At 44.1% G+C, this 110,157-nt stretch overlaps 5 protein-coding genes and 2 pseudogenes across 22 annotated transcripts; 3 read left to right on the top strand and 4 right to left on the bottom strand.

The window, feature by feature from the left end:
- The first annotated feature begins 1,705 nt into the window (after positions 1 to 1,705).
- On the top strand, positions 1,706 to 10,984 carry LOC120734033 (annotated as a pseudogene).
- Positions 10,985 to 18,505: 7,521 nt separating this feature from the next.
- On the bottom strand, positions 18,506 to 52,504 carry LOC120734104 (complement C1q tumor necrosis factor-related protein 3-like). The gene is made up of 9 exons (XM_040032676.1): positions 52,496 to 52,504; positions 50,269 to 50,285; positions 48,514 to 48,518; positions 44,279 to 44,286; positions 27,478 to 27,580; positions 21,923 to 21,985; positions 20,615 to 20,668; positions 19,237 to 19,368; positions 18,506 to 19,135 (listed from the first exon to the last, which is right to left on the bottom strand). Exons 1-9 carry the CDS (start codon positions 52,502 to 52,504, stop codon positions 18,858 to 18,860), a joined length of 669 nt encoding a protein of 222 aa, XP_039888610.1. The 3' UTR covers positions 18,506 to 18,857.
- LOC120734037 lies at positions 37,281 to 42,960 on the bottom strand. Its single transcript, XM_040032603.1, has 8 exons — positions 42,761 to 42,960; positions 41,567 to 41,700; positions 41,221 to 41,316; positions 40,490 to 41,083; positions 38,844 to 39,049; positions 38,196 to 38,313; positions 37,748 to 37,916; positions 37,281 to 37,640 (listed from the first exon to the last, which is right to left on the bottom strand). The coding sequence occupies exons 4-8, from the start codon at positions 41,054 to 41,056 to the stop codon at positions 37,627 to 37,629; spliced, it is 1,074 nt and encodes a 357-aa protein (XP_039888537.1). The 5' UTR covers positions 41,057 to 41,083; positions 41,221 to 41,316; positions 41,567 to 41,700; positions 42,761 to 42,960; the 3' UTR covers positions 37,281 to 37,626.
- Positions 52,235 to 57,502, bottom strand: LOC120734039. Of its 4 annotated transcripts, none has more exons than XM_040032607.1 (7): positions 54,976 to 57,502; positions 54,665 to 54,760; positions 53,917 to 54,526; positions 53,443 to 53,648; positions 53,150 to 53,267; positions 52,702 to 52,870; positions 52,235 to 52,594 (listed from the first exon to the last, which is right to left on the bottom strand). In XM_040032607.1, the coding sequence occupies exons 3-7, from the start codon at positions 54,406 to 54,408 to the stop codon at positions 52,581 to 52,583; spliced, it is 999 nt and encodes a 332-aa protein (XP_039888541.1). In that variant the 5' UTR covers positions 54,409 to 54,526; positions 54,665 to 54,760; positions 54,976 to 57,502; the 3' UTR covers positions 52,235 to 52,580. The 4 variants fall into 4 exon arrangements, with proteins under 4 accessions (XP_039888541.1, XP_039888542.1, XP_039888539.1 ...); XM_040032608.1 differs by having other exon boundaries at positions 54,669 to 54,760; XM_040032605.1 differs by having other exon boundaries at positions 56,741 to 57,502.
- Positions 57,503 to 60,064: 2,562 nt separating this feature from the next.
- LOC120734038 lies at positions 60,065 to 64,289 on the bottom strand (annotated as a pseudogene).
- uimc1 (ubiquitin interaction motif containing 1) lies at positions 63,970 to 80,476 on the top strand. Of its 11 annotated transcripts, none has more exons than XR_005695953.1 (25): positions 63,970 to 64,087; positions 64,450 to 64,587; positions 64,863 to 64,939; positions 66,332 to 66,441; positions 66,578 to 66,656; positions 66,776 to 66,897; positions 67,265 to 67,421; positions 67,497 to 67,651; positions 67,731 to 68,336; positions 68,548 to 68,590; positions 68,680 to 68,777; positions 68,906 to 69,024; positions 69,513 to 69,711; positions 70,393 to 70,497; positions 70,571 to 70,626; positions 70,738 to 70,907; positions 71,164 to 71,225; positions 71,901 to 71,991; positions 72,068 to 72,373; positions 73,317 to 73,392; positions 73,479 to 73,581; positions 76,644 to 76,687; positions 76,820 to 76,868; positions 78,567 to 78,600; positions 78,726 to 78,759. XR_005695953.1 is itself a non-coding variant. In XM_040032582.1 (25 exons), exons 5-25 carry the CDS (start codon positions 66,352 to 66,354, stop codon positions 78,892 to 78,894), a joined length of 2,889 nt encoding a protein of 962 aa, XP_039888516.1. In that variant the 5' UTR covers positions 63,970 to 64,087; positions 64,450 to 64,570; positions 64,863 to 64,939; positions 65,365 to 65,529; positions 66,332 to 66,351; the 3' UTR covers positions 78,895 to 79,084. The 11 variants fall into 11 exon arrangements, 9 of the variants coding, with proteins under 9 accessions (XP_039888516.1, XP_039888512.1, XP_039888515.1 ...); XR_005695951.1 differs by having other exon boundaries at positions 76,641 to 76,687; XM_040032582.1 differs by lacking the exon at positions 76,644 to 76,687 and adding an exon at positions 65,365 to 65,529 and having other exon boundaries at positions 64,450 to 64,570; positions 78,726 to 79,084.
- A 2,982-nt stretch (positions 80,477 to 83,458) lies between these two features.
- On the top strand, positions 83,459 to 101,584 carry LOC120734032 (hexokinase-2-like). Of its 5 annotated transcripts, none has more exons than XM_040032597.1 (11): positions 83,459 to 83,656; positions 87,127 to 87,243; positions 95,567 to 95,729; positions 96,558 to 96,706; positions 96,787 to 96,906; positions 97,324 to 97,419; positions 97,935 to 98,034; positions 99,174 to 99,357; positions 99,531 to 99,686; positions 99,764 to 99,997; positions 101,208 to 101,584. In XM_040032597.1, exons 2-11 carry the CDS (start codon positions 87,127 to 87,129, stop codon positions 101,413 to 101,415), a joined length of 1,527 nt encoding a protein of 508 aa, XP_039888531.1. In that variant the 5' UTR covers positions 83,459 to 83,656; the 3' UTR covers positions 101,416 to 101,584. The 5 variants fall into 5 exon arrangements, with proteins under 5 accessions (XP_039888531.1, XP_039888532.1, XP_039888530.1 ...); XM_040032598.1 differs by lacking the exon at positions 83,459 to 83,656 and adding an exon at positions 84,431 to 84,541; XM_040032596.1 differs by lacking the exon at positions 83,459 to 83,656 and adding an exon at positions 84,557 to 85,154.
- Positions 101,585 to 110,157: the final 8,573 nt, after the last annotated feature.

Below are 110,157 nucleotides of genomic sequence, written 5' to 3'. Positions count from 1 at the left end.
CGTCCTGTAAAACAAAACAAAAAAAAAAAACGAGCTTGTTCGTGACTTTCAGCGTGACTCGAGGCGTGCTCGCAAAAGTCTGTGACGAGTCTGACACTGTTGTAAAGACTCACCTTTCAGCACACTCTCTTCACCAGATGCTCCTTTTTTCTTTTCCTGACCTTTGCTGTGTGTGGTGGTTGCCCTGAGCAACTTCATACTGAGTTATGATTTTAAACTTCACCACAACCTTCGGTGTCCATCACTTCCAAAGTGTAGCATTTTGAAAGCTGATGGTTCTCTTTGATGCATGCATCATTTGTAAGGTGCTTCCTCGTGTTTGTCTCTGTGGTGTGAGTGGGCACAATAGTCTCCTTTTACGAGGCTAAATCGCCGTGGTAACTGACACCGAACACATCACCTGGTCAGGAGCTGGTGATGTGCAGAGCGAAGAACCAAGAGTAAACTGGATTGCAGCGTGACTGAAGCATGCATGGAATAATTTGGTGATTTAGAAGATGTGTACATGTTTTTATAGTCTGATCTGCTGCTGGAAACCTGATCAATCAGATTAATTTCACTTTGATCTGCGACAAGCTGAAGTGATTTCCACGTCTTCTTTTTCAGGCTGTGGCACAGTTAGAAGACTTACCTTCAGGACTTTGTTTCGTTCCACCATCCAGTGTGTGAATGGGTGAATGACTGAATGTAGTGTGAAGCGCTTTGGGGTCCTTAGGGACTAGAAAAGCGCTACACAAATGCAGGCCATTTACCATTTATCCTTTTTGTTTTTTTGGTATCTGGATTGTTTTGAGGACCTTCTGTGTGAACCAGCTTTTTATTAGCACCTCGTGCTTTGGTTGATTTTTATGTTCATCCAGTTTGTTTCTTCTCCCGACGTTTATTGGTTTTTTAGCCAAATGTTTTGTTCCACATTTTTATTTGTAGCTCTGTTTTTGTGTGTTGTGTTCTTCTGTCAGTTTAAACTCGTGAGATTCTTCCCAGACGCTTAATGCCCACTCACATCCTGGGCCATCTGACCTCAGGAAATCAGATGATAGGGTGGGGCCAGGTTTCACAATGAACTCACCCGAAACTCTGGCTGATTGGGACCCACACCCGTTTCACACCTCGGCTCATGTGATTAGGTAGAGGATCATCAGGGGGTCCTTTGTCCCTCTTGGGGGGGAAACTCCCACTGGGTTTAAATCTGGGACTCGCCACCAGTGACCCTAGAGCTGAAGAAGCTTCTGGGATGAGAGGTGGAACATCTTCAAGCAACTTAAAGAAGTCCAGACGCTTTTCTTTCCAAGCTCCTTAGACTGCGATGACCTGGATGACTGAGACCTTCAGACATATTTGTGAACACTAAAAATTTGTTTTATTGTCTCAGGTGACAGAAAAGCATCAGCTACAGTCAGCTGTGAAGATTAGCAGAGATTAACTGAACACATCACCTTGATATTGCTGAGTCTTAATTTCATGTGTTGAAATCTCTTAAACAGCACTGCGACGGAGCCGTTAAAGGAAGATTCGTCTCTGAGCTCTGTGCGTTCTCCATTAGCTGCTGTGATGAAGCTGAATTCTCCCGATACTGACATGAAATGTGCCGCCCCCCACCCCGTCTTTATAAGCTGACCCACAACAAACTAGTCAGTGAGACACAGCGGCTCTGATGTGTAATACAACCCTTTCATTCTGTCTTTGCAGATTACCCGCGGGATCGATGGACAGAGTCAGCCTGCTGTGGCGTCTGAGGCGACGGGCTCGCCTTGTGCCGTGCTCGCATGACCTTCTTCTGCATCTCTCCATGGCTCTGCTCTACGCCATCTGTGCTGAAAACAGCGTGCCCGTCACCGACGCCAGCTTGGCGTCCGGGCACGAACCCGCGGCGCAGCCTCATGCGCACAACGTCATCAAGGGTGTGAAAAAGTTTAACGTTTCTATTCAACCCACAGCAAAACTACTGCAAGGAAAACAAAGTTTTAAATTCAGGTGAAAAATGAAATTTGGCAAGAAAACAACAAACACGCACTGTGCAAAAGTCTTGAGCCAACCCCTTGTTTCTAGATATTTTGCTTCCAAGCAGCCAGATGTTTTAAAAGTGTTGTTCCACACATAAGAACAACTTTTATTAGCAGACGTCACAAAAAACACATCATTTGTTCTCATTTCTGGTTAAATATCGAAAAAGTCCTCAAAGCCAATACTGTGTTGCACCGACAAGCTGATTCCCAAACTCAGTGAGGGAGGCCAGAAGAAGATGCAGCAGACCTAAAAACAACTACAGCTGAACAGTATCTGAAAGTCATGTCCTTAGAAGACCTGACACAGAACCACAGAGAAGCATCTGGCACGTCAGTCGGCCTCTGCTGTTCCCTCAACCAATCAGAAATAGCCTCAAGGCCAAAACCAGGGTTTAGTGGTCCAGCTTTCGGTCTCTCCATCGTCATATTTAAGGTGTTGCAGCTGCGCTCCAGCGAGAGGAAGCTACAGCTCGATGCTTGAGCTGGTGTCAAGCACTCATCTGAAAGTCTGCACCACTTCCTGAGGGGGAAGAAACGAACAGACTTGAGTTATTTTTGGTGAACCACAATAATGTTGATGCTGCTGATTCCCACAGGTGCTGCGAGGTGGAGCCAAGCCCATGTACACGGACCCTCAGAAGCTCCCGGGCGTCATCCCAGGCGACCCTCGCCGTCCGATCCCCGTCCTGTCCTCGTCCAAACCACAGCCACGAAGCCAGGGATTCCTCGTCGAAACGGAAACAGCGGAGCCCCCGGGGTTTTTTCAGCCGGCTGCTGCCGCGCCCCTTCACGCGTAGCACTGGAGACCCTGTTCGGGGGCCGGCGGAAGGGCGAGCTTGAGCGGCAGAGGCGCGACGCCGAGTTCTTCGGGCCTAACGGGCTTTTGGGAGAGGTGTGGGGACGACGAGATGTCCAGCAGCATGCTGGGGACCAGGATGAAGAAGGTGGTGCAGAACTACCAGGTGAGTCGTGGACCAGTGACGCAGCGTCTACAAGTTACATGCAGGCTAAGTTCCAGTTTTATATGGACTGACGACGCTCCTCCCTCCATGTTTCTGGTGTTTCTGTCAGGCGATGAACAAATTACGGAGTCGAGCTGTCGGGCCCCGGCGGCGTCTCTGGCACGCCGAAGCTGAGCGGTCCCGAGCTCTCTGCCAACTGAAGGACAAAGTAGAGGTCGCAACTTTGACCCCTGACCTCCAGCCCTTCTCCTTGCTGCCCTGGGCCACCCAGCTGCCTCCGCAGCAGCTGACCTCTGACCTCGGACCCTACAAGAGCTGTGCTGTGGTGTCATCGGCGGGTTCGCTGCGCTACTCTGGGCTGGGCAAAGAGATCGGTGAGACATTTAACCCTTTAAAGCCGGTCAGAGCGGGCACGCTCTGTTTTGCGTAACTATTTTTAATCCCGTAGCTCTGCAACCACGTGAGCTAGCGCAATAATTTTTTTTGCATATGAAACCGGAGGAGTTGTACTTACATCTTATGCCATCAGCTTGTCCTCGGTCACAGTTTCCTTCCACATATATCTTTGCAAAAACTGCATAAAAAGCGCTTGCAGCAACAAAAACATAATATTCCCAGAAACACACTTTGCCGATCTGATCAGCTGTTCATAACACTTCCTATGACCATCAGCGCGAACTATCGCATGTCCGCCATGACCTGCCCGAAACTGGAAGTGACGTCATTTTTCGCGGAAATGTAGTTTTTTGCCATCAGGGCCTCATGAGCCTATACTGGTGTTTTTAAAAGTTATGTTTGACTTTCTGACTTTCTGTGTCGTTTCTGGGATGCTTCATATTGCACTGCTGGAAATAGTTTATTTTGATGCATATGGTATTGTTTTTGCAAATTTGCATTATAATATTCATTTTCATTTTTCCTGCAGTATATAAAAATTGGTGTATTTCAAAAATAAAACTATGAAGACACTTAAAATTAATTTCTTGTGGTGGGAAACTATTTTGTGCAACTTTTTTGTATTTACAGTTTTGAGGGATAAGCCTCTTAAATTTCTCTAACTAGAAATATATGTTAAAAAACAAAAACGATTTTCAATTTTTTTGTAGTTTATTGCACTTTTTTGCAATTTATGTAATTACTATGCACTTAATGCAGACATATTATTAAAATCTGGGCTATATGGTTGTATTGATGTATAGCAACTTGAAATGCTCCCAAAAATGGCTCCACAGCAGGTAAAAATATAAAATAATCTCTGGCGGACTTGGTTCTATGGTAGGTCTTAAAGGGTTAAATGTGGATTTGATGCTTTTCACTCCCAAAGTCTGGGATTTAAAAAGGACATGTCCCTCACATCTGGACAGTCCAGAGGATGAGACGATATTTCTCTGTCGAGAACCTCAGAGCTGCTCTTCTCCTCCCAGCATCAGCAGTGAGCAGCACGCGAAACATAAACAGCACGGTCAAAGTGAGGTTTGGTGTAAGTGCTGAGCCCTGCTGCTCTCACACAGGATCGTTTTCGCTGTGTGAAAGTTGCAAAGCAAAGTTGCTCTCTGCAGCACACTGTCCCCGAACCACAGAGGAAGGATGTGTTTGAGCTGTTTTTCTGCAGAAGTCTGGTAGCTCCAGAGTTTCTCACCCAGCATGTCTGCAAACACAGTTTGCTTGGCGCTCTGACTGAAGTGTGAGCTGCGTGCAGCGCCTCTATAACCAACTGCCGTGCTAGTGGGTGGAGGTTTGGTGGTCAGGATCATTTCTCTGTTGCTGGAGGATGATGTGCTGGCTGTTGGCATTAGCCATAAAAGGGTGGAGTGTCCCCCTCCAAAGGCCCCTCGAGGCCCCGGGGCAGTCTGGGAACATCTTGCTGTTGCCTCAGAGGAGGCAGGAAGAGGAATGTCTGCCGCCCACATGGCCCGGACAAGCTGCAGAAAACGGGTGAATGGACAGACTGTCCAACTGAAACTAAGCTCCACCACTGTGGGACAGAACAAGTCAGCTGCTCTTTTCTTTTTCTGCTGTTTGTGTCCGAAAACGTGGAGGAGGCACAAAGTTAGTGTGAAAATAGGCTGAAAACACATTTAAGTGACCTCAGACTGCTTTAGATTCACCCAGTGTTCCTGCTGAACTCAGCTCTTTATGTAATAACTGACTTTATCATCATCTTTTAAATTAAAGATCTGTTGAATTAAGAGTGTGTGTGTGTGTGTGTGTGTGTGTGTGTGTGTGTGTGTGTGTTCTTGGTTGATGAACAGAAAACGCGTCACTACAGCGAATCACAAACTTTCACTTCTTCTTAACCGAATTGGTTTTCTCGTTTTTCAGACTCGCATGAAGCTGTGCTGCGCTTCAACGCTGCGCCCACCACCGGGTACGAGAAGGACGTCGGGTCCAAAACCACCATCCGCCTCATCAACTCACAGGTGGGCACAGACACAGGTGGTGACAGCTGAGCTGAGAGGAAGTGCTTCACTGCCAACGAGACAGACGTGGTGATAATAAGACGAGAATCCAAAGATCGTCTGCGCTTTGATTGTTAATCTGCCGCCAGTTTTATACGATAATTTTCTCTGTCACACTTATTAACTTGTCTTCTTCTGATTGGTTGCCCCTCATAAGCAAAATATTTCAACAGATCTGATTGAGATCCCCCTCTGTGACATCACAGAGATCCAAGAGGAGAAAAACTGTGTGAAACGAAGCGTTTAGGCTGATTTTGGCCTCATTGTTAGAAACCTGGGTGTCTAATATCAACACAACAATGTGACAGAAATAATGTTAATTGTTTTTATTTTTTAATAACTTTTCCATACAACACGTGCAGCTTTGTTATCTAAATCACTTTGTTTAGTGTGTGAGAGCGTTCGGCTCTCCGCCACAGTTTGGAGTAAAGTCGAGTTTGTAACGACGCTGCAGGCGATGGTCGCGCTGAAGAGGTCGAGTTTTGCAGATGGGCTGTGGGCGTTTCAGTGCAGAGCAGCTGCCTGTGGCTGTTTTTAGATGCTTTTATGTGAGAACACCTCGCTGTGAGGATCTGCAGAATGCTTCTGAATACGGCAAAGTCAAAACTCGACTGAGTGGATTTGGATTAATCAGTAGAACCAGAGAATTTAGCTGCTCGGTTTTCACAGCTTTTCATTTTTAAAGAGTTTTAAAAGTCATGTTTTATTTATTAAAGCTTGTGCGACGCGGCTCGCTAAGCGACGTGTGTCAGTGTGCTTTTTCTCTGAATCTTTACAGGTGATGGCGTCTGATGACCACCGCTTCCTGTCCAGTTCTCTGTACAGCTCAGGTGTTCTGGTGGCCTGGGACCCCGCCCCCTTCTCTGCTGATCTCACAAAGGTGATGCGTTTGGATTTAAGCTAGAAGCTCTGTCACAACCAGCGTGTGTTTAATAACTTTTGTTAAATTGTTCAAATTAAGTGTAGAATTTTTGTCAAATAAGAGACACATTTATTCAAGTTTTCCTCCTACGGCTCCGCCGGGTGCACATATTCCTGCACACGCTTGTATTAATCAGTTTGTGGTTTCTTTGGACATTTGTGGATTTTAGACTAACATGGACGAGCACAGGTAAAGATGATGGTGTGTCTGACTGCAAGAATTCTGTTTGGAAAATGTCACGTTTGTGCAAAAACAGTGAAACATACAACATAACTTTGCTGTGCACACAGTCGATACCTGCATATGTATTTCAGTCTAATAGGCCACGCCCCTAATAAATAAAATGTAAAGCTTTATGACGGGAAGATTCGCTCCAGGGCAAAGCCAAACATTTTAACACGAGTCTGTGGGGACTGGCTCACTGCTGGGACCTCTAGTGGACACTTGAGGGACTGCAGGTTGTGGCTCTTGCACACTGGCTTCTTTTCAGAATCAGAATCGTGTTCATTGGCCAAGTATATGTGCCGACACATACAAGGCATTTGGTTCAGGTAGATGGAGGCGCTCAAGCACAGCAATGTAAATCACAACACACACACGTGTCTATTTATACACACATTACACAAAGCTGTGTAAACCAACTATAAATAACTAATCTAAACTTATATACATAGAATACAGAAATGAGGTGGAATGAATACTACAGAATGTACATAAGGTGCAGTTGCAGTCTGGCAGTGGGAGCAGTGTGACAGGTCAGCTGTTTAGGAGGGAGATGGCGAGGGGAAAGAAACTGTTCCTGTGTCGGGTGGTCCTGGTCTGCAGGCTTTTCTCAGGAGCTTAAAGGTTGACATGATGAAGTGTTCCCCTCGTGGATGCACAGAGCGTGGAGCCGGTCTGACTCTGCGCTGCAGGGAAACTGAACGAGTCGTCAGTAAATCCAGTTACCAGCAGGAACAACTGCTGGTTCTCCAGCTTCTGAAGCCGTTTCTCTGATGCATAATTCATGTGTTTATCCTGAGAGGACACGTCTACCACCACAGAGGATTTCTTCTGCTCTTTGTTTTTATTCCTGGACTCCACTCGAGTAACCTGGCACGATTAAAACCCAGTGGACAAAAGACGTCATTTATCTTGTGCTGGTCCTTTATGCAGCCCAGCTGGTCTGCTCTGAATGCATCTTGTCTGTTGTCCCTTTAAATGGAGACTCTTTCGTTACTGGAAGCTGCATAAAGGACAACTCTGACATTTAGGCCTCAGTCCAGCAGTGGTACTGAAAGATTTGCACATGAAGGACACTCCAAACAGCGGGGGGGCCCTGGCCCTTCTTTTCCTCTCCGAAGCCGCCGCCCCCTACATTATCTCTGCAGCCTTTATGTGGTAGAAAAGTCATGATCCCAGTGAGATTCTCAGGGTCTGAGCTTTTAAGTTTCTGGTTTATTTGAGCTGCTGTTTGCAGTATTTTTGTGATGTTTGTATTTATGGAGTTTATCGGTTCCTCTCACGTCTTTGTTCCCCTGTTTTCAGTTATGGTTGCTCACTTTCTGTTCTAAAACATCCCTCGGTCACTAACTAGTTAACGTCCTGTTTCTGCAGCCTGCACAGAGCGTCTCCCTGATAACTCAGTCAAAGGGAAGCATCAGTAAAACAAAGACTGAAGCAGCAGGATTGGTGCTGATACTGAATGTATTTTGAGGTGTCAGTTAAAACTCATACCTGTATGCCCCTCCCCCCGCAGTGGTTCAACAGGACTGATTACCCCATCTTCGCCCAGTACCAGAGGTACAGGAGGCTCCACCCTCTGCAGCCCTTCTACATCCTGCATCCTCGCTTTGAGTGGCAGATCTGGCAGCGAATACAGGACAACATGGCCGAGCCCATCCAGAAGAACCCGCCCTCCTCCGGCATGCTCGGTATGGTTTTTCTCTCACTTCCTGTTTATGCTACAAACTGCCTTCATAACACACGTGGGGCAGAAATCTGAAACAAAACATTTACTGAATACTCGTTAAAATATAAACTCAGAGGTCACTAATGTTCAAGTCCTGTGTGCGTTTAGATATCAGATGTTTGTGTCTGCGACCTGATTGGCTGCATCGATCGTGTGTTGTTTGTTTTCTGTAAATGTCTCCTGGTCCAATCATGATCTTCTGAAAGAACGTTTGTGTGACAGCTGCTTATTGGTCCAGGCCGATCCGCTGATCGATGAGGCATCATCCGCCTCACTCCTTTGATCTCTCTGCACCGCCCGTCTCAGCCTTCAGTCTGCGCACCAGGCGAACTCTGCAGGAGCGATAATGAGGCGCCCAGCGATGTGACATCGCCGCCGTGCGCTGTGGGCGGAGAACAGCGAGCATAATAACACGGAACGAAGAAAGACTGAAATCTGCCTCAGGAAACTTTGCCCTCTTCATGACGCTGTCGTTAGAGCGTCATGTGACGAACCGACACACGTTTGTTTTTTCCTGGCTTCTTTTTTTGGTACTTTTAATTTATAGAAACGACTCCGCAGGCTGCAGCAAAAACATTTCCTTTGGTTTTAGGGGTGAAACGTCCCTTTAAGGTTGAACGCATATATACAAACTCCTCTGTGTCTTCTGTCAGTTGTCTTCCTGTTTTATTTTGAAAGTCTGTTCCTCGCGGTGTTTTGAGTGAGTTCCGCTGTACCTGCCGGGAGTCTTTTTGCTCCTCGTCCTTCCCCTCAGTCTCAGTTTGGTTTCTTTGTAGCCGATCACGACTCCTGATTTTCATATTTCTCTCTCTCCTCCAACGTCTTCCGTTCATGTCACGAGTTTCACAAATGCAGGATCTGATTTGTAACTGGAGCTCCGCCTCCTTTGGTGTCTGATATTAGAGCCTCAGTTCATTATAAACATCTCTCCTCCAGGATCATCAGACAGGAAGTAGATCTGTTACACAGAGGTGATTATATGTAATGAGAAGGTTGTTTCTGCAGCATGTGTGCGGGCCGTGGAGGACGTGAACATGTTGGCGGACCTACAGTGCGTAGGCAGCTGTGCTGTTCGTTACACAACTGAGGACAAAGCTGTGGGCTGGATGAAGAACACATGAAGGCTTCATGTTTGTAGATGTTGCTCCAAAGTGAGGATCAGTCCTAACCAGCGCTGGGCCACATGGGCAGAAATGATATTTAGTCTGAAAGACGTCTTTGTTTCCAGGATTTCAAATGAAATCCTTTTCACTCAGTTGGGAATATTCTGTGTCAGGTTTCATGTCCTCCTGTGACCTTCTGTGGTTCTGGTTATTCGATTTTATTTGATTTATATAAGCACAACAGAGGACGCACCAAACTGTCTGAAAAGCTCTGCAAAGTGTCCTCATGCCCTCTGCTTCCTGTCCAGGCACCGTCCTGATGATGTCGCTGTGCGAGGTGGTGCACGTGTACGAGTTCCTGCCGTCCCGGAGGAAGACGGAGCTCTGCCATTACTACCAGCGTTTCTACGACGCCGCCTGCACGCTGGGCGCCTACCACCCGCTGCTGTACGAGAAGAACCTGGTTAAGCGCATGAACCAGGGCTCCGACCGCGACATCTACACCAACGGACGCGTCACGCTGCCTGGCTTCAGGAAGCTGAACTGCAGCCAGACTGCTGGAGGAGACCGCTGACTGCATCAACGCACAAATCTGAGTCCTGCATGAAGATGAGCCGACGCATGCAAACCTCATCCTCACTACTGAACCACAAAGAGCGCTCTATAAATATGTCATGCTGTTAACACACACTGGAGTCCGACCAGCTCATACATGTGCTGCTGTACACACACCCCTGTGAGGTCATTGGCGCGTGATCACTGGATGCTTCTTAGTTGCCCAAATTTTGATGCTCATGTTGACCTTAGAGGATAATTCTGGTGGTTTTCAAGCAATCTCAGTGATTGCCTTTAACTCAGGGGTGGGGAACTCCAGGCCTCAGGGGCCGGCGTCCTGCGGGCTTTAGATCCCACCCTGGGCCAACACACCTGAATCAAGTCATTACCAGGCCTCTGGAGAACTTCAAGACATGATGAGGTCATTTAACCACTTAGATCAGCTGTGTTGGATCAAGGACACATAACCTGCAGGACACCGGCCCTCGAGGCCTGGAGTTTCCCACCCCTGCTATAACTGCGAGGTGGAGAGCGTACGAGTGAGTGACAGACCACCAAAAATGTCCTCTGATCAAAAAGTGCATATTAATATTTTCCAGGACAGATTCCCTGACATCCAGCCTGTTTCGAGGGGTCCAAAATCATTTCTTCCTGAAGTTAAAAAGCAGATAAAATCCAAAATTTAGCAAACTGGGTCATAAATATCAGTCGTGCGCAGGTCCAGCGACACCGTCTCTGCTTGTGTGTTTGTGTTCTGGTTTCTTGTTCAGGCAGCAGGAGGCCGCTGTGTGATTACATACATGACGCTTACACACCTCACTGAACCTGTTTATTGAAGAAGATACTCCCTGCAGATGAGTTTACTTCTAACTTAACCCAAAAGGTCACTTCGTAGGTTTTTTACACACTTTGTGAGTCCTGCCATTTCCAGTAATCTTTTTGTAATCCTCACGTAGTGTAAATATTATGAGAGTATTATAGGAGGAGGGTCTTTACTGTGATATCAGCATTTGATTTTTCTCCAACGTAAAAGCCCCACTCGGTTTATATGGACATGCTAACTGATATTTTATTTGCAGTATTTGTTCCTTCAGTCCGTGACACACTGAGCTCGTGGCAAAAACATGGCACAAAATCCAAACTTATACAGGGTGGGCCGTTTCTATGGATACAGCGTGATAACATGGGAATGGTTGGTGATATTAAAGTCCTGTTTGTGGCACATTAGTATATGTGAGGGGGCAAACTCCTCCAGATGGGCGGTGACCATGGTGGCCATTTAGAAGTCGGCCATCTTGGATACAACGTTTGTTTTTTCAATAGGAAGAGGGTCATGTGACACATCACACTTATTGGTAATGTCACGAGAACAACAACGGTGTGCTTGGTTTCAACGTAACTTTATTCTTTCATGAGTTATTTACAAGTTTCTGACCACTTATAAAATGTGTTCAATGTGCTGCCCATTGTGTTGGACTGTCAATGCAACCCTCTTCTCCCACTCTGCACACACTGATAGCAACACCAAAAGTTGTATCCAAGATGGCCGACTTCTAAATGGCCACCATGGTCACCACCCATCTTGAGGAGTTTGCCCCCTCACATATACTAATGTGCCACAAACAGGACTTTAATATCACCAACCATTCCCATGTTGTTACGCTGTATCCATATCCCTGTAGTTTAACAGTGTCTGTAACGTGTTGGGGAAAAAATGCACCGTGAACAAAATGAAGTGGACATGTAGCCACGATGAGCTGGTCCTGATGCTTCTAAACAAGAAAGGGAAACTTCTCAGGAGAAGACAACAGCAGGGGGGATGTGCTGGCCTGATCCAGGACTTTATCACGACCGTGGATATTTCAGGATGTCAGTGGGGCAGTTTGAGCTCTTGTTGGCAGAGTGTGGACCTCATCTCAGGGTGCAGAGAAATCATTTAACAGAGCTGATGGTCCCAGAGCAGCATGTAGCTGTGCGTCTGATGTACAACAGTTTTATTTTACTATTTGTGTATTCAGTAACAGTGCACGCTTTGAGCTACAAACGCTTGATGCAGAAGCAGAGTTCTGATTGGTCTGATCAGCTGATTTGAATCGTAAAAATTGAGCATGGCTCGAAAACATTAATCCAGTGAAATCATTGGCTCTGTGTTATCGAAGAGCAGGTGAGTCTGGCAGTTTCCACCAAAACAGTTAGTTAGTGTGGCTGAGCCTAAACGTACACCGCTGCTTACACTGGTGTAAAACTGTGTTTCACATAAAGTACACGTATTGTTGCTGTTTGCAGACAAACACCCTCCAATTAAACAATTTATGTCTTCCATAAAAAACGGTTCTTGCTGATGGTACTACCGCAAATCAGAATTGATTCAGAATTATGTGAGGCTTTAGGTTTTTTAGCTAATCTTGAAAATATAAAGTGCAGGTATAGCTAAGGTAGAAGATTACAAATATTACTTTCATATAGTTTACACACAAGCAGTTTCTACCTTATTAACAAGCAGCTAACACTACTAGCATAAAAGACAAGGGGTAGGTAGCGCTGTGTCTTTCTAGAATTATCAAAAATGTTAATTAGTTTGTTTTGATTCATTATTTTATATATAAGGTGAGCTTTCTCACTTCAGGACATTTAAGGGCATTTCATTTAATTTGCAGTTCAATATAACATTTTAAAAAGTCACTAAATGTCCAAAACGTCTTCGAGTCTTTAAGCTAATTTAAGCAATTTAACAAAAATTGCATTATAAGAGTTTTATGATCCATATAATGCTCCTTGTGTCATTTGCACTAATTATTGCCTGCTGGTTTGTATTTATGCTGGATTTTGTGCAGAAAATGTTTGGCTTAAATGATTTTAACTTAAGTATGTAAACCGAGTTTTTCTCACTAGCTTTAAGGCTACTGGAGAGTCTGCTGAGTGGTCATTTAGCTTAGTTATCTTACCTATGAACTGATGGCAATTTCTTCTTTACTTTTCTTTACTGTAACATCTGTATGAATGCTCCATTCTCAGTGCTATCACAGTAAAGATCAGCCTCGGGAGGATTTTTGACTTAATCTCTTAATACAGATGAATGTTTAAAACCAGTTTTCCCTAAACTAGTGTTGTAACAACGAGAAAATATCAACAAAATAAATCTCTGAAAAAGTAGAGAAAATATCCGCATGGCACTAACGCAGCTCCTTATTTTCAATGCTAACTACAGTTCACTGTAAAACATGTTATTCGCTAGCTTCATATTTTCGTTCTTTGATTCTCGCTACAGTAGCTATGCATGGTTCACAATCTTTATGCAGACCCCCTCCCCAACAGCCTACTCTTGTCTGATTGGTCAGGTGGGGTGCAGGTATTCAAACAAATAAATATATATCACATAAAATACAGAAAAGCTAATAGATCCCCTTGAAATATACGACTAGCTGGGCTAGTTAGCATTTATCAGGATGAGGTTAACCGATGGTTTCCTCTGTTATAATCAGATGTAGCTCAAATTTTATGTAGTATTTCATATACTACGATGTTATATTGTATATGTGAATACATGAAACATGCAAAAGTGGGGAAATCAGCTGTAGCAAACTTAATCGCACCAGCTAGCTTTAATTAGCCACGATGCAGACACATTTTTAGATGCTGTTATTTTATTTTTTCACATAAAACACACTTCTCTGCTGTAACAAGTACAAGTTTAGTAACGTGTAATAAGTGCTTTTTAACTATGATACATGCTAACACAGCTAATTTAATCCTGAAGCAGAACGACTCGGAGCTCGAGCAAAGTCGTCAAGAACAAAAATGACTCTGCTGTTGTGTTCTGGTCACTTCAGTTTCATGCTTACCAAGACTTCATTGTTTAGTCATGAGTCACACACTTGAATAATTGATGTCATTGCATTTCAGAGCAAAGCTATGAGAACATTTCCTCCCTATGCAGTCTTGTCTCTGTGTACATTCATGTGAAGCCTTTTGATATTCTGTTATTTCAGCTTACAGATGCACTTTTTCCTCTGCTTTGCCTTCATCCTCTTCTGTTTCTGGGAGGATTGGTTAAATGTTGTGAACTTAGATTTAATTTCTTTATTTTTTTCTTTGCCGTCTTGTAACTTAATATCAGACTAAAAATGTGCAGAGTTCTAGAAGCATGCAGCTGATCTGTCTTTGAGATGATTTGATTTGTTTGATCCTTTTCTGTGATATTTTCTAATGCTCAGCTCTACCTTCTGTTCCTGTTTGAAATATTTTTTTTAATTAATTGTAAAAAAATTAAATATGATAAACTGTAAATTCCAAATGTATTTATTACTTGTTCCTAAAAGATGCACAAGTCTAATTGTTGGCTGACATTTTGTAGACTTGTGAGTGAAATCTGGCTTTGACTCCGGTTCCACAGAGATTTGTACTCGAGCTGCTTTCCACAGTCCAAAGAAGTGCAGGTGAGTGTGATGGGTCAACTGTCTCTCTGTTAGCTCTGCATGTTCAGGTTCACCCCACCTTTAGAGCACATTCTCACTGGTAGAGTTCAGTACGTAATCTACGTTCAGTATAATAATTAATAAGTGCAGTTATTTTCATATCAAAGAAAAAAGTGAACATGTAGATGTTGGGTGCCAGCTCACAAAAGTATATCAAATTGAACCTCTGTCAGTGGCCTCAGGGCATCTGTAGCTACAATGTAGCTGCATCACCAGTGTGTGAATGTGTGGATGACTGAATGTAGTGTAAAGTGCTTTGGGGTCCTTAGGGACTAAGTAAAGCGCTATACAAATGCAGGCCATTTACCATTTTAACACTTACAGCGGTATTTTTTTTATGTTTGTTTTGCTTTGGTTCATTATAATGTTACAACTCCACCGATGTGCTTCAAGTCTTTCAATGTAATACCCTCTCTAGCCACAGTGTGTCGCTGTCTGGTGGCAAATGTGGTTTGTTTATGAAGTGCAATGAATCCAAATGATCAAACAGTGACAGTGTTGCATACGGTCTGGTGTTGTGGTTAATCTCAGTATTGCAGTAGTATGTCATTTTAATGCCTTAGAAATTCAGTAAGAATTTACTTTTCTAATATAAGCCTCTTTCATAAAAGATAATTGTTTTACAGACAAATGAACAGGAGCAGCATGTCAGACAGAGTTGGGCTTTTTTTAAAAGTTCAATTAGGTTTTAATGAAAAGAACCAGTTATGGAAAAGTGGAAAATATATGATTCTGTTTTTCTAACACTTTCCCAGCTTAGAGTGGATACCTGAAACTATCACATAGGATTCAGATACACACAGGCCATCACATTCAGGTGTGTGACACAGACACACCAATTAAATTTAACATGCATGGAAGAAGCCGGAGCAAAACACATTTTGAACTAGGGCTCTTGTATGGGCAGAACTTTGTGCCATCAGAAACAATTGGAACAAGTTAAACTGAAATTTGAATTTCTCAGATTGAATCTGAATTGTAACTTGAATAAATGCTTTTTAAAACTGAATTTGAATTAGCCTAATTTGAAATTCAATGTATCGGTTTGTAAATGTTCGTCACTAAATTGAAATTGAATTTTATATTTTGAAAATGAATTCATTTGCTTTGAAACTGTATTTTATCCTTTAAAAATGTAGCTCTCAAATAATTTGTTTCACTTTTCACCATTCAGTTTCAGTCTACTCTGCGCGCCTTAGCATACGCTACCCCGGTGAGGAAACTCCTGTATAGCGCCAAAACAAGTCAACCAAATGGATGAATCAAGCGGCGATTTACATTTCTCAAGATGTCTTGGGCATTTACCGAATATACAGTGGGATGCAAAAGTTTGGGCAACCTTGTTAATAGTCATCATTTTCCTGTATAAATCGTTGGTTGTGACAATATAAAATGTCAGTTAAATACATCATGTAGGAGACACAGTGATGTTTGAGAAGTGAAATGAAGTTTATTGGATTCACAGAAAGTGAAATAATTGTTTAAACAAAATCAGGCAGGTGCATAAATTTGGGCTCCACAAAAAAAGAAATGAAATCAATATTTAGCAGATCCGCCTTTTGCAGAAGTTCCAGCCTCTAAACGCTTCCAGCTGGTTGAAGGTATTTTGGACTGTTCCTCTTTACAAAACATCTCTGGGTCATTCAGGTTTGATGGCTTTTGAGCATGAACAGCTCTCTTTGACTCACACCACAGATCTTCAATAATATTCAGGTCTGGGCTGAGATGAACGTTGCAGGACGTTGTACTTGTTCCTCTGCATGAAAGCCTTAGTGGATTTTGAGCAGTGTTTCGGGTCGTTGTCTTGTTGAAAGATCCAGCCCCGGCGCAGCTTCAGCTTTGTCACTGATTCCTGGACACTGGTCTCCAGAATCTGCAGATACTGAGTGGAATCCATGTGTCCCTCAACTTTGATAAGATTCCCAGTCCCTGCACTGGCCACACAGCCCACAGCATGATGGAACCACCACCATATTTCACTGTAGGTAGCAGGTGTGTTTCTTGGAACGCTGTGTTCTTTTTCCTCCATGCATGGTGCCTCTTGTTATATCTAAAAAACACAATTTTAATTCATCAGTCCACAGCAGCTTATTCCAGAATGAAGCTGGTTTGTCCAAATGTGCTTCAGCAGCTCTGTTTGTGCTGTGGGCGGAGCAAAGGCTTCCTCTGCATCACTCTCACATACAGCATCTCCTTGTGTAAAGTGCGCCGAATGGTTGAACGATGCACAGCGACTCCATCTGCTGCAAGATGATGCAGCAGGTCTTTGGAGCTGGTCTGTGGGTTGACTGACTGTTCTCACCATCTGTTGCCTCTGCTTATCTAAGATAAACCTTGACCTGTCACTTCTGGCCTTAACTAGATCTGTCCCTGTGGTCTTCCATTTCCTCACTGTGTTCCTCACAGTGGAAACTGACAGCTGAAATCTCCGATATAGCTTTTTATATACTTCCCCTAAACCATGATGTTGAACAATGATTGTTTTCAGGTCATTTGAGACTTGTTTTGAGGCTCCCATGTAGCCACTCTCGAGAGAAGATGCAAAGAGAAGAAGAACTTGCAATTGGCCACCATAAATACCCTTCCTCATGACTGGATCTACCTGTGTACGTAGGTCAAGGGTCAATGAGCTTACCAAACAAATTTTATGTTCCAATAATTAGTGCTAAAACAACAAGTTTGCCCAAATTTATGCACCTGCCTAATGTAGTTTAAGTAACTATCGCACACTTTCTGTAAATCCTATAAACTTCATTTCACTTCTCAAATATCATTGTGTTTGTCTGCTTTAAGATATATTTAAATGAAATTGCTGATCCAAACAACCAAAGATTTATGAAGGAAAAACATGAAAATTATCAGGGTTCCCAAACGTTTGCACACCACTGTACTTAGAGCCCACAAGGCTGATGTGTCTTAAAATAATATTTTTGTCACTGCTTTGCGGAGCCCCGGGAAACACGCCTTCACACAATGGTGTCCAACAGCGCCCCCCACTTGTAACTGCACTTTATTTATCTGCATTTGATTTATTTCAAACTATTCTGTGTAGTTTCTTCAAAAGTCCTGAAGATTGATTTCATCAATCCTCAATGGACACGTATGATAACATAATGCATTAACTTCTATCATCTTCTATCGTTCAGGCTCTGAACACGCAGCCGTGTTTGTTCATGCATATCTTTGAATATTACAGGAAATTCAAAGATATGCATGAACAAACATGATTATTACAGAAAATAGACTCAAGAGAAGGTTCATGTTCTCCATCAGTGACACAGTACAGACGTTATTTCCTGTGGATGGATTCACTTTGTTTAAAACAGTAACACACGCCGTTCACACAAGCAGTATATTTCTTTGGTTTTGATGTTAGTGTACTCTCTCTGTCCTGCTGAGAATCTGTATTTCTCATGCAGATCAGGAAATCCCAGTCGATCACGTCAGCCTCTGAATGTTCTCTCCATCCAGTATTTCCAAAGAAACACTAGAAGCTTCCACAAGATTTTAAGCCAAAGCTCAAAACATAATCAGCTCATGACCAGTGATGTGTTCAGCAGACATTACCGTAGTAATTTAGCCAGTTTCAGCTCGACGTATAGCTCGCTAAACCACTAATCTCACTTCATAGGTCACCCCTCAGGTGTCACTTTACCTGTGATAGTAACTCCCAGCATGTGTAGGTTTGATTGCTGCTCCATGTATGAAACACACATAAAGAAATCCACAGCGTGAGTTCAATGACGCTTTTATTTTGAAAGTAAAGAATTGAAAGAAATGAACCCGAGTAAGTTTACAGTCAGTTATCTGTGTCTGGATTCAGATGACAAATAAGGAAACATTCCTCCACAGCACTGACACACATTTTTATATCAAACTAAATCAGCTGTTTACATTTTTATCATGATAGTCAGATTAAGTTTAACATCTGTTAAGAGTTTAAGAAAAACACCTGCATGATTATCAAAGGAGAGAAAAAAGAGGAACTGTTGGATTTTGCTCAACTTAACAGGAAAGACTCCAGTTAAAAGCAAACATGTGGGCCAGCAGTCACCAAAATAACAGACTGACCAACACAGGACAGTGGAGCCAATAAAAAACGATGCAGTTTACCAACTTATAGAAAATAGTCATGACCTAATGGAGGAGCAGCACTTTGTGAAGAGCCGACTCAAAGAAAGGACAAAGAGAAGAGAATCACTGAACATTTAACTGGATTTATTTGAATCAAAGATAACAAGAAGAAGTAAATTATCTGAGTCAGTAGAAACAAATAAACACAAAACTAGAACCCAACCAGAGAGAGAGAGAGAGCAAGAAACTGATTCCAGCAGGTGATTTACTTCCTGTTTTACTTCTAAAAATGGCTAAGCTCCGCCCACAGTGGACAGTCTAAACAGGAAGCGTTGGAGCTGTCACACCTCTCACATGGTGAAGATCAGATGACCGCTGAAGGTGGTGTGATGGTTTTGATTGTCATTTATCCTTGAATTAGCCCAGAGACGCACAAACACCTGATCTCCAACCTCTAGAAGCAGTGAGGCTCCATTAGAGGCGCTCACATGCCCAGATGTTGGACATTCATGTGCTATAAATATGTGTTCTCCATTCCTGAATAACACACCACCTGTCTCAACGTTTCCATATCCATATACTTTCCAGTCAAAGTGGTAGGCTCCTCTCACTGGTGCAGTGAAAATACCTGTGGGACATTTGTTTTTGTCATGTTAAATCAGCTGTTAGAACATCTGGAACATCAGCCTGACATCAACATAGCTGAGAAGTGACATTCAGTGTTATTACCTGTGGATGTGTTGTAGGCATTTCCAATGTTTGTGACAACATGTTTGAAGACCAGAGTACTCTGAGTGTTAAAGGGTCCAGTATCTCCAGCACCTTGATCCAGCAGAGAGGCTGAGAAAGCCACCTGTTTGACTGAGAGAGAGAGAAATGTCATTATTTTTAACTTTCTGTTAAAAAGTGACCATGACAAAAACTTTAATCTACAATGAAATAAATTTTTGACAGCTGAAAGCGTTTCATTGTCACAGAAGAAATCAAACTCTTTATGTTAGAATAAAATTGTTAAATGTTGCCAAGCTGTATGATCAAAGACATTCTTCTGTTTTTAACACTCTCCCCAGCCTGTTGAATGGGTAATTAGCTATAGTGTTTAACTACAGGCACATCCTATGTGAAGGTTCTGTTTCTGTCCTTATTTAGTGAGGATGTTTACTTCCTGCCATTTATGACCTCACCTGTGTGTGGTGAGACCATTACAGGAATTAAGCCATATACTGGGTGAGGGAAGATGACCCTTTTGTGATCAGCAGGAAGTCACACAGAAACACCCACATTCACACATACTCACTCACGTGCACATACATACACAAACACATGCTCACACATACATACACATACACATGCTCACACATACATACAAACAAACACATGCTCACACATACATACAAACAAACACATGCTCACACATACATACACATCCACTCAATGCCTTAAGTTTATGACGCACCATAGGGGGGTTTACAGTGGGTGCTTGTGTAAACTGTGTGTCACAGAATAAAAGGCTGCAGGGGAAGCTGGGAGGGCAGAGATCCTGTCGTCCGGCTCCCCTTGCTAGCATGTGAAAATCAATCGATCGCTGCTCTGTCTTGCATTCTTCACGGGAATAAGTCTGAACCAGTAGGCCTGCTGAAGTGCAGACCCAACACTTTATAATCCACATACTGTGTCACCAGGTGGTCAGTTAGTTTGAACTTTTACCCTCAGATGTCATGTGGAAGAAATAAAAACAGTGTTGGTACTAAAGTTGCCCCTGTGAATGAACTAAAGACATTCAAACACAGTAGCGCCACCTTGTGGACAGATTTATAGCACTAACATATGTTAAGCCACCAGAGTTGCTGACTTCTGTCTGCAGGTGGCGCTACAGCACAAAAGCAGCTTCAATTGTTCACAGAAATGAGAGTTTGAGCAGTGTTGTGTCTTCAAACACTTTGTCTTTAACTGTATCAGAGCAGGTTTTAGTTTCAGTGTCTAACATTAAGACATTCAAACATAAATACTAATCTAGTAAATTTACAATTTAAGATCAAACATTATTAATAAAAACATGTCATATATTTCAAAGTATTATTGAAATGATCAGATTCCCACACAGTACCTTGTAGTTCCTGCTTTAGTTTGTTGATCTCGGTCTCCAGCTTTGCTACTTGTTCTGATAAAAATGCAAAAAATAAAGGAAATCTCATTGACAGCACAGTGATTCCCATGTTTTATCTATAAGTAAGAAAGTAACAGTGACTCTCATGCTGTTCATGCTATACTGAGCGATTGTCTCCTCCACGTCCCCTCATCCTCCACCTCACACACTGCAGAGCTGCAGGACCACACCTCCTACAGGTGCTGTGTGCCCACAGACTGTATGTAAATGATGGATGTAACCACGCCACTGTCTGTTCACTTCCTTAAGGTGATAAACTGTATGGACTCATACTCATGTAGCACCTTTTTACTCAGTTAAGCAACCAAAGGATGGCTGATGGCTGTAACTATGCAGCTGTAGCTCTGTTGGTTGATCTGGTGACCCGTGAGCCAAGTGGCTACAGGGGCGTGTGTTTGATTCCTGATTATGTAGCATAGTTCATACACACATAATTACCCAGCAGTTGAGTAGAGGTTGCTGGCTGCTGTCTTCAAATACAGATTCAAATGTTCACAGAAATTAGGCCCAGATTTGTTAAAACAGCCTGTGAGTGTAATGGTGAGACAGCACTAATAGGTTTGGTTAGTTTTAGCTGTGTTTTCTGAACACTGGTGCAGTCAGTTCATTACCTCCACAGGTTATATTGTTGGATGTGCTTGTGTGCATGTCATTCTTTGTGTCTGTAAACACGACAGCTCGAGAAGTTCAGATTCTGATAAAACTTTGTACTGGTGTAGAGTGGAGTCATTCACTTTAACTCAGTGTTATTTGTGCAGCGCCAAATCATTAAAAAAAGTTTCCTCAAGGTGTTTTTTTCTTGTAAATTAAAGTCACTACACTAAATGTTAAGTTTACATTAAAAGATGGTTTTAGATTTGAATATGTGTATAAGTACAGATCATCCACTCTTAGCTGGAGGTCCTAGTTGACCGATGAATACGTTTAATGGTGATCTCCAAAATCTGAACATTGAGTCTGGCTGTCAGAGAGCTGTTTGGGAGTCTGTTTTAGAAAGGGTGAATGTGACAGTGTGAAACAGTGCTCCACTGAAGAAATTTAAAAAAGGTAACATGATCTCAGACACAAAGTTAATGAGACTGTTTGAGGTCCTGTGGATTAAAGACCCGCAACTGAACAGTCGTTTGTACCTGAACAGGTAACTGTGGTCGAGGTTATTGATTCCCTGGACTGAATAAATTTGAACATGTGCCAAAAATATACACATTTTAACATTTCTATAGAGATGATCAGATTTGCACACAATACCTTCTGACTGCAGCTTCAGCTGGTCGATCTCAGTCTTCTGACTCTCCAGCTTTGCTTCTTGTTCTGAGAAAAACACAAAACAAAGAAAATCTCACTGACAGCACACAGTGATTCACATGTTTTTATCTCTAGTGCTGCTTTGTGATGATTATTTGACTCTGTTGACGGTGACTGTGTTCATCCTTCCTCCCATGGATCATGACACTGACCACACCACCAATTAAATCCTGATCATCTGGAACACCAGCAAGACACTCTGGACTTACCTAAAAGTATTTTATTCCAGAAAACATGAACTGACCCTGGGTGGTTCCCCGTAACCTTGGTTATAAAGTTTGTGGATTTGCAGATTACTGAGTTTCTGAGCTTCCTGTTACAGAAAACATGCTCAGTTTCACATGGAGGGTTTAAAAATACAGGGCTTCATCAGTTGCTTCATCAGTTGCTTCATCAGTTGCTTCTTCAGTTGCTTCATCAGTTGCTCCCAGGATGTTTATGAATCCTGGTGTAATTCTTTATTAAAGATGCTACTTTACTTAAACAGCACCCTTCAGCAAACAGAGACTGTTAAAAGTCCGCTTGTTTACTGTACCTGTTTAGACTACGTTACCCATGATGCACCTCGGTATTGTACTTACTTGCATTCCTGTGTGTGTGCTTACCACGTGGGTATTGTAAGATAAGAGTGATGCTTGTTTAGCTTTATCTGTGTTATTTGCTAAGTAAGAAGCTAGTCCAGTTGCTATCGCTAAGATGCGGGTTTTGGGCTACTACAGGCAGCCTTGGTTTCAGCCCATATTTCCTTTAATATATGACTTCCTGTCATATATTAAAGGAAAGCTAGTTGTAGGTGGCTTTAAGTACTTGCTATGGTTATTATCTGAACTTGAAGAGTTAACAGCAGGCAAAAGACTGTGCAAATGACCTATAACACTGAAGGGTCAAGCAGCAGCATGTATGAATACCACTGATGGAACATGAGCTTTGAATTACAAGCTGGGAACTTAACCAGTGACATGATTGTTTGAAGGCACTGGATGTGATATTTGCCATGCTGGGAGTTAACCTAAAAGAAAAGACTGAAAAGATCAACAGAGAAGAAACAGAGAAGAAGAAACAGCTGAGTGGGGCCTGTGTTTGCTGGAGATTTGAAGGCCAAACAGGAAACTGTGAGAGGAGGGACAGGGACCAGTGAGAGGTCAAGCCGGACGAGGTCGAGTGAGAGCGTACAGGATATAATTGGATTGAAAATGGAGGCTGAACTGGTGGAGGTTTAGAAATGTCCAGAGCATCATAACAGAAAGGTAAAAAAAAGAGAGAGAGATAATAACTACATGAATGAATAGAAAACACACACACACAAATTGTTACATGTGAAATTATTTTTGGAGAGAATCAGAAGTGAGATAGTTTGAATCCACAGCTCCAGTGCACAGACATTGATTAAACCTGGCTAATAACACACACACATGCAATGAAAATAAGCTTGCTATCTTTTATTAGTGTTAAAATAGGGTGAATTTAACACACTTAAACCCAGAAGTTGAGGAATAACTCAGGGAAGTTCCACGACAATAGAGTGATTTTTGTGAAAAGGAAAAAGTGATTAAAGCTTAAAGTAGTTTTTAGAATAGTGGATTAGAAGTGCTCTTGGACAGATTGATCAAAACAAGTGATTACTGTAGAAAGAAATAAAAATAATTCAATAATGTGGTGATGTTTAAATATGCATTTCTCTTGTCAGGGTAACTTCCTGAGATATGACTCAGTATGCAAAGTAGCTGAAATGAGTGGTGACGAAGAAGCTTGCTGTCTGGCTGTGTGTCTGAGGCTTCTTATCCGAAGTTTAGAATTTAGTGATGATAGATTGTCATAACATATTTAGAAAGGGCTTAATGAGAATACCAATGGTGTGCAAAACTCTGTGGCTTTTAAGAAGATTTTCTGTGTATTTAGAAGGTGAAATGATGTCAGTTGACTTTAGAGTGTAAGGACGCTGAAGAACCTGAGGCAAAACTTTTCTGTGTTTAAGATTTTGAGGTTGTTGTTTTAGTGATGGGTTGATTCGGTCGGTTAGGTTCGGGTAGTTTTCTTATTTTAATAGAGGGAGTTTTATTAATCATGGACATGGTTAGAACTGGTTAGAACCCTTTAAAATTGTAACAGTGCACTTAGAGAAAACCTGTCAGGTGATTTTGTTTTGTGTTTTGATGAGCTACTAATCAGCTCTCTTTTTCTCATTTTTGTCCTAAGCAGGCCTGCAAGATTGAATTAACAGCGCTAAAAAATTTCTGGGAGAACAAATAGAAGGTGACCTTTTCCAGATTACAATGGGCTGAGGAGAAGGCTACCTGTGGGGACCTGATCAGGTTGTAAGTCCCTGTCTAAAAGGATTGCAGTCAATCAGTCCAAGAGCATAAAGAACTCTTTTCCTAAAAAACAAAAAACAAAATAAAACAAATGAATGAGCTCATGTTGCTGAGGGTGGAGAATCTGATTATTTGCACGGGAGTCTCCACTATCAGCAATATCTCGTGTGAATGAGTGTGAGTGAATGTGTGTGACTGGACTGTGACTGGACTGACGATGTGGACTAAAGGTTTGACTGACTGGACACTGAGACAAAGACTGGACCAAGGTTAGGATGAATAAATGTGAACAAACAATTTACCATGCCGGCAAGAGAAAGGGGATGCTTTGCTTTGCTTTGCTTTGCTTTGTTTTGCTTTTGGCCGGAGCAGGAGGAGGAGAGAGAACGGAGGGGAGACTGAAGGTTCACATAAGAGTGTGGAGCTGAAAACTTAATCTTTTGGCTGCTAATTTCGGGTTGCTGATGTTTGCTTTAAAGAAAAAAAAGAAAGAAAAAATTCTGTTTTATTGACTGGGTTTAGATTATGGTATCACATTATATTGTTGGGGAAATGCCAAATGCTAAAGGGGAGAAAATGTTTGATATAACTCAGGTTACTATTAACAAAAGCAGGCCACTGTAGAAGTCAATTAAATTTTATAGAAGGAAAACAGGTAGAACCAAAGCAAAATTTAGGAATTATATAGGGGATTGGTAGACTTGTTACATTAAAATGTAAGTTATGGAATAACAAAGACTGGTACCAGTGACCGAGGTTTTTCCATTTAAAATAGTAAATTATTAAATGAATTAAAAGGAAAACAATTGGTAAGGGTCTGTGATACTAGCTGCCACTGGAAAGAAACAGGAGCAAAGTAAGGAAAGCAAACTCATTTTGGTCAGCTCTGATAAATTCGAATTAAAAGTACCATGACACTCAGAGGATCAATGTGAAATTTAAATACGGGAAATTTTCCATGAAGCACATGACTGATAACTGTTCTGATTTAAGTTTTCTTTCTTATAACACAGATTGGATCATAAGGGGGGGAAACTGAGTATGAAATGTGAAATTCAGGTTAACACACAGGTTTTGTTTCTTGGAAGTTCCAAGGATGCAGGCTCTTGATGGAGCCAGGAGTTCAAAAGATTTGACATGGTGATTAAATTGATTTTATTCCTTAACACAGGTTTGCAGGCCCAGAGCAGATATACCTGAGAGGAGGATCGCTGAGGTGTTTTGAGAAATAATATGACTAACCTTTTTCTTTTAATTTCCTAAGCTCTGGTGAAGCATTTTCAGTTTGTGACACATAAGAGGTGTCAAAAGGGGGAATTTTAGGTTTAATTTGAGATAAGGGGCTTCATGACCATTTTATGACTTTTTGGGTGTTTGATACTTTGGGTATGGTAAAACTCACGCATAAGTAATTGCTCATATGCTTAAGCTTAACTGATTGAAAATCTCTGACTTGGGTTGGATGTATTTTAGTAGAATAAGCGTTTATAACCATTTTCTTATACATATTGCATATTGTGCTCATGAAAAGAGTTGATGCTCAGTCTATTCAAGGTCTTAAGCTTCGTTTGGCGCGTTGTCCCGACGATCTATTGTGTAAGTGACTTGGAGCAATAGAAGGTTAAACCGCACACACGCTTACAAACACAAATGATTTGAAACATAGGCCAGGCCGAGGGCCTGGAATTCATTTAGCTTCTAACTGCATTTGAGCTTGCCTAGTAACAAGTGACAGAAGAAGAGTCAAGAAATTGTAAGTCCCCAGGAATCATAAGGAAGGTGAAACAAATTGCCATGTATGGAAGAATGTGATAGAAAGAGGAACGTCGCTGTCTGTTTTTATGCTGATATGCTGATGGTGTGTATCTTACCCTGGGTGTGTTTAATAAAATTAAAAGTGTTGCTCACACACATAAAGAACATTAAGATTAAGTAAAGGTTAAGTAAAGCTAATATAAAGGAGTCTTGGTCGTTGTGTCCTTGGGCAAGACACTTCTGTGGCTGTGGCTGTAGCTGCCTCCACCAGTGTGTGAATGAATAGTGGAGTTGTAAAGCGCTTTCAGGGTCTTGAAAAGCGCTATATAAATGCAATCAAGTACACACCTACACAGCATGTAAACAAACCGTGAACAAAATCCACAGGATATAAAAAATAAATGAATGATTGCTGGTAAGGGTCTCTATATATTAGTATTTACCAAGGGTATGTTGTGACGTACCTTCAAAATTACAGTGATCCGTCGCTATAACGCGGTTCACCTTTCGCGGCCGCATTGTTTCGCAGATTTTTTTTAGAGCAATTTTGCTATTTTGCTTTTTTACAGTGCATTGCGTTGTGCATCCTGATTGGCTGTAGACCGTTGTCGATCCTCCATGCAATGTTTTGCACCGTCAAAAGGCACCCAAAAGGCAGAGGAAGATAACCATCACACAACAAGTGGATTTCTGATTCACTGATGTTGAATTCTCTGGCATCTGCTGTATTCCCATGTTCTGGATCTAAAAACAGGGTTTGATCTGTGGTTTCATTCTGTAATACTGGACTTATTTTTCTACAAAGGTTTGAACTTTGAGAGTGTTTAAACAAGAGAGAAAAGTGTAAAAAGTGTGTAGTGAGGGGTTTAGAGCCTTAAAACGTCTATAATAATTGTAAAAAATAAAGTTGGCTACTTCGCGGATTTCATCTATCGCCGGTTATTTTTAGAACGTAACGCCCGCGATGAACGAGAGACCGCTGTATACAAATACTGGGAAATATAAAATTTGAATCCTTTCTCTCTTTTGCTCTGAGGCACGGGTGAAAAAATATCGACAAGTCGATGAACATCATCTACAGATATATTCGGTAAATGCCCAAGACAACTTGAGAAATGTAAATCACCGCTTGATTCATTCATTTGGTTGACTTGTTTTGGAAAACTGGACTGCAAACAATATCACACTGGACACGAGCGCTCTACAGGAGTTTCCCCACCGGACATAGCATATGCTAACGCACACATAGTCTATTATCCTCAAATATTAATTATAATAATAATAACTTTATAAAGCACATTTCAAGAAAACCAAGTACACTTTACAAAAGAGTTTAAATGAATGTTTGTCATTCTGAATATCGACGAAGTGACATTGATGTGTCTGTACCACAACAGTGGATCTTATTCACTACCTGACATGATACTGTACCTTGAGTCTGTTTTTCCAGGAATGCCGTCCTCACTTTCTGTTCAGCCAGTGAGGCGGTCAGCTCTCTCAGCGCAGCGTGGATGTCCTGTGGACAGGGTTGTTGGTTTGAAATCTGCTGGTCAACAATTTCATTATCTGCCTCTGTCTGATTTGTGGAAACAGAGCAGACCAGAAGCAACAGCGAGAAAAACACCATGATCTCCATTCTGTCAGTGAAAACTCAACAGTATCTGTGTCATCTGCAAACCTGACTGACTTTTATATTACACAGTACAAAGGGGAGGTCACGGTATCATTCGATTCAGTAACCCTATGATAACTGAGGGCATAAAGTAATTCTAGTAAATCAGCAACTAATGTAATCTTTATGACTTCAAGACAGACTACAAGGAAAATGTAACTGTCAATGATTGTTAACACTAGATTTACTAAACCTGCGCAAATATGCATAATTTCCCTGAACCTAACACCTCCTAGCACCCCGATGAGATTTTCACAGGCCTTCAGCTCCATTGATCTCCTGCTTTTGTTGTGCAAATACACCCTCCACCAACCCCAAACCAGGAGAGATTCAGAAGGTCTTTCCTTCCAGTCGTTGTCACACTCTACAACCAATGTTCCCTCTAAGCTGCGCGCGTGCGCAATTGCGCACTGCTGGCACGTCTCTGCGCACACAAAAAAAATCTAACCTGAATTGAAATTAAAATAAATACGTTAACAATTCTGTTTTGCAGTGTTAGTCAGTCAGTGACTGGCTGCTCCCATATGGGATTAGAACGATGTCACCTTATCCCACAGTCCAGCCAATGATGCGATTCACATTCGTATATACGCAGCTGATCAACGCCGCTGACAGGCTATGACAGCGTCCTTATGTGCCGACACCAGTGTTTTAGCAAAGCGGCTGATGTGGAGTGAAGCCACGTTAATGACAACGTGTACAACCATTGGAGATGTGAGCAGGACAGACAGAACAACTGACGGACAAAGTGTGGACTTTATACCAGTTTTTAAACTGTGTTGATCGGCCACGTAAAACCAGAGTTACGATAAAAATATCTGCAATGTTTGGTTTTCTTCCTGAATACTGTCGTTGTTTATATTTACGTTTCTTATATTTAAGAAACGGTAAAAATGGTGTTTTATAGGGAAAACGCTCAAAAGCCTGTGAGCAAAAACAGCACCCCCACCCCCCACCCCCACCCCACACACACACACACACACTTACCCCACCCTTTAAAATGTACCATGTCGACCAATCAAAACATGATATGGCAACATGGCATTTAGTTGTTTAGGAAGGGGGAAGTTTTAGGAGTGACGGCGTGTTTGAGATGTGAGAGATTTGCCACGTTTAGCGCAAATCTTGTGTAGTCAGTGTGTAGTTAGTTTGTAGTTAGTGTGTAGTTAGTGTGTAGTGTAGTCAATAGTGTTGTTGTGTGTCAGAACAATGAGGCGACTGCTGAATGTTACAGGTGTTACAGCAGTGATACAGCTGCTGCTGTCAGGCCTGCAGGTATCAGGCTGTTGTTCTCCTTCATCTCATAGTGGACAGAAATTATTTTTTGGAGTGTGCTACGGATTCAAATATTGGGGATGGACACAAGAGGAAAAACCACAATAACAACACTGGTCCGGCCGGGTTGAGTCAAACGATGATTTTAATGATCACACGCGTGGGAGATGGACATCGTACGCAGACAGCATCAGCTCTCAAAATGGTGGAGCATTGATCAAACTCTTATAGCCTCTGGTGTCCCCACCTAATCATAAAAGCCTAAAGATTCACATGCTTTCTCTCACACGGCGCCTAAGCTACGACCTTGGCTCCCTGTTTATCTGCTCCTGCTGAGATGGGGCAGAAAACTCCAGCATGTTCTCTTCTAATCAGACAAATAAGGCGATGACTTTCTGCGAACAGTATTTCTTATAACTCAGCAGTATAATGCATCATAAACAATATCATTCACAATCAATCAGCAGTCTAATGTAATGCAAATCAGTTTAACAAATGTAATAGTTATCACCTTCTTCTAATTCAGGAGAATACTGCAAACTAAGACTACATAATAATTCACAATCTTTAATTAGGGGTCTAACATGGCATAAAATAATATTATAATCCCACAAGTGGCACAAATAATCTGTGTGGCATCAGATTTGATGCAGAACAGCTGATTGTTCTGTAAATAGTTTGAAATGTTTATTTAAAAAAACGCCTTGGCTGCATTTTTAGGTAAACAGCTGCAAAAAACTTTGTTACTTTTTTGGAGAAGTAACTATATAATTAATTGCCTAACATTGGTCATTATGTACTGTATGTTGCAGACAGAGTTACAGACTCTCTCCCAGACCACAGACTCCTAATACAAGTCACAGCTTTATAGAAAAGAAAAAAAGAAAGTTGTGTTTTCAAAATTGGAGTTCAAGTTATTTTTTCTTCCAATAGTGTTAACATGCTACACAGGTCATGAACAAGATATTCAAGATATTTTTTTTTCATTTTCATTGTAAGTGGGCTGAAGCAGTTAATTAAAAGTAGTCTAACATAAATGCTGTAATTTGATTATTTTAATAAACATGTGACTTGGATGGATTGGATGCTGGCGTAACCACAGTGCACACGTCTGCTGTTGCTCACAGTGGTCCAAGGGTGTGTTTGCTCAGACTCATGAAAGAGGGAACATTGTCTACAACAAAGTACCTGCAGTCTACAATACACCGTAGTAGTTTCTATGTGCAATATTTCTCATATGCAATATTAGTTCTTGTCAATCCCTGTCACTACATTGCGTGCCTGTCCATAAAGATATATATACACAGTGTTGTGTACATATATGTATATATATATATATATATATACATATATGTACACAACACTGTGTATATATATATATATATATATATATATATATATATATATACACAGTATACACAGTATATATATATATATATATGTATGTATATTAGGGGTGCAACGATACACAAAATTCACGGTTCGGTTCGGTTCGATACTTTGGTGTCACGGTTCGATATTTTTTCGATACAAAAAATGTTCATGCATTTTTAATTTGTCATTTATTAAAATTATAAATATATATTTTAACTCAAAAGTACAGTTTTTAAATTTAACCCTAACCCTTGTGCGTGTTTTTTATTTTGACAGCGAATGCACACCTGTGGACCACTTATGTGCAGCCCTGGTTATTTAGCTCATCATATTGCAGCCACAGAAATTATTTTGTCCATGAAACCATAAAGCTGCACTTTCTTTTTGCCTTATAGTCTCATTTGTCATAACTTCTCCGTTTTGTGGTAAGCTTTTCTTTGGCTGTCACTTCTTCACCCTGACCTGTCTTATTTGGCTCAGCAGAACTGAAATGCTTTTACATGCTCACTCACATAAGCTCAGCGATTCTCTGCGCGATCAACCTCTCACATGTTTAAACTTGCTGCGGGAGATTTCACTTGTCATGTTTGCATAGTAAGCTAACGATTAATAAGACGATGTCAGAGGAATTGGTGCGCAAATTATCATCACTCACAGATCAGTGCTGTCGCTCTCTATACACAGTTCGCACGATTGCAAAGTGAAAGCAAAAAAACAAGCGCAAATTCAAACGCGATTTCAATATGTCACATATTGACAGTGGCTCACCGATGCCAATGACATAATTACCCAGCTACATTTCTGAAAGAATGCAAAAGCATTGACATATATTTTTCCTACAATAGCCCGACGGGCAGGGAAGAGATAGATTTTGGTAGCCCGACTGAAAAAATCGCTAGCTCCGGGACGTCGGGCTAGCGATATTGCGAGCCCTGTATCTGATTGAGGAATCACTCATCTTTGGAAAAGAGAGTTTATTACAGAGAAATGGCTCTTTCCAAAATAAAAGCTATACTATCCGCTTCTTCTGGGCTATATTCTCAGCAGCATAAGGAGAATCATGTGCTAACAGCTGTCTAAATGACTCGGCTAAAGTTAGTAGCATGCTTGTTGTTTTTGTCTTTGCACTAGGATGATGTCGGCATAAATGTGCAGTCATATTCGTTGTGTTCCCACTAGTGCTTTCAGGTTAATCTCGTTGAAATGACCTTAACGCCACAACACAGCAAATCTCCGTTAACGAGCTACCGCCGATCGCCCCATGCATGGGGCTAGACGGCCAACACGTTAACGAGCTAACTGCGCTAACACACTAGTTCCCACCCATGTAATTGAGCATTGCGTGGCACATCCAACATACTGTTTTACTTTAGTCCATGACTCGCTTACCTTCAGGGTCATACGTCACATGAAAACCAAAAAATTTCCTAACGCCAGATCTGAATGAGAGTGGGGGAGGTCCATGTTGCAAGTAGAGCTTAACTTCTGTCTCGCTAGCTTGCCCTGCGCTCTTCCTTCTGACTATGCTGTCTGTGTGGAGCGCTCAGTGGATCTGCGCTCGACAGTGCAGCCTAGGCGGAGTAGTCGAACACAGATTCACTGAGCGCTCCACACAGACAGCATCGTCAGAAGGAAAGTTGATAAAATAAATTACAAATGTTGTATTGTTCGATACATATGCGTACCGAACCGAAAGCACTGTATCGAACGGTTCAATATCGATACGAATATCGTTGCACCCCTAATGTATATATATATATATATATATATATATATGTGTGTGTGTGTGTATATATGTGTATATATATATATATATATATATAAGGGGTGCAACGATACACAAAATTCACGGTTCGGTTCGGTTCGATACTTTGGTGTCACGGTTCGATATTTTTTCGATACAAAAAAATGTTCATGCCTTTTTAATTTGTCATTTATTAAAATTATAAATATATATTTTAACTCAAAAGTACAGTTTTTAAATTTAACCCTAACCCTTGTGCGTGTTTTTTATTTTGACAGCGAATGCGCACCTGCGGACCACTTATGTGCAGCCCTGGTTATTTAGCTCGTCATATTGCAGCCACAGAAATTCTTTTGTCCATGAAACCATAAAGCTGCACTTTCTTTTTGCCTTATAGTCTGATTTGTCATAACTTCTCCGTTTTGTGGTAAGCTTTTCTTTGGCTGTCACTTCTTCACCCTGACCTGTCTTATTTGGCTCAGCAGAACTAAAATATATATCCTGCTGCTTTTACACACGCACTCACATAAGCTCAGCGATTCTCTGCGCGATCAACCTCTCACATGTTTAAGCTGCCGGAGATTTCACTTGTCATGTTTGCGTAGTAAGCTAACGATTGATAAGACGACGTCAGAGGAATTGGTGCGCAAATTATCATCACTCACAGATCAGTGCTGTCGCTCTCTATACACAGTTCGCACGATTGCAAAGTGAAAGCAAAAAAACAAGCGCAAATTCAAATGCGATTTCAATATGTCACATATTGACAGCCGACGGGCAGGGCAGAGAGAGATTTTGGTAGCCCAACTGGAAAAATCGCTAGCCCCGGGACGTCGGGCTAGCGATATTGCGAGCCCTGTATCTGATTGAGGAATCACTCATCTTTGGAAAAGAGAGTTTATTACAGAGAAATGGCTCTTTCCAAAATAAAAGCTATACTATACGCTTCTTCTGGGCTATATTCTCAGCAGCATATTAAACATATCAGGTCCCCATAAGGAGAATCATGTGCTAACGGCTGTCTAAATGACTCGGGTAAAGTTAGTAGCATGCATGCTTGTTGTTTTTGTCTTTGCACTAGGATGATGTCGGCGTAAATGTGCAGTCATATTCGTTGTGTTCCCACTAGTGCTTTCAGGTTAATCTCGTTGAAATGACCTTAAGGCCACAACACGGCAAATCTCCGTTAACGAGCTACCGCCGATCGCCCCGTGCATGGGGCTGGACGGCCAACACATTAACGAGCTAACTGCGCTAACGCACTAGCTCCCACCCATGTAATTGAGCATTGCATGGCACATCCAACATACTGTTTTACTTTAGTCCATGACGCGCTTACCTTCAGGGTCATACGTCACATGAAAACCAAAATAATTCCAAACGCCAGATCTGAATGAGAGTGGGGGACGTCCATGTTGCAAGGAGAGCTTAACTTCTGTCTTGCTAGCTTGCCCTGCGCTCTTCCTTCTGATGATGCTGTCTGTGTGGAGCGCTCAGTGGATCTGCGCTCGACAGTGCAGCCTAGGCGGAGTAGTCGAACGCAGATTCACTGAGCGCTCAACACAGACAGCATCGTCAGAAGGAAAGTTGATAAAATAAATTACAAATTTGTATTGTTCGATACATATGCGTACCGAACCGAAAGCACTGTATCGAACGGTTCAATATCGATACGAATATAGTTGCACCCCTAATAGATAGATATTTAAATTCCCCACTCGGTTAATCCTCAGGTCCTCTACCAGAGGCCTGGGAGCTTGAGGGTCCTGCGCTGTATCTTAGCTGTTCCCAGGACTGCGCTCTTCTGGACAGAGATCTGCGAATACCTCAGGCAGCAGAAACCCAAGAAAGAGGAGGAAGGCAAGGAACCATCGTGGAAGGACAGGCCCCTACACGGTATGTACCACCGGCAGACAGAGGAGGTGGCTGATATCCAGAAATCCTACCAGTGGCTGGACAAAGCTGGACTGAAAGACAGCACAGAGGCACTAATCATGGCAGCACAGGAACAAGCTCTGAGCACCAGTATATAGGAACATCTATCTTTCTGTCTATCTTTCTATCTTTCTATCTATGAGGAGATCAGCTAAGTAATTAGGCACCATATTATTTAAAATTTTATAAGTAAACAATAAGATTTTAAAATCAATTAGGAAGCCAGTGTAAGTTGACTAGAACAGGGGTGAATGAAATCATACCTTCTAGTGCTGGTTAAGAGATGTGCTGCAGCATTTTGAACCAATTGCAATCACTGAAGGAGGGAAAATTGGAGGCCCAAGTAAAGAGAGCTACAATAATCTAGTCTTGACGTGATGAATGCATGAATAAGTTTCTCTAGATTTTTAGGTGATATATAAGGTTTAGCCTTAGAAATCTGACATAGTTGATGGAAGCTACTTTTTACCACAGTAGACACCTGTTCATCTAGTAAATAAAGATATTGAACTGTTTATCTTGATGTGCTGATCAGCATGTTCTGCAGCTCTGAGGGTTTTTCGGATTTTTGCCAAAGGTTAATTGTGCTATTTAGATCCAAAGTCCAGTTTTGAGTTTGGGAAGAAATAAAGTTTACTACCGGTAGTAAGGTGTTATTGCCATCAACTATTGATGGGGTTATTGGCAATAAGAATGTTGCTGAAATATGGAGAAAACATTACAGCAAAATTCTTAACTGTGTAAAGAGCGAAAGATTTAATTTGTCTGATATTGGTTTCAATAATGGTGTGACTATTCAACCTGAAAAAGTACAACTTGCCATCAAGAGGATGCCTCCAAATAAAGCTGGTGGTTTAGACCACAAGCAGTTGTCAAGTTAAATGAATGTAAAACTGGGTGTATGGTGGGTAATCTTCTTGTTCATCATTTAATGTACGCTGAGGATTTGGTCATTTTGTCTCCTTACGGTGCTGGTTTGCAGCAGATACTTGGGGTTTGTGCTAGTTATGGTGCCCAGTATGATTTTGCTTTTAACCCTAAAAAGAGTTTTATTGTGATCGCTACAACTGAGGAGGGATTTTCCTTAAACTTCCAAGATGGACATCTGCAAGTCAAATGTTTTTTCACGGGTAACGTCCCAACTTTTCGTGCCTTATTGAAGAACTAAGTACAAATTTATGTGCCGTTAAATAAGTCGAGACATTCAACAGTAAAAGCTTTGCCAGTTCTAACACATGGTGGCACTAAGTATGTGTCAAGTTTTTATAAACTTTGGAATAAGTGTCTGTATATTTTGTGAGTTTTGTCTTTGTTGTTTATTTTTAATGATATAATGACTCATTTTGTCTGAAATCAAATCAAATATGATATAACTGTTACTTTAAAAGGCTGGAGGAACCTGAGCTTTTTCCACCAAACCTAATTATATTTTTTTAAAATTGTAACTAATTAAAAAATAATAATACCCAAATCACCTGAACTCTACTTTCTAACTAACCTACTGTGAGCTGAGTTTGCTCTTATCTTTGGTGAGGAGAGGTTGGAGGAAGGATGAGCACAGCCAGGTGTAAAGATGCTGCTATCCCCGAGTCCTGTGTTGATGATCATCACCCAACAGGACAGCAGCATCCAGTGGACGTATGATGTCAATCAAAATCCTTCTGAATGAACCATCTAACACGGCAACAATGAGCAGGTGAAAAGCCATTACATGTTTTTGTTTTCTGAAACAAAAACTCGACCACATTTGAGATACAGATATTTGTTCAAAAATGTAGAGAGTAAAGGTAAAGAGTAGTGAGAAAAAGAACTACTCAAGTACAGATACCTGTAAATTGTACTTAAGTACAGTATCAAAGTATTTGTACTTAGTACTTTTCGTAGTCTCGCATGTCTGTGTCAAATTTTCCACCAACTGAAAAGTGGACAGAAAGCCTGAACTTTCCTTCTACCTCTGGATACTCAACAGTCAGTACTTTTACTTCTAACAGTGAATATTAGGATTCTGATTACCTTCAGTGATGTAATGTTTTGTTTCAGCAGGAAACACCATCTTTGAAAAGAAGTTTGTAATTGTAAATCCTCCTCCTCACTAATGTCCGAGTGTCAGACACAAACATGGGGATCAAACTCTGGCTGTTGTGGATCCTCCAGGTCTGTTTAACACCAGCAAGAGTGAACCTGATGCGAGGAGGGAAATCACTCAGGTCTAGATGGTCCTGTTCACCCACGGAGACGACCTGAAGAGGAACATAGAAGAAGTCATCACTGACAGCAGATCGCTGCATAACTTAAATCTACATGTAGAAGACAGGTTTGATGTTATACTCAAGTTCATGGAGAAATGTAGAAAATGTCAGAGTTGACTGGTACTGGGAGACACTGGGAAGGATGGGATACTTTAAGTAGTGCAAAGCTGGAAAAGGAAGACAGTCTGTGCTCATAGTTATTTTAAATATTTTTCAGTTAAGTTTCCTCTGAGCAGCACATTTATTTAGCATTTAAATAAATACTGCTTTATGTTTGAGACAACACCACGTACATCTAGAGACACTTCACTGCCAGGCTGTTAGCTGACCATCACATGTGTTGCACTCAAATGCTGCAAAACCCGTTTAAATAAAAAAATCACACTGAACTGTTTTATTACAATAACTTTAGTGTATTTAATGAAGCCATGCATGTTTGTCTCTGAGCTACAGCGACTTGAAGAAGATGCAGGTGAGAGTGAACATGTGCGAGCCTGAATAACTCCACAGGTTCACGAGATCCTCACATGAAATATGCAGGACTGAAAAACACATTTGACCTGATCAGCAGCAGGATGTTCGTCTGTAAACAGATGATCAGGTAAATTCAAAAATCACGTGATTCAAAAATCACGTGGAACAAAAGCTGGAACTCATCAAAATACAATGAACAGAAACAGAAACAGTGTTTAAGTGGAAACTGCATGAAGGCACAGCTGAGTCAGTTTTCAAAGAAATGATGGTTTAAATGAAAGATTAGGAACAGTGCGGGTGGTGTAACACCCTCTCTGACCACAGGGTGGCGCTGTTACACGTCACATTGATAGAATCAGGAGTAGATGGTCGTTCGGAGCACTTTTAGTGACACGTTGGACTGATTTAACAAAGACAGCAACAAATGATCTGATGTGAAAAGCTTCAGGTGTGTGAAGAGTGAGGAGGAGGAGCAGTGAAGGCACCTGAACACCACAGAAAACACCCAAAATATCCAAAACAACTTTATTGTCCACTTTTTGTGTGTACAAAGTAATTAGTCTTTGATTCAGTCACATGAACACATCACACGCAGACAGGACAGAGTGCAGTGAAACACATGATCACATGTTTATGTTTTATCTGTCTTTGGTCTTTTGTTGTGCACTTTGGAAATTCATGTAATAAACCTTTAATAAACTAATGGAATAAAAAAGTCACATCAAAGAGTTTTTCTGTGTTCGTTCCTCTCGGCTGCTGCCTTCTGTGTAACCTCCACCATGGTTCACTGTGCAGCCGGTGATGCTGCAGTCGCTCAGGAAAAGGAGAATAAAGGTGGAGAAACTCCACAGACAGCCTCACTCTGTAGAGCCTGTTGATGAAGAAGGTTAATCGGGAGACGTTTACAGCTCACAGCTCATCGGCTGCGTCAGGAGGTGAAGCAGGAAGTCAGCCTGTTATTGATTATTGATTTATTACCTCTGATTCTCTGCTGGAGTGAAACCTCCTTCTTCAGCGGCCACAAACGAGCGACGAGGCTTTGAGCATCCTTGTAATGTTGAAAGTCAGATTCAGGTCTGACTGTCACAGCGTCACGCTCGCAGAACCTGAGGTTCTTTCTCAGATCATCAGAATCAAACTTCAGCACCTGGACAAGAAAATGAACAGAGAGAAAAAGACGAGCAACAGTTTTACACAAAAAACCTACAAAATGAAACTCAAACACAACTGAAACGTTTAGTTTATTTACAGTAAACATCATTTATTCATCAAACCTCCAAACACACCAGCTCTGGCAGAAACACACAAAGACCAAAAACTCAGAAAGACAAGAATCAAAAAGCTTCCTCCAGCTTTACGATGATTAAACACAATAATGTTGCTGATGTTTCTGCAGGTGTGTGAGGAGGAGGAGCAGTGAAGGTACCTGTCCTCCCGCCACATGCAGGGCGATGGCGACGTGGTCCCAAACATAAAACTGAGGTCGCTCATTCACCTCCTCAGCATACATCAGGTTTTCCTCACGTCTTTCAATCAGCTCATATCTGAGAGGAAGCAGCGTCTGAATCAGCTGACAGTGTTAAAGGTCACGTGGTCATTACTCCGCCCTAATCTTAGAAATATGGTGTCTAACCAGATTCTTCCTCTGGATGGCATTACCTTGGCCTCCAGTAACGCTGTGAGGAACCTCGGAGTCATTTTTAGATTGAATGTGTGTGTGTGTGTCTGTGTGTGTGTGTGTGTGTGTGTGTGTCTCTGTGTGTGTGTGTGTGTGTGTGTGTGTGTGTGTGTGTGTGTGTGTGTCTCTCTGTGTGTGTGTGTGTGTGTGTGTGTGTGTGTGTGTCTCTGTGTGTGTGTGTGTGTGTGTGTGTGTGTCTCTGTGTGTGTGTGTGTGTGTGTGTGTGTGTGTGTGTGTGTGTGTGTGTGTGTGTGTGTCTCTGTGTGTGTGTGTGTGTGTGTGTGTGTGTGTCTCTGTGTGTGTGTGTGTGTGTGTGTGTGTGTGTCTCTGTGTGTGTGTGTGTGTGTGTGTGTGTGTGTGTGTGTGTGTGTGTGTGTGGTAACATCTGTGTCTTACTTGTGTGTCTCACACATGGCCTCGGGCCTCCAGGTAAAGTGTCCGTCCCTGTAAGCACAGACGTTGCTCGGCTCGTCGGGCAGGACAGGATACTTGGTGAAGCGCTCGCCATCGTGCGGGCTGTGGACCAGCACAGCGTACATCACTGCCTGTTTGTACAGAGAAGTCTTGAAGAGCCGCATGACGGGCGCAGCACGAAAGCAAAACTGAGAGAACAAAACTGGTTTAGGTGGACGTCTCACTGACTGTGAATCAGTAACTCGAGACATGAGCAGTGAGAGGTCGAGGTAGACAGACACAGCTGTTAGTGTAGAGAGACTGAAGTCCCCCGGCTTACCTCTCAGTGCATCTGAGGGCAGAAAGGCCTGACATCCTGTCTTATATGTTTGAAACCATACAGAAACAGAGCTTAGCTTGGTGTGCTTTTGCTAATAAATCATCTTCATTCTTAATCAAAGATTGAACCATAAGTTTGATGAATATGTTTAGTTAGATGAGAGAACATGTCTGTTCTAATCTGTGGATGTTGTGCATGTAAATGTGATCCAGCTTCAACCTCAGCAGGTGTGACTGCAGGAATGTGAAAGATAAGAAGTGCGTCTCCGTCATAATACATGATTCTGAGTAAAAGTAATGGTACTGAGTGTTAAACAGATGCATGTGTGATTCTGCTGGTAATTAATCTTAATTGCTTAATACTGATCAGACTAAGTTAAAAATGAGCAAGTTTAGTTTAAATAATAAAAACAATAAGAAAATGTGATCAATGAAATGATTCAAAGACAGGCCTCGCACTGAAAGGCTGTGCAGGGTTACTTCCTCTCACGCCTGCATCCTCTGAAGGTTCAGCCTGGGTAGCTCACAGTCACAAACTACAGCAAGTTATGTCAGAGGGGCAGCAGCCACCCAAGACAGTGGGCTTCAAACTGGGTTTTTTGCGTCTTCTCGGCTCATTTTTGCCGTGTTAAAGAATCAAGAAGACTTCAACGCAGCACCAAACGCAGTGCATCTTTGGATCCAGCTGTGCTCTTCTTCCCAGCCTCTCTCCTCCGAACATCAGAACAAATTCAGCGTTAGCTCAGAGCACGTTAGTGCTTCGACTGATTAATATTCTGACTGTTTTGTTATTTTATTCTGCCTTTTCTTTGCTCCTGCTAAATTGTTTTAATGAAATATGCTGCAAATTAAACTGTGCAAATGTCCTTTTTACCCCTTTGTGAAACAGTAAAGGTCAAATAAATGGCTCTTACAGGTTCCTCCAGCCCTTTAAAAGTAACAGAGCCATGAAATTTAAGCAAGTTAGTTACCAAATGCACCGACCTAGAGGGGGGCTGTTGTTAACAGGTGTGGTTGGTTAGTTACTCAGGACCCTGGGGGTCCTGGTGGGTCAACACCTGAAGTGGGGATTAGGGCAGAGCTGATCCAGGGTGGTGGCCCCACAGATCGACAGTATCAGGTCGACAGTGGTCACGTGACTTTTGTCTTTGCAGTTTGCTCTCTTCCAGTCTGATGTGATGGACGGACTGAGCGGTTTAAAAACGTTTTTCCTTTAGCAAACTCAGAGTGCCACATGAAAGTTTGTCTCCTGCAATAAAACAGCATTAAGCTCTTCTGTAAGTGTTCATTTAAACTGAAGGAGTCCGTACCTGCTCGCTGTAGGCCTCCAGCACCTCCTGCACTGTGAAGGTGAAGCGGTACGATCCATACCTGGACTTCTCACTGAAGGCTGGAGAGGAGGCGAACTTCCACAGGAAGCTCTGCTGCCTCCGGGCCTGCTCCTCGGTCCGGTTTGGGAAGGCCTCCTCCAGGAGCCTCCTCTCAGCTGACCGGATCTCCTCTGGTGCCACAGCCAGACTCCACCACACCAGGGACAGTCTGTCTGGATCCTCTGAGCCGCTCTTTGGATCCTTGAAGCCTCCGTCATTCTTGATCTCTTCTAATTTCTTTGTGTCGTGTTTCAGCCAAGACACATGAAACTCCGGCCGAGGGTATGGACGCATGTTTTTATGAAGGTACTGGTTTCTATAACCATACGTCCATGCTTCCTGTTTGAAGTCTTCCAGCCTTAAATGCTGACTTTCTATAAAATGTTCATCAAATCCTCTGCTGTTGGTTTGTTTCTGCATGATCAGGTGAAGGATCCAGATCAAAAACACCAGTGAACAGTCCAGACTGTCGGTGTCACTCTGTGCTGACGGGGAGAGGAGGCACATGCGCCCAGGCGCCCATCAGCTGGTTATCTGGAAATAAAAGTTAATCTTTCAACACACACACACAATAAATTAAAGTCCTGTTAAAGTAATCAGCATGATCAGCACTGGTGTGAGTCACTGGGTAAGGCTTTTTAAAGCACCCAGGGGTGATTATAGGAACTCACATACAGGAGCCTGAGAGCTTTGTTGCAGCTGGATCCAGGAGGCAGACGCGCTTTCTAAGTTTGATGATTAGGCTGAAAATTTCCTCTCTGATGAAGCTGGAAACACAGACAGTATGATTAGGAAAGTGACCCTGTCACTGCAGCAAAAAGAGGAAAAACATCTCTCAATAAAACCAAATATCACAAACTAAAATAACTCAGAGACGAGACACAAAGAAAGTTGCTCAGCTATTAGCTGAGACCCACAGAGTCCACACTGCTGTGCAAAGGTGAGGAGCTCTCAGTGTGTTTGATTTGATCTATAAGGAGAAACCAGCGCTCAAAACCTTTAGGCAAATACACACACCTGCAGGGATAGTAGCTGCCACCCTCAGTTTGACACCTGTGACACGACCTTTCACGACAAATGGTGCATCTCCGTAGTGTCGTGGAAAGGTCCCCGGTTCGAAACCGGGCGGAAACATTTCTTCCCTTTTTTTTCTGAAATGACAACAACAGCCACAGGAGTTTCATGTTTCCTGAAACAACATTGTTTCCCTTGTTTCTGACGCCTCAGTATCTTTATGTAACCTGTCCAATGAATATGATTAGAAAACGAGCGCAGGACGAACGAGGACAGATCACATATGAAGGCTCAGGTGTGGGTTTGTGTGAGTGTCACAGGTATGTTTACGTTCTATGGCAGCGGTCCCCAACCCCCGGGCCTCGGACCGGTACCGGTCCGTGAGTCGTTTGGTTGAGGCTCAGGTGTGAAATGTCTGGTTTTCAGGGTTTTTATCGGTTTTCAGCGTTATTTTGTTGTCGTTTTTATCGTTAACTCGGTTTTCCTGGGTCTTTTCACGTGTGCTATGAATAAATCTTCTTTTTTTCGGTACCGGTGCTAGTTTTATTTTGTTGTATTTATCCGCGACACCTTAAAGGCCGGTCTGTGAAAATATTGTCGGGCATAAACCGGTCCGTGGCGCAGAAAAGGTTGGAGACGGTTGTTCTATGGTAAATATCAAAGTAACAGTGAAACAGCGACAGCGTTAGTATCCCTCCCCCTGTCACACCGGGGACAACCTTTTTTAAAAAGCACTCACTTATTGACTTCGTGCATGCTTGCAACAAACCTTACTGCAAACCCACTCAAAGACTAATACAAAGTATTAACAACTCTGTGTGATGTTTACTGATTAAACTATTCACGGCACCTCACACGAAGGTTTCCAGGGGGATTTGTGTCCTCCCAGTAAGAACTTTCTGCTTTAACAGTCTAACACACATCCCGAGTCTGTGCTGCTCACTGAAGTCCAAACACTTATTTTTATTATACTTTCTTCCCAACAGGCCTTTTGTTCCTTGTGATCTCGTTGCTCGTCGTCAAAGTAATGGATGTAATTTAATTACTCGCCAGAAGGTCATTTGTTTCTCTATCATTAGCTGAAACTCGCTGTTACATAATTACCAGTTAACAGTACAAACCTGAGGCCACACACACCAACACGAATCCTGAGGACACAAACAAAGTTTTCCTTTATTATCATCAGTGTTTGCTCACCTACGAACACAACAGCTGAACGCAGCTCTGCTCCTTCCATGCGGTAAAAACCAAAGTAACGTCCGTGTCTCCTCTCCTCAACATCTGTAAACAGCTCCACCATTTTCCTCCGCCTCCTCCAAACTGAAATCAGCTGACTGTCGCCCACAGCCAGAGAGAAACACGAGTGTCTGTTTTTCTTTCCGTCCGCAGATTATTATCTATCTATTATCTATAATTCATGAGTTTGCTTTTCTTTTATTTACTCCAAGATCTTGAACCTGCGGGAAAGTACTAAATTTTAAGGATGAAAAAACCTCAGTAACCGCAGACTGACCAGCAGAGGTGGCACAAGTGCACATTCTGTACGTAGAAGTACAGATACTACAGTTAAACCAACATTTCAGTAAAAGTGAAAAAGTACTGAAATGTACTCAGAGTAAAAAAGTAGAAAGTAGCTCCTTGAAGAACGATTCTACCACCTATGCACAGGTAACTTCTGCTGTGTAAAAAAAACGAATACTAGTACATGAGAATACAAATGTTATTCACTTCTAAGTTCTGATGAACGCTCTCAGCTTGAATCTGTTATTTAGGACACTGAGCACCAGCCCAACACAAGCTGACCTGTTTATCCTGAGCTTAACTATCAGTATTTTCATGGGACTGAATCACACAAAGTTAGTTTGCTTAGTTTATTAAGATCAGTTTCTTGATTAGTAGCTTCCCCTTGTGTGTTTGTCCTCTGTGTGTCTGTTTATGTGTGTGTCCTTGTGTCTTCTTTCCCTTTTCTGTTCCTATGTTCTTCTCCTTATGTTTCCATGCCTCTCGACATCATCATTTTCCAGCTCCTCCCATAAATGAAGCAAGCCTCGATACGCCCTTCGCGGAAACGCCCCCTCCATTACTCGACACACGCTTCGAAGCCTCGATACAGAACGTCACATCACTACCTGGGGGTTTGACTGCTGTATTCACCTCTCCGTGGCAAATCGCCCAACCTAAATCGGAAGAGTGAAACGCCTTCCCAGCCGCTGTTGTGAGGACTCCTCCTCGGTGGAGCCTTCTGTCTTGTCTTGTTTTTATTAAGTAGGCTTACCTTTTTCTGGTTCGCCTGGTTTTATTCTATTTTATTCTGGACTGTTGCTCGTACCTACGCTTCTGTGATCGGGCTGAAGCGACCCTCTGCCCGAGTGTCGTGCTGGGACTTTAAATCGCCTTGGTTGCAGGTCTCATGCTGCCACCACCATATCTGACAGTGGGGATGGTGTGTTCAGAGTGATGTGCAGTGTTAGTTTTCTGCCACACATAGCGTTTTGCATTGTGGCCAAGTTCCATTTGGTCTCATCTGACCAGAGCAGCTTCTTCCACATGTTTGCTGTGTCCCCCACATGGCTTGTGGCAAACTGCAAACGGGACTTCTTATGGTTTTCTGTTAACAATGGCTTTCTTCTTGCCGCTCTTCCATAAAGGCCAACTTCGTGCAGTGCACGACTAATAGTTGTCCTGTGGACAGATTCCCCCACCTGAGCTGTAGATCTCTGCAGCTCGTCCAGAGTCACCATGGGCCTCTTGGCTGCATTTCTGATCAGCGCTCTGCTTGTTCGGGCCTGTGAGTTTAGGTGGACAGCCTTGTCTTGGTAGGTTTACAGTTGTGCCATACTCCTTCCATTTCTGAATGATGGCTTGAACAGTGCTCCGTGGGATGTTCAAGGCTTGGGAAATCTTTTTGTAGCCTAAGCCTGCTTTAAATTTCTCAGTAACTTCATCCCTAACCTGTCTGCTGTGTTCTTTGGACTGCGATGTCTATGGGCAACTGACTGCACTCAGACCAAAGGGGGCTGAATAATTACGCACACCCCACTTTGCAGTTATTTATTTGTAAAAAATGTTTGGAGTCATGTATGATTTTCGTTCCACTTCTCACGTGTGCACCACTTTGTGTTGGTCTTTCACCTGGAATTCCAATAAAATTGATTCATGTTTGTGGCTGTAATGTGACCAAATGTGGGAAAAGTTCAAGGGGCCGAATACTTTTACAAGCCACTGTATTTATTTTTGAAATAAATGATGGTTTAAATGAAAGATTGGGAACAGTTTCCTCTGGGTTCCTTTTCAGGTTACAGATTTATTTTCATTTTAGTTGAATGTCATCTGTCAGACACTCTGCTGATGTGCTTCAGCTCTCTTCAGAATCAGGAGTAGATGGTCGTTCGGAGCACTTTTAGTGACACGTTGGACGGATTTAACAAAGACAGCAACAAATGATCTGATGTGAAAAGCTTCAGGTGTGTGAAGAGTGAGGAGGAGGAGCAGCGAAGGCACCTGAACACCACAGAAAACACCCAAAATATCCAAAACAACTTTATTGTCCACTTTTTGTGTGTACAAAGTAATTAGTCTTTGATTCAGTCACATGAACACATCACACGCAGACAGGACAGAGTGCAGTGAAACACATGATCACATGTTTATGTTTTATCTGTCTTTGGTCTTTTGCTGTGCACTTTGGAAATTCATGTAATGAACCTTTAATAAACTAATGGAATAAAAAAGTCACATCAAAGAGTTTTTCTGTGTTCGTTCCTCTCGGCTGCTGCCTTCTGTGTAACCTCCACCATGGTTCACTGTGCAGCCGGTGATGCTGCAGTCGCTCAGGAAAAGGAGAATAAAGGTGGAGAAACTCCACAGACAGCCTCACTCTGTAGAGCCTGTTGATGAAGAAGGTTAATCGGGAGACGTTTACAGCTCACAGCTCATCGGCTGTGTCAGGAGGTGAAGCAGGAAGTCAGCCTGTTATTGATTATTGATTTATTACCTCTGATTCTCTGCTGGAGTGAAACCTCCTTCTTCAGCGGCCACAAACGAGCGACCAGGCTTTGAGCATCCTGGTAATGTTGAAAGTCAGATTTAGGTGTGACTGTCACAGCGTCACGCTCACAGAACCTGAGGTTCTTTCTCAGATCATCAGAATCAAACTTCAGCACCTGGACAAGAAAATGAACAGAGAGAAAAAGACGAGCAACAGTTTTACACAAAAAACCTACAAAATGAAACTCAAACACAACTGAAACGTTTAGTTTATTTACAGTAAACATCATTTATTCATCAAACCTCCAAACACACCAGCTCTGGCAGAAACACACAAAGACCAAAAACTCAGAAAGACAAGAATCAAAAAGCTTCCTCCAGCTTTACGATGATTAAACACAATAATGTTGCTGATGTTTCTGCAGGTGTGTGAGGAGGAGGAGCAGTGAAGGTACCTGTCCTCCCGCCACATGCAGGGCGATGGCGACGTGGTCCCAAACATAAAACTGAGGTCGCTCATTCACCTCCTCAGCATCCATCAGGTTTTCCTCATGTCTTTCAATCAGCTCATATCTGAGAGGAAGCAGCGTCTGAATCAGCTGACAGTGTTAAAGGTCACGTGGTCATTACTCCGCCCTAATCTTAGAAATATGGTGTCTAACCAGATTCTTCCTCTGGATGGCATTACCTTGGCCTGTGTGTGTGTGTGTGTGTGTGTGTGTGTCCGTGTGTGTGTCTGTGTGTGTGTGTGTCTGTGTGTGTGTGTGCGTCTGTGTGTGCGTCTGTGTGTGTGTGTGTGTGTGTGTGTGTGTGTGTGTGTGCGTCTGTGTGTGCGTCTGTGTGTGCGTCTGTGTGTGTGTGTGTGTGTGTGTGTTGTGTGTGTTGTGTGTTGGGTCTGTGTGTGCGTCTGTGTGTGTGTGTGTGTGTGTGTGTTGTGTGTGCTGTGTGTGTGTGTCTGTGCGTCTGTGTGTGCTGTGTGTTGCGTGTGTTGTGTGTCTGTTGGTGTGTGTTGTGTGTGGTCTTGTGGTGTGTGTTGTCCTGTGTGTGTTGTGTGTGTTGGTGTTGGTTCTGTGTGTGTGTTGTGTGTCCTTGTGTGTTGTGTGTGTCTGTGTGTCTGTTGTGTGTGTGTTGTTGTGTGTGCGTCTGTGTGTGGTTGTGTGTTGTGTGTGTGTGTGTGGTTGTGTGTGTCGTCTGTGTGTGCGTCTGTGTGTGTGTGTGCCTGTCTGTGTGTGTGCGTTGTGTGTGTTGTGTGTGTTGTGTTGGTTTTGGTTTTGGTTTTTTTGTGGGTTTCGTGTGGTTGTGTGGTGTGGTTCTTGTTGGCGTGTCTTGTTTTTTGGTTGTGTGTCTCTGTGTGTGTGTGTGTGTGTGTGTGTGTGTGTGTGTGTGCGTCTTTGTGGGGTCTGTGTGTGCGCCTGTGTGTGGTGTTTGTGTGGGCGTCTGTTTGTGTGTGTGCGTCTGTGTGGTTGTGTGTGCGTCTGTGTGTGTGGTGTGTGTGTGTGTGCATCTGTGTGATGTGTGTGCGTCTGTGTGTGTGTGTGTGTGTGTGTGTGTGTGTGTCTGTGTCTGTCTGTGTCTGTGTGCGTGTGTGTGTGTGTGTGTGTGTGTGTGTGTGTACAATAACAGTCTCCCCACAGAAGGTTATTTGATGTCTTTTATTTATTACTCTGGTAAAACGTACATGAAGTTCATGCTATGACTTTAGTATTAGCTTTATTAGCTTTATTGTTCGTACACACTGTGTGGTCCAAACACAAGGAACACACTCAGCAGCAGCTGGTCAGAGTGACGGCTCGCCCACAGTGGGAATTTATGTCCCACCTCCAGCATGAAGAGACAGTAATGTCTGCTGTACCAGCAGGAGAGCCTCGCTCTCATACAGCCATGAACAATGCAGTATGCAGTATTCAGTATGCAACAGGACTACATTAACACTCATTTACATCACAAGTGTATTGATTTATGCATAAATGGAAACACACAGAGAACATGACCTTTATTAGTGAACATAGTTACATTTTGCTCGTGCAGCTCCAAGATTCTCATCCAATCAACAAGCTGTTTGCATTCTGTCGTGGAATTAAAACATAACTAAAGTCTGCAAAGAGCTGTGGTCAAAGTATTTGTTACTACACACAGCAGAACAGACACACATCAAACACCACAGTTCACAGTCAACTCTGGGACGTCTCAGCTCCTGTTTTATTCTCAGCCATCTAAACATGCATAGCTGTGCAAAACCATGCAGTGAAGTTCTAACCACCTAAATCTACATGTGAGGGTTAACTAGAATTATTCCATTATAGGTCTGATGTGGCCATATACTGCTGTGTATTTCTAATAGTGGGATATATTTCTGTTCTAGTCCACTGAGTTAATTTTGAGTATAGTGCTGAGTCGTCTGCATACCAACTCATATGTACCAACTCTGAGGTGGAAATACGTAGATTATGAACCTTCATTCTTCACCTTTACTGTGTGGCACATGCATGTTTCAGTGCTACAACTGCAGCTGCCAGTCCTGCTCCCAGTGCTGCTCCCACTGGGCCTAAGATGATTCCAACGGTCACCCCTATCAAACAAGCCCTGTTGAACTCGTTTTCTCTTTCTGCCCGTCTTCTGGCTTCTTCTTTTGACATCTCTGGATTTTCTTCCAGGAGTCGATCCATTTCTGATTTTATTGCTTTCTCAGCTTCTTCAAACATGTCTTTGGTGTAGCAGCTTCCTCCGTTTCTCTGGACCATTGTGTTGATCTTCTTCAGCAGCTCCTGGACCTGAGAGGAATCCTTTTGTCTGTTGTTAAAAACATGATATCCTCCCTCACACTGACTGATGAAGTCACTGAGTTCTTTATTTCCATCAATTAAATCTTCTACACTGACTTCATCTGCTTCCAGATCGTCTCCGTGGGTGAACAAGGCCATAGTGTAGCGTGCTGCTTCATCTCCGAATATCTTCTGAATGACTTTCACTGTTTCTTGTTCTTCTTTGGTGAATCTGTTTGGTTGGATCACAACCAGGAACACGTGAGGACCAGGAGCAGCAAAGGAGATGCACTTACTGATCTCTTTCACCACCTGCTCTTGAGATAGTTTGGTATCAAACAGACCTGGAGTATCAACTACAGCCAGTGCTTGACCCCCAAACTCTGATGTTTCCTTCTGACACTCTGCTGTTACTGAAGATGAAGCCGAAGTGGATTTAAAAACTCTTCTTTCTATGATGATGTTTCCTGCTGCACTCTTCCCAGCTCCAGTTTTCCCAACCATCACGATCCTGAGACGTTCGTCTGCTGCATCTGCTGAAGAAGATCAACATGTCATCGATGAGGTTTTCCAAAGAGAAGCATTCCACATCCACTTTATTAGTAATCACACCTCTGAGTGGCATTAATCATCAGCATGAAATGATATCACTGCTACACAGATGACGCAGCAGTTTTATAAGCCCAGCCGTTTCATGTCTCCTTCTACTCCTTTCACTGATATCAGGACTTTCCTGCATGAGTCAGTAGCTGATAACACGCAGACAGAACACTTTCTGTTCAGCAGTGAGCTCAGCCTCAGGGAGGGGCCGCCCTCTGAGGGGAGGGACACAAAGACGTATGTTTATGCGCCTCTCTGCATTTAATCATTTCTTATTATTGATCTCTGGCTCTCTTCTACAGCGTTCCTCCACTCAACTCCAACCGCTCACGGCACGTGGCCGCCCCTCCCTGAGGCTGGTTCTGATGGAGGTTTAAGGACGACAGATTTTGTCAGCATCAAACTGCTGCAGCCTTCTGAGATGCAGCCAAGACAGTTTTTTATTTTTTCTCTGGTCCGACCAACGAGTGCTGAGTAAAGCAGGTTTTTACATATACAGGTCCTCTGACACATTACAACACTGCACGTAACACACACCCTCACACAGCAACAAATAAATTGACTTTAATGTTCAGGTCGTCTGTTTTTGTGAGATCTACTCGGGTTTCTTTCTGGTTGTAATGGTGGAGCAGCTTCAGCCTGAATTAAAACTCCCTGAAATTTTCACCAATACATGAAAGAGTTTCCTTTTTAACGCTGTCTAAATACAGTTAATTTGGTTGTTACCTGTTGGATTTTATGCTTTGTTGTCACAAAAGCTTTTCAGTGTTGAATTCACTTGCATTTGTTTAAAATGTGTTACAGCACATTTGGCTGTAACAGGAAAGTGAAACAACTACAGAACAGAATGAGAGAGAGCAGTTTTAGCACCACACACACACATTCACACATTCACAAAGAGAAATCAGCTGCCTGAAAACAATGAATTCATCAATGTAATGAATACAAAACCTCATATTCTCCTTATAAAACCTTTATATGAACCTGAGATTTCTTATACAACAATAAAAGTTATGAATTACTCACAGGGTGGAGCAGGATTGCTGTCCATGTTCGCCTTTTACTTTGTCTCTGCTGATGTTCTGCTGCAGACCGCTTTCCTCTCAGCTGCGTGACTTCCTTCAGCCGCCTCGTTGGCAGTGCTCTGTGTTTCTGCAGCAAAGCTCTGTCACAGTTTTAAAAGCTTCCCTCACGTCACATCAAATATCAGGTCATCTGATACTGATCGTTTGCCTGGTCTTAAAAGCACATTCAAGCAGACGTAGGAGCCTGTGAGATGAACGAAATCTGCACTCAGCAATATTAAACCTGTGCGGTCAGGAAACACTTACCTAACAGATCATCATGATCCTGGACAGATCGGGAGTTTTGCACTTTCAGTTTCTGTTCCTTAATGTTTCTGTTTCAGTCTTATGTTACTGTCGTTTTTTTGCAGTTTTGTGCCTTTTTAGAAGTATTTTGTGTTGGTTTCCTCATATTTACATTCAGTTATTTTGGTTGTAGTTCAGTAGTAGCTTGGCTCCTTAGCTCCAGTGAAAAAGACGACCTGAAGGAGGAACGTTTTTTGTTTTATACAGTGGCTTGCTAAAGTATTTGGCCCCCTTGAACTTTTCCACATTTGGTCACATTACAGCCACAAACATGAATCAATTTTACTGGAATTCCAGGTGAAAGACCAACACAAAGTGGTGCACACGTGAGAAGTGGAACCAAAATCATACATGATTCCAACATTTTTTAGAAATAAATAACTGCAAAGTGGGGTGTGGTAATTATTCAGCCCCCTGAGTCGATACTTTGTAGAACCAGCTTTTGCTGCAGTTCCAGCTGCCAGTCTTTTAGGGTCTGTCTCTACCAGCTTTGCACATCTACAGACTGAAATCTTTGCCCATTCTTCTTTGCAAACAGCTCCAGCTCAGTCAGATTAGCGTTGGTGAACAGCAGTTTTCAGATCTTGCCACAGATTCTTGATTGGATTCAGATCTGGACTTTGACTGGGCCGTTCTAACACATGGATATGTTTTGTTTTAAACCATCCCATTGTTGCCCTGGCTTTATGTTTAGGGTCGTTGTCCTGCTGGAAGGTGAAGCTCCGCCCCAGTCTCAAGTCTTCTGCAGACTCCAAGAGGTTTTCTTCCAAGACTGCCCTGTATTTGGCTCCATCCATCTTCCCATCAACTCTGACCAGCTTCCCTGTCCCTGCTGAAGAGAAGCACCCCCAGAGCATGATGCTGCCACCACCATATCTGACAGTGGGGATGGTGTGTTCAGAGTCATGTGCAGTGTTAGTTTTCACACATAGCGTTTTGCATTTTGGTCTCATCTGACCAGAGCAGCTTCCACAGGTTTGCTGTGTCCCCCACATGGCTTGTGGCAAACTGCAAACGGGACTTCTGATTGTTTTCTGTTAACAATGGCTTTCTTCTTGCCACTCTTCCATGAAGGCCAACTTCGTGCAGTGCACGACTAATAGTTGTCCTGTGGACAGATTCCCCCACCTGAGCTGTAGATCTCTGCAGCTCGTCCAGAGTCACCATGGGCCTCTTGGCTGCATTTCTGATCAGCGCTCTGCTTGTTGGGCCTGTGAGTTTAGGTGGACGGCCTTGTCTTGGTAGGTTTACAGTTGTGCCATACTCCTTCCATTTCTGAATGATGGCTTGAACAGTGCTCCGTGGGATGTTCAAGGCTTGGGAAATCTTTTTGTAGCCTAAGCCTGCTTTAAATTTCTCAGTAACTTCATCCCTGACCTGTCTGCTGTGTTCTTTGGACTGCGATGTCTATGGGCAACTGACTGCACTCAGACCAAAGGGGGCTGAATAATTACGCACACCCCACTTTGCAGTTATTTATTTGTAAAAAATGTTTGGAGTCATGTCTGATTTTCGTTCCACTTCTCACGTGTGCACCACTTTGTGTTGGTCTTTCACGTGGAATTCCAATAAAATTGATTCATGTTTGTGGCTGTAATGTGACCAAATGTGGGAAAGTTCAAGGGGGCCGAATACTTTTACAAGCCACTGTATTTATTTTTGAAATAAATGATGGTTTAAATGAAAGATTGGGAACAGTTTCCTCTGGGTTCCTTTTCAGGTTACAGATTTATTTTCATTTTAGTTGAATGTCATCTGTCAGACACTCTGCTGATGTGCTTCACCTCTCTTCAGAATCAGGAGTAGATGGTCGTTCGGAGCACTTTTAGTGACACGTTGGACTGATTTAACAAAGACAGCAACAAATGATCTGATGTGAAAAGCTTCAGGTGTGTGAAGAGTGAGGAGGAGGAGCAGCGAAGGCACCTGAACACCACAGAAAACACCCAAAATATTCAAAACAACTTTATTGTCCACTTTTTGTGTGTACAAAGTAATTAGTCTTTGATTCAGTCACATGAACACATCACACGCAGACAGGACAGAGTGCAGTGAAACACATGATCACATGTTTATGTTTTATCTGTCTTTGGTCTTTTGCTGTGCACTTTGGAAATTCATGTAATGAACCTTTAATAAACTAATGGAATAAAAAAGTCACATCAAAGAGTTTTTCTGTGTTCGTTCCTCTCGGCTGCTGCCTTCTGTGTAACCTCCACCATGGTTCACTGTGCAGCCGGTGATGCTGCAGTCGCTCAGGAAAAGGAGAATAAAGGTGGAGAAACTCCACAGACAGCCTCACTCTGTAGAGCCTGTTGATGAAGAAGGTTAATCGGGAGACGTTTACAGCTCACAGCTCATCGGCTGTGTCAGGAGGTGAAGCAGGAAGTCAGCCTGTTATTGATTATTGATTTATTACCTCTGATTCTCTGCTGGAGTGAAACCTCCTTCTTCAGCGGCCACAAACGAGTGACGAGGCTTTGAGCATCCTTGTAATGTTGAAAGTCAGATTCAGGTGTGACTGTCACAGCGTCACGCTCACAGAACCTGAGGTTCTTTCTCAGATCATCAGAATCAAACTTCAGCACCTGGACAAGAAAATGAACAGAGAGAAAAAGACGAGCAACAGTTTTACACAAAAAACCTACAAAATGAAACTCAAACACAACTGAAACGTTTAGTTTATTTACAGTAAACATCATTTATTCATCAAACCTCCAAACACACCAGCTCTGGCAGAAACACACAAAGACCAAAAACTCAGAAAGACAAGAATCAAAAAGCTTCCTCCAGCTTTACGATGATTAAACACAATAATGTTGCTGATGTTTCTGCAGGTGTGTGAGGAGGAGGAGCAGTGAAGGTACCTGTCCTCCCGCCACATGCAGGGCGATGGCGACGTGGTCCCAAACATAAAACTGAGGATCCTGAATCAACCCCCAAGCTTCCATCAGGTTTGTGTCACGTCTTTGTAAAAGCACATATCTGAGAGGAAGCAGCGTCTGAATCAGCTGACAGTGTTAAAGGATCAGGAACATCCACCAAATGTTGTCTGAGTGTGTGTGTGTGTGTGTGTGTGTGTGTGTGTGTGTGTGTGTGTGTGTGTGTGTGTGTGTGTGTGTGTGTGTGTGTGTGTGTGTGTGTGACATCTGTTTCTTACTTGTGTGTCTCACACATGGCCTCGGGCCTCCAGGTGAAGCGTCCGTCCCTGTAAGCACAGACGGTGTTTGGAGCATTGGACAGGATGGGATACTCAGAGAAGAGCTCGTCATTGGCTGAGCTGTGGACCAGCACAGCATACATCACTTCCTGTCTGTACAGGGAAGTCCTGAGAACACGCATGACGGGCGGGCAGCCGGAGCAATACTGGAAAAAAAAACATGTTTTGATGACAGACTCACACCAACTACACCGGGCTTCATCAGTGAGCCGGGACGTTGTACAGACGTCTCAGTCAAACACATAATACACAAAATGTTCCACTGAGGTGAAGCTGACCAGCTGAAACAGAAAATCAGTGATTACATGAAGGAGTCAGGGAGCTTTTTCAGTCTGAGGGGCTACACTGACAAAATCAAGTTTAAAAATCTTCATTGAGCTAATTAATGTTAATTTACAGTGAAGGAGTCCGTACCTGCTCGCTGTAGGCCTCCAGCACCTCCTGCACCGTGAAGGTGAAGCGGTACGATCCATACCTGGACTTCTCACTGAAGGCTGGAGACGAGGCAAAGTCCACCAGGAAGCCCTGCTTCCGCCGGACCTGCTCCTCGGTCCAGTTTGGGAAGGCCTCCTCCAGGAGCCTCCTCTCAGCTGATTGGATCTCCTCTGGTGCCACAGCCAGACTCCACCACACCAGGGACAGTCTGTCTGGATCCTCTGAGCCGCTCTTTGGATCCTTGAAGCCTCCGTCATTCTTGATCTCTTCTAATCTGTATGTGTCGTGCTTCAGCCGAGACACGTGAAACTCAAGTGAAACCTCTCCAGGTCCGGGGTACGGAGGGATGTCATCTTTGTAGAGGTACTTCTTGTACAAATGAGTATCTTGAGCTTCCTGTTTCAAATCATTCAGCTTTAAATGCCTCGCTTTATAATGTTTTTGTTCTTTGATGTTTCCTTGTCTCTGCATGATCCGATTTGGATGATGTCGATCAAACAGACAGTCCAGACCGTCAGTGTCACTCTGCTGATGTGGAGAGCAGCTCTGACAGCTCGGTATATGTCAGGCAGTGTCATCGGCTGGTTATCTGGAAATACAAGTTCATCTTTGAACACACACACAATAACACACTGTTGTTGTAATCAGCATGATCAGCACTGGGTGTGAGTCACGGGAGAAGATTTCCTAAAGCACCCAGGGGTGATTACTAATTATAGGAACTCACATACAGGAGCCTGAAAGCTTTGTCGCAGCTGGATCCAGGAGGCAGACGCGCTTTCTAAGTTTGATGATTAGGCTGAAAATTTCCTCTCTGATGAAGCTGGAAACACAGACAGTATGATAAGAAATGAAGTGTGATGTGTGTGTGTGTGTGTGTGTGTGTGTGTGTGTGTGTGTGTGTGTGTGTGTGTGTGTGTGTGTGTGTGTGTGTGTGTGTGTGCTTTCACCACCCTCTGTAGTGATTTGCGGCTGCTGGCAGAGCAGCTTCTGTATCAAACTGTAACGCAGCTCGTCAGCAAGCTCTCGATCGCACACCTGTAGAAATTTGAGGTGATGTTGGCGTTCATGACAAACTTCTTCAGCTTCCTCAGGAAGTAGAGTCGCTGATGAGCTTTCATGATTGCAGTGTCCGTGTGGAGGGTCCAGGAGAAGTCCTCGGTGACATTTACTCCAAGGAATTTGAAGTTGCTGACCCTTTGGACCTTGACACCGTTGGTGTGGATGGGCTGGTGTTCCCCGACTGGTCGTTTCCAGTAGTCCACTATCATTTCCTTTGTTTTGCTGACATTGAGAGACAGGTTATTATCCAGACACCACTTGTACAGCGCCATCACGTCCACTACAGGCCGTCTCTTCGTTGTCTGTGATGAGGCCTATGATGGTTTTGTCATCCACAAACTTGATGATGGTGTTGCACTTATGTTTAGCAACACAGTCGTGTGTGAGCAGGGAACACAGGAGGGGGCTAAGCACACGACCCTGTGTTTAAAATAAGTGTTGAGGAGGTGTGCTTACCAACTCTCACCACCCACAGTTCAAGAATCCATCTGCAGAGAGACGTTTCCAGCCCGAGGTCGACGAGCTTCGAGGCAACTTTTGGGTTGACCTTTTGGAAAGACCATCTCACATCTTCTATTTCGAGTATTAAGGTTACAGCCTCACTGCCTGCCTGAGGGAAAAGGACTTGCTTTATGTTTTCTGCATCAAAACGAGCGCAGAAGTTGTTGAGCTCATCTGCAAGAGACACAGTGGACTGAACGCTGCATGCTTGTTTCCAGTATAGCCTATAACAGAGTCTATGAATTTACTGATGTTGCGATCAGCAGCATTCTCAAATATCTGCCAGTCAGCTGTCTCAAAGCAGGCCTGTAAGACCCCCTCAGCCTCGCTGTCCCATCTGTAAATGACCCTGGAAACTGTTTTGTCCTGTTTAAGCCTTTGTCTGTATGCAGGCAGCAGCAGTATGGGACAATGCTGCCTTGCCAAAGCTGGACGGGGGAGGGGTTTGTAGCAGTGATCCAGTGTTTGATCACTGCTGTAGGGACGTTTCTTCATGTTGCCTCTGTTAAAGTCTCCCAACACAATAAAGGCAGCTTCAGGATTTTTGTAATCAAGTCCTCTGATGACGTCATACAGGTCGTCCATAGCCATAGCTTTATCACCACGTGGGGGGATGTAAACAGCTGAAGGAGAGTTTAACTGAAGGTCAGCAGCTGGAGGGTCTGAGTGCAGTGCGTTTTTAAGATACACACATGCATAGCCCACAAAGACTTAACCATGAAGCACACACCTCCTCCCCTTTTCTTGCCTGAGGTCTTCGTTCTGTCCCCCGGTACAGTCGGGGACGCTGGGCTGCAGCCATGTCTCTGTGCCTGATGTCCTGTTTAACACGCAGCTCGTCCAGTTTGTTGTCCAGAGACTGAACGTTTGCGAGCAGGACGCAGAGGTGACTTCAGTACCACGATGTCGAAACTGCTGTAAAGTCCGCACTGGCTGATGAACGTACCGAATACGTGGTTGCGCCGTACGCACAGAAAGAGGAAGTAGCGAAAAGTAAATAATAAAGTTTTGCTGAGATGATTCAGAGCTCTGCTCACTCAAGTCCAAACATGTATTTTATTACAAGTCCATCCCAACAGGCCTTTCACTACATGTTTAATTACACATCAGAAAGTCATTGTTACAAACGCGCTGTTACATTATTACCAGTTAACCGTGTGAACCTGAGGCCACACACCAACGATCCCCATCCCCACGATATAAACAAGGCTTTCCTTTAGTATTATCAGTGTTAGCTTACCCGCGCTCTGCTCCTTTCACGCAGTAAAACCAAAAGTACTGTCCGCGTCTGCTCTCCTCAACATCTGTGAGCAGCTTGACCTTTTTACTCCCTCCGCCTCCTCCAAACGGAAATCAGCTGTGTGTCCTCTTTCCGTCCGCAGATCGTCCTGCACATAACCGACGAGACTTTCTAACGACACACAGATACCTGTGGTCAGTAGCGGTTTTTGATACGGGCGACACGGGCGGTTGCCCGGGGCGGCATCACGGGTATCGGCACAAAACAAATGCTTGTACTCATGCTGCCCCGACATCAGCCAGCGCATATTGGGAATGGCAATTGCTGGGAGTAAGGGCGCCCTCCGCACAACACAAACAAAAAACAAAGAAAGAAACAAAAAAAGCAACATTTTACAACTTCAACCTAAAGCGCTCTCCATCTATGCAAGATAGCATGGGTGCTGTGTAGGAGTAAAGTCAGTTTCAGTCCACTTCTGTCAGGCCACAGGGTCTTCTGAACTCTTGACCTCGCTCATGAATCCACTTATTTGAGACCCATTTGCTTCCTACTAGGACAGGACAGGCTGCATGTCTGGTCCTATAGTCCGGGGGCGGGGCGGCGGGGATTCTCCGGTGGCTGGAGCAGCGTCTAATAACCAACCCGCAAAATAAAACAAAATAAAAACAAACCAACAAACACGAAAACACCAGACATCCTGATACAGACTCATAATTTGCACCGATGTTTTTTCGAAATTCTATACACGAAAAGTGAGCGCGAGAGCCCTCGGTGCGCGTGCTCGCTGCCGAAGTCAAAGTAAACTTTATTGTCATCTCCGGTACAGACAGCCCAGCATATAGAGACGAGACGACGAGGCTCCAGTTACAGCAGTGCAAGGAAACAAACAATAAATATAAGAAGAGTAAGAAAATAAATATACACTTTAGGACTCGGGGTAAAGGATCAATAACGAGTTAAAATTTACAGTTTGATGATTTAAAGTCTCACACACAACCCGTCGAAAGGGGAGGAAGACCTGCTGCTTCCAAATAGAGCACATTTCATTTATAATGATGTAAATCCAAGACAATTATGGATTCATGATCTGAATCCTGGGTTGTGAGAAATCCCAGAAATAAACCTTAGACAAAGTGAATCTGTGAACTAAGGTGTAGGTGTGTTAGATCATGTTGTGGTGATCCTCGGGTTGAGATGGGTGTTCATACTGGAGTGCAAAATTAAAACCAAGATGGACAAGAAAAGTTCAAAGCCGTCAGGTGCTCAGTTTAGAAAAAAGAGAAAAGAAGAGGAGGAGAAACGAGCAAAAGATGCAGGTAAGCAGATGTGTGATTGGATAATGGCAGCTCATCCTGAACCAATCAGAATCAGAACACTTTATTAATCCCTAAATTATGTGGATTACAGTTGCTCCAAGAAGAAATGGTAAAAATAGCAACAGTAACAGACTAAACTCCAAACAACACATTATGTTACAGATTTTAATATTAATTAGTCCTTGTTAGTTGTTGATTTGTCCTGTTCTCATTGTATGATGAATTATGATGGCTGTTTGGTAGCCGTTTGCATACAATGCATACTCTCTCTCTCTTCATATGTGTGTGTGTACAACAGCTTTATGTTAATGTACAATCCTTAATATGTTTTGTCTGTGTGTGTGTGTGCGGGGGGGGGGGGGGGGGCAGAGGGAGTGTTCGCCCAGGGCGCCAAACAGGCTAGGAACGCCACTGCCTGTGGTAAAAAAAAATACTCCAGTAAAAGTTAAAGTAATGAAGCAACAATTTTTACTCAAGTAAAAGTGAAAACGTACAGAAATGTAAGTAAGAAAGTAAAAAAAAGTTGAAGGGCGATTCTACCCAGCGGCGGCCTGTTTGGTGCCCTGGGCGAACACTTTTCTGTGATTTCACACGTTTGTTGAGCTGATAGAAACGTTTCTCCCTTCATGCTTCTTCTGCAGCCCCGCTCGAAGCTGACACCACAGACAGACACCGGCGCTGCTCCCAGTGCCAATAAACGGCGTCGTTGTACCTAAAGATAAAGAACACATAAAAGTCTGTTTGATTCCAGTTTCTCGTGATGTGAATGTCGTTTGTGTCTCAAGATGATTTTATATCATTCATGAGGGATACATCTGAGATATGGTTCACATATTATAGGCCAACAAGTTACTTGTAGCAGCTTACATAACAGAAATCACGTTTTGGCCAAACCCCACTTTAACATAGAAATGATACTGCTGAGCCTAAAGAGACGAGTTTTGATAATGTAAGGAGTAGAAAGTAAAAAGTAGTCCAAAAAATAAATACTTAAGTACAGATACCTGAAAATTCTACTTAAGTACAGTAATAAAGTATTTGTACTTCATTACTTCCCACCTCTGCAGATCCCTACATGGCTCTTTGATACACACAACACAACATCTGAGCACAGAGGACGTCCTCATTCTTCTTCTCTCGTGTTAACGAGGCAGTGACAAGAAGAACCAAACAGGGCCAGAGTCTCCTGGAGTTCGTTTATCTCTCATCGTGCTGCTTTGGAGGCTGGTGGATGTTTGCATTGGTCTCTTGGGTGGAGCATCATTCGACCACCCTGTCACCATCTCAAGGTTGCTATTTGTTAAACACTCTCCCACCAGCTGCATTTCTTGACAGTTTCTCGAGCTCGCCTCACCTGCAGCTGCAGATCCCCTGATGAGAGTTTTTCAGGCTCTTTTTCTACTTTTCTTTGTTCTTCTCACCAGGTTTAAACTGCAGTTCTGACTCAAATCAGCAATAAACCCACAAATTCTGACTTATTCACAAACGCAGGTTTTATAGTGTTACACATATTACTGGCCCAACACAGACACACAGTATGTGTGCTGAGGGCAGACAAACTTCAAACTACAACAATGACAATGTGACTGTAGGAGAGACCTGACCTCACTGATGGAGCCCCACCTGCTGCTGGCATCCACGATTCTCTTTAAACCAACTTAATGGCTGATGGTAGATTTTTGCGTCAGCTGCTGCTCGAGCTGCACTCTGCTCCTCCTGCCGTCGACCTCCAGCGCTCAGAGATCAGGTAGGTCGTTCCTCCCAGTCACAGCCCGGTCCCCACATGGAGCACCTTCCAGGAGCCAGAGAAGGGTGGTGCTCTTAACTATGTGTGGTAAACCCACAAGAGGCTCTGACAAGCCCCGCCCACAGGTCCAACTTCAAGGTGGGGTCAATCAAATTAGATTAATATGTCTCAGAGCTTTTCAATATTATTCTAGAAATATGAATAAACTAACCTTTGTGTTTATAATTAATTGTACGATTGTTCTGTTAATAAATACACAAATTCAGATTCAAAAGAACTTTATTGTCTTATTGTATAAAAAAGGTAGAAATGTGTATGAAATTCAGGCACATGAACACGCTGCATAAAAACACATAATCATACATGTTCATCCCCACAGGGACATAATTATGTATCTGCGGTATTACAGGAAATCGTATATCTGAAATCAACTAATAAAATGCCAAAGCGAAGCATGTGAAGCAGTTTTTCTGTCCCCGCCCCTCCACTGTTACGTGTATAACCTCCACCGTGATGGAGCATAGAAGTGGAGAAACCCCACCCACATGAACCAGTGTCGTGTTTACACTTAACAGACGACCAATCAAAGAAGCTCTTTTAAATTGTATCTTCAGCCACTTTGTTACCAGCAGTCTGGAAAGCATCTGATTGGCCAGAGTCTCAGTTTTCAGCACGACAACGATCCCAAACACACCGTCAGTCATGGATCGGCCTCCTCAGAGGAAACATCAGCATTTCCAAAGCAGTGTGAGATCATCGTTGTATTTCTTTAGCACCAAATCACAACAACAGTAACCTCGAGGTGTTTCACACTGCAAGGTAAAGACCCCACAGTGATACTGAGAAACCCCAACAATCACACATCACATGACAAAAGGCAGAAACATACAAAGAAGAGCTCTGAATGAATTCAGGAAGCCTGGAGAAGGATTCCTGAGAATAAAGGTGGTCACCCTAAATTTCACACAGCACCCATAAGAATAACTAGAGTAACAGTCGTAATAATAATAATACTGTATATAGTTTCACTTTCTGAAATGTCTTCTAATCTTAAATTTGCAGACTGGTCTCCTGCAGACAGGACAGAGTGACAACGTCCAGTGTTGCTGATGATTTGACAGTGACAGTGCGCTCACACAGAGGCGCTGATGCTTCAGCAGCGCGGCTTATCATTGACAGCATCAATAAGACTTTAAGCAGCTCTCTCACTATTTTGCTTCTTATCGAGGTGCCTCAAGCTTTTTGCACAGCAGTGTGTTCGTTTGGCTTCTTTAAAAAAGGAAAAAGGAAAAGTTTGCAGAAGTTAAACCCGATCGTTGCCTCACAGCACCGAGTCTTGAGGCCTCTTTAACACTGCTGTGGGGTTTTCTTCCCCTAAAGAGAGAGACCTGTGAGAAGGAGAGAGGCAGAGGACGAACTGAGATGGAGGAAAGATGAAGCCAACGCTCCAGGAGCGAAAACTGCAGTTCCTCTAGCGACCACTAGAGGCTGGTTCAGTCCCCATAGACTCCATAGTCTATTTTACATAGACTGTAAAATGTTCCAGCAGAAATAAACAGGCTGCCTGACGTGATAAAAACTATGTGGAGTTGAGTTTCTGTCATATAACTTTAAGGTTTGTAACTGAGAGTTTTATTGATTTATTACCTGCAAAATTCTTCTCCAGTGACGACTCGGGCCACAGACTTTCGATAACGCTCTGAGCTTCCTCAGAATCATCAAAGTAGAATTTCGGTGCGATGGTCACGTCGTCTCGCTCACAGAACTTGAGGTTCTGTCTCAGTCGATCGGAGTCGAACTTCAGCACCTGAAAAAGAAACAGGATAAATGAACACGTCTGTGCAGCTGGATTTGTAGCAATGCTCGACGTGAAGATCTGAGCGAACGTACCTGTCCGCTCTCCACATGCAGGGCGAGGGCGACGTGATCCCAAACATAATACTGTGGCCAATCATCCAGCTCCCAGGCTTCCATCAGGTTGTCCTCAGGTCTGTAGTTCAGCTCATACCTGAGAGGAAGCAGCATCTGAATCAGCCCACAGAGGTTAAACTGCATCACTGCGCCTCACTGACGCTGCTCAGGTCAGCGCTGAAGTGTAAAGACACTCTGAGTGTCCTGAAGTCACGGCCTGGTTTTTGTTCAGCATCAGTGTTTGTCTCTCACTAACTCTGAATTACATCACAGTTTCAGTAAAACTGGACCCGTGTACTGTCTGTGGCACAGGAACTAGGTCCTCCTTTCACCATCATCTTCTCACCGTGAGTCTACATGTGTTAGTAAGTTTCATTAACGATAATAAAGTTATTTTACAAATTACAGACAAATCAGCTGATTCTGAATCAGATTGCAACTGTTTTTTAAATGTGTTTAAACTTGGAGTGGCATGACATCATATACAAACACTTGTGTTCAGTAAACCAGTTTGAGATGATCTGGCCTGTGTGACATGGCGTGTTACCCTGCTGGAAGCAGCCAATCAGAAGATGGCACAGTGTGGTTGTGTGAGGACGGTTGTCTGGGAAACTCCCAGCAGATGAGCAGCTCCTGAAACACCAACCGCCATGCCACACTCTGGGTCAGACCTTCCCCCTCCCATCCTGATGCTCAGCTTCGGTCGTTTTGATCACGTCTACATGTCTAGCTGCGCTGAGCTGCTGCTCAGATGTTTGAGAAGGTGTATCTAACAAACTGGCCGTGAGTGTGTGGTTCGGTGGACTCCATGGAAATCTTTATGTGTTTCTTACCAGTGTGTCCCACACATGGCCTCTGGTCTCCAGATGAAGATGTTTTCTTCTCGTCTGTAAGCACAGACGGCGTTCGGGTCGTCATCGGGCAGCTCGGGGTACTCGGAGAAGCGCCCGTCATCGTGCGGGCTATGGACCAGCACAGGCATACACCACTTCCTGTTTGTACAGGGAGGTCCTGAACACTCGCAAGACGGGCGGAGCACCGAAGCAAAACTGGAGACAAATAAACAGGTTTCAGTGGAGGGAACGCTGCACACCACGCAGAGATGTGACAAGTGCTCAACTTAGAGCTCTTTGTTGGTGTCAGACTGTTTCGTGAAAGGCTGGTCACAGACTTATAATCTTTGCAGCACTGGTTCCTCCCATGTGTTTGGTGCTTTGGGGTCAGGTACAAGGACCAGACTGAGAATGAGTGAAAAAGCAGCCAATGTCTAAATAAAAGCTCTGAAAAGGCTTCAGGAAATCTGTAGAACTCAGGAAGGAACTAAGGAAGACGTTTACTCACCTCTACACCGAGGTTATTACACGGTAATAAAACTACACCAAAAATTAGACCTTATATACAACAAACTGAAACTGAACGAAATGAAATTTAATGAACATGAAAAACTAAAGTAAAATAAATTTACAAAGGAAATGTTTTTGTTTTGTGATTTAATACTCTGGTAAAATCACAAACTGCCTGATCAGGTCAGATGGAAGTTTTTGATTGAGCCTTCTGGTTATACTTGAATATCTATGCAGATAAATTACATCTTCTCTGGTCTTTTCAATAAATACAATAATGAGTCATAAAGACTAAAACTGAGATCGAAACTAATAAAACTAAACTGAGACCAGCAAACTGAACTGGAGACTTCCTGAAACTGAAATGATTTAAAAACAAAAAAAGTCAAAACGAAATAAAATTTTAAAAACTGTAATAACTGAAATAATAATGATCTACACGTGGTCAGCAGAGTTTTGGCGGGCTGGAGGTGGTGGCTGAACTAAACACTTAAAAAATGTATTTATGAATAAATAAAATTCAGTTTGTAATGAGTCAGCAGGCGTCTCATCAGTGTCTGCTGTAATAAAACAGCATTATCAAAGGTTAGTAAGTGTTTCAAATTTAAACTGAAGGAGTCCGTACCTGCTCGCTGTAGGCCTCCAGCACCTCCTCCACCATGAAGGTGAAGCGGTACGATCCATACCTGGACTTCTCACTGAAGGCTGGAGAGGAGGCGAACTTCCTCAGGAAGCTCTGCTGCCTCCGGGCCTGCTCCTTGGTCCGGTTTGGGAAGGTCTCCTCCAGGAGCCTCCTCTCAGCTGACCGGATCTCCTCTGGTCCAACAGCCAGACTCCACCACACCAGGGACGGCTCTTCAGGGTCCTTGACGCCTCCGTGTGGATCCTTGAAGCCTCCATCCTTCGAGATCCAGCACAGTGACCCTCTCTCTGTGTCGTGTTTCACAAGAGAGACGTGAAACTCCGGCCGGGGGTACGGAGGGATGTATTTTTTATTTTTGAACAGGTATTTTTTCCTTTTCGTATCCAGGTGGGAATGTCGAGCTTTCGATTTCAGCTCTTTCAGCTTTAAGTGTTCACCCCTTACAAAATATTCTTTATAGTCTCTGCTGTTTTTTCGCGTCTCCATGATTAGATGAAGGATGGTGGCGATCATAAAAACTGTAAGGACCACGCCCAGTAACTGAAGCTGGTTACCAAGAAATGAAAGTTAATTTTTACAGGTTTAAGGGGAAGTTCAAGAGTTTATCAAGCATTTCATCTTGCGAACAGACAAACAGACACTCGTTTTAATTTTAATATACATTTTTCTTCTTTTTATGTTATATTTATTTATTTATTGTTAATTCATTTATTGTCATAAATCAACTCTAATTAGAATTCTGACATCAGGAACATGAGGTGAGGAATCTGTGTTCACCGACAGTCCGTGAAGGCATCGTGGACAGCGGCGGCCCCGCCGACGTCGCAGTCACATGACGAGGTGGACAGAAACAAACATGGCGCCGCGAAAGTAAGGAAAAGTGCTGGGTGAGTGTTTGTGAGCGGAGCGCTGGCCTTCAACCGCCGCCTCAGCCGCTCGGAGTGCCGGGCAGGAGCGGCAGGCCGACCCGCTCTCTAGCGTCACGCTTTAGTTGCGGGAAAACCGAAAAGCGCCAACTTTTAACGGCCTCTTTTCGCTGACTCGTGTGGTCAGCTTGTTTCCATATCAACCGCTGCCCTCGCGCCGTGTGAGCTAACGTTACGTCCGGTGTGCGATGTTTCAGGCCGTTCACGCGCCTCTGTTTGTCTTTGTGTTAACGCAGAGGGCAGTTTGTTCAGGCCCCACCGCAGGACAGATGAGAGGAGGGAGGAGGAGACCCACCATCATCAGGTGAAGCAGGTAGTAGGCGTGGCCCGAGGGCTGTCATTCATTCTGCTGTTTGTTATTAAAGACGGAAACAACAAGCGGTTCGAAGGATTAAAGCTTCGTGTTTTGGGGGTGAACTGACCCTTTAAATAATCCCGCTGAGCAATCACACACTTAAATTATTTAATCGTGACCATCAAAGCAAACTTCAGACTCGTATCACACATTCATGTTTGTTTTCTCAGCTGCTGTGCAAAAGTCTTGAGCCACCACTCGTAATTATTTGGGATTTTACTCCATTGGGGACTTTTCTTTACATTTAAAATCAAAAAATGTGGAAAGAAAAAACAAAGTTTGGGGTATGGAAAGTATGTTTGAACCAGGAAGGTGATTCCCAAAGATCTATTAGCTGAAACTAGGTATATCTCAGCATGGTGTGCTGTGTGTTTTTAACAAAGAGGAGGAAGCTAGACGAGTGGAGGACAGAAGAAGTGAGAGGTGTTAACAGCAGGTGACAGTCATGTCCTTCAGAGAGAAGACCTGAGAGATCACTGAAGCCTCATCAGGAGTGGTCTCAGGGGAAGGATGGCTCTCAGGAAGCCATTCTTAAAGAAGGGAAACAGGTATGCCTCATCACACCTGAACTGGATTTAACATTAATGGACACAGGTCTGGTAGAGCGACCAATCAAAATCATGGTCCGAATGTGTGGAGGAGGTCAGGAGGGAGCTGCAACAGCGAGTGTCTACAGCCGTCTGTAAAACATGGTGGAGGCCTTGTCGTGGTCTCTGCTGTCCTTCAATCAGTGTGTTGATCTCATCAAAACTGAATTATCAACTCTATGAAAGTGCGGTCAGATTTCCACACGCCACCAGTACCGTCTGGAAACATCTGACTGGCAGCAGCTTCGTTTTTCAGCATGAGGCTGATGCCAAACACACTGCCAGTGCAGGAGAAGCCTGAGGAACACCATCAGTCGCAGATTGGCCTCGACAGAGCCCGGACCTCAACATCCCTGAAGCAGAGTGAGATCATTCTGATGGAGAACAGGACAAAAAACAGAAACATCCAAAGAAGAGCTTTGAATGTCCCTCAGGACGCTTGGAGAATCATTTCTGAAGATTCCTCAGAGAGTTCGGACTGTGCTGGAGGATGAAGTGATCCGACCAATTATCGACTTCACCAATCCAATGATGATTGGAGCAGAAGACAGTGGTTGGGTGGATCCTAATGTTACGGACTGTGGTGATATTTGAGATCAGAAACGACGTGTTAATAAAACCCTGTTTGGAGCTCGGCAGCCACATGTTTTATTACGTGTTTATGGAAGCAGTGGATCTAAAGATGATTACTAATAACTTTAACTCAATGATTTTACGGCTGGTTGGTTTATTATTTAGAGTTTTGTGTGTCTGGTGGCTGCAGTTACTCAGGAACAGAGCAAGATGGCGCTGAGGAAGCAAAAGCTCATCGACGTGGCCTCTGAGGACCAGAAGGAGGAGGACTCGCAGGAGGACGAAGCTGCAGACGAGCAGGTGAAGAAACGCGAGCGTCCTGAATGAACATGAGGTCGCTCTCGTGGAACCAGGATCAGTAAAGTCTGACTGATAATCTGGCAGCCGAATAAAAAAAAACAACATCAGAACTGTTTGTCCTTTTTTGTCTCTGCAGGACGAGCTCTCGACGTCGCTGCTCGCCACGTCAATGGCGAGGGAGAAACGGCAGAGGGAGAGCAAATCCAAACCTAAAGGTGCAGAAGCATGGAGGTGGAATCAGGGCATTTCGGGAGGTTCAGGAACTGCTGAACCTGTTTCATTTTGAGGGTGTAAGCAGGACTTTGGTGATGAAGCTCTGTGTGTGTGTTTGCAGAGATGTCCGAGGAGGAGATGATGGACTTGGCTCTGCGCCTGAGCGAACAGGAAGCCAGCGCCACGGCACTCAGGCGGCAGCAAGAGGAGGAGGAGGCCATGATGAGGGCCATCAAGGAGAGCGTGAGTACAGAGCTGGAGCAGGCGTGCACACATCTGGGTTTTATTTCTGTCCTGTTTACCTGTCGGTCAGCAGCTGATGGCAGTTCGCACCAATCAGGGCCTCTCTGCAGAGCGCCGGCTCTTCTTCTCTAAGACGATGTTACAGATCTGCGTGAATCCTGACATTAGCATGGTTTACTTTTACCGTCAGGATGAGAGTCGTCCTCTAAACCTGTTATGCACTTCTGAGAGTTTCATTCATGTTCTTTAAAGTTAGCTAAAAGCTACAGAACAGCACAGATTACAATGCTAATCTTAGTAAATAAACAAATCAGAGCAAACAGACAAATGAATGCAGAGAAAGATGTTCCTGCTTTTCCTCTCACAGATGGTCGGCCAGACGCAGGCGTGCCGGACCCCCAAGAGTCCATCTCAGCCCACCGACGTTTCCCTCAGGCTCTGCTCCCGCCGCAAACTAGCGTACTCGAACGGGAAGACAACGCTCGCCATCGATCGAGGAGCCTCAGAGGACGGCTGCCTTCAAGGTAACACCGGCGTCCATCTGAGGTCAGACTTCACACCAGGAAATAAATATGAAAGGCACTGTTTCTTTGTTCCAGCAGGATCTGGAGACGGTGACAACGGGAATTTAAAGAGGAAGAGGAAAGCGGGGAGTCCTCTGCCAGAGATGCCAGACTTGTCGCAGACTCAGGTCTACTCTCAGGCGTCTCCCTGCAGCTCCGAGTCTCTGCCGGCTCTCCCCGACTCGCCGCAGGTTCGTCGTCGTCTGCGATCTGTAGGGAAACGTGCATCAGAAAAGTCGTTTAAAGGTTCATCTCTTTGTTTCCTCCCAGAGCTCCGACTCCACGCAGATCCAGGACTCACAGCTGCATCGGTCTCCCGTCTTTCCACTGACGGGCTGCCGGGCGGAGGTCCGCATCGGTCGGCTGAGCCAGGACTTGCTGGACACCTGCAGGAGCTCCGGGTTCGTGCTGTGCTCTCAGAATGGTTCGAACGCCACCCAAAAGTCCCCTCGTCCCGAGAGCCCGACGTTCCCTGAAAGTGACGTCGCCTCATGTCCCAAAAGCCCCGCCCTGTCTGGCACAGATCCCGACAACAGCGACGAGATTGAGCCGAGCCCCGAGTGCGCTAAAAGCCCCGTGTTTGGCAGGATCGCTCAGCACGAGAGGTCGCCGAGCGCCCGCAGACCTCGAGACGCCATGCGCAGCCAAGACGGTGAAAACTCAGGATTCACGTTTTCTTCTCAGGACAGTTTAACCCCCTCCGTGAGACCCACGTCCCCCGTGTTCCCACGAAGCCCCAGCATTCCTCCATCAGAACGGTTAGCATTCCCAGAAAGTCCCAACAGAGGACAGGCCGAGCCGAGCCACGCCCACTCCGAGAGCCCCGTGTTCGGACTGCAGCAGCAGAGGTGCGAGAGTCCTCCAGCCAACAGGAAGGTGAGCTCAGAGGTCGCAGTGCTACATGCAGGGTCAGAGCGCGCTTTCCCTCAGAAAGCCGAACGCTCGATACATTTACGTGGATTCTCTGAAAGCGTCACGATGAGACGCTCGATCGTGTGCCTCACTGGTCCACACTGGGCACTCAGTTAGTTGATGTTTATGTGACTTTTCAGACTCTTTTCTCTATTTTCGTTGCTCTTTATTGCAGGACGGTCAGAGTCGATTGGACGGGCTGAAAGCGTCCGAGTCAGGTAGGAAGGTCGCTCGCTCTGCTTTCGGACTGTGTGGACTGTGTCTGTTTTTATTGACGGTGTTTTTATTCTGGATTTCCTCGATGCAGACGAGCTGAGCGGGCGGGCCAAAGCCCCGAACCCGGCCGAGAGTCAGCTGACCAGCGATATGACGCTAGTCTGGTCTGACGGGGACGAGGACGTCACGGTACACAGCTGATCATTTTACTACAAGAACACAGCTCAGCTCGTCCACACAGACTGCAGATGAAGATGGGCGATGTCTTCATCTCTGTCACATCATCTTAAAAATGTCGTTTTTTGTTTTTCCTGCAGCCGACCGGCTCTCCCAGCCCCGTCTTCCCAGAGGAGACGTCAGTTCATCAGGCGGAGAGCCCGGCGGCCTCCCTGAACCACGTGGCTGCTTCTTCAGGGGCGACTGGATCAAACTGCAGGTACGAAACCTCACGTGTCAGCTGTCAGGCTCACGAGACTCTGGTGAGTAAAAGATGAGGGGAGCGGGATGTTCACCTGTTTCTCTTTTTCAACCCTGAAATAACATTCACCTGTCTCACAGCCTACGTTACACCCACCCTCAGTCACCTGAGGTGGTTCATGCTCGTCCCAGCGCCTCCTCCCTGTCGAGGTTATCCAGGCAGATCCAGCTGGGCGATGTTATAAGTCTTTCATGGCCTAGAAATACCCTGAGATCCCCCGAGAGGGACTGGGAAGCTTTGCTTGAACGGACGGATAGGTGGAAGTGTTTCCTTAGAAACAAAGGAGGCGTGGCCTGAATACAGTCCGTAAACACGTGTCTGTGGGGTTTTGTGCACGTTACTTGAATCCAGCTGTAACGTTTGTGCACACACAGACAGGACAGTGAAGTCCTGCTGCCGAACGAATCATGCAAACCAGTTTCCGTCTTCTCTCTGTCTGTTTGCAGCCTGCGTCCTCAGAGCAGCTCCAACAGACAAGCTTCACCTGAAACTTCTTCCAAGTCCGGCACAGAGGAGCCGCGGCCTGATCGCAGCAGGACGCTCTCCTCTGCCGGCTCTGGAGAGTCCGCCGACTCCACCACGGTTCACTACTACTGGGGCGTTCCCTTCTGCCCGCGAGGCCTCGACCCAGACACGTACACGCAGGTGGTCACGCTACAGATTACGATCATTTATAACGGACTCGTTTACACGTTTACAGCACAAACCCCGTAAACTGTTAGAAGACAGTCATGGTTCTGACATCAGGACGAGGCTTCGCTGCTTTCTTTTACTTCATGCATGAAATTCTGCAAAAATAATTAGTGACTCTTTCAGTAATTAAATGTAGTTTTGGTCTTAGATGTGACAGAAGTCAACATGGCCGACGTTTCAAATGTGAAGTCAGCGTGTCTACAAATAATCCCTGAAATGTTTACACAGTTTTTTTTCTACTTGTGGAACTTTATGATGTCACAGAGGGGGGGTATGGCTATTGTCAGTCAGAGAAGCCCCGCCACCTGCTGTTTACGAGGGACAGCCAATCAGAACAAAGTCATAAAAGGCGGAGACAGAGGGTGAACCGAGGGGCTGCAGAAGCCCCTGTTTAGGATAAAGAAGGATTATTTTGAGCTGTGAATCATGCAAAGCAGCTTTAATGAAGTCCAGGGATTGTTTCAAATTTATTTTATTGTGTAAAATAAATTTGTTTGTTTTTATTCTTAAAAATGTCAAAATCAAATCAAATCTGAGTCACTGTGAAATCGAGAACGTGATGCGTGTGTGACGGAGAATGTCGACCCGAGTATCATAAGCGTGTGTTCACTCGTCCTTCCTGTCGCCGCTCAGGTGATCGTGGCTCAGATGGAGGTTTACGAGAAGACTCTGAAACGGGCTCAGCGGCGTCTGCTGAGGAAGGCGGAGTGGGGCGAGGCCGTCCTGCCGCAAACGGAGGTACAAAAATGTCTCAGAAGATTACGTTTGTTTGCTTCTGTTCCAGATGTTTGAACACGTGTGATGTTTTTAGGAATCGCCGTCGCACGAGTTGCCCGCTGGATCGCCTCAGCGTCACGCCGCTCGCAGGTAAAACTCTGCTCTCGGCCGTGAAGCGGCGTCTGCTTCGTGTTTGGAGGTTAAAGGAGATTTCCGTCTGATCTGACGAGGAACGTTCGATTTGTTCAAACTGGCTTTCAGACGAGGTCTCAGGCTGAGGAGCAAAACTCAGGATGAAGCTGCTGATACTCCGACAGCGGAGGAGAAGGAGGAGGAAGAGGAGCAAACGAAGACGGAAAACAAAGAGGAGGACGGGAAGAAGGATGGAGACGAAGAACCGATGGACGCTGAGGACTGTGAGGTTTGTCCAGGTAAGGATTTTGTCTCCGCTGTCCTCACGCCTGAGCCTGAGTTTAACGTTTTTCTTCAGACTTTCTGAATTTTCTGAGTTTATTTAAATAGAAGAAACTCATCAGATTGTCTCTAATCAGGAAGTTGAGACGCTGAGGCTGATGTGAGTGTAAAGGACCTGAATGCAGTGAGAGGAGTGAACAACGATGCTGTGATATGTTTGTGTGCTTTTATTATCTGTGTTTTCCAATAACGTTATTCTTCATGTGACCTCAGAGACGCAGCTGAGCGGCGACAGCAGTCAGGACGTGACGCTGGTGTGTGACGCAGAAGATCAGGTGAGTCTGCTCAGGTGTGCGGGAGAAACTCCCAGACAGGAAGTCAGGAGGTTAACTGCAGGTCCCAGCTGACTCCTCCTCCACCCGGGAGCAGCTGGCGGTCCTCGCTCTGCTCAGCCTCCGGTTCGTCGCGTGCTGCAGGACCTGCAGAGCAGACTGGGACCGCCGTCAGCGGCTCGTCTCCATCACGGTGGAGTTTGAGTCTGACAGGAAGGGCTGCTTTCAACTGATTAGCAGCAACTAGACTTTCAAAATAAGAGTGTGGAGCTTGTCTGCTAGTAAATGGATGGTGTTAGAGAAGATACCTGCAGCACCGTCACAGTGACGATTTCATTGATGAACGTCGCCGTGTGTGTTCATCCTTTATATCTGAGCTCATGTGTTCTGATCGAACTGCGTTAAAGCTGATTGGCCGACTCTGACAGGAACTGGTCCTGAGTTTTCAGGGCAGCACGGTGCTGCAGTGGTTAGCACTGATGCCTCACGTTGTGGATGTTCTAGGTTCAAGTCCACAGGTCAGCACCACCTCTGTGAGTTTGCATGTTCTCTTCCTCAGAGACACGAGACCCTGAACTGTACAAGCAGCAGGTGGAGGTGCTGGGTGGGTTTGTGTGTGGCAGCAGTCAGTAAATAATGTGTTAAAGTGCTGAAATAATGTGAAAAGTTTGTCCGCAGCCTGCAGCTAAAACTCCGGAGATTCAGATGATCCTTCACGCTGATCCTCCCTCCAGGAGCGAGCCACAGGTGGAGGAGGTGGAGGCCGACGGTAATCAGACAGAAAAGCTTCATTTTCACCCTCCATGCTGCGTGTTTAAGAAGCTGAAGCTGTCATTTATCCTCAGCTCCAACAGGTGAACAGATGGAGGCGGACGTCCCCGTCAGGAGCAGCGAGGGCGGCGCCGGTCAGCCTGCGAGCAGGGAGGAGGTGCAGGAGGACGGAGGGGATCCAGATGTGGAGGAGATAAAGGACCAAGCGCCGTCGCCCGGGCCGGAGCCGGCCGTCGTCCCCCGCAGCCCCGAGACCGCCGTCGACTGCCCGCTCTGCCAAGCGTCCTTCCCCGCAAGCAGGATCGAGATGCACGCCGCGTACTGCGACGGCGAGGTAGCAGTCGTGGAGGAGAGGAGGCCCAAGGTCGACTACATACAAGGTGAGTTGTTTTTTTTAAAAATCCGCAGAGTTCATCAGGAACTTTAATCGTTCAAACGCAGCGAGCGGCTCGAAAAAGGAGAAACAAGAACAGCTCAGAGAAATCTGCGATGAAAGAAAACACAGAAGAAGAAAAACAACAAAGACGTCAAAGAACAAAATGATAAAACACTGCTGAAGGTTCATAGATCGGAAAGATGCTTTAACTGTCACACATGCACTGTAGATGACAGAGGATGGTTTATTTTGTCTTACAGCAGCCACAGAGTAACTCAGTAACATAAGTTACATAATAGGAAAAAAGAAGAAGGAATGAAGGAGTAATAGCAATGAAATAAATCATAGAATAAAGAAGCTTTTATATAATAGTGAAGTTCCACTGTTGTTCAGCAAGCTGCGATCATAAACCCGAGCTTCCATGATCGGGACGTTTGTTTTGGTTTGTCGTCATCGTGGAAATCTTTCGGACATATTCAGAAGCAAAACCTTTGCTCTGTGCTGCGTCTCGTATATCCGAGCCGATCGCGGCTCTGCTGGAAGCTGCACTGTGCAGCCACACTCGTCCTGTGTGATGGTTTTAAATGATGATTCATTCTGCGTCAGCCAAATATAAAGAACACAGTGCTTCACGTTTTGAATGAAATCGGAGTTCAGGCTGTGTCAAACTCGGGCGTGGCGAGCGTGGCGAGCGTGGGCGTTAGATTATCGAAGTGATTCACAGGTAGAAAATCAGTTCTCTCAAGATTTTTTATTCCAAACCTTCACATTGAAGCTAGTTGGATGCTTTTCTGTATCAGTGTGTCCGATTTTAAACCTAACAGTGACAAAACGCTGCCACCCTCAGGCCAAACTGGGAATTACAACATGAGTCACCGGTGAGAGTCAGATGTGGCATTTTGTGGTTTGATTTGTGGTTTCAGTCAGAGCTTTGTCCTCCTCTTTAGTGTCACGGAAGACTCAGAGGAAGAGAACACAAAGAGCGAACGCCGAAGACACAAATGTCGGCGCTGACGTTGGCAGGTAGGTGTGTCTGCAGCGATGTCTACATTAGCTGCAAGAGCTCTTTGTTTTCTGACTCGCTGCTTTCTTCTAAATTAATCCAACAGGAACCAGGAGAAGTGCTACATCTGTCAGAGAGCCGTGCCTCTGAAGGACTACAGCCGACACACCGAGCTCTGCATCCAGCGCCACGGATCCAAGACTGCAGCTGTAAGCCGGCGACGCTCCGAAACCACACACCTGTCTGCTTGTAGCTTAGACAGTCCACCAGTTTAGTCTGCAACAAACCGCGATCAGCCTTTTTTTCACTGTGTAAACTCAAATCTGTTTACAAAGAAAGAGCAGGCACATTTGAGCCGCTCGTTTCAGTGAAACTTTAGCTCGTTATCTTGGACCCACTTTTTTTAAATTTCTATAGTAAGTCATGGAAAACCAAACATGCTACTGTGCAGAGCAGGGCGATATGGCCAAAAATATTTATCACGATATACATTTGAAAATTTGCGTTATAAATGACGATATAATTGATGTGAGACAAAATACAGCCCCACAACTTTACTAGCGCAAAAAACACCCATTTATTTTCACTTAAACAAGCAGCTGTTTTTTATGTGCATTAAAGCTTTATAAAAATGGAACAGTGCAAATGCAAATTCCTTGCTGAAAGTTTAACCAAAAGTGCCAAATAAAAAGCCAAATATGTATTTTTCAGACCGTAAGGTGCACGGGATTATAAGACCACAAAGCAGTCAGATAAATCAAACTTTATTCAACTCATTCTTCTTCCTCCACTTTCTGTACCATTGATTCATTAATGCTGGATTCTATCACAGCTGCTTTGTTCCCATGTTGTTGCAGTATATTAATGACTAACCTGGTATTGTGGATGGATTATCTCAGTTGTTCTCCTGACTGACGTTTGGTCCGTTTACAGCATCCTGCCATGCGACTGTATTTGTCTCTAACCATCAGGAACCCTCACGTTAACTTTTATTGAGTGGAAAAGTGTTAGCTTACATCCTGCAGCTTCACTGTTTATGTTATGCTAACACAGCTGTGTTGCTAGCGATCACGTAGCACATCATTATATACCAGCTAGCCCAACTTCAGTAACCCTACAAACCTCACTGCTGATTTAGTTTCCTGTCTTCATTTGTGTTGGAAGTGATAGCAGAGCTGCACGTTAGAATTTTTTCAGAAATCTCTCAGTCAGAACATGCTATATCATGCTTAGGTAACTAGCGAAATTAGCGAGCTAACTTCTGTTAACTTCCTGCTAACTTCTAACTCCGTTAAATGTAATAAACTCTGTTTTCATGGATGCCTGGATGTTAAACTTCATAGTTTCACCTGGTAAAGCAGCAATGCTGATCGTTTTATTAAAGATGAAAGAATTTAGACAGTTTTTAACTCTCAGTGATGCTGCAGTGTTCGTTTGACTTTGGGACCTGAAGTGGACGGAGTTTAGGACCCAGATTACTCCCAGATTTACGAGCACCTTAGTCCGACAAATACGGCAATAGACCCTGTGCACGAGAAAATGCTAACTTCCTGGTTTGAGACCGGATGTAGGGTTATACATTTCTGGTAGCTTTACTTTGCGGTCAATCGCTACTGCAAAGATAAACTCAAAAACGGAAAGATGGCGTTAAGTTACAAAGAGCAGAAGGTGGGAACACTCACCGCTGTTGTGTCATAAAAAATCTAATGATCAATTTTGACGTTTAAAGCGTTTAGATCGATCAGTTGTTTACATCACTCAACACAAGCAGAACTGCATCACTGCAGCAGAAGACACATCGTCCACATTCAGAAGTATCTCTGTATAGTGACTGGTCTCATGATTTAAACAGGCACATGTTCAGCATTCAAACTACAGGTGAAGAATAGTCATACCAGATGTTTCCCCCGTTATGTCGATATCAGGTAGTCAAGTACACACCTACACAGCATGTTAACAAACCGTGAAAAAAGCCACACAAAAAATTAATGACTGCTGGTAAGGGTTTCTATACATTAGTATGTAGGAAGGGTATGTTGTGACTTGCCTTCAAAATTATAGTCGTCCCTCGCTATAACGCGGTTCACCTTTCACCTCGCTGTTTCGCAGATTTTTTTAGTGCAAGTTTGCATGTTGTTGTTTCTTTACATCACATTGTGTCCTGCGTCCTGATCGCTGCAGACGATCTCCTCCGTGACGTCTCTCCTGTACAGTACAGAATCGCTGCATCGATCGCTAGCAGTGTGACTCTGAAGTGCAGTACTGTATGTCCACGATGTCCACGAAACGTTTTGCACCGTCAAAAAATAAAATTGGCTACTTGATTTCACCTGTCGCTGGTTATTTGTAGAACATAACACCCGCGATAAACGAGGGACAGCTGAGAAATATAACATTTGAATCCATTTTCTCTTTTGCTCTGAGGCGCCGGGGAAAAATATCGACAAGTCGATGAACATCATTTACAGATATATTGGGTAAATGCCCAAGACATCTATAGAAATGTAAATCGCCGCTTGATTCATTTATTTGCATAACTTGTTTTGGACCGTAAACCAGGCGCGAATAGGACACCGGAAACAAAGCTCCCCACAGGAGTTTCCGCACCGGACGTAGCATATGCTAACGTGCACATAGTCAATAACAACGGCCGCTTGCATGTTCTACAAAAAAAAAAAAAAGTTCTTTGGTGGGTATGTGACAGACAAACACCACCACTGAAGTGGCACCATCTTTACAAACCAATTCTGGATCATCCGTTTCACTCAACGATCCACTTTCTCCCTTCTCATTCTCCGTTACCACCGTGCTTTTTCTGCCATGTGCGCATGCGTGTTTTACCCATATTCTATCGTGATATTTCATTTTCTTATCGTTGCCTAACATTGTACCGATATTACCTTGAACGGTATAATATAGCCCAGCCCTACTACTGTGTTGTAGTGTGAGCGGTGAGGTCTTTATCAGCACTAAAACATGTAAAACATGAAAATACAGGACCAATTGGACCCTCTGGCAGCCCTGCTCTGGACCCCGGGCCTTATGTTTGACACCCCCCTTTGCCAGATGGCTTTGGCGGTGTAGATCCACAGGTGACAGTCTGACAGGAAGCAGGATGTTCGTAGCATTTTTCCAGGAGAAACATCAAGGAAAATGTGTAACAGCAGCAAGCTTTTATTTTGAAATCGGACACCTGTTGATCCTAAATTACAGCAGGCTTTTGTTTTGTTATTCCTAAACTTAGTTTTTATTGTTTTTTGGTTAAAAGCAGAGCAGACGGAGCAGGAGACAACAGACAGAGACATCGTAGCTCAGGTGACGAAGAAGAGAAGCTGCTTGGAAAGCTGAAGAGTTTCATTCAAAGTGCCGACTGTTTGTGTTAAAAGAGTAAAAGTTCAGTAAAGAAACTTAAAGATGTTTAAAAGTTGTTGTTTTCTGATCTTGCAGAGGGGAAATCTGCTGCTGGCTCTGGATCAGACGGAGAGCAGAGACTCGGGTACGTCATCGTTGTTGCTCTTTGTTTTTCTTCCTCTGAAACACAAAAATCTGAATGATAAAAAAAAAAGCAAAGGCTGTATATAAAAGATGGATGTAGCCCCATTACGGTGGTTTGTCATTTGATGTCGTTGTTTTTTAGGGGGGTTTCCTGAAGGCAGAATTTGCCAGATTCAGATGAGAGCGTGGAGTGCTAAGCTATCGGCTAATGCTAGCTAGCTTTGTTAGCATGCTGTATAATTGACTGCATGGTTGCATCACAGATACCTGCTAATAGTTGCTGAATAACAAATTTGAAATCACCATGTTTGTAGCACAGAGTCATTGGACGGTCTGAGGCAGCCATGTTTTTACAGCCACGCCCCCAATAAAGCAGCCTGCAGGAACGTCGCTGAATTTACTGTTCAATACGTAAAGTAAAGTGTTTTTTTTAATTCTGAGCAGTGATGAAGAAATCTTCTCATTTATCGATTTATCGTGTGATGCTGCTGATGTGATGTCAGAGAGCCCGAGGCTCCGCGTGAGCGTTTGATTCAGTGGAAACGAGCTGACAAAGAAAAGACTGTCGGATCATTAGCTGTATGTATTATTGTTATTATTATGAGTTTATTTAGGTGATTTTCTTTAACTTACACAGAATAAAACAATGATGATAAAAAACAAAGAAAAAGTAAAATAAAGTAAACACTGATGAGACGTTCCTGTGAGCGCAAAGCTTCCAGCAGAGAGGTCTGTTTGAGACGGCTGCAGTTCCTCACGCTGACCACCAGAGGGCGTCTGACGCTCATATCTGTTTTTCTGTTTTTGCTTCCTCGTTTTTCTTTATGACAGCACTGTCAGCAGGTCAAAGGTCACACAAGTGACATGTAAAGGAGCATGCTCAAAAATAAAAGCCTCCGCCTGTGGACTCCTGATGGGAAAAAAAATGCCAGAGGCCCGACTGCTCTCTGCAGATCACAGGAGCTAAATGAAAACCCAAAAGTCTGAGTCACAGTTAAACATCTTCAGCGACAACTCGCCGTGACCTTCGTGCAGAGCGGAGCGTCTCGCTGTCAGACTTTGTCTTTTGTTTCCTTTCTCACTGGAATTTGTTTTTCCGAGGCGAGGCCCGCGCCGGCCTTGGCCTTGTTGCAGTGTAGTCTAACGAGCTTAAAGGGAGGAAAACACGAGGAATGAGTCTCAGATGTCCACGCTAAACGTGTCCAAAGCTAAACGCTCAGCGCTCAGGCTTCAGACCGGGATGGAGTCAAATTATAATCTCTTTATTTAACTTATTCACCAAACTGAGCCGCGCTTCACTGAGCAGTGATGAGCTGCTCGTCACGTTTCAGCAGCAGGACTCAGTTACAGCCCTCGTGTTTCACAGGCGTCCTAAATCAAACAGTCTGGCCTCCCGAAGGTTCACCGTGAAGAACTTTCTCACAGATTTGAACCCTGAGATGAAGTTACTGAGTGGAGACTTTGATAGTTCTGGTATAAAGTCTTTTGTTATGATGATTATTGCGACTCTGATGTGACTGATTATAGATGAAGCTCCAGGTTTTGTTCTTCTGTTATCAACGTTCCCGTTTCTAAAGGTCAGGGACACGGGGTCGGGATGTTTCTAGAAACGGGGAAAGCTGTTGTCCTGCTGATGTGATGTCACCGCTGAATCAGGGTTCATAAAGTCACGTTTTCCTGCCTCGCTGTGTTTCTGCAGATGCTGGCCCGTCTGGATCCAAAGTCCTGCCCGGGTAAGGCGCCTTTAAAACAGCTCTGGGTTTGAAGTCCAGCTGTAAAGACACCTGAAGTCTTCCTGCTACACCCTGTTTGTTCAAGTTTTAGACGCCTGAAATCTTCTCTGTCTTCATTCTTTCAGTGATGTCATCGATCTGCGGGATGATGATGATGACGAGGAGGAAGTGTCAGCATTCAGGGTCAGTAACTCTCCCATCAGGTCCTTCACACCCATCTCAGAAGCCGCCGACTGCCTTATCGACTTCAAGAAACAGCAGCGAGCCAAGAAGCCGTACCAAAGACGCCGATGAGGGCGGAGCCTTAACTGGAGCCCACAGCGGGCTGAAGGACATTTCTGCAGATCGAACTTTTGAGTGCTGAAAGTGCGTCGGGCTGACGCTGAAGATGTCTCAGTCTACCTCCTCATGAACATTTCCTTTATGTTACTGTAGCTTCGCTCAAACATGAAATGAAATTAAATGTTGGATTTTCTGCCTTTGATTTTCTGTCCCGTCGTCATGGATACTCGTGTGGAAACAGCGGGTTAGATGCGCTGAGGCGCTGCTCACTGCATTTACAGGTGAGGCCAAACCAAAGTACCTGCAGTTCCTCTAGTGGCCACATGAGGCGGCAGTGAGTCAGTCCCCATAAACTCTCACAGTACAGTCGAGTTTTCAGGTGATCATATCACTCGGTTTGCTTGTGTGCGCTGGCCTTCGGTGAACATTCTGCTCGCCGTGCTCTGACACACCTTTGTGTTGCTGAGCGACTGGGATGGGCGGGATTAGAAATGAGTCCGTCAGAGGGACGCCTCAGGTTAGAGAGGCGAGGCTGACGTGGCCTGGACAAAGGAGGAGAAGAGGGAGACCTCAGAGCTCTCTGGGTGTCATCCAGAGAAGGATAGGCTGGTTATGGAGGCAGGTGGTCCGGCGTGGTGACCTCTGAGGTCACTGAAGGAAGAAGTGCTGAATGTGGCTGTGCTGAAGTCGTGACTGAGTGATTGTGTCAGCGCAGCTCAGAGTTTCCTAGATTACCCAAGAAAAACACCGCAGAAAGTCCGGTGTGCCCTCAAGCAAGGGTGTTGTGCCATCACAGTTGGTGCACCTCAGCAGCATCAGACAGACGGGCCTGCAGCTGGTTGGGTGAAGGTGTCTTTTGGACCGGCCTTTTCCTCCGTCGTGGCTCAGAAATGACACTACAGCACCAAACTGCATCTGTCATCGCTCCAGGAGAGTGACACGCCACGGCATCCAGACCTCACGTTCCTGTAACAGTAACATCGAAGACTTCCTGTAAACCAGAGGACACCACGGTTAGAGAGGTTTGCTCCACAGGTGAACTCAACAGTGTCGGTGCTTCAGTCGAGTCTCGCTCTGTGCATTGTTTCCTCGATCAAAGATGGACGAAGGCTTGTGATGTCACTCGCTGGTTTCTGGGTTTTGAGGCCTCAGCGTCACCATTTTGGCTGCTAACCTGTTCACCCGCTGTTGGCAAGCTAGCCCTTGCATGGTTGTTTAACAGCAGACACGGTACCTGCTGAGTAGCACACTGAATAAACGCCTAGCATGAAATATTAGTTCTCAAATAATTTAAAAAAGGCTCAACAGCACAAACACGCTGCAGAGGCTCAGGGAGTCCTGCTAGCAGCCTGTCAGTCACAGAGGCCACGCCCCCTAGCTTTGAGGAACAGGCTGTCTGTAAAATCCGTCACCGCTGGAGCCTCGAGTGGCGCCGGAGGAACTGCAGTGTAATGTGCATTATTCTTACTCAGCCTCCAAACTGAAGCTTAAAGAAAGAAAAACTAGAAGTGCTTTGACTTGTTTGTCTTCACAAGACAAAAATGATCAAAATCAATATTGTTGTGAATGTTTTCTATAAAATCTCATAAACGAGTGTTTCCTGTTCTGCACTGACTCGTCCTGTGTCTGAACACTGAGAGTTTCTCTCTTACTTTGCAGTGAAAGTCAGTTTACTGATTATTCCTGATGTAAGTGAACGCAGCACTGATGAGTTATCTGAAAACATCACCGTCCTGTAAGATCTTTCTGCCTCATTTTCACCTCTTTGGCCACAAAACACTTGAATCGAACCTCTTCCCATTTCTTTGATGAAAACAGACTTAAATGAACTGCGCTGAACTCCGAACACTTCGTGTCCTTCATCGTTCGTCCTTCACATGATCTCTGCACCTTCAGGAGGCCCCAGACGACCTGTCGTCGGGTTCATTTGCTCCAGCCTTAGGTTTCAGTTTCCTCGCAGCATTCTGTGGCCGCTGTGTTGAAACATTCGCTGTCTCAACGCTGAGCGAGTTGCACCACCAGGCGAAAGTTTAGAAATAATAAAGGCGCAACTTAAGTTTGGATGAAGAAATGAGCTTCTTAGAATAACGAGCAGCACAGGTGGAGCCGGGGTTTCTGCAACTTCCTGGGTTTATTTAGTGGACAGGTTCTCTGAAACGAGACAAAGAAACCACCGAGCTGCTCAACGATGAGTAATCAGTGAGTCACGTTCTTCATACACCACCACACAGTCACCTGACAGCTCCAGCTGTGACCTGACCGATGTATGATGAGATGTATATAACTTTATATGTGCAGGAATATCGGTGTGTGTACTTTAAGAGCTTTTACTCTGAAAATATTCACAGGATCAAGGTGAAATGTGACGTTTGTGTACTGAAATAAGTCAGCTGGTTCACAGGAGGTTTTTCTTGCTCGTTTTCTTGTGAAACATTTCTTTTTTCCAGAAAAGCTGGAAAACTGTTAACGCTTCTGTATTCTGGCAGCTCTGCTCGAGCTCCTGAAGCCCACCAGGCCTGACTCCAGGTGGGTCGGTAGCTGCATCTCGAGGATAACCGTCTCCCGTCCTGCTGGGATCACAGGGAAAGCTCGGGCATTCAGGCTCAGACGTCTGGGCACCTCAGGTGTTGTGGGCGTGTCCCAGTGGCAGCTGGCTCTAGAACGCCTCAGTGGAGGAGGTGGTGGGAGGTGGAGGTGTGGTTGGATGGAGTTGAAGTATGCCAGAGGGAATGAAGCGCTGTTATTGTTTTACCTAGAGACAGCAGTCCGGCCGTTTTATCGTATTTGCTGCTTCCAGGTGTCAATTTTAAACTAAAACCGAACAAACCTCTTCACGTTCTCGAGGAACACTCGACCCTCGTCAGACGGGAACATCTACCTCCTCGGGCTGCTGGACAATAAAACCACAGAGAATAAAACCAAAGTCTGGTTGTTACGCAGCAACTCCAATAAGTCGGTACAAGTGTTGTAGCAGATAAGAGCTTTTTTGGGCAGTTTCTCAAAGAAACCAATGTCTCCAAGCCATACAACAATGTGGGGGAGAAAGGTTGTGCCAAAGAAAAACACCAAAGAGATAAAAACCAGAACTAAGCTGAGGTTTACTCTAAGAGGAAAACAAAGAAAAGAAAGTGCTACTCCTCAACTCACAAAATAAACTCAAACATTACATGCATGAAATGTGCAGGGTCCCCCCCAACCTTACACAACAAATGAAAAGATCCAGGGAGCTCAGCACATGTGCCACATGATCCTTAGCAGCGAGGAGCAGAGAGCCACCTCTAGCCACAGGTGAGTTCCTTTTATAAGGGCGTCCTCCCTCTGGAGCTGGAGATTCCCAAATTGTCACCAGCCTGCAGTCTGTGTATGTAGGAAATGGCAAGCAAAAGGAGGGGGGGTCGCAGACAGCTTCAGACACTTAACACTGCTTTTAGTTTCCTGAAATTCGTTTTGACTCACATGCTGCCGTCTGCCTACGTCCAGAGAAACACTGATGTTCACAGTGAAGTTCAGCTGTGCAGGAAAAGCTGGAGAAATGAACGGGAGGGATTCGGCCGGCGCTCCCACTGAAAGGTGACTGCATGTTGGATTTCATGACCTATTTGCCCCCAGTGACAGATGCCCCCCTCCCTGAGCCTGGTTCTGCTGGTGCTTTCTTCCTGTTAAAAGGTGAGTTTTTCTTTCCCACTGTCGCCCGTTTGGGGTCATATGATTGTTGGTGTTTCTCTGGAAATATTAAGAAATAAAACTGTTGCACAGCACTGTGTATGCAGTAACTCAGCAGAGATATGAGAAAATGTAATAAATAAAACGTTATAGAAACAGGACATTAAGAACATCAAACATGAAAGAGAGAAAAGAGAAAAACGTGTCATATCTCAGTGAGGAGGTTTCACACCTGCGGCTCCTCTCGGAGTGTCTTATGCTGAAACGTTCCACACTCAGACACCCACCCACCCCCTCCAATTACCACCCACTCACCGACCGGTTCAAGGTTAACTTTGACAAACAAATCCGAGCCTCACTCCGCGTGATAACTGATCCACGTGACTCGGATTCATTTTAAATCACCAATAATTAATCATTTCTGTGTGTGTGTGCGTGCGTGCATGTGCGTGTGTGTGTGTGTGTGTGTGTGTGTGTGTGTGTGTGTGTGTGTGCGCGTGCGTGCGTGCGTGCGTGTGCGTGCGTGTGTGTGGGTGGTTTCATACCGGCTTCACCCCCACCCTTTTAACCAGCCTCCACCCTGGAGGTTGGTTAAACTGTTAAAAATGACTTTTTGACTTGTAATCTGTCACGAACAGGTCAAACGTGAGTGATGTGGAGTCCTTTTGGTCCAGAAACAGCTCCGGTCACAAACTGTTTTATGTGTTTTTGATGAGAGCTCAGACGGAGAGAGCAGCAGGAACATCACAGCTCCACAAACACGCTGTCAGTGATTGAAGCGTGGGTACAATTACGCAGAATCATAGAGAACTTCCGAACTTTATAAGTGCCTCCGTCATATTTCTACATCACCACCGTGTGTTAATACAAGTAATACAGTTAAAGATGTTCCACGTAAAACACGCAGAAACATCGGAAACTCTCTGGCACTCTGGCATTTTTACGCGCGATCAGCTGTAGATCCGCTCGTGAACAGCGGGAGGTCGCCGTGTTGCGACACGAAGTGGGTGTAAACGATTCCCAAAATGAGCACCTCACGCGCTCTCCCTGCCTCTCATTCATTAAGGAAGCTCAGAGCTGTGAGGCTGAGCGCGCGGAGCCGGACGCAAAGGTGAGTCTGAGTTCGCTTCACTGTCCGTGGCTTTTTACGCAGAGAGGATGAGGAGTTTGCACGAGTGTCTGCATCAGTGCGAGCGGCTGATTGGTGACTTCACCGCCCATCCTGTCTCACCCTGAGACCCCCTGCGTCCTGGTAAAGGACCCCGAGCCGCTGTTTTGTTTTTTTGTCACTAGCCCGGTCTCTCTGACGGGTTTGCGCTGCTCGGAATCTTTGGCTCAGTTAGAACTAGTCAGACTTGTTTCACGTTGCCTTCGGGCGCAGCCGGGATCTGATCATTGCTGTTACTCTTCATATCTGCCTCTCCGCAGGGTCACCGCACAGTCTGAGGAACCTGTCAGCGCGATGATGCAGGCAGTTTAACTTGTTTCAAAATAAAAGTGCAAAGGAATCAGAAATTCTTACGTCACTAATGAGGTGTCACCTGAAAAATATGGGGCGTGGTTTCAGAATTGACAGGTGTGGAGAGCAGTGAAGCGTTGCAGGTTTACCTGGGAGCTGTTTTTTTTTTTTGTTTGTTTGTTTGTTTGTTTGTTTTACTTTGTAATGTGATCTCAGAGGCTACTCCACCCAAAAACCCTAATCCACAGGAGGTCACGGGTGTCACAACCTGATCCCTGCTCTAGTGTAACTCAGTGCTCTGCACGGGTTTTTAAATTTACTCAATTACTGGATGCTGTAAGAGAAAGAGGCAGGAAGCAAATAAAGAACCACAAAACCATCAGCCAGTCACAGGACAGCAACTCTGAGCGTTCAGACACGTAGACTCGGCCTGCTGAAGTTCACCCCGCGCATCAGAGTGTGGAAGGAAGTGACTTTGAACGTGATGTGGTTGTCGGCTCTGAGTCTGTGGGGTTCACAGAGAATCGTAGGTCAAAGGTCAGTACAACAGGATGTGCAGAGGACACGTCTGCAGCACCTGTGTGACGCTCTCATGTCAACACGGCCACAAGACTCCCTCACCTTGCTGAAGTGAAGGAGCAAATTCAAACCATTCTGGAAACAGGCGTCCATCAGACAAGCTCTGTAAAGAGCTGATTATAAAACACTAACATAATAAAAACAGATAAAAATACCCCAATAAACTAAAACAATGTTACCGAATGAAGGAAAATCTGCTGTGGCTTTAAAGTCATCACTAAAACTGTCAACTTCCTGCATTTAAAACTGTTTCATTATCATTTAGTAACTATTAGAGTGAAATAAAAAAAACTTTCTGCGACATGTGAAAGCTGACTGCGAGTGTTGCATCATCAATATTCCCAGTTTTTCAAAAAAAGGTAAAATCCTGCTGTCATCAGACGCCGTCATGCATTTGTCTCTTCATTGTCCAGTTTCACTTCAGAAAACTGTTTTATTTTGGTCACAGTGTCACGCTGTTGGATTTCGGGAGTCCTTTTGCTGACTCTGAGGACTTGAAGTGGAAGCAGCTTTTCAGGTTCCTTTAAACTCGCCGCTCGTAACTCCAGTTACGGCTCCCAGCTGTTCTCAGGTGTGCTCTGTTGACACTTCAGGTAGTAACACGGGACACATGACGTTTACTCCGGGCCTATGTTTGCATTTGGACCTGTTGTTATTCATGTCCACGTCAAGTCGACTGCAGGATGTGAAGAAAAATCTTGTTCCTCTTTCGTGTGCTCCTCGCTGCACCTTCCTTTCTGTGTGCTTTGAATTCTGCATCTAACAGCATTTAAAGCCTCGAGATGTTTGCTCAAAGGCACGTTTAATCGTTGCTTTACGGAGCTCACTTTGTTTCCCTGCGTGAAAACCCGAGTTTACGCCGAGGACGCATCAGCACAGCAGGTCAACAGTAATTCTTACTTTTATAAATATATTTTAGCTCTACTAAAGATGCTTTGCAGCTTTTTCTGTTAAAGCTTTTTCATTTCAGTGGGTAAAATCTGACACTGTCAGGTCCACGTGGTGATGGGTCGTGACCTCAGCCTTACCCTAACCCTGACTATAACAATAAAGCTCACTGGATGTCATGAGGTCTCTGAGCACTGTAACACTAACCCTTATGAGTCAGTGTGATTACTTTGTCTGCTGATTTCCAACACTTGGGAGAAAATGTTTTAAAAAGGATAAGATGTATGTTTTCTAACAGCAAAGTGTTCGGTTTATTAATAATGACCTCTGAGGGTTATCACAGTGTGCAAAATTTTACTTTTGTGACTTTTACTGTAAAATTGTAAGTGGTTGCAGGCAGCAGCTGTGAAATCGATTGCTGATACCTTTGAGGGAACAACACATTTTCCCCTGGTGACAGGATCACTGAGGCTCATGCTTGGTGAAAGAGATAAAGGTGTTACATTAAAAATCATGAGCTAACCTCCGAGCGCAGTAAACCTGGAAAAAGTGCGATGCAAACAGAAACAGTTCGCTGTTAAATGAAAAGCTGTGTCTAACTGCTGAAACGAAAACGCTTCAACACGTGCAACTTTTTGCATCACAGCTGGAGTTTTCCATCCAAATTGTGGAGCGACTCTATGGTTACGCCGTAACCTTGGTTCTCTGAATAAAAGACTATAACTCTACTCTGGAAGAGAGAGTCTCGATATGATAGAGAACACAGCAAGCTGACAGCAACCGAAGCAACTGCAACAAGGTTTTTACTGCAGCACCACTTCTGAAGCCAATTCTGCCTAGCAACACCTAGCAAACAGCTAGCAAACCACAGCAGAATGCACACTGTCCAAATTAGCACGAGGTTGCCGTCTGGTTCTAAACTGAAACAGCTTTTTTTGGCATATTTACATAATTAACTTCAGTGTTCGTGTTCGTTGCTGTGTATCACATCTGTTAAATAAAATAAACATAATCTGCCTGTGACATGACACCCGTGGAGCTGCTAATGAAGAGTTAGCATGCTAGCTTTAATCTTTACAGATCATTCAGGCAACATGTTTCAGCAATGGAGTTTATTTTAATGATGATTTGATTCATCTGCAAGCTTCTTCATGCAGCTGAAGTATCAAAATTTCAACTTGCTCCTTAGTAAGTAGAAATTTACACATATTTTAGGTGCTGCATGGCAACAAGCGTCCACTTGATTAGTTGATCGTGAGTGTGGTAAAAATTCTTTTCCCCCCCCCAGTGTTTTAATTTCTCTAAATAAATCCGTACTTTCCCGTTTTGTATGAACCACAGAATAAGACCGGTCGGGTTTCACCAACAATCATTGTGGTTATGGCACAGCTCAAATAAATGCAGACCACTGACGCTATAAACTCGCGGGCACGTGAGATGCTGTGACGCTGACTCTGGGAAAATTAGTCTGCAAATCAAAAATCATTGATTGATTTTTTTAAAACCTGTCAGGGCAACAACGGGGTGACGTCTCAGAAGACGCCATATTATCTTACTTTTAATTCTTTAATTTTATCTGAGTCTTATTGTCCTCTTTTTCTGATAATTTAACCCTGTCAGCTTAATTCATCGTCTTTTAACCTGTTTTCATCCAGATGAGCAACACACAAGCAAACGGCGAGTCCAACGTTCAGATGACCAAGAAAGCCAAAATGAGCAGCGACACCGCCGCCCTGCACCTGGACGGCATCCCTCCGGACACGCTCAGTAAGGTACGTGTCACCTTGTTGGTATGTATGATATTTTTGTGGTAGAGACAGTATTCGATAGATAACTAGCAAAAAGCCAACCCACATTGCCAGGCCTGCAGCACATGTTCGTCTCATTTATGTTTAAAACACAGAAGTCTGTTTAAATTTATCATGTTGTTGTTTTTTATATTCTTTATATCACTTTATAAAGTCACACGCCATAAACACCAAACACATAAATCATGAATACATATTTTATCGTTTTTCTTTGCAAGCTAGATATTTATTTTATACAACAAAATAATAATTACAGGCACTTTTAGCTTTGCTGTCTCACGAATATTTATTTAAATATGTGACCACACATCCCACTGCACAACAATGTACATGTAGCGTACATGTCAGCATTCATTTAGAGATTAGTTACTAGAATCTGAGTGTTGAATAGAGCTTGATAATCCTGGTCTGGTCAATTATTTAGTACATTTGATTGTGATTTAGTCGCACGTCTAAGACGAGTTTGGGATGATGCACATGCACATATACACTACGATCAACATATTAGGGTCCAGTGAACACAGGATATATGTCTTATTTCTGCATGTTGGCATGCTAATTAATGAGAACACGGCATTAAAAAGTCCCTGTGCAGATACAATATCAATTAAATGTATTTTATTGGTTATTAACAGTAATTATAAAATACCTTTTAAAGTAAATATCACTTTAAAGGTTCCTGCATGTTTGCTCAGTCTGACACAGTCTAGCGTTATGCTTTTAGCCTCTTATTGCACTGATCAGAAGGGAAAATCCAGAAGCTTTAATCACATGATGATGATGTCTTTATCTTTGCAGATAACTTGTCAGAAACAAAGAATTTAACACTTTAAATGTGCTGAGCAAAGCTACCAAAGTTTATTGAGAATTCATCAGAAACTTCAGGCTAGCTTAAGTCACGGGGATTCTTCTTTCGGTGAGAAATGATCCAGATGTTGTCTTACACATTGCCACAGCTGTTAGCATTGCTCAGTGAGGTTCAGCATCAGGCTCCAGGGCTGGAAAATGAAGCCAGCGCTCTCAGGACCACTCAAAGACTCGTACAGCCTGGTACCAAGTATCTTGCACATTGAAGAAAGGAGAGTCCATAAAGTATGTGTGTATAAATATCTGTGTTTGTTTACAGCAGTGGAAAAAATGAAAATGGGCATAAAATCACATGAAAAACCAGCATTCTCCCTGAGTGACCAACAGCAATATAATAATCTTCACACAAAAGCACCAAACACTCGTTACACAGACGTAAACAGAGCAGGTGAATATTTAAAGCACGCAAAGAACAGGAAGTAGCTGCGAGCTGCCGCAAACTGTTAGTGAGTGAATTCCTGACAGAGGTCAGGAAAAAACAGGAACAAAGGATCATATTTTTCATTTGTCAGATTCATGGTCAGTCATTGGTTTACTAACTTAAATCATGACTTTATGTATTTCATCATTTTTAAAGTGACAACTTCCAGTTTTTCAGCTGCAACTTCATGAATAAGAAATCGGAGCCAAACCTCCTTATTTCCACGAAACCGTGACAAGCAGCACGATCGCATCGATTTCTGTGACATCCAGGGAGTTTGTTTCTTTTTATGATGTTTTTTAAGGGCGAGGCTCTGATGACTCCCAAGATGATCGCCAAAGACTGTCACCAAGACCAAAGGTTTCAGCAACCTTCGGTTTACTGGTCCATGTCCATGATGCTGGCGACTGATCCCTGACAACAATAAGCAAAACAAAACAAACGTGACTAAACTAAGACTAAAAACACCGGTTTGTTCCAGGATGAAATCAGTCGGCCAGTAAAGCTGAAATTGATCCTCTAAAGTATCTGTGCCAGAAGAAAAATCAGAGTATTCACCAGGTGAAGAGTTAAAAGTATCCGAGAATATTGGAAATAGTATTTCGGGACCATAACGGACATCTAAGGAAAAAGTCGAAGTTCACAGTCAGAAAAGACTGAAATGAAGGAAACTGTGAGACCACAGCAAAAATGTGACTCTAGACTGGTGTCTAGAACAAACACTCAGTGCATTATGGGAAGCCTAAAGGAGCGCCCTGTTGGGGTGATGTGGTGCCACGAAGTCTTAAAGATAAGATGGAGAGAAGAGGAAGACCTCCGGGAAGATTTAAATTCTCAGACAGAAAATACAGACATGAGAGAAACTCTGAGACCAGCGCCACAGAAAAAATATGGCTCCAACGTTAAACATGAACTAAGAGCGAAGTCATGAACACATCCACCCTCAGGTTGTTAACTCACGACGATGTCTCCAAGTCGAGGATTTCATCTTCCAGGAATGCGTTCCTTGTTGTTTACTTTGTTCTGCATAAATCAGCTTTGTTTTTGCAGATGTGTTTTATCAGTAATCATCAGAACGACCACGGCTCCACCTCTGGAGCTGGATAAAGGAGTGCTGCAGTTCCTCCAGCGTCCATGTGAGGCTCCAGCAGTCAGTCTCAACCTTTTGTCAGAGATAAACACGTCTACATGTAGCTGCTCGCCTTCATCGCTTACGATGTTTGGGGCATTTTTAGTAGATTCTCTGACTAATATTTCTGTTTCAGACCATTCTGAAGTCTGTGCTTCAGTTTCAGTCAGTAAAATTCACACATTTATGAGTCTGTTACTTGGACTCCAACGTTTCATCCACACATTTGGCTTCAAAAGGCCTCCGTGGCAGCAAGCAGGTCTCACTGCCGTGTCTCACTGAAGCTTCAAAGTATGCAGAACTGTCCAGAACATGTATGCGCTCTACATGCATACACAGCACAAAGGCTGCTACACAGACACGTAGGCTCTGTGTGAGGGAATAGAAAGGCAGCGAGAAAATCAGCAAAGCAAAAACGTATAACTGACTCTGTACAGTAGCACGGAGCAGCTGTACCCGAGCCACACGATGGATCAAACACACGAATCGCTGAGTGAAAATGTGTTTGACTCAGTCATCGTGCTGTTGGCTTGGCTTCTCCGCTTCCTCTGAGCGCTGAATTTCCTCAACTGCCACAAGAGTGGCAGCCGAACCCAGATCGCCCTGAGCCGTTTTACGACAGGAAACACCTTCCTGACTCGCTGTGCAGCCACAGTGCCAGCGACTGGTTTCATCTTCTTCTTCACTTCCTCTGGATCAGCTGTGAGCAGCCAGTGTTGATACTACAGAAGAAATATTAAGCTAGGAGGTGTCCGGTTACTTTTGAACCACAGTGGTCTGGATGCTGTGCTTTAACAGGATAATATCCCCCCCACACTTCCCCTTAAATTCACCTGCTCAAACCAGCACCTTTATTCTCCATTATTTTATTTCAAGTTTATTTTAAATTGAATGAAGCACATGAAACTTTAGTTTCACTTCCAAATGTTGAATGTCCTCCCGGCTAAACGTTTACCTGTCCGTCTTGATGGAGGAATGAAGTCAGCCTCGCCTGCTGGGAGGGAGGAACCCAGAGACGAGCGTGTGGAGGCACGAGGAGGAGCGAGGACAGTGGAGGAGAGAAAACTCGCTCCTGGAAAAGTACTGCAGCTGAGGACTCAGTCAGAGACAAAGAGGAGGCAGACACGTTTGTATCCCTGCCTCACGGCAGCATCTGATCCTGGGACAAAGTTTAACTCCAACCACAGCTGCTGTTTAGGTTGATATCAGGTTCATTTCTGACTGTGAATCAATAATTTAACCACTGATAACAGTTTGATACAGCAGAGGTGCTGAGCTCTAAATGTAAAGTTAAACTTCCACACAGATTACTTTAAAAGCTTCTTAAAGTAAGGACGGAGCTGCAGCGGCAGGGCTGTTCAAACTCGTTTACCGTAAAGAACATGTGTGACGGTGGGAGGAAAAAAGCCAACCTGCCAAAGAAGTCCTACAACATGAGACCTGGAAGCACACACATTTCACAACACTGGCTGCCAGGGCGTGTTCGCAGCAGCTTACAGGCCTTCATCAGGCTTTGTGATGGTGACACCAACCTGAATGCAAAACAAACATGTGTTTACGTGAAATCAGAGGCAGGAAGAGGCTGGGCTGACACAGCGAGTAATGATCCTCTGGAGATGGCAGCAACAATTCAGCCTTGCTGTTTTCCCGGCTTCCTTCAGAGCTGGAAAATCACTGCACAGCTCTTCAGACCGTGTCCACGTTACTGTGCAGGTACCTGAGCGCAGGTGTGAAAGGTCAGAGGTGAAAAGCAGCTTCGGATTCAGGGCAGAATTATGTGCTTGGACAGGTTTGTCAGAACCGTAACAAAACATCGCGTAAATAAAGTTTATTACAACTTCTTTCCTTTACAGCACCAACTTCCTCCATCTCACCCTGTTCTTTACTACACCCACGAGTCTTCCCGGAGGTCTTCCTCTTCTCTCCATCTTATCTTTAAGACTTCGTGGCACCACATCACCCCATCAGGGCGCTCCTTTAGGCTTCCCATAATGCACTGAGTGTTTGTTCTAGACACCAGTCTAGAGTCACATTTTTGCTGTGGTCTCACAGTTTCCTTCATTTCAGTCTTTTCTGACTGTGAACTTCAACTTTTTCCTTAGATGTCCGTTATGGTCCCGAAATACTATTTCCAATATTCTCGGATACTTTTAACTCTTCATCTGGTGAATACTCTGATTTTTCTTCTGGCACAGATACTTTAGAGGATCAATTTCAGCTTTACTGGCCGACTGATTTCATCCTGGAACAAACCGGTGTTTTTAGTCTTAGTTTAGTCACGTTTGGTTTGTTTTGCTTATTGCTGTCAGGGATCAGTCGCCAGCATCATGGACATGGACCAGTAAACCGAAGGTTGCTGAAACCTTTGGTCTTGGTGACAGTCTTTGGTGATCATCTTGGGAGTCATCAGAGCCTCGCCCTTAAAAAACATCATAAAAAGAAACAAACTCCCTGGATGTCATAGAAATCGATGCGATCGTGCTGCTTGTCACGGTTTCGTGGAAATAAGGAGGTTTGGCTCCGGTTTCTTATTCATGAAGTTGCAGCTGAAAAACGGGAAGTTGTCACTTTAAAAATGATGAAATACATAAAGTCATGATTTAAGTTAGTAAACCAATGACTGACCATGAATCTGACAAATGAAAAATATGATCCTTTGTTCCTGTTTTTTCCTGACCTCTGTCAGGAATTCACTCACTAACAGTTTGCGGCAGCTCGCAGCTACTTCCTGTTCTTTGCGTGCTTTAAATATTCACCTGCTCTGTTTACGTCTGTGTAACGAGTGTTTGGTGCTTTTGTGTGAAGATTATTATATTGCTGTTGGTCACTCAGGGAGAATGTTGGTTTTTCATGTGATTTTATGCCCATTTTCATTTTTTCCACTGCTGTAAACAAACACAGATATTTATACACACATACTTTATGGACTCTCCTTTCTTCAATGTGCAAGATACTTGGTACCAGGCTGTACGAGTCTTTGAGTGGTCCTGAGAGCGCTGGCTTCATTTTCCAGCCCTGGAGCCTGATGCTGAACCTCACTGAGCAATGCTAGCAGCTGTGGCAATGTGTAAGACAACATCTGGATCATTTCTCACCGAAAGAAGAATCCCCGTGACTTAAGCTAGCCTGAAGTTTCTGATGAATTCTCAATAAACTTTGGTAGCTTTGCCTCAGCACATTTAAAGTGTTAAATTCTTTGTTTCTGACAAGTTATCTGCAAAGATAAAGACATCATCATCATGTGATTAAAGCTTCTGGATTTTCCCTTCTGATCAGTGCAATAAGAGGCTAAAAGCATAACGCTAGACTGTGTCAGACTGAGCAAACATGCAGGAACCTTTAAAGTGATATTTACTTTAAAAGGTATTTTATAATTACTGTTAATAACCAATAAAATACATTTAATTGATATTGTATCTGCACAGGGACTTTTTAATGCTGTGTTCTCATTAATTAGCATGCCAACATGCAGAAATAAGACATATATCCTGTGTTCACTGGACCCTAATATGTTGATCGTAGTGTATATGTGCATGTGCATCATCCCAAACTCGTCTTAGACGTGCGACTAAATCACAATCAAATGTACTAAATAATTGACCAGACCAGGATTATCAAGCTCTATTCAACACTCAGATTCTAGTAACTAATCTCTAAATGAATGCTGACATGTACGCTACATGTACATTGTTGTGCAGTGGGATGTGTGGTCACATGTTTAAATAAATATTCATGAGACAGCAAAGCTAAAAGTGCCTGTAATTATTATTTTGTTGTATAAAATAAATATCTAGCTTGCAAAGAAAAACGATAAAATATGTATTCATGATTTATGTGTTTGGTGTTTATGGCGTGTGACTTTATAAAGTGATATAAAGAATATAAAAAACAACAACATGATAAATTTAAACAGACTTCTGTGTTTTCAACATAAATGAGACGAACATGTGCTGCAGGCCTGGCAATGTGGGTTGGCTTTTTGCTAGTTATCTATCGAATACTGTCTCTACCACACCCTGTTCTTTACTACACCCACGAGTCTTCCCGGAGGTCTTCCTCTTCTCTCCATCTTTTCTTTAAGACTTCGTGGCACCACATCACCCCATCAGGGCGCTCCTTTAGGCTTCCCATAATGCACTGAGTGTTTGTTCTAGACACCAGTCTGCATTTAATTATTAGTTGTTAATAATCTCTGGCTCTCTTCTCTTCAGTCATGTCTTCCGCCCCTCCCTGAGCCTGGTTCTGCTGGAGGTTTCTTCCTGTTAAAAGGGAGTTTTTCCTTCCCGCTGTCACCAAAGCGCTCGCTCAGTGGGTTTTCTCTCAACCTTACATTATAAAGCACCCCGAGGTGACTGTTGTTGTACAAATAAATCATGTTTCTGAGAAATCCCTCAAATTTTCAAAGTAAAAACTTTCGGTTGGTTTTAGAATTTAAACTTTGATTCTGCTGATTTCAACAGACAACGTCCGGCCGAAGCAACAATCCCTGTGCAACTTCTCCAGAAGTTACTCCGTTTAATTTAATTTAATCTTGTGAAATCAGCTGTGCCAACTTTCAACTTTCACAAGAGATCAAATGAAACAGATCCTGTTACAGTGCGACGGGTCAGTGAATAATAATCATCAGTTATCTGTAAAATATTTAAACCGCAGCGATTTATTTATAAAGCTCTGTTGGAAACAAGAACAGAGCGACCACAGAGACACAACAGAGTCGTGCAGGTTAAACAGCGAGGGGGCACAGAGTAACGAGCTGTAACTTTGGGTGGAAGGCCTGTTTTAAATGTGCTAAGCGCGATCAGCTCGGAGTTTGTGTCCCGTCTGTGGAACAAGTCAGGTGATCCGGAGAGAACGAAAACCGGACACAAAGGTTAGACTCCCAACAAATAAAAGCTCTTCGATTCGTAGATGAGCGATGAGCTCGCTGCCTGCGTCAGCTGTGTTTTGTGCCGCCTGTAGGCGAGCAGGCTTCAGTGCAGTAATGGAGCCGTCGAAAGCACATTCAAAACGATGTAAACGGAGTCGGCAGCATCACAGACAACAGAATCAAATCTGACTCAGAGTTTCTGTGTTCAGTTGTTTAAAAGACGCCTGAAGGACATTCGTCTCTTCTTCGAATGTAAAGCCAGTGTATGGATCTCACCGTGAATCTAAAACGCTGTGTCGCTGAGCGCAGTTACAGCCTTCTTTATCTCGTTTGCTCGTCCGTGTCAGCCTGACTTCCAGCCTGATGCTGTTAGAGACAAAACTCCAGCCCGTTCTGTCTCCGAGCACAGACGGGTTCACAGAGCAGCAGCTGAGTCACAACATGTGATCAGAAATGAGTAAAGATTGATTTTCAGGCTCAGCCGTGGGTTTGATGTGCTGAACGTATCTGCAGAAGCGTTTAAATGTTGTTTTTGTATTTTAAGCCTCACCACACGCTGCAGGGAGTGAATGAGGTCACTACGAGCAGCTGAAGCTTCCTCTGCAGAGCTGGTCCTCCTTCAGAGAGGGTGAGGAGCTCAGTCATTAGAGTGGAGTCTGACTCAGACCTGAACCCCTCCTTGGTGAGGTGTTTCAGGCATGTCCAGCAGGGAGGAGATCCTCAGGGCAGAGTTCCTGCCTCTCTGCTGAACACCTCGGCGTCTCCCAGAGGAGCAGCCGGAGGTCAGCACGCCTGCTGAGCCCGCTGCCCCCGGGCAGACATCCTCTGCACCGGGCGGTGCTTTTCTCTGCTGAACACTGCTTCAAACAGTCGTGTGTTCTTCTGCAGATTTTGAGGAAATGTCGCCATCTTGTGGTTAAATGACACAGTTGCCTTGTTTGGGTTTCGCCCTGAACACCTTTATGTCTTTATGCTGTTCACGTGACACGGCCTCCCTCTGCAGGTGGAGAAGTACCTGCAGCCTTTCCAGCTGTCCCCGGAGACGCTGCAGGAGGTTTCGGCTCGGCTCAGGAAGGATCTGCTCCGAGGTTTAGGGAAGCGCTCGCACCACAAGGCGCCCGTCAAGATGCTGCCCACCTTTGTCAGGGCCACGCCTGATGGGACGGGTAAGGACATTTTCAGATAAAAGCCAAACTTTGAATCTTCCCATAAAAACCAGAACTGTGTGGTTTACCCTCCAGCTGCTTTCTACACATGCTTACACCTGGAGCTACAGGCCAGATGTGTCCTAATGATTAAGCTCTGTGACTCTTTCTCTTAAAATTAAGACATTTGTGACTTTACGTGTGAGGAGAATGACTTTAATTTCAGTCTCTATTTAACATGGAGCCAGTGAAGAGAAGCCAGTATGAGAGAACGATGATATCTTATAGTTCCTGTTTGTACTCCTGCTGCTGTGTTTGTTTATTATCCTGATACTAAAGCTTTACAGTCGTCCAGCTTAGAAGTAATAAATGCATGAACTAGTTTCTGAGCATCACTCTGAGACAGGGTGTTTCTAATTTTAGATATTGTGCAGATAAAGAAAGCAGTCCTACATATTTGTGTTTTGTGTGCACACTGGGACAAAGCTGACTCCCCACTGGCACGTGCTGTGATTGGATGTTGAAGTCTTCAGCCGTCTTCACGTGGCTACAGTAGAGGAACCCTGGACAGCTGCTGATGAATCTAAGCAGTTAAAGCTTAAACGGCTGTGGGAGGGTTTTCAGTGATTCGCAGGTGGAACAGTTGGTGGCCGGGAGGTGAACTGATAGCATGTCTGCACCGGCACTGCAGCAACGATGAAAACACTCAGAGTAATTCACAACTTCCTCCACTTTAGATTGTCAGAGACCTTTGCAGGGAAATAAAAGGGCGGTATTATAATTATTAAAGCTATAATTACGTTTTAAAGATGGCTTCCTGTAACTAAATCTTCATCATGCGGTCGGCAGAGAAAGGCGACTTCCTGGCGTTGGATCTGGGAGGAACAAACTTCCGTGTGCTTCACGTCCGTGTGGAGGAGGAGGCGCAGAAGGTTCTGAAGATGGACAGTCAGATCTGCGCCATCCCACAGGAAATGATGCTGGGAACCGGAGAACAGGTGACACAAATGCACACTGAAGGAAAACGAAGCAAACGGAAACATGCGAATCCCCAAAATTCACGTCTGTCTCTGTACAGCTGTTCGACCACATCGCCACCTGTCTCGGGGATTTCCTCGAGTCTCATAACCTGAAGGGTCAAACTCTTCCTCTGGGCTTCACCTTCTCCTTCCCCTGTGAACAGCTGGAAATCGACAAGGTCTCCCACACACACACACACACACACACACACAGTAACTACACAACAGTGACCTGTGTGTTTCGGCTGTTTGAGGAGACATCAGCCTGTAGCTGTTTAGGCTGTTCATGGTTTTAAAGGTGGTTTAGATGAGTTTTTAGAAGGAAAAGAAAATGATCAGAAATAATCACAGACAGAAAACTTTCACTAAAGTGCAGAAAACATAAACAAAGAGACAAAACCTTAAAAAAAACTACCACAGAGATCCAAGACGACTGACCCTTAGACACCCCGGACTCTCCCCGGGGTTTCTGTGCCTCCTCCTACAGTCCAAACATTCCTGAAAGCAGATTTTCCTTCTGAGGTGAACTCGGTGTCAGTCCTCGCGTTCACACCGATGTCACTGATAGATTCTGTAAATTGTGTTTTTCTGCACAGAGCATCCTGATCCGCTGGACCAAAGGCTTCAACTGCTCCGGGGTGGAGGGGAAAGACGTGGTCCAGTTACTGAAAGAGGCCATTCACAGGAGAGGGGTCGGTCCACAAACACTCCCAGAAATCACATTCATGTGTTTCAGCTCTGGCCTGCAGAGCCGTTCTTCCAGCTGCGGCGTTTTAGTGTTTTACCCTTCAGCACAATGTTTCTTTATACACACACACTCAGTGACACTGCACACACTGATTGCTGTTTCAGTTGATGCTAACTCACTCATGATGTTCGAGCATCAGAGTAACTGCAGCTCGTATACGAGCCACGAGTGCAGAGGCAAAGCTACAAAAAAACTGTCATTGTCTAAAGAGACGTGGACTTAACTGTAAGGGATAACCCAGTAGCACCACGTGCTGATGTGCTGACAGAAAATGTTATGTTAAATTGTTTGTGGGCCTGATATTTGAATCGGCGAGTAATTCTTCCCACTTCACCTCTCTGTGAATGCTGCTGAGGTGCAGATTAAAAGCACCGTGGCACTTTCTCTCTCTGTGTAGGCAGGATATTTGTGAATAGGCGAGATATAAATGCACCTGTCTGCCTGTCTTCTTCTCTGCAGGACTATCATATTGGCTCGGTTGCCATGGTGAACGACACAGTGGGAACGATGATGAGCTGTGGCTACAAGGACCAGAGCTGTGAAATCGGCATGATCATTGGTAACCATAATTTCACTCTGGGATGTCTTTGTCTGTGTTTGTCTTTTATGTTTGCCGTTATTGCACTTTAATCAGCCATGCTGTTGTGCTTTATAAATAGATAAACCTCACATCTGTCTGACTGAGCTGTGTGTGCCTGCACGCCCCGAACACACTGACAAGATGATGAGTAGTCAGTTTATTGAGGTCATAAATAAATTACTGAATGGATAAAACATCCACAACAAAGACATAAAAGCAGCTATATAGATACACAAAACAACCACAAAGAGACGCAAAGCAGAAGAAAATGACCCCTAAAGAGCCACAGTCACAAGAAGGCAAGAAGTACACAAACATGAAAACATGAAAGTCTTACTTTTTATACAGGATGGACTCAGCCTCCTGTAAAAAGTTTCCTGACAAGGTTTTTCTTCTCAGTCACTATTTTTGAGTCTTACTGAAGACAAAATGATCTAAATGATGGTCCCCAAAGAAAATACCAGGCTTACATTGAAAGCTACTGTTCACGCATCTACGTTATAGTATTATAAAGTAGATGTTATTTGTAGTACTGTAGCAGCAGGTTTTAGACACAGGAATATGTGATGTTAGAGTATGATTTGTGCTTTGGTTATGATGCTTCTTGGCTCAGAATCCCGGACAAGCCCCCAAATTTACTCAAACAACAGAGAATGATGTCACAGGAGCTGCTGTCTGAGCCAGATGTTGTCTGAATGACAAGTGACATCTGCCCATAGGTGAAGGAGTCACAGAACGGTGTGGCCCACAAGTGTACATATTTGCCATATTTGGCCCAAACATTCATTGCTATATCTGGAGGGCTTCCTCCAAGACCTAGATTTTAATTTTTATATTTTAAAATATCAGAAAATTATATTTTAATTTTATGACATTTTGGGGTCAATTTGGAGTTGCAAATAATTCCCTTTTATTATGATTTTGACTCTTCTAAGCTGCTAAATGCTTCGCGGTTTAAATGGTAAATGGCCTGTATTTATATAGCGCTTTGCTAGTCCCTAAGGACCCCAAAGCGCTTTACACATCCAGTCATCCACCCAGTCACACACTGGTGATGGCAGCTACATTGTAACCACAGCCACCCTGGGGCGCACTGACAGATCAACATTGTCCTGCAGGTACGGGAACCAACGCCTGCTACATGGAGGAAATAAAGAATGTGAAGCGTATTGAGGGCAAGGACGGACGGATGTGCATCAACACGGAGTGGGGCGGCTTTGGGGATGACGGATGCTTGGATGACATCCTGACTGAGTTCGACGTGGAGGTGGACAAGACCTCCATCAACCCCGGCGTGCACATGTATGTTTCACAACTAGTCAGAATCATAACACACCTCTCCCGTTCATGTGATCAGCTTCAGATAAGTCTTTGACACAACTTCTATACAATATTTTTTGGCCACAGCAGAAGTTAGAAACTGATAGCTAATGTTTGTGAGAGTTTCTGTCCTGATTATGTGCGTTCTCCTGTAGCTTTGAGAAGATGATCAGCGGCATGTATTTGGGAGAAATCGTTCGACTGGTGCTGGTGAAGATGACCAAGGACAAGCTGCTGTTTAAAGGACAGATATCGGAGGCATTGGGGACCCCAGGACGGTTTGAGACCAAGTTTATCTCTGAGATTGAGGAGTGAGTCTTTTGCCTTTTCCTTGTTTCCAGCAGTCTCTCCTGGTCTTCATTATCTAACCACTTTGTCTGGTGCTCAGGCCGGACAGCGGTTTGGAGAACGCCAAGAAGATTCTGACTGAGTTGGGTCTGGATTGGGATCTGGTCGACGCCTCTGTGGTGCGCCTGGTCTGCGACACTATCTCCTCACGCTCAGCCTATCTCTGTGCTGCCGCCCTGGCAACCCTCGTCAACCGCATCCGTAACAACCGCAAACTGGGCCACCTGAAGACCACTGTTGGGGTGGACGGGACAGTGTACAGAAAACACCCCACGTAAGAGGCATTTGGTGATCAGAGCAAAGACATTTGAACATTTCACCAAACTTCAGTTGGTTTGCTGATATTAAGTAACCAGTCTTTTCTAACAGGCATACTTAAATATTGTTTGGAAAGATTGTACAGAGTACACTTTTAATGACTTTAAAAACAAGAACTGAGTGCACTATTCTGTACATTCAGGTTCAGATATATTCATACACTCCCATTAATACTAGGTTAAGTCTTCTTTAGCAAGTTGCACTTTGACCAGACACTTTTAGTAGCCGTCGACAAGCCTCTGCCATAACTCTGGTTGAATATTTGATCACTTTTCTTGCCAGTTTTGGTAGAGTTCATTTAAACTGGTTGGGTTCCTGGCACAGACCCGGCTTTTAAGCATAGTCCATATTTTCAGTAGGGTTGGGGTCAGGGCTTTGGGAAGGCATTTCCACAAGCTTAATGTTAGCCTGCTTTATTCATCCCGTAAACCGTTCTGATGCGTTTGGGTAAATATATGTACTATGTAAGTAATTTTACATTGTGTATGTCCACCTTTAAAATATAATTAAATTTTAATTTAAAATAAAACTCCATTTAATTTCACGGGAATGATACCCGTAGTCCTAGGCTGTATTATGAAGCACTTGTCCATGTGGGATGCTGCAAATTTCAGTTAAGCTTGAAGGAGGAACTTCTTTCTTGGTCGACACCCTTTCAGTTGATGGACAGTGACGCTGGTGCTTCAGCAGTTTGGTGGTTGTTGGGTTGTTCCTGAACATCCTGACCAGTTTTCCCTCTTCTGAGGGGGACAGTTTTGATCTTGTTTCAGACCCTCTGCAAAGTGGAGACACATTGAGCTGATGATCTCTGAATCTGCGGTTATTTAGAAATGCAACATCCCAACCTAGATTTCCTGAGTTTCACAAACTTTCCCATTTTTCTGAGTCGGTCAATCCAGTATCTGCTGTCAAATCCTTTTTATTCTGGCAAAGAGAAACTACCAATCGTTATCACTATATGAATAGGCCTTGATTTAATAGACACTGTAGTACCTTCAGCACCACATTTGGGTCTACGCATAGATTTGAGCCTGTAGCTATCATTCTGATCTTGTGTAGATTAGAGAAACCCATTTCTTGTTTTGTTTTTTTGCAACTCATTAAACGGTGAAATCTGGCAGTTCTGTCCTTTCAACTCCTCCCTCTCTCTTTCCTTCCTTTTCCAGCTTCAGCAGTAAGCTCCAGAAGGCGGTGCGCCTGCTCGCCCCTCAGTGTGACATCACCTTCCTCGTCTCGGAGGACGGCAGCGGGAAGGGCGCTGCCATGGTAACGGCTGTGGCGCAGAGGCTGGCTCACCAGTCCCGACTGCTAGAGGAGAGCGACGGTGAGGACAATGAGGAGGAGGAGGAGGAGGAAGAGGAGGAGGGTCAATAATGTATTTTTGACCAATCTATGCCTCAGTGCAGCTGCAACTGTTCATATAATGTAAAGAGAGGTGGAGGGAATCCTCTGGTATTTTATCATGTTGAGATTTTATTAGAAAAGAAGTAGAAAACATGTTGATCAGAGTATTTAAAGTACAAAAACTTGCACAAGACTCACTGAAAAAGGTATTAAAAAGTAAACGATGCGTCAAAAGGAGACGATTTAAAGTCATGTTATAGGTTGCTATGGAGATTTTGATCCATTAAAAACGTATTTATTAATAAGGGGCATAGCTTCAGGGGGATTTGTGGTGGCAACAATTTACATTGTGTATGTCCACCTTTAAAAATAATTAAATTTTACTTTAAAATAAAACTCCATTTAATTTCCCGGGAATGATACCCGTAGTCCTAGGCTGTATTATGAAGCACTTGTCCATGTGGGATGCTGCAAATTTCAGTTAAGCTGAAGGAGGAACTTCTTCTTGGTCGACACCCTTTCAGTTGATGGACAGTGACGCTGGTGCTTCAGCAGTTTGGTGGTTGTTGGGTTGTTCCTGAACATCCTGACCAGTTTTCCCTCTTCTGAGGGGACAGTTTTTGATCTTGTTTCAGACCCTCTGCAAAGTGGAGACACATTGAGCTGATGATCTCTGAATCTGCGGTTATTTAGAAATGCAACATGCCAACCTAGATTTCCTGAGTTTCACAAACTTTCCCATTTTTCTGAGTCGGTCAATCCAGTATCTGCTGTCAAATCCTTTTTATTCTGGCAAAGAGAAACTACCAATCGTTATCACTATATGAATAGGCCTTGATTTAATAGACACTGTAGTACCTTCAGCACCACATTTGGGTCTACGCATAGATTTGAGCCTGTAGCTATCATTCTGATCTTGTGTAGATTAGAGAAACCCATTTTCTTGTTTTGTTTTTTTGCAACTCATTAAACGGTGAAATCTGGCAGTTCTGTCCTTTCAACTCCTCCCTCTCTCTTTCCTTCCTTTTCCAGCTTCAGCAGTAAGCTCCAGAAGGCGGTGCGCCTGCTCGCCCCTCAGTGTGACATCACCTTCCTCGTCTCGGAGGACGGCAGCGGGAAGGGCGCTGCCATGGTAACGGCTGTGGCGCAGAGGCTGGCTCACCAGTCCCGACTGCTAGAGGAGAGCGACGGTGAGGACAATGAGGAGGAGGAGGAGGAGAAGAGGAGGAGGGTCAATAATGTATTTTTTGACCAATCTATGCCTCAGTGCAGCTGCAACTGTTCTATAATGTAAAGAGAGGTGGAGGGAATCCTCTGGTATTTTATCCTGTTGAGATTTTATTAGAAAAGAAGTAGAAAACATGTTGATCAGAGTATTTAAAGTACAAAAACTTGCACAAGACTCACTGAAAAAGGTATTAAAAAGTAAACGATGCGTCAAAAGGAGACGATTTAAAGTCATGTTATAGGTTGCTATGGAGATTTTGATCCATTAAAAACGTATTTATTAATAAGGGGCATAGCTTCGGGGGATTTGTGGTGGCAACAATTCCTAAAATAAGTGTTGTTATATCACTGCAGCAAGGGGCGTATACTCCAGGGGGGGCAGAGGGGCCCAGATCCCACTATTGCTGGTTACAGACAGTGTTTTCCTCCTCAGTGTGTCACTGTGAGTGTAACTCGGTAATGTTAAATAATAATAATAATAATAACCACTGAAAGCTGATGTTCTGATTACATAACAGGATATTTTAAAGTTAAAAAAATGGACAGTTTACAAACCTTAATGTGTGAAAATGATGTTGATGAAAAACAGGCTAAAGGAACGGAAACAATTCAGAGCTTCCCTGAGAAATGTCGCGTTTTTGAGATTATTTTTTATTAACATAAATCTGTGACGGTTGTCAGCACACATGGTGGTACAAGGCAAGAAAGAGTGGAATAAATAATTTGGCTTTTTTAATTTCCTCAATCTCAATAAATAAAAAACACAAGACTAAGAATTATCAGAGAAATGCACCGTTTGCTGCTTGGTGAGATTTCCAGTCATCCTGAACAGCAGTGATCTGTTTGTGTCCAAGTAAAAGATAACAGATGCTTCAGTCTGATGCAGAAAAGAGGAAGAGGATGTTTGTGAAATGTGTTTTTAAGGTGCCAAAAATCCTCCTGCTCTTTTTTTAAATGGGGAATAAAGAGTTTACGTACAAACAACCACAGAAGAAGAGCTGCAGCACAATGTGCACTAAAGCCAGTGAATAAATAAAAATGTTAAACCGTCCAATCAGAATGAGCCTGTGTGTTTTCATTACTGATGCTGTGGTGCTGATGACAAATAAACAGGTGAGGAGGAAACTACTGAGAAGAAGCCTCGCTGTGCTGATGCCCATCTGACAATAAGAGGCTGGAAAATTTTACGTTATTTTATGTTTGTTACATGCAGACAGAAACTCTGTGAGCTAACCAAGAGTTGGTGTCTTTTAAAGGCTTGAATGCTTCAAATGGTCAGGTACAAGAACTGTATGGTGTTATTTTTGTGCCTCTATTCTGATCCAGTGGATGGTTTAAACTGGATTAAACCAACAATGGTCTGAAAAAATTATATATTTTAAAATAAAATAACACATTAATCGAAAATGGCTTTAGCTACATTCTGGACCATGTTTCTGGAAAGCAGTAGCTAGCGAGCTGACTGGAGACCAAAACAGCCAATCAGAATCTTTGCATCCAAGTCTGTGATTGGTTGGTTTGAGGCACATTTATAAGTGTACAGAGAGTAGCACAGAGCAGAGACCTAAGCGAGAGCGGCTGTTGCTGTGTCTGTATATGGGTAATAGCAAACACTGAAATACATTTCCTGCACGCAGCAGTGAATTTTATTCGCTCAAATTAAACTTTTCTTCACTCAAAATAATTTTCTCCTCAAAATGCAACATTTGCACTCGCAAAGATTTTTTACATGTGCTCAGAATAGCGGCACAACAAAAACACCATAGAACTGGACTGAAAATGAGAGAAAGAAGCCGATGCCCGAAGAAAAACTCTGACAGATGCTCAGAAAGTGGAGAACTGTTGCTCAGGAGCACTTCTAGAAAACGAACTGTGGAAGCAAAATATAAAGAAATGAGAAGTCGTTCGACGCTGTGCAAGCGCATCATTAACACCGTGTCCAGCCTCTGAGATTGAACCTGACGATGGAGACCTTTGTCTTAAAAATGTAACCTTTTTTTCTTTTTTAGGTTTTTTATGTGTAAAAATTCTAAGATGTGATGGTGGTTCGTGATTAATTCACCCAAAAGACTGAAAGGCAGCTTAGAAAAGCTACTGGAAGCTGAAAACTGGAGAACCTAAAAATCACTCTGATCAGTTTAATTCAGCTCATATTTATTTATAGAAGTTTTTATGGTGTTCAGAGTTCATCTGTAGGTTTGAAATATAAAGAGCACGCTCAGAAACACTGACCTCATCGGAGGTCAAATAAATTGAAAAAATAATTTGATTTATTCATGATGACGTGAGAGGTGATGAAGCTGCTGCTGAGGCGCTCGACTCTTCTTCAGTGGGCTTAAATAAAAAGGATGGTTTAAAGCTGGAGGTGCAGATTGACTCATAATTAACACTCAGTACTTGGATATTTAATATTTCCTGACACGTTAAAGCAGTGATGCTGTTGCAGGACTTTAAGGACTTATTTAAAAGTCCTCTGATTGGTTTTAACGTGGTTTCACTCACCTGAGTCCTCTGCTAATAAAACAGGTAATAAAGGAAGCTCTGAAGCACCGTTTTTAGCACTCAGCCAGCTCTTCAGGGTCACTTCACTGAGAAACCTTCCTGAAAAGCTGAGTATGTACCCAGGGCCCACAGAGCGCTCGCTGGCCTGTAGTTCAGCGTGTGTCACAGCGAGCAGAGGGAAAACACGAATAAAAGCTGCTTTTGTTTCCAAGAATCCTCGCAGATGAGCTCAAAGCCTCACATGTGCAGACTGAGCTCTGCAGTCCAGGCCTGCCGCCACATGCACTTCCTGCTCTGGCCCCACGGTGGGTCCAGTTCACCACGTGCTTCCTCCCTCTGCTGGATGCAGCTGGTAACTGCAGTGTACATTCAAATCACCACCAGAGAGGCAGGAGTGAGCACGTCATGTGCACGTGCTCAAAAGCAGATGGTATATTGGAGTGATGAGGACTCTGAGTCTGCAGGGCTGTTTCACGTGTTTTAACTCCTAAAGTTTGGATTTTGTGGATTTTGTGACAAAGTTCCTGTTTTTTGAAGACTTCAACTCAGTTCAATTTTATTTTCTATAGCACCAAATCACAACAACAGTTGCCTCAATGTGCTTTATATGCAAGATAAAGACCCTGCAATAATGCAGAGAAAACCCCAAGAGTCATGAGCCTATATGAGCAAGTGTTTTGGCACCAGTGGGAAGGAGAAACTTCTTTAAAAAGTTCAACAGATATTTCTTCAACTGGTTAATGAGATGCCGGATGAGTTCAGGCTGCTGATCTAATCAGAAACTGTTTACATTTTAACCCCTTATCTGCAAAAACACAGAACAACACTGAGATCCAAGGATCAACCAGGGCTGCAGCTAAAGAGCAGACAGCCTGGGGGGGGCGGGGGGCACTGCACACCAGAAATTTGATTGGCTGCCCCACCAAAAATTTTGATGTCAACTTACTAAACCCGTGGTTGGAAATGATAGGGGAGGACAAAAATCCCTCTTCGTTCCTGCAGGGGGCGCTCTTGAGTGACTGCAGAATGAATGGGGCTCTATGGGGCTGTAAATCCTGTGTGGTAAACAGTTTTCATCTTATCAGTCACAGAAGAGGCTGGGACAGCAGATTCAGTTCCACTTTTAGCTTTCTGCTGATTTTAAAGATTTAAATTTTAGTTGAAAATAAATAAAAAATTCTGTGACTGCACCACTTTAGTGCTTTACTCCATCCTTCATTCTGATTCTGATGCGAGCACCTGTGAAGACGCTCACTTCATCAAACACACAATCCGCCCAACTTAATGGTATCCAGTTAGAAGAGCTATAAAATTAAAATGATCCTCCTGTATGTTTTTATGAAGGAGGACCTACACAGACCACAGCTGTGTTTTGTATCAGTCTGTAAACACGTTAACCTGGGAGAACTGCTGGAGCCTCCAGTGGCCTTCAGAGGAACTGCAGCTGTTTTTGGACTTCAGGTTTTTGGTGTTGTTGTGCTTCTTTCCTGTTTTATTTTGGTAATCCTCCTCACAACCTCTGTTGTGTGCCCCTTTGTGGTTCCTCGCTCTCCTTCTTCGATCCTCGGCTCCGTCCTCGTTACTTTCACCTGCGTTTGTTTCCTAATTAGCTCTCAGTGTATCTACAGTCCTGCTGTCTTTGCTCCACATCAGGTTTTGAGATTTTCATTTTATTTCTGCTGAGCCCTGCTGTGAATATGATTAAAGTTCACCTGTGTGCATGAATATTTCTCATATTTGCTCATCATGCTTGTTATGCTTCCTTACATGTAAATCATTTGCCTCGTTGAAAGATGCTCAATATTCCTGCCTTGGCTCTATTTTTAGACCTGGAAATGTAGACACTGTGTACTCAGGAGTCAGAGTCAGTCGCCATATTTAAACCCTGACAAGTATTTTTACCTGCTGAAAAGGAGACAGAGAGCTTCGAATATCAACCGACGGCTCGGAAAAGAAAATGCAAGCAAGACGCCGTCAACGAACGTTCAGTTAAATGAAAGACAGCTGCAAACATTTCCTTTAACTTTCACACATCTGGAAAAAGGAATGGAGAAAATGTTAAGTTTTGAATGTTTATTTAATCTGCTCAGATTCTTGAATTTGAATCGACACTTTGAAGAAATCTCTTTCAAAACAAGACCAACAGACACACAAAGGAAACAACGTCATCACACACACGACCAACAAGACAATAAGACGCACAATCCAGAAAACATCTGCCTGTCGAAACAGGAACCATCCACAGCACAAACGCCATCCTTCAGCTCGCTAATGTAACCCGTTCAAGTGTTACGCCTGTTGTTCTTGCGTTGTGTTCTGGCGTGAAAGTAAGAGGCAGGAGACAGTACTGGGTCTTTGGCTGTTTACTGCACATCTGCAACACAGAAATATGTGTCTGATCTGTGTGTGTCACGCGACTGCCAGTACACCTCTCCTCCGGCCATGCTGAAAGGAGCTGTGACCGGAGCACACATGCACGCGCCTACGTCATCACGCAGCGCACACCCACACAGACTCAGATCACACAGGTAGGAGAGTGAGATGCCAAAATGACATATTTAATCCAAAAAAATGTGTTTTGGGTGAAATTCACAAGTATTTAACACATATGTTACATTCACCCCTCCTGAATTTCACCAAAATCACTACACATCTGAATGGTACTGCAACACCAAGAGGCACAACGATGCTGAACTACCATCACCTCCGGACCAGGCAACCCAAGGATCTTATCCCATAGTTCAGTTAAAAAACTATCCGTAAATGGATTAAAAGAAGTTGGACAGGTTGATCAGGCCTCCAACCCTTTCAGAACACAAAGGTGCAGCCTACACCTCATCAAACATGGTCCCATTAAAGACGCACAGGGCGGGTGTCATGATGCCCCAAGGAAATACAACACATTCATAATACGCAATGGGATGACCAAAAAACAGTCTATGTCCGAGGCCGAGCCTCCCGTGGTGGTAACAGGCCCCATGTAATAGGCTTCTGGACCATGTTTTCTATCAGCCTGTTGACTGACTTTACCACCCGACCTGCTCTGGTAACCACTCTGCCTCGAACATTGGCATGGTCAGGGTCATGTCTTGGCAGGTTGGACGGCTGCCCAGTATACGGCTGACCAGAGGTCTGATTGATGTCTGAGCCAGAAACAGGAACAGTCTGCGGAACAACAGCGTCCCCATGACAGGCACCTGAAGCAGAATCTGTGCCAGACTGTGTCAAATCAGAGGTAGCGGAACAGTCAACCGGAGTAGGAAGAGCAAAGTGCTGGGCCTGACCAGAAGGGCTTGCTGAAGTGTGCGTTGTGCAAGTCTGAGAGTCAGGTAAGGCATTGTCCACATCCGCACCATCACATGAACCATGCTGACGATCCGTCGACTGTGAGGCATGTTCTCCTGCCACAGAATCCACATCCACTCCATGGCTCAAATCCGAAAGGACCCACAAGGAAGTCCTTGCTGCGGTAGACTCTGTCTCTAGACTGCTAGAGTCCTCCAGATCCCCACAAGCACTGAGATCCCCCTCACTGGAGAAAACGTCCAGGGACTGACTTCCCAATGAATCCTGGACAGGAAGGAAACTCACGTCCAACAGAAGGTTTCTGTGTACAACCTTACTCTGGCCTGAAGAGTCACTGATCCTGTAAATGTGGGTCCTGGGATGACTCTCCACAACAGTATAAACCTGAGGCTCCCACTTGTCTGCAAGTTTCTTCTTGCCCCGCTCGCTTTTATTGGCAAGCAGGACGCGATCCCCAACATTCAGAGACACACCTTTGATTTTCTTATTGTATTGACGAGCCTGATGCTCCTGCTCATTGCTGGTGTGCTCCTGGGCGATCTTGGCAGCCTCAGACAAGTATGACAGAAGAAGCTTGGAGTAGCTGTTAAAGTCCACCACAATGGGATCATGCAAAACCGACTTGAACATAACGTCGACCGGTAGTCGTGGGACACGGCCGAACATCAAGTAGAATGGGGCATATCCAGTAGTCTCGTGAACAGTTGCATTATAAGCAAAGGTCAATGTCTGAATCTGCTGCGGCCATTCCTGTTTGGCTCTGAGAGGGAGAGCTCGCAGCATGTTGCCTAGTGTGCGGTTGAACCGCTCCGTGCCACCATTGCCCATAGGGTGATAAGCAGTAGTGTGAGACTTGGCAACGCCCGAAATCTGCAGGAGTTCAGAAAATAATTCACTTTCAAAACTGGGACCTTGGTCTGAGTGAATACGCTCAGGGAAACCATATACACAAAAAACACAGTCCCATAACTTTCTGGCAACCTGCTTGGCAGTCTGATTCTTGCACGGGAAAGCAAAGGCCATCTTCGTGAAGTGGTCAGTCGCCACAAGCACATCAACAGAGCGCTTCTTTTTGTCCTCTGCTGACCAAAAGTCAATGCAGATGAGCTCCATGGGAGCAGAGGTCTTAATGCTCTCTAATGGGGCTCGTGCTGCAGGCTCTGGAGTCTTGGCAAGTATGCACCTTCCACAGCACCGAACATGCTCCTTCACATCCCTCTCCATATTGGGCCAGAAAAAACGTTGCCTTGCTAGGTGGAGGGTCCGAACTTGACCCTGGTGCCCTGCCAAATCGTGGACACCTTTCAAGGCCTGCGCCCGTAAATTCACTGGCAACACCAACTGGAGTCTCTTTGTTTTGCTCACAGGGTCTCTCGTCTCCCTGTAGAGAATGCCATCCCGAACCTTGAGCCTCTCCCAGTGCTTCAATAAGGCCAGTGCCCTGGAATCCATATCATGTCTCTCACGCCTGGAAGGGCGTCTCCTGCGGGCTACGAGTGGCAGGACCGCGGAGATGATAGGATCTTGAAGTTGGTGGTCCTCCAACTCATGTAAGGTAAGTGATGGCAGTACATCATTGCCAACTGGTTGCAACTGCTGAACAAGGTGGAGAAGGGAGGCAGCTCTATTCTCCGCAGCGGTTTCCCAGTAATCATGGTGAACCAAGGTAGCCGTGACTTCCGACGAACTGTAAGAACCTTCTGAGGTCAAAGCTGGAACAGGTTGTTGGGCAACCTG

This window comes from Simochromis diagramma, unplaced genomic scaffold, assembly GCF_900408965.1.
Source record: "Simochromis diagramma unplaced genomic scaffold, fSimDia1.1 OVJJ01000216.1, whole genome shotgun sequence".
Taxonomy (NCBI): Eukaryota; Metazoa; Chordata; class Actinopteri; order Cichliformes; family Cichlidae; genus Simochromis; species Simochromis diagramma.
This window is presented reverse-complemented; position numbering and strand designations above follow the sequence as displayed.

Bases quoted from the DNA above. Each gene is read 5' to 3' on its own strand.
- uimc1 (XM_040032580.1), top strand. From the start codon at position 66,352: ATGGCGCTGAGGAAGCAAAAGCTCATCGACGTGGCCTCTGAGGACCAG. The intron at 72,374-73,316 runs GTGAGTTGTTTT...CCTCCTCTTTAG, and splicing joins CAAGGTCGACTACATACAAG to TGTCACGGAAGACTCAGAGG. The intron at 76,869-78,566 runs GTACGTCATCGT...GTGTTTCTGCAG, and splicing joins GACGGAGAGCAGAGACTCGG to ATGCTGGCCCGTCTGGATCC.
- LOC120734032 (XM_040032597.1), top strand. From the start codon at position 87,127: ATGAGCAACACACAAGCAAACGGCGAGTCCAACGTTCAGATGACCAAG. The intron at 97,420-97,934 runs GTCGGTCCACAA...TCTTCTCTGCAG, and splicing joins AGGCCATTCACAGGAGAGGG to GACTATCATATTGGCTCGGT. The intron at 99,358-99,530 runs GTATGTTTCACA...GTTCTCCTGTAG, and splicing joins ATCAACCCCGGCGTGCACAT to CTTTGAGAAGATGATCAGCG.
- LOC120734037 (XM_040032603.1), bottom strand. From the start codon at position 41,056: ATGTGCCTCCTCTCCCCGTCAGCACAGAGTGACACCGACAGTCTGGAC. The intron at 39,050-40,489 runs GTACGGACTCCT...TTGTTCTCTCAG, and splicing joins TGGAGGCCTACAGCGAGCAG to TTTTGCTTTCGTGCTGCGCC. The intron at 38,314-38,843 runs GTAAGACACAGA...GCTTCCTCTCAG, and splicing joins GCCATGTGTGAGACACACAA to ATATGAGCTGATTGAAAGAC.
- LOC120734039 (XM_040032607.1), bottom strand. From the start codon at position 54,408: ATGCAGAGACAAGGAAACATCAAAGAACAAAAACATTATAAAGCGAGG. The intron at 53,649-53,916 runs GTACGGACTCCT...TTTTTTTTCCAG, and splicing joins TGGAGGCCTACAGCGAGCAG to TATTGCTCCGGCTGCCCGCC. The intron at 52,871-53,149 runs GTACCTTCACTG...TTTCTTGTCCAG, and splicing joins TGCATGTGGCGGGAGGACAG to GTGCTGAAGTTTGATTCTGA.
- LOC120734104 (XM_040032676.1), bottom strand. The intron at 20,669-21,922 runs GTATTGTGTGCA...CATTTTTATCAG, and splicing joins GCTGAAGCTGCAGTCAGAAG to AACAAGTAGCAAAGCTGGAG. The intron at 19,136-19,236 runs GTAATAACACTG...AATGTCCCACAG, and splicing joins TGCCTACAACACATCCACAG to GTATTTTCACTGCACCAGTG.